This window comes from Camarhynchus parvulus, chromosome 5 (assembly GCF_901933205.1).
Source record: "Camarhynchus parvulus chromosome 5, STF_HiC, whole genome shotgun sequence".
Lineage (NCBI taxonomy): Eukaryota > Metazoa > Chordata > Aves > Passeriformes > Thraupidae > Camarhynchus > Camarhynchus parvulus.
In genome coordinates, this window is record NC_044575.1 from 10432953 (window position 1) to 10574589 (window position 141637).

Genomic DNA, 141637 nt, shown 5'->3' on the forward strand with positions numbered 1-141637 from the left:
AAGAGGCAATGGGAAGAAACAGAGGCTTCACCTGAATGTGAGCAAGAACCTCTTTACTGCGCAGCGACCGAGCACTGAACGGGCTGCCCAGAGAGCGTGTGGGTCTCCCTCACTGGAGATACTCAAGAACGGTCAGGACAGACTCCTGTGCCATGTGACCCTGCTTGAGCAGGCAGTTCAAGGCTGTGGTCCCTTCCAGCCTGCCCCATTCCCTGATCCTGCGCCTGCGGAGGGATCAGAGCCCTTCCCGCGGCTCCCCGGGAGCACAGCCCGGACCGCCCGCCACGGGCGCCCCCTCAGGCGGCCCCGGCAGCAGCGAGGGCAGCGCCAGCAGCAGCAGCATGACGTCACCCCCGCGCGCAGGGCGCAGGCGCGGCGTTGCGGCGCGCGGCCGGGCCGCCCCCGCGAGAGGCGGGGGCCGTTCCCAGAATGCCGCGCGGCGCCGCCCGCCCCGCGCCGCCATGGAGGCGGCGGGCGCAGCCGGAGATCCCGGCCCCGCCGCCCGGCCCCGCTCCCGCTGAGCCCCGCGCGCCCCTCGCCCTGCAGCATGAGCGGCGGCGGCGGCGGCTCCTCGGCACCCGGCCGCTTCGCCGACTACTTCGTCATCTGCGGGCTGGACACCGAGACCGGGCTGGAGCCGGACGAGCTCTCCGGTGAGTGGCCGGCGGCGCTGGGCGCGGGGGCGGCGGGGTCCGGCCGCGCTGCCTGCCCGCACCGCTACCTGCCCTGCCCGCACCGCTACCCGCCCTGCCCGCACCGCTACCCGCCCGCACCGCTACCTGCCCGCACCGGTAGCTGCCCACACCGGTAGCTCCCCGCTCCGCAGTCCCGGGCACTGCCGTGGGAGCCCGTGCCCCGCCGGGAGCCCCGGGCGCTGCGGCTCCCCGGGCATGGGGAGCGCCCGGCCGGGCACGGAGCGGGGTCGGTGCCAGTGGCCGAGCTGCCCGGAACCCGGCGGAGCAGCGGCGTGGGACGGGCTGCGCAGAGCGCGCCCTGTGCGCTGCCCTGGCTTTAGGCGGTGCGAGCCCCAGCAGCGGTGTCCGGCGCTCCCTGCGTGTACCAACTTCAGCCGGCCGTTTGAGACACACGGGCACTCTGCAGGAGTCGGGCTTGGGAGAGAAAGTGAAAACCTTTTGCGTGTTCAGCGTTGCCTTTTTTTCGTAGCCTGGGATAAGAATTCTCTTGCAGAAGTATCCGAAATCAGATTAGGAAGTGATTACTCTGCTGTTAGGTGAGAATGTTCACACCGCAACTAAACCGTATCCATCTAGACCACACCACTGTGTCAAAGCAGTGTTTTTAAGGTTAAAAATCATTAAATTGTGTTTTAGCAGCAGCTCGCTTCAGCTTCAGTCTCATTGTACCGGCCTCAGTTAAATCGGAGTGTGGTTTAGCATCTCTTAACGGTTCAGAAAGGTGAAGGAACATGGTAGTGAAAACCTGACCTAACATCAGCACTGATTTTGTGTATTTGGGCTCTGAACTTGACAGGTAGTACATTCTCTCACCCCCAGCCTCGTTTTTTTTTTATTAGTTTTCTTTTATAAGGTGTCATGGGTTTTTTACATTGATGCATTTAAGCTGTACCTCACTAAAGAAATGCTTGTTCCTTGCAGAGTGGAATTTGTGTTATTAGAACTGACTTCTTGCATTGGGTGAGCTCTTCTAAACTTTGGCTATTATGGAAACTCTTTTTTTTTGTTTAATGTATTCAAACAAAATTTCTCACCTGTCCCTCATGCTGAGCAGTACCTTACCCTAAGGGAATTCTTGTTTGTCTAATGTTAAAGTGACTGTGGGCTACAGTTTGAGGCTTGAGGAGTGAGTACAGCATAACAGTGTGCTCTGCAATGGCACTGCGAATTACAGTATCAATTTGATGTAAGAAATCTAAGTGAGCAAAATGCAGTGCAATTTCATTGAGAGATATGTGAGGGTTTCTTTTAATTAAATGGAGAATGAACGAAGTTTATAGATCAAAAACAGTTAGAAAGATGTTAATTTTGTGATTAATTTACTACAAATCTATTTGTCTAATGTGGTGCGAGGCGCACTCAGTAATGCTCCCTGTTCTCGATAGGCACATGAATAATTCTCTGCACATAATTCAATTTAAAACCAACAGTGCATTACTTTGGGCTAGCTGTCTAATAGTAAACTGGAAGATATATGTGCCTTTTTTAAAATAGCCTGTCAGAGTGTGCAGATCTGAAAGCTGGAGCATGCTGTTCTTTCTGTATTTGCTTTCCTGGTCAAGGACTGCATCTATCGTATGTAGAAGTGTAGTATGTGATGTATCCTGGTCTGTGCTGTTCCACCATGGTGTTACCTGTGACAAGGTGTGAAGCTGGGGGGGAGAAGAGATTTTTGTGTTTATGGGGGAGACAGATTTTTACTTGATTTGAGAGAAGATTTTAAAAGAAGGTGGGGAAAAATTCTGATAATGTCACAGCATTAGGGCTAGGTGGAATTCGGGTGTGTTTTCTTGAGTTTGTTGTGTTATTAATAATGCATGATAGTGTGACTGATAATGCTTTCAAACTGTGTCTTGGGCTATAGCCTCCTCCAGTGTCCACTGATTAAAATGGAGAGGCCTCTGTTATATTTCAGCGGCTTTCGGATAAGGCTTGGAAACACTCTGTACTTCCTGCGAGCCTTTCTTGTTTGAATGAAAGGGTCATTGTGCGCTGGTTCTTTTCCCCCCCTCCCTCTGATTTCTGCGCTGCAAAACAGCTTCTGAATCCTCGTCCTGTTGAGACAATTGGCTCCGTGAGTGCCCATTGTTGGGCCGGGGCCGGGCATGGCGGGTCCCTGCGGGGCTCTCCTGCGGGGCAGGGCACGGCGGCTCCCGGCGGGGCTGTGGGGCCGGGCACAGCGGGTCCCCGCGGGTCTGGGCACGACGGGTCACTGCGGGGCTGTGGGTCCGGGCACAGCAGGTCCCTGCGGATCCCCTCAGGGCCGGGCACGGCGGGTCCCCGCGGGTCTGGGCACAGCGGGTCCCTGCGGGGCTCTCCTGTGGGGCCGGGCACTGCGGGTCCCTGTGGGTCTGGGCACAGCGGGTCCCCGCGGGTCTGGGCACAGCGGGTCCCTGCGGGGCTCTCTTGTGGGGCCAGGCACAGCGGGTCCCTCTGGGTCCCCGCGGGTCCCTCCTGCGGCAGGGCTCCGGAGCGGCCCCGCATGATGTCATCCCTCCCTCCCTCGCTGCCCTCCCCGCACGGAGCCCGCCGCGCTGCGCGGCCCCGGGGATGCTGCCCGCACACTTTGTTCTCGGCAGGCTCACCCAGCCGCGCAGTTCAGGCGTTCAGCCTTAATATGGGTGCTACAGCGTTAGCTTCAGGCTTGGAGATGAGGGATAAGCCCAGGAATTGGTGCTTGGTCGAGTTACTTTGTTTGAAGAGACACCTCTGATGGCGTTTTCTCTTTGTATGTTGGAAGCTTACTGAATAGCCCAGCTGTAATGCTTTTTCCTGGAAAAGTTGGCTGGCTGGTTGGAAGAGGCATAGGATATGTATATATGTTTGGTTTTTTTAATGTAATGAGAAATCCTGTATTTAGGGCTTGTAGTTAGCACGGGTTAAAGAGTCTCTATTGCTAGGGCTTTTTTGTCCCTAAATTCAATTCTGGGCGTCCTTTCTTATTTTGATAATTGTGTTCCCACTGGGTGACCTCTTAAAGGACACAGAAAATATTTGCTAGGTGATAGTAAAACAAAACAAAACCCCCAGCACTGGATGAAGCTTAAGCTCCAGTGTCAGCTGCTAAGCTGGATAAGAGAGGAACTGCGGTGCGTTTCCATGTTTCCAGATGGTGTTGATAGACCAGAAGTGATGACAGAATTTTTCATTACACTGCTGAGGTCTGTCACAGGTGAATTTCCTTCGCAGAGCAAACCACAGAAGGGTTGAGGTTGGAAAAGGACCCTTGGCAGTTGTCAGGTCTAGGGCCAGTTGCCCAGGACAATGTCCAGGTGATTTTGGGTGTCCCCAGAAATGGAGACTCCACAACCTCCCTGTGCAGCCTGTGACAGGGCTCAGTTACCCTCACAGTGAAAAGCTGTGTCCTGATGTTTGGATGGAACCTCTTGATTTTGCTTTGTGCCCATTACCTCTGGCCCTGGCACGAGATACAGCCTGTCTCCATCACCTTTACACTTTCTGTTAGTTATTTATATACATGCTGAGATTGTACCCTGAGCTTTTTTGTTCCACAGGCTAAACAGTCCCAGCTCTGTCAGCCTTTGCTCCTGTCCCTTATTCATGTTAGTGGCCCCTTGCTGCACCCTCTGCACTGTGTCCATGTCTGCCCTGGCTAAGGGGCACAGAGCTGGGCACAGCACTCCAGCTGTGGCCCCTCCAGGGCAGGATCACCTCCCTCAGCCTGCTGGCAGCGTTTTTGACTAATGCACCCCAGGTACCACTGGCTTTCTTTGGAGAAAGGGCACATTGCTGGCCCTTGGTCATCTGGAAATGATGAAATGCATCACCAAAAATCTACTGTATGTAATGTAATGTATTGTAATGTTGCAACATTATGGTAGGATTTCTTCATTCAGATTGTATGACTGTGCCCTGGAAAGGTAATGAGAATGGAGTTGAGGCTCATCTTTCAGCTGAAGTCTTTTGTCTGTTGAGTTAATCAGATGTGGTCTGAATGATGGTAGAAAACCTTGCACTATATGGAACTGTTGGGATTTTAGTGGAAAAGAACATGGAGCAAAAGGATTTTGTTTTCTTTTCCTCTTCTGTGATGTGTTGTTTTTAGCAATCACTTGTCAACAGAGTTTGTTTATTATGGAGTGGCAAAGCAAAACATTAACTTGCCATTGCCTTACGTTTATGTGAAATTGTGGTCTTGGGGTTGCTTTTACAAAATACAGAGCTCAGATCTAAATATCTGGAACCCATGTTCTAAATAAAATCATCTGTTGAACATACCTTGGTAGTCTTGAATGTCATATCATAAAGATGATAATATGTAGGGGGCACAGTAGAATGTAATCTTACCCCTACATGAGTTGCAGCTGGGATCAATTACTAGAGATTAAGAACACCTGTAACTAATAAGAACAAGTGCCATAAAAGGGTGTAGCAAGAGGAGGAGTCAGATGGCTGCTGCAAGGATCAAGAAGAGTCATGCTCAGAGGAGCAGCCCACAAGGAACATTAAGAAGGTATGAAACTCAGAAGCTGTGGGATCCTTACAGCATAATGATAATAGAACTGTTGCCATGTACTGTTCTAATATATAGGGCAACAAAAACAAATATTTCAGAAATGGCAATGTTACAAAAGAGAAATGGTGTAAAGAAAAAAAAGTCTATGATCTGTGAAGAAAAGGTTAATGATTTAATAATAAGATTATTTTTTTTAAAAGAATAGTAAACCCAATGACTACTCTGCCACCTGTACTTGTTTTCCTGCTTTTCTTCTCAGTTTGAACTGGTTTTTAAGGTTTGGTCCAAAAATTACTTTATTCAGTAGTTGGACTTGTGTTCCTTTGCTTAAGTCCTTGCCATGGTGCTTTGAGTTTTTCCACCTGATCATGAGCTTCATCCTTACAGGAGAACTAAAATGGTGTTAGATGAAGCTCATATGTTCAGGAAGTATCTTTCCTGTAGAGACCCTTCCTGAGCCTTTTCAGAGTTCATATTAGGTCTGCTTTCACTCTCTTGTATGATGATCTGATACAATTTTTATTACTCTTCTTCTGTCATACCCGTTTTTTTTTCATTTTCTTTTTAATGGTGTTGAGGCAAGATCTCTGCATGTAGATTAAGTAGCATAACATGACTGGTTATGAGTGAGGCATCTGTGTGTTGTCACAGATTGCCACTTGATTGCTGCTGGTTTGTGAAAAGAAGATGATACCTGGTGTATGGTATTCACCTAGCACCGCTCAAAATTATTCTGACAGAGAAAGTGTTTCTCCTCACCAGGAAAACAGAAACATTGTCTCACCTCATTTCTCCGTCTGAAATTGAAGTGTCATTATTTTTCTATTTTGTTGGCCTCAAATTTAAAATGACAGCTTATCTTTGTGCATTGTTAGGGGTTGTTTTAATGGAATTCTGTATTGATATAAATAAAGAATATAAATTCTTTAAAAAAAGAATGTGTGATGACATGATTGGAGGCATTGGCCACATATGTAAGCCAATAAATTGCTTAGTGGAATTAGTGTAGTAGTTCCATTCTGGAAGTCCATGAAGTAAGGCTGTTATCAGCACCTGTGTTCATTTCCAAGTTAAACACACTTAAATACTTCCAGGCTTTTATTTTGCTGCAAAGGTATTTGTAAGGTCTGGCTAAAGGGAAAGAGGAGGAAGAAGAAATGCAAACTTAGTTTAAATCAGCAGATAATTTTCTGATTGACGTCTGACTGTTTTGTAGTTTGTTCTGTTAGGAATTTTAATCTCAGAATTAAGACATTTGGGGTTGGAGCCAGCTGTGGTTTTTGCAGTGGAGCCCTTCTGCAATACTGTTAAACAGCATGTGAGTAAATTCCTCTATCTTTGCTGTGGTGGTAGCACCAACACTTGCTGCAGAAGTGAATTCCATTGCTGGGAACTATTGCTTGATTTTACCAAAGGCTGAATTGTTCTGTGATTGTGGGGTTTTGTTTTTGGTAGGGTTTTTTCCCCCTCTTCCTCTCTTTGTGCATGTGGATGGTATCCATGCAAGCTTCCCACAGTTCCCACTGGTGCCTCTTCCCTTGGGGATTCATTCTGAGGCTGAAGGGGAGGTTTGCAGCTCCTTTGCTTCTCTGGGATTGCTGACAAGGTGTTCACCCTGTGGGAAGCCCCTGCATGGCCCCAAGGCTCACAGCTCACCTGGTTTCACTCAGGTCACTGTGCACAGGCAGCAGATAGGAACAGCTTTTGCCTGGGCTTACACGGGCACGTGTGAAATGTTTTAATCCAGATAATAGCTTATTCCGCTCTTCCCTACCCCCTCTATCTTTTCCCAAGAAGCTGGAGCTGTTTGCCATGTTTGAGTGCCAAAAAGGTCTTTTGTCTCTTTGGGAACTGAGGCAGACGTGCTAGGGTAGCTGATATGTGGATAAAGAATGGCAGAGCTGATGTAAGGGGCAAGCAGCTGTACTCTGCTGAACTGCATTTGAAGCCACAGTCTGGTGATGTTTCTGTAATGCCAATCTTGTTCTATCATATTTGTGTTTTGGGTCAATTAAGCTGGGTCCTGTATGGAATAATCCCCTCAATGCCCACAAAACTCTTCAGTCTTCCACCCTTCTGTATTCAGTTATAAATTTGGTTTATTTGGAAGGCTCTTTGGCAATGTGTGGGGGAGGACAAAGGTTACAAGTTCTTGATTTGAGAATAAATTTAAGGTGCTAAAACAGTATCTAAAGAGCTAAAGTTTACAACTCTTTTTTTAAGCCTTTTACAAGGCTTAATTCCTATGGCTCTCAAAAAAGCTGTAGGAATTTTAAAAAAGCCGTAGGAATTTCAACTTACTAAAGCAGGGCTTACAAAGATGGGCTCACTTGGCTTTCTGTCCATTAGGGGTTTTTTGTTGCTAGTTAGTTTTCTCCTATTGTATTTGGGGATTTTTGCAGTTTATTTTGCAAGAGAGAGGCTACACAAAGAACTCTTGAGTGAATTGGATGGGAAACACTGCTATTTTGCAAATAATAACTTTTTTCCCAATTCTACAAATTATTGATTCTGAGGTTACAAAACACCACATCTGTTTTTAATTCACCTTTTGACTTAGGGAAGTCCTACTTGAGTGTTCTTGGTAATGACTTCTCATAGTTATCTTTTGAATTCCCACTAACCCTCAGGGCTCATGTAGCAGAAATGATGCCCATGAAGTGACAGTGTCAGAAGCAATTACTTACTGATGCACACTGTGCAGTAATTACTCTCTCAATTTCTTGACAGCCATTTCAGATTTGTGGTTTGCAGTCAAGTTTGCAGCGAACTGGAATGCTATCCCTGTGAGGCTTAAAACATTAATGCACAGAGAAATTATCAAGCATTCCAGCACAAGTTGGTGAATGATGTAGAATTTACTTGGAGTGTTTCTGCTCCAGGCATGTTTCTTAGTCTTTCCAGGAAAATGCTGCTCCACTTATGGTTTGATGGGCAGGAGCCCATTGGTTTCAAACTCTACTGTAGAAGTGTAGAATATTGACTTTTTTATTTAGTTTTTTGGGGTTTTTTTACTGGCTGTTTTATCAGTCACGGTCAGGTACAATGTGTACACCTGTATTGAGTCATTTACATATTGATACTGAAGCATTTTGAGAAAGAAACTTTATCTCATTTCATGGGTAAGTGATCTAGAGACAAATAACATGGCAGGCAAAAGGAACCTGTTCAGAGAAAGCAACATTTCAGTATCTGAGTGAGGAAAAAAGTTGGTTTTACAGAAACAGATATTCTTTCACATAGCTTCAGGTGAGTTTGGAAAAGTTTTTTTTTTTGTGCAGTACAAGTATAATCTTTTAGGAGCTTTTCTTGCCTGTTATTTATTCCTCCTAAACTTGCTACTTTCAGCAAGCTGCCTTGCCAATTGTTGTTTCCTAATTTTGGCCCCCAAGCCCAGCAATGTCCTACTGAGCTGCCATTGGAGTTGCACTGGGGAAAAGATAAGTCCCTTAAGTCAACAAGGTTGGTGCCAGCATTAGGCTGTCATGTCCTTTCTGTCTCTTTTATGTGTGGGTTCTGGGAAATGTCAAGTAAGCTCCTTTGACAATTGAAATGTGAAGTAACTCCTTCAAAAGTTTTGCTGAAGACTGGTAAAATTTCTGTTTACCAGTATCTTGGTCGTTTCTCAGAATCCTTTTGGCAGAGATTTTATGGCAGTGCAGACCAATCCAGGTGTAAGGTGTTGTGGTCTCTCCTTCCTGTCCTTACTGAGGTCTTTGTTTATGACCTGGACCCCAGTGGTGATACACAGTTGTAAGTGATTAATTTGGACCTGAGACTTCTGTTCTCAGGTCTTTGTTCTTCTTGTTCTAAACAGATTTTCATGTTGAAAATATGAGGGGTTTTTTTTCATGAATTTTGCCTTCTGGACAAGAAAGGTGAGCTTGATAGGTTTATGCGTAACAGGGAGAGAGCTTAGGAGGGATGGGTGGAGAGATGATGAGGAAGGATCCAGCCAGAGCAGAGATAAGCTTTGGGGTTTGTCATATCCCTTGACCAAACTCTCAGCACATCTGATTAATTTTCTGTGATTAGAAATCACTCCTTTCAAGCAACTTGACTTTCTTACAGAACACATTTTGTTTTATTCAGAAGGGGAGCAGTCCTTATTAAGGCAGGTTACTTTCAAAGGTTAGATAGTAAAGTGAAGCACACTGGCCAGGACTGGTATACTGAAATGACTGCATTGCTGATCTTTCTGACCTCTGTATGGTTTTGAAACCTACTGAAAGACTTCATGTGTTTTTAAAATATGTTTTTTCCTTTTCAATGCAAAACCTCAATGATACCCTGGAAATACTTGGTTGAGGGACTGGAAGAGTGCTTCAGTAAGATTTGATCCTTATTTTTTTACACAGATGTGTTTCCATCAGTCCTCAGAGCCAGAGGGCTGTGGGAGCACAAAAAGTAGGGACATTTAACTGGATGGGATGTGTCACTGTGAAAGAACACCATGGTTGTTGGGAAGAGTTGTTTGGAATGATCTGTGCTCAGGCTTTCCTGAAGAGTCCCACTGGATCTGCCAGTCTTAGGGGGGCATGAGGAGAACAGCTGGTTTCTATATTAAATATGCTTAAAATATGCTTGTCTCCACTTCTGTTACGTATTTTTAGTACATGTAAAAGAATTTGGTTCTATTCTGAAGGTAAGCCACCCTTTTCCTGTCTTAGTGTCTTCTGTTGCACATATTGCAGATCTGTTGTGTAATGGAAATAGTGTGTCCTCCTGACCCCTGTGGCTGTGAACACGCCTTTCATTGAAATTCTGAGGGCTGCCTCTGTTGTTTAGTTGGAAACAGACCTAAATGTCTTTCTGTAAGTCTTTTTGCTTGGGCTAGAACAGAGAAGTGGTTTAGTAAAACAATTCTGTTTTTAAGAACATTCCATTGAAAATTTCTGCTAGACAGTCTTGATTAAAATACATTTTATTTTATATTGTCCATCTGCCTTCCTGTATTACATACAAAAGAGTACAAAAAGAAAAGCTATAGGAAGAAAATCTTTAGGATGTTTTTAAAGATGCAAGCTGAGGACTATTTTAAAAGCTGCTTTAGGTTCTTGGTGGTTTCTTCTGCCACTGCCCTGTCCTGCCACTTCCTTGTCCCACCTCTTCCCGCCTTCCTTGCAACAGGAGCAGAACAATACAAACAAAAGCGTTTGGTTTCCTGACCTTACAATCGCAGAATGCAGGTGGCCTCAGCTGTTTTTCTGTGGTGCTTTAAATTCATTGTTGCAGCATTTGAAACGATTCCCGGCTGTGTGTGGCAACATGTTTTGTTATCAACTAGATGAATGCTGGGACCTAAATGATGAATGGGTATCTATTAACTCCTAGATTTTTTTTTCATTTGCCGTGAAGGGCTTGGAAGAATTTACCTATCAAAGGAATAAACGATTATTTATATCAGGCAGAGTTTACACTGAATTTCCAGTTAGCAAAATGAGCTTTTTTAAAATTTATTTCATTTCACAGTGAGTTTGTGTTATGATTTTTGAAACATTACTTTTCCTGAGTTTTGGAAAGCAAAAGAAAATGGGAAAACAACAGGACCTTTAACAGATTAGGGTTAACTCTCTTTTTTTGTCTCTCACCTTTTTAAAGTTTGCAGGAGGAGGAATTTTATTGTCAGTTGAATGTTCAAAGGAGTATGTTCTCCTTGGATTGGGATAAGGGGTTGTTTCAAGCAACTATGGGTTCCCTAGCTGACAAACAGGAAAAAAATCAGAGGTTTTTATGGCTGGTTATTGCTTTGTCTTTTCCCTCCTCCCTCTAAAGCAAGTCCTTCAGCTTTCCCAGAGGAAGGATGGCGCTCCATCCGCACTCACTTCCCTTACCCTGGGATCCATACCTGTGTGTTTGTAGCTCATATTCTCACCTTTGTTTTAGAAAGGCAGGCGTGAAGTTGCTTTGCTTTCAAGGTTTTCTGTCAGGGAAAGTGGAACAGTAACTTTGATAATGAAGGTTTTAGAGGAAGTCCCAGCTGTGAAAATCAGATGTGTCACAAATCCAGTGGGATGGAGGCTGCTGCAGACAGTGGCTGAAACACCTGATTCCAGTTGCTCCAACAGCAGTGCTGCAGGGAAGTGAAAGTGACCCTGAAGGTCTTTCTCATGGATAATTTAATCTGCTTTAAAAAGTGTTCAAGTCCCAATTCCAGTACCAAATTAAGTGGTCTAATTCAGCTTGTGCTTTGCCAGGTGGTCTTGCCAACGGGGGCAGGGGGATAGGGAGTGTGGGACAGAGGGTTTGTGTGTTTCAGGATAAAAGGGAAGAATTCTTCTTTGTGTGTATCTGAGCAAGAGGTTTGCTGGAGAAGGGAGTCCTCTCTAATGAGAAATACGTGCAGCTCTGTTTAAGGAGGAGGAACTGGAAGGAAGGAAGCAAGTCATAATCTGAAAGCATTTGTCTATTGATGGAGTGGCTCTTTGCTTACAGACTTGGCAGCTGCAGCTTTTCTTGAATCATGGTTTTTATTCCAAGAATTCTGTATAATGAATTTCTTACCTTAGTGTGCCAGACTTTGAATGTTTATTTCCTGCATTTTAGAGAGGTGCTTTTTTTTCCCCTCTAGTTACATATGGTTTAATATTTGTTGAAGAAGGAATCAGAGAATTTTTCTGTTTTAAAAGTAAACCTTGGCTAATTCTTACTGTGTTAATAGCTCTCTGTGTATTATTGAAAGGATTTTTCTTTAGTAATATAATAGGGTGTCCTGAAAAATCAAAATGGTGGTGTTCTCCAGAAGGCTTGGCCTAGGGTTTTTTCTTTTCTTTTTGTTTGTTTCCTGTATGTTTTTGAAAGGCTAGATTGAATCAACAGATTTCCATCTCATTTCACATCTATTATGGTTCAGGCCATATAATTTAATTACTTGTTTGATTATGCCAGTTTTCTCTTAAGACTTGAAAATAGAATATTTCACCATTTTTGTTGGCAAGTTAAAATAGGGCAAGTCTTATTTTTAACCAAACTCTTTTGCCTTCAGTTTTAAGAGACTGATTCTTGGCTTGGCTGTCTTTGCACCCCTTCATGCATCTTAAGTGCCTGTATTTGCCTTCACAGTGTACCCAGGCCAGGTGCTGGTCATGTGTCAGTTTGAGTAATCAAGAAGTCCTCAGATCTCTCAGTGTATGTATCATCTCTTTCCCCCAGTGCCTCCCTCTCCCCAGATTGCCTTTATTTACTCCATACTTTCATCTTTTCTGGACTGTGGCTTCCAGAAGTGTGTGCACTCTCATCTGTTTTGCCAGTCAACTATTTTTATTTAGACTTGGACCATGAATTTTGGACCTGAAGTAATTTTATGTTTGATAAACATAATTATTTACTGTAGTATCTGTAGCTTTATTTGTGTACTGAGGATGTTTGCTCACTGAACTGGGAATCCTATTACTGTTTTGGATTCTATGCTGATTTTGGATTCACCTCATTCTAAGTGGTACTTTTATCCTTGGAACTAAGGCAAATTGTATCTTTGGAAACATTTTTTTTCTGTTCATTAGGTGCTTTGACAGGTGTGGTTTTGCTCTTAAAAAGTTCTCACCCAAAACCCAAGAATGAGAAAGGACATTTTGAATATAATCTATGATGGCCTTTTCACTGACATATGTATAGCATTTTAAAATTTGAAACGGGGTAGAATTAGGCTGTTCTGGGAATAGTGTTTGTAGTTTAGGTGCTGTTCGAATCCCCTTGTTGTCTGATTTTTGCCTTGCAGCCCTCAGGTGTGAAAACCTCTGCTCTTTGTCTGTCATGGTCAGCTGGGTCTCCAGTCTGGTCTCCAGTCCTCCACCCTGCAGGAGCTGGGAGGGTTCTCACCATTACCAGATCCTTTGAGCTGCGGTGCAGAAAGTGCAGAGCTAGAGGGTGTGGTTGTAGGGTCTGTAGGGTCTTCTCAAAGCTAAATCCATTTTCTCTGGATTCTCTGTGCTGAGTAGTACAGGAAAGCTACCCTAAGTGTCTGGCTCATAGTTTCTGTTGCTGGTACAAATTCTCATTGTTCTTATTCATTTGTTAATTACAGCAATATGACTGTTTCATGTTGAAGCTGTTTTATATTTAGTTCAAGACATTCATTTTAGTGACAGCAGAAATTGATAGAGTCTCTGTATGCTAAAAGATTCCAGTAAGTGTCTTTATGTGGAAAATATAAAGTTAATGTTTTAATTGCATGCTATCTAAGAATTTTTTATTTGAAGATGTCATGTATACAATAAATGTACACTGAGACAGAATGAATTGAATTAATAGCAGGCTGTATCACAGGAATTTAAAGAAAGAAGCTGCCTGGCTGGGTGGAAGCAGCAAACCAATTAATCAGAACCAGTCAAGCTTTCTGGATCTTTGTTCTGTAATTATTTGGAGCAGATGAGTGGACTCAGTGAACAAACAAAGGTGGCAATATTAATGACGCCTTAAAATCAGTCTTGCCACCACCATTTAGTTTGTTTTTGGGGCACTTTTTCTGGTAACTAGGGTAACCTATTCTGACTTGTTCTCTATTGTCATAGAGGGAAAATTGAGCTGGTCTACATCTGAGATAGCTGCTCAAAGATGTTTTTCCTAGATGAGATGCAGGGAGAAGTTCCTATACAGTTCTTAGCCTTGCATAAGTTTTAGAGTTGCAGCACTGCAGTCACTTTCTAAATATTAAAGCCAAAGAGTAAATTGACAGCATGTTCAAAAGGCCATGACTCAGTTTAAAAAAGGCTTTATTTGCAAAGTATCCTTGACTTTTTTTTGAACAAGCTTTCCCTTTCTCATTAAGGACAACTTAAGCCACTGTTCTATTATGTAAATGAAAACTTTTCATGGCAGTGCAGGATTTACAGAGAAGAATGATTTGAGATATTGAAGACAAAAAATGCAGGGTTAAAAACATTCTTAGAAAGAAGCAAGCTAGTCAGCAGGGAAATTTGAATTGTTAGAATCATGTACAAGTGTTCTTGGAAATTTGCATTAGAGATTTGTAAGTGATGCATGTGGAAACATGTTACATCTGTGCAAGGTCATAAGTAGGTGAATCTGCAAGTTGTATAACCTAACCATTTTGCTTATTGCTGTATTGGGAAGACCCTTTCCCCCCCCTTTCTTTTCCTGAAGAGGAATACAGAAGGCAGTGAATCATATTTTTCTCTGGGTAAATCAGGAAAGAGCTAAAGTTAGACCTTCAGGGTTCATTCTTTTTATTCCTGCTCAAAGCTGAGGAAAGCTTGGTAGATGGCATTTGCAGGTTTTGAATTGAATGTTTTAATTTTACTTTATGGAATGTTTTTTCCCCTTGTTATAATCTTACAAAAAAGTCATATCCATTGATATGGATAGCTTCATGCAGATGGATGCATGAGACTTCCAAAGCAATGCTGTCCTGCCTAGGTTGGAGACTCCATGAGTTTGTAAGTCCTAATTCTCATCAGACCAAGACACAGACACTGCTGTCCACTGCTCACAGGTGGAGCAGCAAGAGAAGTAACACAGGTAGGAAGGGGGAGCAGCATGAAAATGAGATTCACGGAGATTTCCAGCATACCCTACAAATCTGTGTGGTGATGTGGCTCATGTTCAGTGTTAGGTGACTCAGGAAAGGACTGATAAAATTAGGTGTACTTGTTAATTCAGTGTAGGATACTTGCAGCGCATGCATTAGCTGCTCTAATGTGCTGGTAATTGCAAAGTCCAAATTACAGATATGTAGGCCAGCATAATTTCAGGTGGTGTAAATGAAGTTGGAACTGAAAGCCCATCCTGGTTCCATACATTGCAAACAGTATTAGGTGGCTGTCAGAGCAGCGGTGTGAGCTGCCATGCAGCAGTGAAAAGGGGAGCTGGGTTGTTTGAGCTGGATCTTCCAAATAAATGTAATGTGTTTCAACTCTCTGGTCATCCTGAGCATGTTTGTAGTTTGCTTTATGCACACAATTCAGTCCGTCAGGTTCAGTTTACTGAAAAGATGTGAGATGGAGGTGTTGGAGAGTTACCTGCCTCTGATGTGGGATTTAATCCTTTTGGTTCTGAGTGTCCCCCACTGTGGTCTGAGCCTGCTCTCAGCTGGGCTCTGCCTGCCCAGGAAGAGCCAGGCCAAGCCTGCAATCCTGGACATCCCTCAGCAAAGGAGACTTCCTCAGAGACTGTGCCTAGCTGGTGACTTCCCTTTTGATAAGCAAGCTGACTCTAATAACTTAAGTCTTTCATGCATGTCTTCTCAAATTACACGATGGTGTGGTTTAAGCCAGCCCCACACAGCCTCTCACTCCCCTCCTGTGGAATGGGTGAGAGAATCACAAGTCTAAAAGTGGGAAAACTCTCAGGTCAGGATAAAAACAGCTTAATAGATAAAGCAAAAGAGGAATTATTCACTGCCACCCCCCCAGGGCAGGCAGGTGCTCAGCCATCTCCAGGACAGCAGGGATCTATCACGTTTAATAGGGAGGGTTGGTAAAGCGTGAAAAATGGGAGAGGAAGCAAAGGGCATTACCAGAGCTGGGTGATGGTTGCTGGTATTGAAAAATCTATTTATTACCTGGCATGGCAGGAGCCAGCAGGTATTGAGCTGGGCCTCAGGAGGAGGGCTGGCTTCAGGAGCTAGCAGGTATTAGAACTCTAGCACGTTTTCTCCAGCTCACCAGTTTCACAGCCTCTGTGTCTGCACTTCAGTTTCTGCTTCCCTCCTGTTTTGGGGAATCACCATGAGCTAATTAAGCTGTTTGTGTGACTGTACTGGATTAGTGAAATGTTAATCTTTGTTAACCCTTTTTTTATTCTCTATTTGTTTATTTTTAATCCATGTTGTTTCACTGATCCCGTTTTGAGTGGGATGACACAGGGAGTGTTTTTTTTTCAATGGCAAATTCTGAGATGCTCTGTGTCACTGTCATTCCCCTGCTGGGTGCAGTGCCAGGGCTGCACTAAACTGGTGCTTATGGATTTGTACTGTGCCTGGTTAAATTATATTTCCCTATGCTTTCATGATATTGTTTACATTGCAAAATGCAGTGGGATTCTTACTGTTTTGAAGGTTTGATGTTGGCCTGAAACTTCCTGAAGCATTGCTGGGTGTTTATGGATTTCATGTGTTGTTTGACGTTTCTTGAGAAATAATCTTACAGTTGTAGCTGTTTGATCATTGGTTCTGATTTAAATCCAAGGCAGTTGCAACTTTGCAGTGTGTGGGACATTTTGTATCTTGATTTTTGTAGAGCTTTTCCTCTGATATAACAAACACCTGAGTGGTAAATGTGTATGTGAAGAACATCAATGGTGTTTGAAAGACCTCTTTAGTCTTCAGCAGGCAATATCATGTTCCATTAAAAACCCCCAAAGTTTTCCTTTTAGTACGCAATGTGCATAAAAGAAAAAGAAATTATTTATAGATAAATAATTTCTAAGGACCTCTTACTATAACTCGGATAAGGAAAGTACTTTCAAGCCATTACTTCTGCTAAGAGAGAGAAACCATGTGAAAAACATGATACAAGGATAGCAGTCCTTTGATAGTTGTGAAGTGTGGGGACTTGCTCTCTATGTCAACTTATGTGATGCATCGTATTTTTATCAGCTTATTTCCTCTTGTGCCTTAATTTTCTTAGTTGTAGAATACAACTGTCCATTTCTGCTGGTGGGTTGGTCTCCTGCATTTGCTAAAATAGCTCTTCACTGTTTTTATCAAAGCCATTTCAATTATTCCTGAATTAATCAACTAACTGAAGGAAACCAAGATTAGCTCTTACCAAGTTAGAGCGTGGTGCTAATAACATGAAGGTTGTGGCTTGATCCCTGTTACTTAAGAGTTGGACTCAATGATCTTTATGGGTCCCTTCCAACTCAGAATATCCTTTTAATTCTGTCACTCTGTAATTCACACAGAGACAAGTCTCAAAATCTTGAGTTATTTTTGCTGCTGGAGGTATGCTGCAGTTGGTGCTTTGCTGTAGCAGGGTGTCTTTGTTTGGGGCTGATCATAAATGTAGAAATTTAGGGTTAATTGCTTTTTGCCTTTGGATGTAAGTAAATATTGTTCGTGGATTTTCCCCCTCCCCACTGCTGATGGCTGTCTAGTGACAATCACTAGAGAGGAGAGGAGGGGGAGCCCAGGCAAGGGAAATAATGGTGCTCAGGTTCCCTTTACCTGTAATGGCAGGAAAACAGAGTGTCCAGTGTCCTGGGGTTGCACAGATCACCTGGGTTGAACTTTGCAACTTGTCTGAGCTGTCCCCTGACACTCCCTGCCTTGTTTGAAGCAGGATCTTTGGGAGCCAGCATGGTCCAGTAGTTTGTGGTATTTCAAGCATGAAGGCTGTCCCAAAAGAGCTGGCTGGGGATGGGAGACTGTGCTGCTTGTGGAAGGGCAGAGGAGCATCCTGCAGAGCTGGCAGCAGCATGGAGAGGAGAGGGAGAGGAGAGCAGAGTGCTGCTGGGGCACTCTGGCAGCAGCAGTGTCTGTGCAACAGCTGAGTGCCTTGATGGATGGCAGCAAGGCCTGTCAGGGTTCCTTATGTTTCTGTCTGAATCAGGACTCAGTGGTTTCCAGAAATCAATTTTAGTCCTTTCATTAAATTACAGACAGACTCCAGCTCTAAAAAATTTAAGCGTGTGTTGGTGAGAATGTCTCTTGGGAGGAGATGGTGCAAGGCTTCTTTAAATAGGTAAACATCCATTCAGTGTTTGTTAGGGTTTGGGATTTTTTTAATCATAAGGAACCAGCAGCATCATGTATTTTGCAGTGTTACTACTCTTAATGAAAAGGTCTTCAAATCACAGATCTTCCTTTTTTATTTCAAATGTATAGCCTTGCACATAGGTGAACTCAGTGGTTGTGCTGTGTGGTTTCCAAGTTCGGGAGAAAATTTGGCCTTCATGTGTTTTCTCTCCTCTACGTATGTGGAAGATAAAAAAAAAATAGCCAAGGAACAAAACAGCTTAGTACATGTCTGAGGTTTTTCCTCAATTATCTAAAAGTTGACATTACATCATCTGCACAGATGTAAATATAGAAAACAGTAGGTGTGTTAAATGTCCTGACATACTTTTAAAAGCTTTTTACAGAGGACTGACTTCATTTGAGTGGATGTTTGTGTCAGTAGAGATGTGGCATTATGTCCGTTTTTCTTTCTGGGAGACTGAAAGTTTCTTTAAATGCTTATTTTCATCTTCTATGGTTATGTTAGCTGCGGAAATGCTGTTATCTTTTCTGTCTTTAGCTCTACTCTTTCATAAGATGGTTATATTTCAGTGAAGTTGTGTCCTGGTTATTCCTAACTATTCCTCTTTCTACATGTTTCAGATTTTCCCAAATGTGCGTTTTTTTCTTTCTTAACAATGATGTTATTGAATGATATGGTTGAACAGATTAATAAATAGTGTAACTGTGTGGTTTTGTATGAAAATTAGCTGAGCTGTTGATTTTTCAGCCAAATAATGAAAGCAATGCCTCCTTCACTTTCAGTGCTAAAACCCAGAGAATTAGCAAAATAGGTGTGAATATTTTGGGTATTGTGAGACCTGTCCTAGGTCCTGATTCAGGGTAAGTTCCCTGGCTGAGATAGTATTTAAGACTTAGTTAAAGAAAATCCACAGTTACCAGGCTTCTCAGCTGTCAAAGGACTCGTTAAGCATTCACTGGAAATTCTGTTTGCTTTGATGTAATGTGTTTGTTAGGTTCTGTATTGTGCAGAGACAGTGCTGCAAGATCTCTGTCTGTGGCTACTTTAGTGCAAGTAAGTGTTGTGCCAAATAAAGATTCTAACTTGGCTTTGAAATTGAACTTTAAATATTACTCTAGACGTACAAAACAAACCCAGCCAATTCTGAAATCAATTTCTATTGCCTTGTAATTGCTGCATGTAAGAAAACAAGAGAGGAGTTGGAGTGTGTTTTCTCTTTTGCAGGTGTTGCTGAAATAGTTCCATTTATTTAAAGCATATGATTTCATGCAATTGTGCCTGATTGTTAGTGCAGCTGTCAACAGCTGCATGCTCATTTAGCTAATTGCATTCTAGTAATACAGCTAAGCTTATTTTAAGATACACAGTTGTACATTTTTGTTTTTTTAAAGCAACTGCTCACACTCAGACTATTTACTGCAGAAAGTTCTGTGCTGTCACAATGAGCTGTCATTGCTCTAGAGGAAATTGAAGAGTTTCTACACAAGGCTTTCAGCCAATCGAGTGTATGGATAGCACCTGTGGAAAGCTGGACCATGCCACCTACATTCATACACTTCTAAAGGCCTTGAAATGGTCTTGTCCTTGGGGTCAGTTTCATCATCTGCTCTTTGGGAATATTTTGTAGTTAAAATGTGAAACTTTAGTTTCACAAGCAGCTTGTTCCTACTGCATCAGTGTTCTGGCTGTGTGTACAGGAACAGTGAGCTTCTCTTACATACTGATCATCTCCTTCTAGAAATATGTAGGTAAAATGAGAAATTTATATAAGTTGTATATGTAGAAAAAGCATATTAGGGGAGTAGACTGTCCTGCATGCTTATTCTGGATATTTGTATGTTTTCTACTGGTGTGTGTTAGCAACGTGATCATGATCAACAGTATGAAATGTATAATGCAGTGTTGTTTTTATTTGTTATATAGCTTTATGCCAGTATATACAGGCCTCTAAAACCCGAGATGGTGGCAGCCGTTTCATTTCAAGTGCAACAGAAGGTAAAGGAAAAAGTGTGGGGCAAAAAAAAAAGCACTTTGTTCATCTGATGCTCTATCTTCATGGACGTTTATGTGGTTCTTGATCTTCTAACCTTCTAGACTCTTCCTTCACAGCTAACTTCTTGCAATAGATGGTGGTTATCTTTTTTCCTGAGTCTTGAAAATGAAATTAATAGATCTCATGATGTCACTTGTATGTCTATCTAAAAGTTGCATCATCTTTGCATTTTGTCTATTTGTGCTTTTCTTCAGTAACAACATTGCACTGAAACTGACGCTTTCACTGTGTTTTAACAAGAATCTGAAATATCTGTAGAGTGGCTTAGAGAATTGCTGTCATGACCACAATCTCAAGATTGCCACACTTAAGGAAAAGCACAGATACTCAGCGACTCAGAAATGTTACAAAGCTAATCCTTGCTAATATCTGCAGTCTGACTATATGCTAACGAGCTGTCTGCATTTTCTGTTTCTCTTAAAAGGAATGTGTCCTTAATTCACTTACCCTCGAGTCTACCTGCTGATGTCCTGCTTTTTGGCCTTGTTTGTGCTTAAAAAGGGAATGAAACATTTACTTGTATGTTTTTCTTTCCATCTGCAGGGGAAAACTTTGAACAGACTCCATTAAGACGCACATTTAAATCCAAAGTTCTTGCTCGCTATCCTGAGAATGTTGAATGGAACCCTTTTGACCAGGATGCAGTGGGAATGGTCAGTATCACTTCATGGCTTTTGGGTTATTTTTTTGTTACATTCTAGAGAATTAGTAGAGAAATAAATTAGTCTGCAATTAATGATTTTTTTTGTGCATGATTTTTCCATTTAATAGAATGTGGTGTATCTTAATTTAGATAAAATATAATAGTTTTCTCTCTTAGGTTTCTGGTCTTGGTGACCAGAAAAATACTTTATGTGGGTTTGAATTTTATTATTTTATTAATAAAAAGTATGAGGTTGGTAACAAAATAGTGATAAGTTTCAATAGAAATTGCATGCAGCCCTTTTGATACATTCCTTTTGTTTTTCTGATTTAGACCCATATCACTATATTGTGCAGAAATGTAACACTTGATAGAATTTAAAGTGAAATGCAATGGCAGCCTGTGGATTTTATATCTCATTTTCACCAATGCTTCTGCAGGCAGAGGGAGAGAAAAATGTTTTTTAATGGATTTTGTCTCCCTTTCCCCTTTTTTGTAGCTGTGTATGCCTAAAGGGCTTGCTTTCAAGACACAAGCAGATTCCAGAGAACCTCAGTTCCACTCTTTCATTATTACTCGTGAAGATGGCTCGCGGACATTTGGATTTTCTCTCACGTTTTTTGAGGAGGTCACTAGCAAACAGATCTGCAGTGCAATGCAGACCCTGTATCACATGCACAATGCTGAATATGACATTCTTCATACCCCTCCCACCAATGACAAGGAGAGCTGCAGCAGCACTGGGGACTGCAATGGCACCTCTGTCTCAAAGCTACAGCGGTTTAACTCCTATGACATCAGCAGAGACACTCTCTATGTCTCCAAGTGCATTTGTCTGATTACTCCAATGTCTTTCATGAAAGCTTGTAAGAAAGTTCTAGAACAGCTTCACCAAGCAGTGACTTCACCTCAGCCACCGCCGCTACCTTTAGAAAGCTACATCTACAATATTCTCTATGAGGTTCCTCTTCCTCCAGCAGGAAGGTCATTGAAGTTTTCAGGTGTTTATGGACCAATTATCTGCCAGAGGCCAAGCACCAATGAACTACCATTGTTTGATTTTCCTGTTAAAGAAGTTTTTGAATTGCTTGGAGTAGAAAATGTGGTTCAACTCTTTACCTGTGCCCTTTTGGAGTTTCAGATACTGCTTTATTCACAGCGTGAGTACTTGGGTTTTGTTTTCTTATCTTGTAGGTGTACTGGCACAGGGTCTTACTGTGTCCTGAATGCTAAAAGCACCACAAACAGCAGAATAGCTGCATTAAAGTGGCATGAGCATGCTACTGCAGTCTGGCTGATCTGTGTGCAGGTCTTCAGGTAAAGAAAAGCACTATAAGGAGAGTGTTGCATTGGCTCCTGCTGTTACACATCTAAAAACTGGCTTTTCACATCATCTCTTCTATTTGTGGTTTGGCTGACCCCTTTATTGTTGGCTCTGGAGCTGTGCTCCTGGATAGAGCAGTTTGCCTTTTCCATGTTCCTGCCTAGCTACTCAGCTGAATTCCTTGCTATCTCTGCAGAACTAGCCATGCATTTTTAAACAATACACAGTTAATTATATCTACATCTGCTTCTGAAGAAGAGTTAATCATGCAAATACAGTTTTCTCATGGAGTACCCAAAGTCACATTTTAGTTGTTACTTTGAAAGAGAGGTACCTGAATAAAGTTTTGATTGAACTGAAATCCCATATCTCCATGAAGGCCTTGAAACAGTTAAGGCACAGAGCTAAAGCTTGCTTTGAAGAGGATGGGCAGCAACTGAGCTGAAATAGCATGTTTATCAATTAGTGAGTAGTGTGGGAGTGGTATCTATTTTCTGTGTTGAAATTTGTGGATACTGGCCTTCTTACTCCACATCCTGTTGCTCTAGCACAGACTGTGTGGAATTATGCCAAAGGATAATTTCTGTACTTTCTTTTTTGTCTCAAGCTAACTAACGTTACAGAATGGTGTGGTTTAAGCAGACAGCCTGCATTTTGAACACTATTTTATAGTAATGGTTAGGAAACCTAAAAGACCCCAAGACAAATTCAGTGCTAGTCCATGGTGTTACTGAAATTTGTTTTCAGTGTTTACTTCCCTTGAGCTGTAACTGAAATACATAGAACACAGATAGTAGCTATTTACAAAATATTACAGCAGTCTTCTCTAAGCACGAAACACAGATTTTGTGTTAAGTGTGTTACGATCTATTCATAGACTAAAGCCAAGGATGGATCTGTGTGTACAATCAGGGTGATTAAAAGTCTGTAATGGCAGCAGGGTGTTACGTTACAGGGTGCTGTCATTGCATAGACACTGTGAACTGCACGAGAAAAACTGCACAGTAATTCAGATGCAGTCAAAAAAACTTACTGAACTCTGTAGAGGTTACTCTCTTGGATTTAAAAAACAAATTCATAGCAAATCTAGAAATACTTGTCTAGCAGACAAGTTTCTTTTGTGGTTTCCCCTGAAATGGATTAGGCATTGATATGTTTGAGATTTAGGGAGAGTTTCTGTGGATACCTGTGTCCCACCAGTGGAGGATTCAAACATCGGCCTCCTTGATGAGGAAGGGTGTGGTGGTGTTGGCCTCTGGAGGTGTCTGAGGTTCCTGTGGTGGTTTGGAAGCTCCACATGTCCATCACCATGTGGGAGCAGTGCTCCTGGAGCTCCCTCCAGGCCATCCCCTTGTGAGTGCTCTGTTGTTCCAGGCTGGGGCTCAGCTCACTTCTGGGCTGGCCTACTGGATTCTGGCCTCTCTTTCCAAGCCCTTTTAATAGGCTCAGCTTTCTGTCTTGGGCCCTTTCCAGGTGTCTGATCAGTGGCTAATTAAAGAAGCTTAAAATAGCCCTGGAACACTTGAGTTTCTTGTTTGCAGGCTCAGACATTTGGAGTTCAGGGGAATGAGGGATCAGTTAGGACAGTTTCTGCCCACTGTTTCCCTGCCTCACCCCAAGCTTGGGCTGAGCTGGGCTGTGTTGTACATTTTATGGAGGTGTCTTGTCTCTCTGTCAAGTTCACACCTTAATCTTTGGTTGAAAAGTCTTCTTTCAGTAGAAAAATAATTTTAGTTAATTGTTTGCTGTCTTCTGAGCCTCAGGTTTAGTGAACTGGCTGTAGCAGTGCCTTCTCAGTAATAGCAGGCAGTTTTTTTTTTGAAACATAGCTTCTCTTAAGGACTTTCTGAGGGATTAAATCCCTCTGCTTTTTTGTTGAGTTTTTGTTTGGTTCTGTTGTTCTTTTCAACTGGAATATGCTGCTAATATATTCAGCTCTTTCTTCAGTATGGTTGAGTAACATCTGTTTTTTGCTGTTTGTAAAGCAGGAAATATTGAGTGGAGGTAGAGGTGATTGTGCACTCAGTTCTAAGTGGAATCAGGAATTGCTTTACTTTTGTAAAGGCTTATTCACTTTCTTGCATGCACATCAGTGTGAGGTCTAGGTTGTCCTTCAGAATATAAATACTGTGTTCTTAAATGTCCTTTGAGTTTATTCAGTCTCCTGGTGCTCAGACTCACGACAGCTGAGGTGACTGAGATAATTTCTTGTTCTCCTAGGTCAGGTGAGATTATGATGCTCTTTGGGTAGATTTAGTACATGTCAGGATCAGCAGATTTGTAAGATTTACTTGGAAAAATACCTCAAAAACAAACACACACAAAATAATGGAAGACCACCAAAAAAAACCCCAGACCCCAAAACTTTGGGAGGTCTGGTGGAACTAGATGATCTTGAGGTCCCTTCCAACCCAAACCTTTTCATAATTATATGTCTCTATGAATTTGTTGCCAAGTGGAGTTCTTTTGGAAACAAATTATTTTAGTGTTTTAAGTTTCAGTCAGTCCTTGGAGTGGGAGTAACTTCACTTGGCAGTGAAAGTGTTTTGGTTTAAGATTCCTTTGACATGTTTCTGACTTGATGCTTCTGGAAATTCTTCTTTTGTCCCACTATGTTGGCACAGCCTTGTGTATTTTGGATTGCTGTAAGCCAAGTGCAGGGAATGAATGCCTCAATTGGATTGTCCTGTTGAGAGACCTGTCTACCATTTGGAAAAGTGCCAGAGAGGGAGGAATTTGAGGATGCTGCAAGTGCTGAGCCAGTGCTGAGGAACTCTGGAAAGAGTCAGTGGTGCTGGAGGCCTGTGGGAAGTGCCCTTGCCAGATATTCTGTGGGAACTGGTTTGCATTCCTGCAATTTATGTTGCTCTTGTAACTGTGAAATAGACTTATTCCTTATCTCAGAGAGCACCTAGAGCTCTTCTGAAAAGTGTGTACTGAGTTAAGACAGCTGTGAAATCTGCTTGGAGGTAATTTTTTCTAAACAGCTAGAAACAAAAAAAGGAGAACTGTAATGCACTGCTGCCACAGACTGTGCTCTAGGACAGTTTTATTTTCTGGGTGGCAGCTGTCTGCTGCCATATTACAGTACAAATAAGGGGTTTTTTCTGCTCTGCCTTTGAATCACTTCTCCCCATCTTTGTTTTGCTAGTTTAAAATAATCTGGAGATCTGAAGTATTAGTTTAATGTCTTTGCTGTATTACTTTGTGCTGCCTAGCTCTGGTCTCTTACATAGGACACTGGTTATGCTTCCAGTGATGTAGGAACCTTGCTGCTTGAATCCCTCTGCCAGACACACAACAGGAGATACTGCACCCCTCTGCTTCTGCTAACCACAGCTGGCTCTTACTGCAGCTACAGGGCTTTTTGAAGTGGCTTGTGAGTTACTTGACAAATACAACAGTATTCCATTGTGATCCATGAAGTAGGAAGATTAAAAGGAAAAAATGTTCCAAAATGTGATGGTATAATTGTTTTAAATTTGGCTGAGTCGGAGGATTTCTGTGGGCACTTGACAGACTTCTCTCTGGTAGAATGTGAAAATGGGGAGGTGGAATTATGGTTCTTAGATCTGCCAACTTCTTCCCATCCTGTTCCTCTTTTTCAAAGCACAGGACCTCTCAATTTTGTTTTTATCTTCCACAGATAAATATTATTGTTTAACTTGTCATACACACTTTAAGAGATAATGGATTTTATTTACAGCAGTTGGTAGAATAACAAATCATGCTTTTTCTGTGCTCTAAGTGACCATATTAAAAAAGTAGTGGATTTTCTTTTCCTTGCCCAGTGATCAGTTAAGCACTTTCCCATCTAACAGTGCCCTAGTCAGATGTCATTATTTCCCTGCCAGTGCTTGTGTACAATACTAGGCCAAAAGATCATGTCATTGACACCAGAAAAAGCACATTCTGATTTCAAGGACAGGAGCAACAGCACTGCTGAAACACTTCTTCACTCTTTTAATCTTTTTTTTTTTTTGTTGTTATTTTTAAATCTTCTGTAATTCTTTGGTACAAAAACTGTGCTGCTTGCTTCTTTAAACCTAAAACTCCCTCCATACCCTCTCTGAGTAGATGTAACTTATGAAAACATAGGAGTTATTTTGGTTTATATTTTCATGCTTCTTGCCTTTGTCCTTGCCTTTTGCCAGTAGCAGAATGCAGTCACTGTTACTGGCAGGCTGCAGCTAGGCAGGGCAAATCTTTGGGAATGGCTCAAGCCATGTGGATATCCAGGGTCAGAGAGCTGCTTTTGCAGAGAGCTCCATGCCAGGAGGTGGCTGCCCAGTGGATAGAATTCTGACCTATTGATGTTAATTTGTAATTAATGTGGAAGGCTGATACTAAAGTTAGCCTAATGACAGAGGGAGAAGTTGCATTTAAATTATCCAGCAGGATCAGACAGGGGGTTTTGTGTAGTAGGAAAACACTGTTTCTATTTTAAGACTGGTACTTCCAGATAAACAAGCTGAATACAAACCAGCTGCAATGTTTGTGTATCTATGGCTACCTTTAAAGGTCCTTTAAAAACTGAAGAAAATAAGAGTATGGAATAGAATCTTCTCTTCCCAAAGCTTATCATTAATTCATCACTTCTTTGCAGTCAGGCTGTGATTAAAGCTGCAAACCCATACGTAGGTGTGCAGGCAGAAGCTGGTGTCCAGGCAGAGTAGGGGAGTGTTGCTGTGGTATTCATTGGTATTTCAGTCCAAATAAGCTTTTGGCAAAACCTTTAACCTGTTTTAAGCTGTTCACCTGTTCTGGTTGAAGGGTCCTTCATGGCAGGCCTGCTGTGAGGCAGTGACAGGTAATGCCATCAATAACCTTTTCCACCAGCACTGCTTGATGTGAAGATTAAAAATCCAAAGCCTAAGTTGCAGAATTATGGGTGATGTTAGCAAAACATGTGATGAGTTCCTCTTAGGTTGTGGGGCTCTTTGCAGACCCCAAACTCTGCAACTTTTTCCCCAGACAAAATTAATCATGAATGCTAGGAACTGAATTTCTTGGCCTTTTTTTTTCCTGCTGTCTGAAGTCTTGAGTGGAGGCTGGCTAAAAGATAGAATCAAAGCTATCAACTTGAGAAGTGCACAGTTAAGCTTAATTTTTCTCCAGAGTGTTTAGAGCAAATGTTATTCTTGCAGTTTCCATCTGCCCTCTGTGACAGTGTGCAACAGCTTCAGAAACCTCAGCACCTGAGCCTGCCCATTCAAGTGTCTTTTTCAGTTTCACAGTGTCTGTAGTTCTGTGAAAGGAGAAGACAGGCATCCCCCACACCTTAACACTCACATATGAAGGTTACTGACTTTTTATCTTGCTTGTATTCCCTCCCCTTTCCTGGCTGGAATTGGATGTTGGTGCAGTATCATGAACAGGCATCCTGTGTCTCCAGTTTGTGCTGTATTTATAGCCTGACAGAAGGTAGGAATTGCCCTAGTTGTGTGTGTGTTTCATACCCTTTCCAGCCTGGCAGCTGGAAGGCAGTTGGAATGTTTCAGCAGCTGTATTGGAACACACATCTGGTGCTGCCTCCCCCTTTATTGAATTTCAAAAACCCTTGGAGATGACTCTGTAGTTACAGATGAGGAGGGTGCAGTGTTTGCCCAGCAGTGTGAACTGCTGTAGCCACCAGTGCTACATAAAAAGATCTCTTAGTGTGTTTCACAGGTATTTTAACACTGCTCCTAAATTCTAGGAGGACATGAGTTGTTTTTACATTGAACTGAGCCTTTGGTTGTGCATTGCAAAGGCTAAACAAAGCTGATCCTTTTCATTTTCTGCATAGTTATTTCAGTCACACTGTTGGGTTGGCTGCTATACAGCATGCTTTATGGACATTTAAACACTCTTTGAAAAAATGTTTATCTGAGAGATACCAGATGCCTTGGGTTTCATCCAAGGCTTCCATGGAAAGCCCTGAGCACAGAGAAAAGAAATTATTTCTGATGTGTTTCTTAGCTGATTACAATATTGCTTCTGTACTCAAACTGGTGCTCCTGGTGACCCTGGTATAGGTAGCGGAAAGTGACTTAGCATGCATTAAGGGTTAGTTTGCTCATTTCCATATGACTTGTAGAATGACCTACTTTGGGTTGAGCTCTCTTTGTTGTTTCAGCAAAATGTGCTGGGTGTGCAGGTCTGGGTTTTCATTATGTTGCCACTCAGCTAGCACTGGGTTTTGTGGTTTCCGTTTTCAAGCAACTTCTCATTTTTTTAATTTAAATTCATTTGCTTAAAAGTATTTGTGAAAAAAATTTAATTTTCTTTATGTTTTTCAGATTATCAGAGGCTGATGACAGTGGCAGAGACCATCACAGCACTAATGTTTCCATTTCAGTGGCAGCATGTGTATGTTCCTATCCTTCCAGCATCCCTCCTCCATTTTCTAGATGCTCCTGTCCCTTACCTCATGGGCTTGCACTCTAATGGACTGGATGATAGGTCTAAGCTGGAACTTCCTCAAGAGGTGAGAGGAGCTTGTCTTGATTGATTAAATACTGTCCATGACTATGAGGGGAGTGAGAAATGATCCAAAACACAAGTGTTAACTGTACCAGCCATTGCCAAGTTCTTGCTGGCTCTGATTTGGGATAGGTCTTTTTTTCTTAGAGATGCTGACAAAAATTTGATGAAATAGATAAAACCCTGCTTTTGAAATTGTATGCTCTGATAGAATTCAACTGTAATTTTACAGGAACTGATGTACTGGGGTTACAGAAAGAACATTTTTGTACTGGAAAAATTAGCCTTGTAATGCTGGGAAGTGCAGTGTGAATTTCCCAGCTGTGGCCAAAAGGTTGTGGTGGTGTGAGAAGAGCTCAACTGGCATCAGCACTGGGCTGGTTCCTGCTGTGTGGGTTTAGGCTGGCTTTCCCTGCCCTGGACTTCTCTCCTGGGGTTGGCTTGCATGGACCCAGCCTGCCAGGTGTGTGCACAAAACCATTTCAGATTTTCTCCTGGAGTGCCAGCTTCAGCATGCAGCAGAATGTCAGCGTGTCCCTGAGCCACTGCTGCTGATTGGGGGGCTGCTCAGGAGCCCTGGGAGCAGCAGCCCTGGTCAGGGAGAAGGAAAGGCTCTGTTCAGGTTCTGCACCTCATCCTTGGGGCTGGCACTGCCTTCAGCCTGCCCAGAGGTTATCCTCATTTATTTGATCCCCCTGTTCAGTTCACAGCACTCCTTGTAGGGATGTGCCCAGAGAGTTTAGGGGCTGCTTGGGAGGATCAAGGCACTACCCAGGGCAGCAGAGGAAATGTCTGACCCCTGCTTACTTGTAGGTGTAACTTTGCAGGGGAGGAACTGTGTAAATCATGGGGAACACCCTACTTACTGGCCCTGGTTGGATGCTCTGGCTTTTTCTCTGACTCTGGGTTTTCTTCTATTACCACTTGCATTTCTGGGAAAGCAGAAGCGTGGCAGGCCCAGGGTTTTTGTGGTGGTTTTTATTTTCATTATCAGGCAGTGCTGCAGCATAGCTTGACACAAAAAACCCCTTCCTTTTTTAAAAAAGCTGCGTGAAATTAAAGACAAGATATTTTTGTGAACCTCCAGTCTGGTCTCCATGCCAACATTGCTCTTTTTCTCAAATCCATATGCTGGTAGTTTTCATTTGTTTTTCCTGGCAAGTTCAAAGTAAAACTTTTTTTTTCAAACTGTTTTTTTTTCTATGAAAACTGAAGTGTTTAATCTCTTGATTTCTTCATTGTCTCTCTCTCTTTTTTTTTTTTTTTTTTATTTTCCACTGGAATAATTAATAACAGAGTATTATATGTTCTTGCCATGAAAAGAACAGTCTATTGCTTTGGTTTACTATTTTTTCAGAATTTTGGCTGTACTGACAGGCCTAATTAATATGGTTAGTACACTTTTTAGAGAGAATAGCTGATGAAATAAAATGCATGTGTGGATATGCATGTTAATATGCACCATGGATGTTTTCACTGTTACCACAAGCTTCTAAAAGACAGTCCTCCTTTTGTAAAGAGCTTCCTCATTTTAAAATCACTGTAATACTTTCAAATAAATAAACATATTTTAATTTCAAATAGACATTTCAGTTATTTAAAAGACAAATAGTTTTTGGAAGGGATTTATCGGGTTATTTTTGAGGTTTAAAGTAAGGCAGGTAATCTATTTTTAGATGTTTGAAATTAAATCCAAGTACTATTAAAATCTGACAGCTCAATTTACATTTTGTTTTACAGGTAGCCTTTTATGTGAAGGTGGAGGAGTAGATTTTTGCTAGTATCTTACAGAGATGAGAATTGTCTGGGAGGGGAGGACAGACAAGGCAGAAAGCAGCAGCAACATCCCCATGTGGTGGAATTTGCTGCGAGACTTCCTTGTCCTTGTGAAGTTTCAGCTTTTCTCTTTCTTAGTTGAAGAGTGAGCTCTTAAAACTTTGTGCACAATGAGTTTGAGCTAGTGTGAGAAATCCCCTTGGTAGTCTCTGCTGGGTAAGGTTTCTTGTGAGCTCTTGAATCCTTTGCATGCAGGCTGGAGATGTAGCTGTGGCATAGAAATGGACTGGAGACTCCATTCTCTTAGGAAATACTAAAAAGTTACCCTGTACCAGTAGATTTGTTTATTCAAGGGGTTAAGTAGACTGGGAAGAACAGAACTCACTATTATTGAGGTTTTCATCATAGGGAGTTTGCTTTAAAAAGCCCAGCTAACCAAAAAAGAAACCCAAACAAACCCCCATAGAACAGCAAACAAAAACTGCCAAGGAGCACGAATAATGTGTTGTTGTAGAACAGTAGAAGAGGGCATATGGATTTCATTATTTGTACTTCAATAAAGACAAATTTATCATCAGCATCAGAGGGGCTATTAATATATTTAGCATTGTTTATCTCTGAAGTTTGGAATGTATATCAACCTTTATGAACTCATCAGGGAGCTCCTCTAGGCTCCTGATATCAGAATTTCCCTCACTTGTCACAAAGGGTATACAAAGAGCTGTTCTGTGTTGTAATTTATTCTGAGTTCTGCAAAAATTTTTTCTTTGTCTTGAAACTGCCTAAGCTGCATCTCTGTTCCTAATCTATTTATGTGGATGTGTGGGACAGCTGCTGGAAAAGAAAGCAATATCAGATTTAAGCAGGGGCCAGAGAGGTGAGCTTTGAGAGAAAATCTAGTTACTGCTTCTCAGTTGAAGGGCATTGTGGAAGAAAATAATATTGCTGTCTAGCACAGCATGGATACCTCAGTGTCACTGTAGACTTCTTCATTGTGGTTTTAAAATGAAGTTTTAAAAGGACTAATTTGTCTTGCTCAGAGTGTTTTAGGCTAATATTTTTAGGCTAATAATGTGAGAATACTGTCTATCCCAACTCAGGTTTGGTTTGGTGTAAGTCTTGCACACATATGCCCTAAGGCTTGTTTTGGTGGCAGCCTCCCATATTTGGGTCACATCTGGCGTTTCCGGGGGATGCTTTCCCATGTGGGCATGGAAATCCAGCTGTATCCTAGAAGTTAATGCTTGTAGCAGATGATGATTAAAATCTCCAACAAAAAAGTTGTGTTAGTACGAAATTCAACTTTAGGTTATCCCTTGGGTACATCAGAGCAGTCCCTGATGGAGAATTCATTGAAGACCAGCAATGACCTGCAGAGCTGACTCTGTAGCCCAGTAAGACCAGGAGATGCTGAAGTTTGGTGTGGAGTTGTTTCTTGTGCATGCCAGCAGCAGAGTGCTCGTTCTCACAGGTTGCTGCTGCTTTGCTGAGGGCTCTGTGTGTGCAGGAGCTTCCTTGTGGTTTCCCTGGCAGCTGCAGCAGGGCTTGTGAGGAGCCCAGGAGGGAAGGGAGGGCCTGGGAGAAGCTGTGCTAGAATGGGGTGCTGCAGATGGCAAAGGGGAAGGGAAGAACCTGTGGCTGTTTTAGGTGTTGCTGGCAAAAGTGTGCTTTGTTTATCAGTGAAACTGATCAATAAGAGTGGTTTTAGCAGCTTCCTCTCAGATCACAAACCTCGCAAGTACTGAACTAAGATTGGGTTTTTTGATGTGTGTTTGCATTTCCTTCTAAAGAAACTTCTGCAGTGCTACAGAAATACATTTTTAACAAGCAAGTTAAACCATTTCATGCAGCAGGATTTGTGTGTATATCTCACCACTCTACTTTAGGAGAATGGTAGAAATTGAAATTATTTTCAGTGGAAATAAGCAATGCTGAGTTTCCAGCACTGGTGGAATCAAAGCAGTACCCCATTAAAAAGCCTGTTTTTAATGAAGTGATCCCAAGGGTCTTGGGCAATAGCTTTTCCAGTTAAGACTTTAAAACCTAAAATGCATTTTCTCTGCCAGTCTAAGACAGATTATATATATTCTCAGTGTTTTTATTTCAGCCATTAAAAGGATGATTCAGCGCTAAACCTGAAGAAATTCTGTGGGTTTTTATTTTTGTCTGTGTCAGAAGATAAGAAAGGTCTCCTGAAAAGCCTTTTTTCTTCTGATGCTAACACATTAGACCAAGATAATTGTTGAAAGATAATCACTGCTTTGTATGCATTCTCAGGCTATCTGCTGCTGGCTTGATCCTTGATAATACTGCAAATTTCTTGGCAAAACTCAGTTTTATATTTTCTTGTACTGCAGTGTGAGCAGCCACCTGAGGAGTTTCTGAAGGCTGCAGTGGCTTTGACCTGTTCTCACTCCCAAATTCTGGGCTGGCATGGAGGACAGCAGTGCTGACAATAAGTGCAGAAGGTCCCCACTGGCTTACAGGAGTGGCACATTGTGGTGGTGTTCACAGGGGTCCCAGGATGAGGGAAGAGATGAGAATGTTGACTCAGTGTTTCAGAAGGCTTGATTTATTATTTTATGATATATATATTATATTAAAACTACACTAAAAGAATAGAAGAAAGAATTTCATCAGAAGGCTAGCTAAGAATAGAAGAGGAATGATAACAAAAGCTCCTGACTCTCAGGGAGTCCAAGCCAGCTGACTGTGATTGGTCATTAATTAGAAACAACCACATGGACCAGTCACAGACGCACCTGTTGCATTCCACAGCAGCAGATAATCATTGTTTACATTTTGTTCCTGAGGCCTCTCAGCTGCTCAGGAGGAAAAATCCTAAGGAAAGGATTTCTCATAAAACATGTCTGTGACAGCACAGGAGCATCCTGCAGAACTGAGACCCTCTGGAGACCCTTGCCCCAAGTCAGCCATGTGTGCACACAGCTGCACATCCATGTTCTCTGCGTGCTGGGGACACTGGGGGGCGTTTGCAAGGTGGGGGCCAAATGCTCAAAGGTGATGCAGGCTGGAGATGAGTGGGCTTTGGTCTTTCAGTGCTGTGTTCAAGCAGAAGCTGAATAATTTCCTTCTGTGCTTTTGAGCAGAGCTGAAAGGAAGGATGTGAGCTCGATGCAGGCCCTGCTAGATCTGTGTGGGCTTTGGCCCTTATTGTACCTGAGGTCAGACTAAAGAATTGCAATTGTCTTTTGCTTTTGGAATGAATGGGTGTGCTCCAGACCCCACTAAGGCCATGGAAAGTGGTGCTGTTGGCTTCAGGGAACCAGGCACTGGCACCAGGTACACAAACACTGATTTGCTTAGATTCACATTTCATTTCTAAGGTTTGTAAGACTTTCACCTGGACACCCTGTTACTTGGGATGATAAAAGTTTATGGGAAGGACAGGTTTTTAAGTTAGGATGTGACATGCTTGTTCCTTAGTGTAATGTCTCAGGAGAACCTTTTATTGTAGATGGTGTAATGTGTCCTCTCCTGTGACAGGCTGCTATTGAAGTGAAGTGGTGTGTAATTGTTTTGGGGTTTCTTTTGATCAGAAAACTGATATGTAAGCAAGAAATAAAAGAATATGGCTGTTCTAGAGACCTGAAATACCAAGTACCTAACTTAAGGATGCTCTTTCAATTATATCTCTATTTACACATGTTGGCAAGTATCTTGTTTTTATATTACTTTAGTTTTGTCTGAGTAGAATAATAAACTGTATCCATGTAGAGAACTGTCAGCTATTCACAGCCCACTCAGCTGTGCTGCCCCCAGAGACAGAATAACTAAAGCCTTGTGGCCAAAGAACTCCTTTATTTTTCTGCTTTGTGTACTTGGCCAGTTCCTAGCATGCAAAATGCTTTGGATGACCATGATTTCATAAATAATGAGTGCCTTGTAATTTTTTCTTACTTTTTAAGGAGGGGAGCCCTCTATCCTTACTGTGTTCCATTCTGTTGGATCTACAGTGTAGCAGCATCGTGAGATTGCTCTGGTGTGTGTCACTGATTTACTTCAGATTTCATTTTCACAGAAAAAATACTGGTTTGGTACCTTTTGAAGGGCTTGTGCACGGAGATGTTTTTGCCATTTCTGTTCCCTGAGGAGCATGGCCTTTTCAGAATTGTGTATGCAATTCTTGAGGATGACCTCAGCTTCCCTGAGTTCAGAGAGGCTGAAGTCACCTATGGAATCTTTGCTTATGGGTAGTCCTCTATCTTATGTGCTATTAACCAGGCACTGGATAACTACAGTGTCCCTGAAAATATTCTTTACACTCTATTTAGAGTATTGCTGCACACTGACTTTTTTAAAAATGCTTCCATATAGGCCAGTTTCTGGAAAGTGTAATTACAAGTTGCATGATAAGCAATCATTGTTAGCTCAGAGTATTTAAATTGTGTATTGCTCTTAGAGAGGAGCTCTGCAGAAGGGAAAATCACATATTGGAAGAATTAACCAGGTGTTAGCCCAGATATTTATAAGCAATTTTAGCAAACAATGATTTTGGCTTTTTCTTCCATTAGCAAGGAGTTTAATTTTGGTGTGAGGATTAGGATTTCTGCATGGGTAAGGTTAATGTTTGATTTCTTTTTGGCCAAGTGCTTTGTGGGTACAACCAAGCTTATTAAGCAAGGGTGATGTTTTCTGCAGAATCTGATCCAAAAAGGAAGGAAAGTTGAATGGCATCAATTAAAGAAAGTTGTAAAAGGAAGTAATACAATTAAACTGTTTGAAGAGTTTCTTATTGAGTCTGTCTTGCCATTTTGCAGACTGCTTGAGGCAAATTCAATGCTTTTTGTTTCTCCCTCAGCACTGATTGGTAGGCATTGTGCCTGGTTTCAAAGCTTTATTTCTCTCCTGTCTTGAAGTGCTTGCAGTGTTTCTGACAAATAGCAGCTGATTTGACTTCTGATTGTCACAGAACCATGGGTACAGTGGGAGCCTTGAAGCTCCTCAGTTCAGGTGCTTGCTTCAGATGCTGCCTTGGAGCAGTGCTGATATAAGGGGAATTTCAGCAATCACACCTGCCCTGCATAAAAACTTCCTAAGATGCACTAGAAACTGTTTGAGAATCAATGTGTTAATTCTCTTTATTGACCTTGGATTCCTTTGCAACACGTAATTCAATTTGTGATTTAATTTCCAGTAAAGGATCTATATAAGAGATATCAAATTGTTTTATATGCTTTCCTTTGAGCATAAGAAATCAATCTCCATATTGAAATGTTAGAACATTTAGGAAATAGAGAACTGGATTTATGCTTTCCTTTGTAACTATGGGTAATATTGTAGCAGGGCATGAACTGGACTAGTGCTGTACAAGCTAGTGTAGTATGTCCAGTGGAGTTCTGCTTTAAGAATTCTTTTTTCAGTTTAAATGTTGAAGCTCAATAAGATATTTGTGTTTTAAGGAGAGTTGACACCCACTGTTCTATAGAAACCTGTCACAAGTACTAAATCTATATTTTCATAAGTTTACTTAAAGCAGCAGGTCTCATCAGGCACAGCTTATTCTAGTCTACCTATGGTCAGTCCCACAGAAATTCTTACCAGAACTCCTTGTAGCTCTGATTTCTGGGATCACTCACCATTCATTCCATGTGAGGTTGATATTTTCTAATTATTTCTTTCCAATTAAATTGTGGTGGTGTTTCCATCCTCCTGCACTTACCGAATCACAGGAAGCAACTCGAGATATGTCAGTTCTCACAGACCTGAAAAGTGCTTTTGCTGCCAAGCTGTAGTGAGGCCTGAATTCAGGGGTGGCTCCTAGAATGATGCAATGCAGTTAGGTTGGAAGTACCCCACAATCTGAGTGAAATATTTTGTATAGTGAAGGTTAAACAGAACAGTGGCGGTCCATGTTGATTCTGCAGGGAAGAGAAACTGAAATGCTTCCAGAGAAGAGCAAAGTTACTTCTCTGTTCTTAACTTTCCAGGCAGGTTTCACACATGACTGGGGTTCTTGCTGTGATGTGTGTAGTTATGTAATGTCTTGAACCCATTTGATGTTGCAATGCAGAAGCCAAAAGGGGAACCTCCCTCCTTGCCAAATAAAGAGTGAGGTAAACCTTGAAAGATGCAGAGCTTCTTTTGATCTTGCTGTGGAAGCCACAAAGGTGGTTTTTCTTTTTTTTTTCCCCTCTCACCTTTGTCTTTTTTGATGGTAAATGAGTTGGAGATAGGAACAGAAAAACAGAATGGAAACTAGTTCATTTCATTTTTCCCCTTGGAAACAAACTTGCTCATTCAAAGAATTGCCTTAGTTGTCAGGCAATTGCCTTTTGTTGCTTACAGAAAAAGAGAAGATAACTTCATTGCACTTCTGCAGTATCAGCACATCTTTTAGATTGAAATTTGCTAAATCTTTTAGAGAAATGCACTGATAATCTAAACAACAGGCAGTCACCTGCTTTTATACAAACATGTATAAAATAGAATTGCATCTATCCTGTAGTTAAAATTTACCTGTACATGTATGAAAAAATCACACATCTGTACCTAATTTATGTTATAATCTATTTTGTACATAGTAAATGTCTGTAAAATTATTCTTCTTTCTCAGTTACCTCCTTAAAAGACCTGGAAATGTAAGTCTTGTGTTACATTCTTCAAAGCCAACTAACCAGTTCAGTTATGGTTGGGGCAACTCTGTTTTACAAAATAACCAAACAAATGCAAATGTATTTGAATCTTTAAATAAGCACAAATCCCAAAGATTAATAATGTGCTTAGTGATGCTGTAATGGTGTCCTGTTCTAAATTAAATCCCAGGCTAACCTGTGCTTTGTGGATGTAGACAACCATTTCATTGAGCTGCCAGAAGATCTACCCCAGTTTCCAAATAAACTTGAGTTCATTCAGGAAATTTCAGAGATTCTGATGGCTTTTGGAATTCCACCTGAGGGAAACCTGCACTGCAGTGAAAGTGCCTCCAAGATGAAGAGCCTCAGAGCATGTGATCTGGTTTCTGATAAAAGAAATGGGAACATAGCTGGATCACCTCTGAATTCCTATGAGCTGCTAAAGGAAAATGAGACTATTGCAAGACTTCAAGCACTTGTTAAAAGAACAGGTGTGAGTCTGGAAAAGGTAAGATATGAAATGAGCTGCACCCTCTCTGGTCCTGCAGTGGCAGATGGGCTGAAGTCATGGTCCAGAGATGGTGTATGTTTGTCTTCACTAGAAGGAACTTTCTGTTCCTTCATGTTCTCAAACCTTGTGAGCACCTATAGGGACAAGGACAAGCTTAGGGGGAGAGAGGGAATGGGATTTAACCCTGCAGCATCTGGGAAAACCTTAGCTATCCACCAAGTGTTTCTTTATCAAGATAATGTGTTTAAAAATAGCGCTTTGCCTTTTTTATTCTTGGTTTTAAGGTTTATTCTAAATTGGCACCACTGTTTAATGAATTAAGTGGCTGAAACTGACATCTAGATAATGCTGAAGTTTGCATCCAGTCTTGGTTTCTATAGATATCTTTTTCATTCTGTGTAGAATATGTATTATTTTGCTTATATGTAATATATTGGCCATGGGGTTACTATGATGCTTTTTTCTGGTTAATGTTGTAGAGTTCATGAGTGTCTGATTCCCAGTGAGTGGACATGCATTTGGTGATCCTGACTGGATTTTTTGAGTGATTAGAATTGTGAAACAAAAAACAAATGGCACCCTTTTGTGCATAAAATATACTACCTGAAAGACCTGGGAGTTTTTTGAACTTTTGTGGAATGGAGTGAAGACTGTCACTGTTGGTGATTTTTTCTCCCTGTGAATTGAATATCTTAATTATATTGCCTTTTTTCATAAATTTTAGCCCACATCTTAACTGAAAATGCCTTTTCTTAAAGATTACTCTGAAGTGTGTAGTGGGAAATTGTGATTTACACTGCTCAGGGCTTAGGCTACAGGCAATTGGCTACTAGCCATGTACAGCTTCTTGTTACTGTGCATTTCTGACTTCATTTGAAAGCTGGTATGTGTTTAGCAGTTCTAAACCTAGAGTTTTTTCACACCAGATATAGATTTGCCTAATATGCAAATTTTTAGGGGTAGTAAGAACCTCTGAAAAGCCTGTGCAGGTGATTGAAGGATAAGAGGAAGTTAAGTCTGTGGCATGCATGGACATGTATATGGTTGTTATTTATCCTTTTAAAATTTAAAACATATCCAGTGCAAACAGTACTAAAGTAAGTTTTGGTTTGTTATGAGAAATTTTCTAGGCAAAGGTTTCTGTCTGGATTTTTTTGATTTTACTCTTTACAGTAATTATTTTTCTCTATTGAAATGTTGGCTTGAAGAGTACCAACTGAATGGCAGATGAAAATCTTGTATGCCTGGAATGCCTGACAAAGCATCAATACAAATTATTTGTGTTTTCCCTTACTTTTTCAGCTGGAGGTACGAGAAGAGACCAGTAGCAAAAAGGATCTTAAAATTCAGTGTGATGAAGAAGAATTCAAGATTTACCAGTTGAACATTCAGATTCGGGAAGTTTTTGCCAACCGCTTCACACAAATGTTTGCAGATTATGAAGTGTTTGTCATTCAGCCCAGTCAGGACAAGGAATCCTGGTTTACAAACAGAGAACAGATGCAAAACTTTGATAAAGTAAGTTGTAATAAAAAGGTACATCGATGTAAGAGGTAAAACAGTATTCAAACTTAAGGCTTTGTGTATTGGGCCATCAAATGGAAAACTATACTGTCAAAATGGTTATTTCTTCTTTAAATTTCAGTGTTCCCAAAAAAGTCATGTCTAAAGTGTGTGGAAAAGTATATACAAATACAGACTTAGAGAGCTAAAGATACTCTTTTAAGAATACTGTAGAAAAATGCAGCTTGCTCTTGCAGAAATAGCTTAGAAAGCCTGAGTTCAGGGCTAACCTACTCATTAAGATTAAATATTACAAGTGGAAACTGTTTGATTTTTAACCAGAGGAATTGCCAAATATGTTAATGAATAAAGTCACGATCCCAAATAATGCTTATGTACATGTGTACCAAATGTGTTCCTAACTCTTTTGTAGAGAAATATAAGACCCTGTTCTTCAAATTTTTGCTCTGTCTTCTTTGCTAGAGATATTTGGCAGCAAGAGAGCTCACATGGGTGAAGATTGTTGCAGCACTGTCTGCTAAAACTTTCGTGTGATTCCCCCCAAGTTGTTTGAAAAGATTCCCATTGATTTCACAAGCTGTGAGCCCAGCCAGAAGTAGCAAACATGCACACCTGCAGTACTGATGGTGTGGTTTGCTGGGATCCTGTTGAAATTTTTAGAAGATGAAGGAAATGCTAAAATCACAGTGTATCAATTATTGTGCTCTACAGTAGGTGATTGTCCTGATGCTGAAAATTTCATACAGACTGCCTGTTCTGGGGATAGAATTGATGTGTGTAATAAACCCAGGCTTTATGTGACACCAAAGCACTCTCATACATCCTTGACCAGAAAAATTGGTGCTTCTGGTGGATGTGTCTCTCTCTTTGCAGACTCCCAAACACTCTTATCTCTTCTTGTCCCTTAGGCTTCTTTCTTGTCTGACCAGCCTGAACCTTACTTGCCTTTCCTCTCGAGATTCCTGGAGACCCAAATGTTTGCTTCCTTCATTGACAATAAGATTATGTGCCATGATGAAGATGACAAAGACCCTGTTTTGAGAGTTTTTGATTCCAGGGTGGATAAAATCAGGCTGCTGAATGTCAGGACGCCGACTCTGCGCACATCTATGTATCAGAAATGCACAACCATTGATGAGGCTGGTAAGGACCATGAGGCACTTGCTTGACAATTAGTGCAACTGGTCAGTGCTGGTTGTTGTAGACATTAGATTAAGTAATGATTCATTCTTTGAAACCTCAAAAAAATAAGACCAAAATAGCAGAGGTGTAAAGCTTAAATGGGGGACTAAATGCTTTCTGTGATGTTGAGATGTGAGATGAAATTAATGTAAAGTAGAACTCAGATGTTTTCCTCCATGCTTGGTGTGTGAAAGATGTCTGAGCTTAAGAAGATAAACATTTTTCTGCTTTTGGTGGCATTCTTTGATGTCAGAAACACTCTTGTACTAATGTCCCTGTTGAAATCAGTAAGCAACTTCTACCTCTTTCTTTAATTTGACATCTGCTTTTAATTGAAGATATGTGATTATAGATACATGTCTGATTAAAACACCTTAAAAAATTTAACCTTCTTACTATTTCAGAGAAATCTATTGAATTAAGGCTGGCAAAAATAGATCACACTGCAGTTCACCCACACTTGCTGGACATGAAAATCGGACAAGGAAAATATGAGCTTGGATTTTTTCCTAAGCTTCAGTTTGACGTTTTATCCACTGGCCCAGCAAGCAACAAGTGAGTAAGCTCAGGCAACAGGTGCTGAATCTTGGCAAGACCTATAGAACAGCACTAAAGCAGAGATCTTAGAAAGCAAAGTCAGTTTTAGGGTTGTTTTTTTTAAGTAGGGGCAGATCAGATGATGTGGGGTGGGGTTTTTGCTATGTCTGGTTTGTGTTGGTTTTTTTTTTTTCCTTTTTAAATATAGACTTCTTGAAGTGAATTTACTGAAGAAAGCTCTCTTATGTTTGAGATGCTAGTTTTTGTACTTTGAGTCACTGCAATTATTGTCAATATAAAAGCAGATCCCCTTATTTGATCTTATGTAGGAACTAGCAAATATTTTAGGATATTTTCTTATAAAAACCTTGAAGGGGGAGGGGCAGTACTTAAATTGTCCTTGGAATTGTGACAAAAAAACGGAAAAATACAGAGCAAATGTATGTGATCTAATATTCTAAACCATTTTGGTTGCCCAGTATTCCAGAGATTCTTTGTGTGTGTTTGCAGCTGCGCTTTGGCTGATGTAACTGATGTCAGCATGTTCACAAAGTGTAGAATGCATAGAATAAAGTGGAAACCTCTGATTGCCTCTGCCCTTGCCCTGCCTCCTGACACTTGGCTGATGTTATTCCCCACGTGTAGGTGGACAAAGAGGAATGCTCCTGCTCAGTGGAGGCGCAAGGACAGACAGAAGCAGCACACGGAGCACCTGCGTCTGGACAATGACCAGAGAGAGGTGAAAATTGCTCAGCTCTAGAGATCTGATTTTTTTGCTTTCCTAATGACCTGAGAAATGCTCTGCAACCTTTATGAAATGTCTAGACAGTTACTTGCAGCTCGTGTCTGCTCTCCCTTAAGTGTATTTAATACAAATGAAGTAGCAGACCAAAAATACTTAATTTTCTTATTATGAAAGTTATGTCATTTTTGCCCCTTCTCAGGACAAAATTATTTCATCCCACATATAGAAGAGTTCTCTGAAAATATAATCACATGATTTCAGATTGTTCTGTTGGGTTTTTTTTTCCTTTCTTTTAAAGGGGATCACTGGGAAGAGGGGAATTAATACTGTTCAACCATCTATTTCCCATCTCTGAATAACTTAGTGACCCTGTGTTTCTTTTGTGTATTTGATGGAGGAAGGATAACCACCTCTAGAGAGGGATTAATTTCATCTTTAAATCAGGAGCATTGCCTTTTGGCTTAAGTGTCTTCTGTAGACCATAATAAAAGTCTTAAGGTGACAGAGTGAGGGGCAGCCTCATTGCTAAGGTGAGAGTGTGAAGCCCACCCAGACTGTCACGTTTGTGGCTGCCTGGTTTTGCACAGTGCAGTCTGATGCTGATTTACCCACCTTCTGAACTGATGAACGTCTCTTACCACTGCTCCTACAGCTGACACAGTTTTTCTTTGTGCTGAAGTGGTTTTGAAAGATCTGGGTGAAGTGAACTAATTACAGTACAGTTTCTGATTCATATGGTACAGACTGCAAACTGTTACACCAGGTGTTGACTTATGGGTAATTTGAAGAATAGACTGTCTCAAAATATTAGAGGTTTTTTGTTTGTTTACTAACCCCAGAGTTTTGCTTTTGTTTGTGTGTTGTTCACTGAAAACAATATTCTCTTGCCTTGTTAAATACCCTTAGAAATAAATAGCCTTAGAAAAGCTTAGTTTTGAATTTTAGTAGTCTTGTGTCTGTTAGGATAGTGTTTTGAAACTCAAGTGTGTTTGTTCAGTTCATCCTTTTATGGTAGTGATGGATTTAATTGTCTTCCTAGTGTACTCAGTGCCGGAATTTACTTACTGGTTTGTTAAAATTTTGTTGATTATAGTGTCATCTCTGTCATCCATAACCATGTAACAGAAAAATGTCTGCATAATAAAAAACCTCTACGAGTAGTTTCTGGCTTTGACATGTTCCATATGCTCAGCTAACTCTAAAGTGCTTTTTATTAGATGTAACAGAAATGAATAGTAGTTGATTTCTAACCTCATTACTGTGCTAAACAACACAATTGTTAAAGCATGTAAACTTCTGAGCTAATTACAAAGGCAAAAATCTACCTCTGGTCTCTGGGGTGTTTTGTTTGTTTTGTTTTTTACCTGATTCCTCACAAGTTCATTTCCTATAGGGAGTTATTCTGTTGCTAAAGGCAAAAAATATCTGAGGAATAAATACTTTGAACTTCATGCTCAGCTGGGGGTACTGAGAGCCAGTGGTAATGGTGCTGCTGTTTTAGGGGTTTATGCTGTACCTCTGATAACATAATGGGGACTGAGCATTGCCCCCTTCTCTGGGTGAACCTCAGACTGCACAGTAAATTGGAGAGTGGGGAGGGAGCTCTTTGAGATGAACACTGGGAGTCAGGCTGAGCAGGAGGTGTCAAACTGCAACAGTGGGAGTTTTAAACTAATTGAAGCTTTGTGGCAGCCAACAAAAATCTGTGCAATGGAGACTTTTTACTTGCAAACATTTGTGCCCAGTGGAGGGCAGAGTTTACACCAATCCACTGATTTAACACCATCTTTTCTTTTTTCCTTTCAGATTCATTACTTACGAATTTATGTTTATGTTGAATGCTTGGGAGTTCTGCATTGTATTATGTCTTCACTCTTTTCCTTTTCTGTTTTGCATGCTTGCTTTTATTACTTCATATGTCTTACCACTTTCACTTTACATCTGCTTGGCTTTTTGCTACCAACTTATCCTGCCAGCACCTGGACTTTTCCATGTCAGAGCTTCAGTTGCAGTTGTGTTTAGACTGGGACCAGCATGATTGGCCCTTCATGCCCTCTATAAAATCTGTGTCAGAGCATTATCTGGTATGTCCAATGCACAATATGACTGTAATCATAGTTCTGGATAAAGATGCATAATTAAATGTGTGTATCATAGCTCTTTAGTGCAAGGCCAGTGGAGAAATGGGGTTTTCCCTCTTTGTTGTGTCTGACAGATCTATTCACTGACATTTCAGTTGGTCATTATTTCAATGTAAGCTAGGGAGGTTTCCTTTTAATTTGATATATGTGCTAATCCTGAGTATTCCATCAGTGCCTGTACAGGACTTTGTCACTAATTCTCATTTAGCTGTTCCCCAACCAACCTGTGATCACCTGGCTTCCAAAATATTTGTCACATCACTCTTGTCTCTGGGGTGAAAACAAAGGCATCTCCCTGATGGCAGTAATAGGAGCAGAAGAGCTCTTTTGAGTAGAGTGGGTTCAGGAAATGATTTTCCTCAAAAATGCAGCTGGTTCACAGCTGAGATGTTGCTATCATTTGCATTTTGCAGCTGCTTCCTGAAAGAGCAAAGTTTTCTTGCAGTCCTCATGTAGACCAGTCTGCCACTTGAATACTCTTGGTCTGGGTAGTTTTTGCAAATTTTCATTTAAATGAAAAAAACAAAAAGACAATTGGCAGTGGTGCAGGGAGTAGTTGAGTCTCTATGCATCTGAATATCCTTGGCAGTTTGTATTGTGTTTTTGTAATTCAGCAATGTGTGTTCTAATACTGTGTAGCCAATATAGATGGGGATTTTGACCTCTGGTGAAATAGCAGTTTAAGTGTCTCAGCTCTAAATAATGCTGAATATAAAAAGGAGCCTTTTCTGAATGAGGAGATACTTTCCTCCTCGCTCCAGAGGTGTGGGTTATAAAGATAAATTTACCTTTTTCTCTCAGCCAAGTAGTCTCACTTGCACTTTTGTCTGTGTCCATTTTCTCCCCCAATGCAGAAATACATCCAGGAAGCCAGGAACCTGGGTAGCACCATCCGGCAGCCCAAGCTCTCTAACCTCTCCCCATCAGTAATTGCACAAACAAACTGGAAGTTTGTAGAAGGCTTGTTGAAGGAATGCAGAAATAAGGTAATACAGAGAATAATTCTGCCCTCCTGCACCTCATATCCTGCACCTCATGTCCATCCTTTCTGGACCATTTTGTATCCAGGATGTTTGAAACCCCCCCACTTTTCTGCCATTTGTTTCTGCTTTATCCCTATAAGGATTTTTGCATGGTGGTGAGAAATTAATGAAGAGATAATGTATTCAGAAATTCTGCAAGGAGCAGAGACTTTATCGAGCAGATTTATGATAGAGATTGAATATTCTGAAGGGTCTTTACCATCCTGCTGCCCAAGTCTATTATAGCACATTTCAGTTATAACTAATGAGACAGTACAATTTCAACAGGAGGGAATAGTCCAAAAGAGAGGCTTGTAGGGAAAATAGAGCAGCTTTTCTCACAACTGCATTTGAGGTGCATGTTTTTAAGCACTTAACAAAGAAATGTGGCATTAATTTGTAGACATGCTTCACCAGTACATATTTGACAACATACTAATCTGAAGCAAATGTTAATGTTTATAAAAATACAGCAAAGAGAATAAATATGAAATAGACACATTCTTGCCTAAAGTCAGTGGGGGTATTACAGTAATTATATAGAACTTTTCCTAAAACTCTATTTAATATGTTCATCTACTTCTGATTTCACTTTATGGAACTGTCCAAATAATCCCCATCTCTTAATAGAGCCACAATAGATGGTGAAAGTTTTTGAAGGTGGACTTGGCTCTGTGACAGTGAGAAATTGCCAGAGGGAGTGAGGGGGAGAAGCAGCCAGGGACTAACTTGCACTTCTTAATCTCCAGCAAGACTATGCAGAGGTGCTTAAGGGAATATTCCTCATTTGAAAGTGAGTCAAGAATAAGAACAAAGATGAAAAAATTTGTAAGAGATGAGTGGAACTGCTTCCCTTACCATTTTTCCCCTCCAGTTGGCTGTATGATTAATATATTGTGGCTGGAAGACTGTACTTCAGGAGCTGGTGAAGGCTTTGGTGGGCAGTATGAAATTGTGCACAGTTTAGGAGAATGGGGAAACTCAAGAGGTGCACTCCAGAATGGGTTTGTTTTAATCCAAATGCCCTTCTGGCACAGCAGCATCTCCCAGGAATGACATACCTGTGCTGCTTAGAAACACTTGGGTGCATTCACCTGCCCTGAGAGGAGGGGGGACAAAGTGTCCTGCTCTTGGGGAGTGCATCCAGTAGTCACCAAAGTACCCAAGATCTGTGTGTTGTGGCCTTGCTGCTGAGCATCCAGCCTGTTAATGTGTGACCTGCTGTTCCCTTTGTTGGGGTCACTCTGTGGAGGATAACGTGCCCATTTGCAAACCCTTTTTTACAAAAACAGAAGATGAGCACTGCTGCTGTCCTGGCTTGAAAGCCAGGGATTAATGAAGGGCAGATCTGCACTAATGCCAGAAATATATATATATATACAGCCAGTTATTCTGCCAAAACTTTGTTAGCATGTGCTTCCTTATTGCTCATTTAAAAAGTGTAAGTGATCTCGGAAATTTCTGGAAGAGATTTACCTTTCTTTTGCCTTGTCTTTTGGAGACTAAGAGGATGTTGGTTGAGAAAATGGGTCGAGAAGCTGTGGAGCTTGGTCATGGTGAAGTAAATATCACAGGAGTGGAAGAGAACACCCTGATTGCCAGTCTGTGTGACCTCTTGGAAAGAATATGGAGCCATGGTCTGCAAGTCAAACAGGTGAGGAATAAATATTGCTGTGCATTGCAGAGCACACTTTCCTGAAGCTGTGTTATGCTGTTCCTCTCTCTGCTTCCAGAGGACACCTTTAGTGTGTATGTAGAAGTGTTAAAATACTTGTGTGTCCTGCAGTCTTTTTTATGTCAGTTCCTACCCCCTGTGTGTCTCCATGTTGTGGGATATGTGCAAGGGCACCTGTAGATGTGTTCCACAGATGACTTCTTGGAAGATTCTCCATTTTACCTGGGGTCTTCATTTGGTGTGGTGGGTTTTGGTAGTTTTCTTTAATAGGATGCTAATAAAACCCCAACTATTGCTGTGTTCTTAATAATTTTATTAATGAAGTTGGCATAGACTACAAGGCAGCCTATCCTAAAAGTGCTGTCAGTGGGATGGGGGAATTGCTTTCCTGAAGGATAATTTAGTACTTCAAAGTAACAGTCTTGCTATTTTGGTTCTTCCTGGGTACTTAAATTATGGTTACAAGATCACTAGCTAGAAGTGTTGGGGTTTTGTGTGAAATTAATAATTGTTTTGCTCTTCTGTTTGGAGTCACTTGTGGGACAAGATGGAGTTTGGAGGGCCCTTACCAACTTTACTCCTCCCTTGTACAAAGGAGTAGCAAGGGTGGAGAAGATTACAACTTCTTTTTTTTTTTTAAAGAATATGTTCATAATCCAGCCAGCTGTAATCCAGTATCTCTGTTCCCAGCAGCCAAACACCAGTGTTTAACTCTGCTCTCCTTCAAACTATACAACAGTTTTCTATGTGAAGATTTATCTTGTGATTCTCTCCCTTCCCTCTTGTATATCACTTAGGATAGAAGCTGTACTGCTTTCGTCTTAGAAGACAGAGCATCAGTTTACTCTGCTTCAACCCAGGTTTGGGCCTTTCAGAGCAGCAGACGGCCAACCCTTCATAAGGTTAATGCTTTGGATTGATTGCAGATGTTGGCAAGCAGTGCTGAATGCTGGAATAGATAGAGTGGTGGAATAGAATAGAGGCCTGATGGAGGAAGTGCAGTGTATCTCACAGTATGATCCACAGTTTAAAACAATCAAAAGTAAAAGAGCACCACCAGTTCTCTGTGTGCTCTGGCCTTTATGAAATATGCAAAAGCCTGCTGTTTCGTACATCGATTTGATTTCATTTTTCGATAATGAGCCAAGGAAGACTCTTCTTTCTGAACTGACCATAGTAATGAGGATGGCTTTCCTTCCACCCATCCCTGCTTCTACCTCTTCCCTGCTGATGAACCCAGTAGTCCTACATTAGCTACCTACTGATTTTTCCACATGCAAAGGGAATCCATGCCTTCCGTTGTCCCGAGTGATGCAGGGCAGTTGTGATGCAGGATCTAATGGCTGAAGCAGTCTGGACTTTCAGAAGGCCTTGGTTATTCCCTTGCCCATTCTCTATCCCACTACTTTCCTTAGGCTGTCTTCCTTCCCCTTATAGATCCAGCTTGCCTCATCATTGCTATTTGGTGAAGTTAAAGGAGAGGTCCACGGTGCTGGAGGAGCGGGCAGACACTGCATGAGTCCTCACATCCATCATGGTTGTTGGCATCAGTTTGCTGCAGGACCTTTGTTGCTGCTTTCTGTGATCTGTTGCAGTTCTCCTTGCCATGGCAGCTGGTTGCTGAACACTAGACTGTGTATGCATGTGTGTGTTTATTGGGAGAAAACACAGTTCTGGATGTAACTCTTTGCTGGGTGATATTTTCATGCTCTTCTTTGTCTGTTTACAATAAGACTTGCATTTTTGGCTTTCCATGTTGGATCTGTCAGGTACACACAAGACACAGTGGCTTTTTTTAATCCTCACCACTGAATGCATATTTTTAATAGATTTCTGTCATCACAGATGTTACAGACAGTCTAGGATTTATTCTTCTGGAGGCGTGCCACTTTGGAATAATCCCTCGTGGTCAATAGTTCATTATGTCAGCTGCAGGGAGCTGATGTAAGATGGAAATGGTTAGAGATTTTTAAATATAGTTAAAAAAAGAAAAAATTAAAAATGAACTATCATTACTGCACTTCTGGGAAGGCACTTAGATAATTTTAGATGAAATTGATAGTGTGGAATTGACAACTATTGCTTTGCAGTCATGGCTTCTTTCTGTACAAAGCTGTAAATAAAAATGCGGCCTCATAATATGACAGCTTTTCTGGAATGCAGAATTGCTAGATCTTTACTGGGATTTCAGGTTAATACAGTACTTTAGGAAGATAAGTAATACTAATTATCTGCCAGTAATTCCAATTGATGTGCTGGAGAGCCTCTGATTGCTGACTGCTGCCTTTCTGCAGGTTTGCAAGCTTTTGGTTTATTATGTGAAATATTTTATGATGAATCCAAGAATCTTTATAGTTTCCCAGTGAAAGATTTTCTCACTCCCTGCTTTAAGCCACCAGGGGTTTAAGAAAGCAACATAATGAGCAAGGTGCACCTTTTAACATCATATGATGGATTTATCTTGGCCTAAATATTACATCCCAAATTCTGACTTTTAAGTTGGTTTTACAGTGTGTAGAACTGGGGTATTTTTACTGATAAGCTTTCACTGTCCTGCTTATATTTTGGGGTATCTTACTGTGTTTGTGATTATCCTTTGCCTGATGAAATTGAGGAGAATCTTTTGAGGTTGTAAAAATGAGCAGCATTTATCCTTAGCCCTGAATGACCCTGAGGGAAGCAGGACTTGGCTTGGGTGTCTCAGGCTGGCTCTGTGTCCCTTGTCATTTACTCTGGAGAGGCAGGGAGAGACCCACAGGACAGGTCACAGCCTCAGATTTAAAACTCCACAGCGTTTTACAGGCCTTTGAATGTTCTATTGTCATGTTAATGAACTAAGAGGGAAGAAGTTCTGTTGACTTTTTCCTGCTACCAGAATCGTTAGATCCCAGTAGTCTGACTCTTGCTTTTCCTTCTCAACCTCTTTACAGCTCCCAAGCTCCTCCCACTTTTGTCTTTTTTTTTTGTTTTTATCATTGAGTTTATAGGGAGAAACATCTTTAATGCAAGTTTTTTTGTCATGGCTGCTACTTTCGATCATGTTTTAAATTTCTTTTTTTAAAAATTCAGCTGGTAGTGATTTCTTGAATATTTTTTCATTTTAGGGAAAGTCTGCTTTGTGGTCTCATCTGTTACATTACCTAGAGAACAGGCAAAGAAGAACCACATCAGGCAGCTTCAGTACCTCAGGTAAGATTGGCATCTGCTGGAAGAAGATGATTAAAAGCTGTGAGTAAGAGCTGCCTGCATTTACACCAAGCAGTTTTTTTCCCTTGGAAATACCCTTCACTCAATATAACTGAATCAAGTGTTATGGTTACTACAGGTTTAATATGGGCCTGGTATGTTGTCTCAGTGTGTTTTATGAAAAATAAACTGGTTTGTATTGTGCCCACTTGTTTGGGTCTGGGTCTGACTGCCATGGTAGTCAGAAACCCAGAAATAGCTGATGCTTCAGAGATAGCCTGTGAAATGGGTTGCTCTGGTAAATCATCCTCCATGAGACACACAGGCCCTGCATGACTGCAGAGCAAATTATCTTATGGGTCAGGGTGGAAAACAAGTGCAAGCACAGAAAATTGTGCTGTACACCCTGAAGTTTTACATTATGGCTTGAAAAACAATTGAACAGGAGGCTTACTGTTTAAAAACTTCAACTGAAGAAGCATATTTTAATTTTTATTGCATCAAGTGTTGCAATAGAAGCAATTTTGTGCATAAGATCCACTGATAATGTTTTTAGGATTATTAATGTAATTTTTAAACATTACTTCTTGTGTCAGGTGAGGGCATAGGATATAAATTTGGAGAGAGCAGTAGATTTGGGGGAGGCAGTGGGTGCCTTTTATTTTTTATTTAAAGCTGCTGTAAGCAAAGATTTGAGTATTAGTAACATGCACAAGATGCTGTAATCAAGCAAAACCATAGATTTGGAAATTTTAAGGTCTCCTGAATGTCCCTTAGTTCATAGTGGTTTTGTGTATCAGAATAAGACACAATCAGTTCCTTGCTTTCTTACTTGGGATTGAGGGCAGAGACTGTGTTCAACATAAAACTTCCTTCTGGAGTTTAATTTGAAAGACAATAGTAATAATATTGCTTGAAAACCCCAAAATGTGATATTTTAAAAGTGGTGGTGCTACAGGAGTGTGCAGAGTAATAGCTCAGGAAGCACAGGATGTGTGGTGTACTGAGTACAACATAGTTAACACTGTTCTGTGGTGTCAGTAGTCCCACTCAGGGTTACTGCACAGCCAGAAAACAGGGCAGTCTTTAGAAAATAGTACTTGATTACTATATGTCTTAAGCCATTTGATGTCATAGCAATTTCAGCTGAACCTACACTCAGTAATGTGTTGGTGCTCAGTGTGTGCTGATCTGTAGAACCATCTGTGTAGCATTATTAAATTTTCATGTCATTTGGAGTGAAAATACGCCACAGTACCTTCACAGAGTCACCAATAGTACAAGAGTGCAAATTGGTGTTCATTCACCTTCTTTTTTATATTGATTTTAGAATCTTTAGATGGATTTCTGCTAACAAGAAATTGTTTTCTTCTGAATCTAGGAATACTTCTTGATTCAGAAAGACGAAAGTCTGATACAAGTCCAGCCATGTCACCTCTCAGAATCTCTCTCATCCAGGATATGAGGTGAGTTTGAGCTGTTAAACAACCCAGAAACCCCCTGAGATGTGCACACTTGTTTCTGTGTCTGCTGTGCACCATCCCGTGTTTCATGCAGCTGGAGGGGCTGTGGGGAAGGGACCTGTTGAGCTGTTTTAAAGTAGATAGTTCAGTGTTTTCATTGACCTTTACAGAAACAGTTTTCCTACTGAGGAGCTTTTATATTGTCTGAGCTATTAACTTATGGAAATACCATGTCAGAGTTTTCATATTTTTAACATTTTGTGTATTGGTTTATTTCCACAGAGGTGTGGGTGTAGTGTTTATGTTTTCCCAGTCATTGCTGAGTTGTTTGTGTAGTTCTGAGACCACTTTTGCTTCTCAGAGAAGAATGCAATTTAAAGAATGGGTTTATCTAACATTTGGGACTGTAGTGTGAATAAAACTGCAACTTCTGCCCAATGCCTTCTTTTCAGTACACTGATAAAGCAATATGCAGAACTTCTGAAACAACCTTGATAGGAATTGTCTTTTCCTTCTTTTTCCTTACAGCATCCATTTTTTTCAGTAGGGAAGAGTGAATTGAGGATTTGCCTGCCTTATTAAAATATACCATTTGTGCCTTGTGTGCAAGAAAAGCTTCTACAGAGCATGCAAAGACAATGTTTAATTTTCCAAAGCATTCAGCCATAAATATTGCAGTGATAAGGTCCAGAATGAGTCCTAAATCATGTGAGACAATGGGCCTGGTTTAGAATTTTGTAAATAGGGCACTGCATTGCAGGTATTTCCTTTTCAGGCTCTTATTCTCTTTGAGCTAGATTGCAGGGATTTTTTTAGTGTGCTGAATATTAAGGTGATTAAGTTTCTTTTTCCTATAATTTACCTCATATTCTGTGTTCTTTGGGAAACTTCAGCTGAGCTTGGTTCAAAAGAACTGTCATGCTTTGACAATACCAAGCACGTCTTTCTGTTTAATTCCAGGCATATTCAGAACATAAGTGAGATCAAAACAGATGTTGGCAAGGCCAGAGCCTGGGTTCGCCTCTCTATGGAGAAGAAGTTGCTCTCCAGGCATCTGAAACAGTTGCTTTCAGATCATGAACTCACAAAGTAAGATGGGTTATCTTGGGCAGAGCTTTAAAAGAAGTTAAAATCTATGTAATTGTTTGGTTTCAAAAATACAGGTGTGCCTATTTTTGCATCTGCTTAGCAACGTGCAGAGGGCATGGAACAAACTGGCCTTCCATGTGTGTGAGTTATTTGGGAATTAGGATTCAATGCTGGGGTTCTTGACAGGTGCTTTTACATTTATAGCCTGCTCAGCAACATAAGGTGCGTTGCTTTCATAATAATCACATAGTGTTTATTGTGTGGAAATTAAAGCCATAGTTATTGTCATTAACTTTAATTGAAGACGTCTTTCTGGAGACAGCTTAACCTGTGCTGTCTGCTCTTCCTTTCCTCTCCTTCCACTTACCATCTTCCAAGGAATTTCTTCCCCAATCCCCCTGAACCCCAACAGCTAATTATTTGAGATTTGCCTTGTCTTGGACTTATTAAATAAGTCAAACTTATTATGTTGGACTTTCTGATGAAGCTGTGGCCTTCAGGGAATAAGGAAAAACTGAAGGATGGAGAGAGGACAGTTAATAAATCTGCCTGTATGGCCAAATTAAGATTAAGCCTCTCCAGTGAAGTCAACAGTTTGGATCAGGTTAAATTTAGCAGTGCTTGTCCTGTGCAGAGGACGTGCTGTGAGAGGACTTTCCACACACCACCACACTCCATGTACCCCCACAAAGAGGAGGAAAAAACCTCTTTTAACACTGGCCAGTGTTCTCTTCATCTATCAGGCAGAATCTGATTCTCTGGAACAGAGGGAGACTGCAGCAAAAGTATGTTTAAAATGAAAATGACAAACAAAGGAGCAACTTGTACAGGATGACATCAATTTTCTGTAATCTTGTGTGCTTTGTGCTGCATGTTTAGATATCCTACTTAGAGAGCTGTTGAAGGCAACGTGGTTTGAAAATGTGCCCCACTTGTTCTTAGAGGAAACAGTGCTGAGTTCAGTGAGGTACTAAAAGCAATGGTGCAACTTCTGCCATTTTACAGTTAACAAGATTGTGTGTTGTTCCTTTTGAAGCAGCTGTTAGGTATTTTAATTATCCCATTCTCTTTACCTGACATTTGCTAACAAATATAAGGAAAATATTACATGTTTGGTTTTTTCTAGTCTGCAAAGGGAACAGGGAGAAATCACATGTCCTGAGATCTTTGTGTGGCCAGGGAAACAGAGAAACCTTATCCTTTGAAGAGACAGGACAGCACATACCCTGACAGGCTGTCAAACATGTGATTCAGATTGTGCAAATGAAACACAGACATGGCCACCTTTTGTGAGACTTCTGTGGCTTTGCCAGTCTTGTGGCTACAGGCAGGTCAGGTTAATTTAAGGCTCTGTCTCTTTATTTTCGTTGAACATTTCCTGTCAGTCTCTAGTGTCAGGTTTGTTATGTGAGTGAGAACATGCCTGTTTGTTAACTATCATTGATTTGTTTTGCAAGTTTCTATCTTGTGACTTGCTGACTTTTTTGTAAATTGATACCTGAAGTTGAGGGGAGTTGTCAGGATGCCCTCCTGGCAGGAACAACCTGTCCACAGCTGGGTCAGCATTTCTAGTACCTAATTCTTGCATTCTTGAGGGTTTAGAAATTCCTGCAGCATCAGTTGGATTTTGATATATTTTGGCATGCTCTTCTTTTATGATTATGCCCAACACTTGTATTATTTCTTGGTTGCCACCTTTGCACGCCTATCATTTTGGTTATGTTAGGAGCTGGGTATATCAACACTGAACTATTCCCTGGATCAATGTGCAGGTTGTTGTAGGCCCTGGGTGATCACCTATAGCCCAGCACAAGCAGATAGCCCCAGTTTTTGGCTGATGTCCTTTGAGAACAGTCCTCTGTCATGCATCATGTGCTGGAGAGCTCTCCCATGGCACCCTCTGCTCAGAAGTAATTTAAGAAAACTCTCTTCACTTCAATTCTATCATTTTACATGGTTTAAAGAAGTCAGAATATTTTTCAAGAAAGTGCAAAATTCCTTTTTCCATCTTGGGGTGTTTCTGGATGGGAGAAGACCCTTAAACCAAATGTTACATTTGAGGGGTGGAAGATAATGAGAACTGGACTGATTCACTTTGGGGATGTCAGCCTTGCAGAGACTCAGTGTATCTTGGCACACTGAAAACTTTTGGCTCTCCCAGTATCACTCCTCATTTGTAATTGCTTGCCCATTATTCATAGTGTACCTAATAAGTGTGCACAGTAGAAAACATTTCACTGGAAGCATCTTGTTGCTGTGACAGATTATGTGTTTTGCTTTGTCAGGAAGCTCTACAAGCGTTATGCGTTCCTCCGCTGCGATGATGAGAAGGAGCAATTCCTGTATCATCTCCTGTCATTCAATGCTGTGGATTACTTCTGCTTCACCAACGTTTTCACAACAATCTGTAAGTATTTGCTTTCCCTGCAACTCTGATTTCTAGATTTGGTTGAGTCTTTGTCCAAAATTCTAAATAGCTCTGAGCAACATGCCCTAATGTAATTATTCTGTTTTTTTCCCCTGGAATCCATCTGTGTGTGCTGTATTGCTGTTTCCATGATCTTCTCTGGTGGGCAGGAGTTTCTGTCTCTGTCACTTCTGTTTCTAACTTAGTAAAAGACATAGCTCTAATAATTTTAGTTGGGGGTGAGTTCTCAGCTGAAATTTTTGTGGTGGGCTTGTTTGCATGATACTAAATAAGTACAGTATGGATGTTCACTATCAAGAATATTAATGCATGCTGGGAATTAAAAGAAAACAAGCCCTCCCTGTCTTGTGCTCAGGCTACTTTGCTGCATGCCTGTCTCTGGGTTTGGGGTAACAATGAAATGACTGTTGAGGGTTGCATCAGAACTCCTCAGCATTTTTTTTTTCTTCTAGTTGTAAAAAGATACCCTGGAGAAACTTTTAGGCTATTGTTGATACCTATAACACTTAACTGAATTACAGAGTTCTCAAAGATCTGTGTGCCTGCTGCCACAGGACATCACTGGGAAGGCAAAATAAGGAAAGACTTTAGCAAGGCTTATGAAATTGGGGGTGGGATATGTGAAAGGGCTACCCTTGGTGGTGTGTTGTGATTCACACTTGTGTGTATGAAAGACAAAGCAAACAGACATCCAAGCAAAACAGCTTTTGGTCTGCAGGCAAGTTCTGGATAATGTGAAAATCTGGTCTGTTGGATGCAGTTAAATTGTCACTTACTTTAGGACTATCAGCACAGAAAATAAAAAGGGAAACATTTTAATTCATTCTTAAATGCTGTGAGCATTGGCTTTTAAGAAAATCCAACCACCAAATGCTTTCTCGAGGGCACTGACAGCTGAGGAGATGCTGAGGGAGAAATGCATTAAATGCCTCATCTGAAAAACCCTGACTGTAATCTACTTATGCACTATGAAAGAAGGGTAGAAAGCCAAGAAGCACAGTGACCATTCAGAGAATAGGATTTTATTATAAAAGGTTGGTTAACAGAGGGCTGGGCAGGAGATGCTGGGTGGTGGAAGAAGATATGCCTCGAGAGTCAGAGGGGGGACTGCAGCTCAGGTGATACTGCATGGAATTACTCACAGGTAAACCAGGGGACCAGAAAGCATTTGAGCATATGTGTGGTGCTATTTAGAAGGGGAAAAAATTGCTTGTTCTTTTGAGAAATAGGTAAGTCCTAAAGTTAGCATAACTAAGAGTGACATGGCAGAGAGAAATGTGCAGCATTATGCTGTATTTTCACTGGATTTGTTCAGCCATGGCAGCGAATGCTGCTGCCATCCATGCCTGTGAAGAAAGGCTGCAGTTAGTACCTGAGTGGGACCTGGAGGAGTTGTACAGTGCACTCCTGGGTACAGGAATATCATGTCTTTTCTTCCTTGTCACTGAGCTGAGGGTAAGTAAGTCTTTGTGCCATGTTGTGAGGTTGGTAAATAATAAGGGATTACACTCATAAGAAGGCATTATTCCATCCAAATTTCTTTCTTCACTTGACACTGTTCTGCTGTCAGCTCTGTTTCTTAGTGGCTGCTGTGTATGTGTACACTTCCCCATTGTCAGCCAGTGCTTGGTGTGCAAGTGTCAGCATGATTAACTGGGATCTCTGATGTTCTTTTAATTTCATGGTGCTGCAGTGCTGTTTTATGACTTAGCTTTTGCTCCTCTCTTGACTAAAGAGGTTATGTAATTATTCTTCATTTTTGAAGTGTTCTTTCTTTTGTGTTTGCAGTGATACCATACCATATCTTGATTGTTCCCAGCAAGAAACTCGGTGGCTCAATGTTCACAGCCAATCCTTGGATCTGTATTTCGGGAGAGCTGGGTGAAACAGGAGTCCTGCAGATTCCCAGGAACATACTGGAAATGACTTTTGAGGTTTGTGTTACTTGATACAAAACCAGATTTGAGTGTTCTGTTTGTTCAGTTTTAAATTCTCCCCTTGCTGTACCACCTTGAAATCGGAAAGGGTGGCAGATGTGTCTGCGCTCCTGGTCCAGTGTTTTTTTCTGTATTGTCCTTCACCTGTGGAATGAATGTGGAATATCTTTGTGGTTTGTCACAGATAGTTTGTGCCTGTGCATAGCACATTAACCTGTATTTAATAACATGCAGAGCAAAATGACTGACAATCCTTAGTGCAAGGGATAGACAAGACTGTCTTTATGTTACAACTGTGGGAGGTGTCATATCCTCTTCTGTTGGAAAACAAAGAAGTGATTCTGCTCTGATTTCTGCATGTGTGTTGTGTTTATTGGGTGAAATTGAATTGAAAAATCTAGTTCAGCTGATGTGCTCTGTGCAGATCAAAACAGTATTTAGCACAACAAGCAAACAAAACCAAGTGAAGCAGCCTACCACTAAAAAGCCCAGAACCAACCATGCAGTCAGAAACAGGAACCACATTGCTGAGTTTCTGTCTGAGCACGTTCCCTCATAGTTTATTCCCCCAACATGCTGCTTTCTTTTTCAGTTTCCTCTGACAAACTCTTTGTTTTATTTACAGTGCCAGAACCTGGGAAAACTGACCACAGTGCAAATAGGACATGATAATTCAGGGCTGTATGCCAAGTGGCTTGTGGAATATGTTATGGTCAGAAATGAAATAACAGGGCATACTTACAAGTAAGTATCATCCTGACATTTCATGTGGGGTAAGTAGAATTCCTGCAGGGAGCTGGCACAGCAGGGCTTGTTTGATTAGAAAGGTCTGATCTCCTGGGACTCTGTGTCTACAGCTGCCTCGACCTGAAGGCACAGAAAGATTGTTTGGCTTCTGGCATTAAACAAATCCTGGTTCTTCTGAATTCAAACAGGGATTGCAGTTTGCAGATGTTCATGTCTCATATCAGACTGTTGGTGGAGAGGATGAGTTGACTGTTGTGCAGCTTAGAAATAATCTGCCTTGAGCCCAAGGAAGAAGCAGCAAGTCAGAGCTTGCTGCTTACCAAATATAGGTGATATTTTATATTAGGTCTGGGTACTCCAGGTGTTACAGAGACACCTTTGGACACAAGCTGGAACACAAGGCCTTATGAGTGTTAGAAACCTGTGTTTACATGGGAAAAGTAAAGGAATGAAACTTAGAGTGAGAATTAAATTTATTTGTGTTAGATACAGAATAGTTTGATGCCCTGTCATTTGTTTAGGGAAACTGTCAGGCTCATGTTGATGTCAAATTGGTGGGTAAGTCCATTCAGCTCTCCATGCCAGTTCATTTGTAATTAAATGAAGAGGAGAGATTCTATTTTTGGATGCTGTTCAGTTTTCCAATTAAGCTGATTAAACTGCCATCAACATTGGTTCAGAAAAAGTGATAATGAGCAAATGAGCGTGTGTGCTTTCTAGTGTCTGATTTAATACCCCAATTCAGTAGAAGTACTGGTGTTCTGGCATTTAAGCATATGTTTGGGCTGTGGGGTTCTTCTACAGCTGGCTTGCTATGTAGCATATTCAGTGCATTTCTTCACCCTTTATTTATGGGATGTAGTAGGATTTCCCCTTTTACCTGTTTTTCCTCAAATCATGCTACATGTGGGACTCGGGCAAAATCTGCTTTGTGGATGGATCATCTACTGCAACACTCAGCACAAACTTGGAACTGAAAAGCTGTTTCACTTTTGTGCCTGTGCTGGCAAAAGCCAAAGCCAAGACTTTTATTACTTGGTGCTGGATGAATGAAGTCTTTCTAATAACTATGCTAGCAGGATTTGGGCTTTAGGCAACTGCAGCTGAAAGTCTTTGGCATGGAATTGAATCTGGATTGATGCATTTATCTCCCTGGTGTTGTTAGGTTTCCCTGTGGAAGGTGGCTTGGGAAGGGAATGGATGATGGCAGCTTGGAGAGGATCCTGGTGGGAGAGCTGCTGACGTCCCACACGGAGGCTGATGAGCGGCAGTGCCGGACCCCTCCCCTGCAGCAGTCTCCAAGCATGATCAGGAGATTTGTCACTATCTCACCAAACAATAAGCCAAGTGAGTCCTGGGGCTTGTCCTGTCTTGTCCTGTTCTGCATCATCACCTGAGGGCTTGCAAACACAACTGAAGTTTGGAGAGAACCTGTGAAACTCAGCCCAGTGTCCTGCTTGAACTCCAGCTAACTTCCAAATTACAATCCTGGGCATCCTGTTCTGTCTATTTAACTTTTGAAATCTGAAAGGGTGGCAGATGTGTCTGTGCTCCTGGTCCAGGGGTGCTTTTTGTATTGTCTTTCACCTGTGGAATGGATGCTATGGAGGAAGGTAGAAATTTGCTGCCTTTTTCTCTGTCTGTCCTTCATGGATGAAGAATCTTGCTAATGGTTTCTATTCACGGACTTCTCTTTGTTTGCTCTTGAGGTCAGTGTGCTGTGGTTGTCTTATTCCTGGTAAATCAGGTGGTTACTTTGTTCCCAACCATACTTGGGTTTGCAGGGAAGCTACCACAGGAAGTATTTCCAGGATGCCCAGATTTGTCAGTCCTGAACAAAGCACTGCTCCTTTTCTTAGCTTTGGGTCCTGGTCTGATCGTTCACATAATGTGTAAAAACCCTTTCCACTGTTGGTGTTTTGAAACACCAGTGTTGACTTCAATATAAAACCAAACCATCTCCATTCCTACCTCCTCAACAATAAATAAAAGTAGAGCTGGGTTTCCATTACCCACAGCACAGTTTCCTTAACAGAATGAATTATATTGGTGCTCCTCTGCTGTGCTTTGTGCTGTGCCATAACCCTCACACACAAGGTACAATTTCTGAAGCTGTAACTGGATATATTTTTGTGTTTTGCAGAGTTAAATACTGGTCAGATACAAGAAGCTATTGGTGAAGCTGTTAATGGCATTGTCAAGCATTTCCACAAACCAGAGAAGGAGGTGAGAGGTTGTTGTCTGTGTAATGGCACTCCTGTCCTAAAACTCTGATTAGTAAACATGAGACAAGATATAGCAGAAGTAACCAAACTGAATGGACAGCCATGTGCTTGAGAATTCCTGAAGTGCAGCAAAAGTGAGATACTGAGATGGTACAGCCTCAAATACCTGTGTGGTGCTGCTAACTGGAGCATTCTGTTAAATTGAATGTTAACATTCTGGTATTGGAAATTGTGGTGCTAGTCAAATCCTACCAAAGATTCTATCCATACACTCTCAAGAACACTGTTGCTGTTTAGTTTGTTCTGAATTAACTGATATTTTACATCTGCATTGAGTTCTAAGTAGGTTTTTAATGTCTGTTTTGCATTATCCTTGCTACTTAAAACACAAAAACCCATGGGCCACTTTAAAAAAAGGGAGAGAAACAAAGGGCACCCGTAAAACACCCAAAGCCCCCAAGAAAGTGAGGCAGAAGTGCTTTTCTAGACTCTTTTGCATTACACAGGTTATCAGCTGATGCATTTTCTGAAACAAACCTAAGTAGCTGTCCAGCCCTTGTGAGCCAGAGAGGTGTAGAGCAGTGCTGGGTCTGGATGGATGGCTCTTGACAGTCAGGATTTTTTTACATTCCTGTAACACCTGACTTCTAAATTCATTCTGGCATGACAAATTCATATCCAGTGTAATTCTAGTCAGTGATCACATTGATAATAATCTCAAATGGTCATGCACTGGTTTTGCAGAATAGAATTTACCATCATGTGCTGAAGCAAGACTTTGTTTTTTACTGAGCATCAAATGTTTTTGTTGGTAAGAGGCATGCTACACTGGGTCTGTGATCTGTTACTTAAAACAAGAGGAAAATATTCTCCTAATTTTCTTTAGTGATGATTATTGTAGGTAAAACCTGCTCATTATCTTGGCCTGTTTGAGCCTTTGTTTGATGATGCTGATGATGAGGCCCTGACAATGCTATCCTTAGCCTCATTCTTAGAGAAGTCAATCCATTTTTGAATGCTCAGGACTTGGAGAACTGACCCATCCTGTTCAGGGTCACTGTTTGACAGCAGACTTAAACTTCAGGCATTTGTTTATTTAAAAATGTAATGGGACACTTGTGTCCCAGAGTCCCAAGGTGAGATGATGAGTGTGTTTGCTTTCTGTGTGTGCTGGCAGAGAGGCAGCCTGACCCTGCTGCTGTGTGGAGAAAGTGGACTTGTTTCAGCTCTGGAGCAAGTGTTCCAGCACGGATTTAAATCACCAAGACTCTTCAAGAACGTCTTCATTTGGGACTTTTTAGGTGAGTGGGAGGATGGCATCCCAGAGCCTGTTTGTGTCTTTGGAAAACATCCAGCTGTGCTCCTTATCACTGCTGTTGTGTCTCAGCTGGTGTGAAGAGCAGACTTCTTGGAGGCATCTCAGCAGCTGAGTGGCCATGAGAGCTCCAACCTGCTCGTACTGCTGTGAGAGAGAGCCTCTGTCTCCTGCCAGAGCTGACTCTGTACTTAATGCAGCAACTGGGCTTTGTCCTTCTGGCAGTTACAGTGTAAAACAAACCTTCTTACTGGGGAAGAGGCACATAAATAGGGTGGTGAATTGACGTGGGGTAACCTTGTTAATTTGGCACAGTAAAAGCAAGAAATCACACTTGTAAAAGGTTAGGTTGTCTTTCAGAGCACAGCAGGTGGACCTAGTGCTGTTGTATGTACTGGACATTGCAATAAAGGGGCTATAAGCCCATTTTTCACACAATGGTCTAGATCCCTTGACAAAGCTAAATAAATCCACTGAGTTCACATGCACATTTAAAAAAAGGAATTATTTTTAATAATATTTCTGTATTTTCAGTAACTACTTTAACATTGCTGTTCCCCTTACATGATCATTTTACTGCACTCAAATTCAATAGACAGAACTTCTTTAGCATTGTTCAGAGGGGAGGAAGTGGAATCCCAGTTTTATACAGGGGGAACACAGGACTGAGTCAAACAGAAACAAATAGTGCCTGAAAGTAATGATTCAGAAAATTCATGGATGAGCTTTGATCCTAGGCCTTTCAATTTTAATTCTCTCCTAAATGCACTAATGAAACTTCATTATCTCCCACCATTCTTTTAAGAAAAAGCACAAACATACTATGAGACCCTTGAGCAGAATGAGATGGTCCCAGAGGAGAACTGGCAGACAAGGGCCAGGAATTTCTGTCGCTTTATCACTGCTATCAACAACACCCCCAGGAACATTGGGAAGGATGGCAAATTTCAGATGCTGGTGTGTCTTGGAGCCAGGTACAAAAAAACTTCTTTATATTTGTTGTTGTTACTGATATTTTAATGAAATGAAAAAGATGTTGCACATGGGGCAGTTACTCCCCACTCCCTGTCTCGTAAAGAGAAGGGGAGAGCACGGTAGGTCTGCTTAAAAGCAAAGAATAAAAATTATGTCTGTGCAGATGTGAAATTAACTTGGCTTTATTTTTATTCCCAAACTGCCCACTGGCCCCTTGTCAGAGACCACCTTCTGCACCACTGGATTGCCCTGCTTGCAGACTGCCCCATTACAGCCCAGATGTATGAGGACATAGCCCTGATTAAGGATCACACGCTGGTGAATTCTTTGATTCGGGTGCTGCAGACCCTGCAGGAGTTCAACATCACCCTGGAGGCATCTCTTGTCAAAGGCATCGACATCTGACCTCCTGTCCCACAGGAAAAACTGTCTTTACAAACACAACAAAAAGCAACAAGGAGTGAATCTCGTTAGTATGCAAAAGTTCTGTCTTGCCAGTACATTGTATCGTGAACTTGTTCATGGCCCAGAAATGCAACTTTGACTTTTCTTGAAGGAAACTCCAGAAATAGTACAGGCAAATGGATAGAAGCTGTAAACTCAATGTAAAAAAGAGGATTTTGGTATAAATCTATTTTAGAGTTTATTTGCTGATTTGCTTTTTACACACTTTCATGTGAAAGAGATAGAGATGAGTATTGTGCAGCTTATTTTAAAGCTGCAGTATTTCCTTGCCATAGAAAATGTGCAGTGAGCCTTTCAGCATTCTGTGAACTTGCCTTCAGATATGCTGTATGTCATAGAACCCAGTGTATACACTCCATTTCGGCTGAGAAGGTCATTCTATAGTTTTTAAACTAATATTTTATATATTAACATTATTACCAATGTTTGATTTTTAAGGTGTTGGGTCATGTTCTGCTGCAAGGGAACTACAGATCTGATCTGTGCTTTTAATAGCTCCAAAGCACTGATTTGTCAACAATTATTTTTTTCCTTTATTTTTGTTGTCAGTATTATTTCTAGTGAAATCCAGGAGACTGAACCTTGAAATGTCCAGAGATCAAAGTAATATTTTTCATATTGGTACGTAATTGCACAGAAGAAGAAATTAAGTCTGTTTTTAACTGATGTTTTTTATTTATTTAACCTATCATTGTGTTTTGTAAGTTTGTCTTTAAAAAAAAAATCTTCTATGATACAACTGGCTATATTATGTTGCAATTCAGAATTTACAGTGTAGCCCACTTAAATGAAAAACCTGGAATAATTGTTCATAACACAAGAACATTTCCACTTAAAACCAGCCTTTTGAAGCTTGGTATATGGTTGCTGCTGGTAATTCTCTTAACTGCTAATAAAGAGGGACATGAGTTCCCCAGATGCCAGATGACTAAATAAAAATCTTTATGCCCCATCTGAAGTAATAACAGTATACCTTACTAACAAGTATAAGGATTTCTCAATGTTTCTGAAAGGACAGTGGTATTAAGGTTTTTTCTTTTCCTTTTGAGTGCATATGTCTTGGATCCTGTTGTCACAGTCTGCTTCATTTGGGATGCTTTTGTTTTTAGCAAAGAAAGTTTAGGCCATTTCTGCTATGAAACACAAACTTTTTGAAAGCTTAATTTATTGGAGATCTGGAACTTGGCAAATGCCTAAAGGCATCTCTGTTCATTTGAATCCTCTGATAAAAATCTCTTTGAAATGAATATGTGACTTAAGAACAGGCTGATTTATCAGCATCACAAATTACTGTACGGAAGTTCAGGGCTGTGTATTTAAGAGGTCTCCACTGTATAAACTTATCTCAGTATTGTCTCTCTTTGGAGAAGCAGAGTCCAAGTTTTTTGGTTCATACAATGTTGTAGCACTTTTATTTTACCTACAGCTTAGTCACATCTTGTGATAGTTTTATTTCCATAATTTATGAGTATAGCACATGTATTAAAATTTTGACTATTTTTAATTTTGTCCTATTTATTTCATTCATTATTAAACTGAGAAGTTCCTTTGTCACTACTTATCAGAGCAAGATTCTTCTTTGATTTCACAGTAGCATTAGGAAAATGTGAGCGCAGTGTCTGAGCCACTCCTCACGTGGGGTGGGTGCAAATTCTTTCACAGCTTACAGGAGCATTTCACAGGGGTATTCTCTGTGTGTGCAGGGTTGGTTTTGTTGGTGTTTTTTAAAATTTTTCTTCTTGCTTTGGAAGGGCAAGAATAAAAAACAGTTTTACTGCATTCTAAGAATTTCATGTATTCAACTTAATATGTTAGGATAGTCTTTTTACACCTACCCTGAATTGTTTATGCATTAATAATAGCAATTTTTTTGTTTTATTTTGGGGGTTTTTTTTGTTAATTTGTTTTCTTTTGTTGTTTTTGTTTCAGCTGTCTTGACAATGACTTTACTAGGCCTGTGTAGTTCACAGGGAATATTAAGTAAGAAAGGAAGGTTCCATAGTTTGACCTTAACACTTGAGCTGATCCTGTTAAAACCATATATCTCATAGTATTAAGGGTGGAATAATTTTACCTGCATGGGGTAATTACTCTGAACTAAGGTTCTTTTTTTATCTCTTTTTTTTCCTTCCTCACACAGGTTTACCTAGTGTGAGACACGATACCATTGGCCCGATGGCTGTTTTGGTGTGGATTGTTTTGCCCTCATTAGGACAGTTTGAGGTGGCTGGGATTTGGTGGTTTGCCAGGGGTGAGCTCCTTGGCTGGCCCATGGGGATGGTGCAGCCCATCAGTGAGTTCTGGCTGTCCAGTGCAAAGGGAAGACACAGAGATCCTCTTCCACCTCTTTGGTTACTTTATTCTTACAGCAAAAATTAGTTTGAGACAGACCTTCCTCTTCCTCTCACAGGGGGCCCGTGCTTGATCCTGTTGGGGTCCAAAGCACTTTCTGCTGTGCACTTCCAAGGCTGCAGGGATTTGCTCCACTGATGGAGCAGTGGAAGGTTCTGAGATGCAGCAGAACTAAAGCTGGTTTTGTTAGCTCCAAAGGCAACCAAGGAAGAGCAAGATATTAAATACAGCCTGTGCCAGGATTTTGGGAAGAGATTCCATGTGTAAGAACAGCCCAGGCTGTAGGAGCAGCCACAATCCCACCTCAAACCCACCCCCTTCTCTCATGGCTGTTCTAGCAGCAGTCCCAGCGGATAAGGTTAGGATCCAGCTCCTGCCATGCCGTTCTGCTGAACTTTATGGGAGCAAACAGTGTAGTCAGCACCTTTTCATCCAGAGCTTTGTAAAATCCTTCTCCTTTTGTTCAGAGTAATGCAGTTTTAACTTTTTTTCTTGTTACTTTTCCAAAATAAAGGGGGCAGGTTTGGTAGGTACCGTTAGTGTGGCTGTGCTGTTCTGTTGTTCAGTGGGGATTTTTTGGTAACAGTTAATGAGAAAAGATAATCTTTTGAACAACACACATTCATTCTAAAGAGAGAAATGCAGTGATAAAAAAGTAAGTAGTTCATCATGCAGTAAATACATAGTGCTAAATGTTCTGTTTACAGGCTCATACCTGATTTGAGAGGAAAAATTAGGCTATCACCTATCAATTATTTAGCCTTAACCAAAGTTAAGGCTACAATGATACTTTATACAAAAAGAAAATGCGGATTAACAGAGTTTGGTTTAAATGTAATTAAATAGTGTGATGGTCAGTTTATACAAAAGGAAAAAAAAAGCCTTTACCTGCCATAAACTTTAACCACCTGATATTCTGTGGTTGAAAACATATTCATGACCTGGAGACTATTCCACAGCTTTTTCCATTACAAAGAGTATTTTTCAAACTGTTCAAATGGGACTTACTAGCTGGATGACCCATACTTTTTATGTGTTTTAAATTCATGACTATGTTAAGATTTCTGCAGTGAAACGATTCAGATTTAACGTTTTCTGTATATTGTCAAATGATTTTTGTCCGTAGTGAAGAGACTATAGGATACTTGAAAATACTTGAAGAAATTGTACACGTACTTCACATCTTTGTAGCTCTTTATTTTATACCTAGAGATTGGCTGTTAAACTAAGATAAAGCATCAGTACCTTATAAACTATATATTTTACTACATGGGGAAATCACTGGCTTGTTGTTTTTAAGGGCCGTGTTGAAGTTTACATTATAATGACAAAACCAGGTACTGTTTTCCTTTTTTTTAATTTTTCCTGTGACATTTCAATCCATTGGACATTAAATGTGAATTGGATATACAAAGAGGTTTTACAGGTGTAGCTCATTTGCTGAATTGCAATAAAATTTGTCTTCTAACATGAAAAAAATAGCATTAATGTGCTATTTTCAAAAAGCCTGGTATAATTTGGCTGATCATCTGGCTCATTGCCTGGCTGCAGGTCTGTGGGACGTTTTAGTGGCTCATTTCGGGAGATCTTTGTTGTACAGTTTTGTGTCTGATCTGTTCAGCTACAGCTGCTCCCTCCCAGCTCCAAAGGCCATCCCTGTCAGACTGGCAGCAGTGGGGAAGATGCTGCTCAGGAGTCAGGGAGTGGGGACAAGGGGAAGGCAAAGGGACCAGCACAGACCTTGGGAGGGTCTGTGAGCACACACACCCTCAGATGTGCTGCCATTCCCTCTGTTTAAGTGTGTGAGACCATCTCTGGATGCTCTATTCCACCAGGGAAGACAGAAGGAAGGAGCTGGATCATTCATCTGGAGGTATCTCTGGTGCTTCACCTCTCACACCCCTGGGGTACTTTTGCATGGGAAGTTTTGCACCTGGTCTGTGGTGGAGGCTTTTTATAAGCAAAGAGAAATAACAAATATCAAATATCAATATCCCTCTTGGGGGAACTGCATCGATCTGCCTGAGCTGGGGTGATCCTGGGGGATGCCAGACGGTGAGCTTGGCCTGAGCCATGCTCTGGCCTCATCCTTGGGCAGGGTTTGGGGTGCAGTTGTGGACTTGGTACCTGGTGTGGGCGTGCTGAGCCTGTGAGAGACACCAGAGCTCTGCTCCCGGGGCTGGGATGGACCTGCTGCTCCTGACCCCCCTGCATGGAGCTGAGGTAAGTGCAGCTTCATTCACCCCACCTCAGGTGCTGGCCTCAGGTTTTTCACATTTCCTCCAAGGAAAAGGAGCACCAAGAGCAGGGCCTTGGTGGGCAGAGTGTGTTGTGCAACTGCTGGGTGCACAGGCAGGGGCTGTTCACTGACTGCTCCCGTCTAAAATGTTACCATTTGTTGTAGCAATGACTTGGAAAGTTCTCACAAGGAAATACAAATGTCTAAAAGTTATTTCACATGACAAAGTGTCTCCTTTTTTCCCCTATTAACTCAGAAATGTGTGTGTATTAATAGGCCATGCTGTGTCCAGTTCTGCAATAAACAGGAGCTGTTCTTCATTTCAGTGACAGTGGCACATTAAGATGCAGATCCTGCAACATTTAAAGTGTCACTGGTGGATCTGATGTTTGTTTGGGGAATTTTTTTCTACAAATGGCATAAAAAGACTTAGACAAGGCATATAAATTACATGGGAGGATTTTTAATGCCTCTTGTGACCATTGAATGCACAAATTTCCTCCGTCTCAGATGAGTCCTGTGCAGGTGCTGCTGGTTACTGAAGATGTGTTGTTTTTACACAGAATTCAGCAACCCTGGGACACTAGGATGGGAAGTGCCAAAATTTAGGTGATATATTTCAAAGAAAAACAATTACTCAAAACTCAGTGCACACCTGGAGATGAGCAATGCTTGAAACTACAGCTCTGTGACATTTTGTGTGTGCTTTGGAACAATTAAATATTTGAGAATATTTCCTCACTTGTCAGCATCCCACTTTCCTTTTACCATTCTGGCATCTCCCAGTTGTTTTCAGCTGCTGTCACAAGCCCTCATCATGCTCAGTTTTGGGTCAATATGGTGCAGGCCAGCAGAGTTGCTACTTCTCACTGTAGTGCAGATGAAATGGCAATCTGCATGTCTTCAGATATTTGGTCATCATTAAATAATGAAATTTAACGAGGATTATGAAGCATAAAGCAGTTTTTAACCGCAATTTGCAGACAAAAGTATTCATCTCTACTCAGGACATCAGGTGTGCAGTTTCTGAAGCAGATTTTACATCCAGCTGCTCTGTGGCAGCTTAGTCTCCATCTGTCAGTGTGGGGCAGCTGCATGTGATAGTGAAAATGAGAGCAGAGGGGAATTGGGGGTCTTACCTCTATGGAAGTAACTATTTTCCAGGACCTATTTTACTCCCTGAAACTTTGCTAGTTGGTTGTATTTAAAATTGCTGAAAAAATTCCCCAAACAGTCCTATTTGGGTTGTCTTCCTGTCCAACTGCCCTGGTATGGTTGTTTTCCTTTCCTCATACTTAGTGCTGAAGTTGAATCTTGAGAATTTTTGTAGCTTCTCTCCGCCAGTAAAGGTCTTCATGCCCAGAGCAGTCATCTGTCACTGTGACTCTGTGGGTGAATAGAAATAGTTAAAAAGGCTGCAGAAAGGCATCTGAGTTGAGGTCTGAGCTTGTCTGGTTTGTGTCTTTAAAGAGATCTTTTAATGGCAATTCTTCATCATAAACAAATGTGTGTTATATGTGAAATAATAGCCTGGATCCTTCACAAAACACTTTGAGATTTATGTGTAAGAAATGGCTTCACTAGCTAAGATAAATTTGATATTGTTCTGTTTGTTTTCCAAGCTGCAGTGAGATCTTTTGATCTAACTCAGGCATTCCCAAATATTTATGTCTCACTTTATGTTTTAGTTTACAGAAGTAAGAAAGATGCTTTGCTTTTATGGTGCCTCAGGAAGCTTTGGATATTTTGGTCACACAACTCTTCAGTGTCTCTTGCTGGTTTTTCTGCTACACTCTTCATATGTGTTCTTACTTTGTCTTGTGCAAATCTTGTGATGGAAGTTAATTAAATTAATACTGGTCGAGTTCATTGAGGGGGCTTGACTGGGCAGTGCCTGAAATGAGTGCCAGCTTTTCTGTGAGGGGGTTTGAAGCCATGTGCCTGGATGGGAGATGGCTTCTCTGCCCCTTTGGGAGAGCTGTTTATGGAGACAGCCTGAGTGATATCCCTGGATGAGAGATGTGCAGGTGTGCCAATTCCCACCCCAAGTATGAAGGTTTATTCAGGAGATCATGGAAACTGTTGAGAAACCCTTCATTCATTTATTGCTTAGGGCTGGAGAAGCCTTGGAGTGTTTAATGAGCAGCTTTATGTATTTATAGATGAGACTGCCTAAGACTGAAACCGACCAGGAGACACAAAAGGTTGCTTCTCATTGGATTCAAAAAGAGAATAACTTTGATCATTTCAAAAGCAATGAAGCCTGATGCTCCAGTGAGAAAGGAGAGTGGTAATTTATAGCTGCCATTAAGGAAACAAAGACAAAGACTGAGGGAAAGTTTCATTCTGAAGATTTACTAATGTGTATAAACCACCCTTGCAACTAGAAACAGCTCGGTATTTCTCACAGAACAAAACAAAAGGGAAAGGGCAGTGAAATGGGGATGGGAGGGAGGGGTGGAAGAGAATACTGCCTGCTTTTCCTCGCAGCCTGAAAGGTCAGACATTATTTAGGAAATGATAATTTCAATGAATAATGTATGAGCCAATTTTACCTGCCAAAGGAGCGACAGCTGTGAGAAATCCCTGGCTGAGAATGGAGGTGGGATGGGGCTGGCTTGGGGGTTGGGTGATGCGTGGCTTTTGGCATGGCCTTCGGCCGGGGATTCACGCTCTGCAGTGGGGTGTGATTACACGGTAAAAATGTCAATATTGTATTCTTGAACCAAGGCAATGGAGGCTGGAGCGCATCGCGTGTGTTCGGGCCGCCGCAGGGCTCGCTGCTCGGGCTCGTCCGCGCCGGGCGATGGGTCCCGGGCCCAGGGATCACCCGCTCCTGCGTGCGAGGTGTTCCCGCTCCTGCGGCTGCCAGCGGCTCCATGGGACACCTGTGTTTGTGGCGCCGCAGGTGTGCGGGCGCCGGGGCTCCCGCGGGCGGGATGGGGCGGTTCGTGCTCCGGCAGCGCCCACCGCGCCCGGGGCAGGGCCGGGCAGGGAGGGGAGGCCCGCCCAGCCCTCGCCGCCCCGCGCCCGCTGTCAGTGCGAGGCGGGCCGGGCGCCCCAGACACTCCCTCGGCCGCCGCCTCCTCCCGCCCGGCAGCGGCAGCAGCGCCATCCATGGGGTCCGGCGGCCGCCGCGGCGCCACGGGGGCCAGGGCGCTGCCGCTGCTGCTCCTGCTGCTGCCCGCGCCGGCCGGGCCCGCCGCGCTGTCCCTGCCCGGTGAGTGCCCCCCGCCTCTTCCCTTGCCCGGTGAGTGCCCCCGATCCCGGTCCCTGCCCGGTGAGTGCCCCCGGTCCCTGCCCCTTGCCCGGTGAGTGCCCCCGGTCCCTGCCCCTTGCCCGGTGAGTGCCCCCGGTCCCTGCCCCTTGCCCGGTGAGTGCCCCTGGTCCCTGCCCCTTGCCCGGTGAGTGCCCCCCGGTCCCGGTCCCTGCCTGGTGAGTGCCCCCCGCCCCTTCCCTTGCCCGGTGAGTGCCCCTCGGTCCCTGCCCGGTCCCGGCCCCCCGCTCGCCCCAGCCCCGCACCGCGGCTCCCCCCGCGGGCACCGCGCGGTCCCGGCTCCTCTCCGGGCCGGCGGCCAAGGGAAGGGGCCGGGGTCGGTGCTGATGTGAGGGGCGGCCGTGCCCGGGCTGCTCGCAGGGCGCTCGGGCTCCGCGGGTGCTGCCAACGCCGCTTTCCCCGCGGTTCCCGCTGCCCCGGGAGCGGGGAGAGCCCCGGGACGGGGCACCTGGGGAGCGGGGTGCGGACGGCGTGTGCCGCGGGTGAAGGTGCCTTCGGACCCCGCGGAACCAGCCCCGGGATTCTCCCGCCGCCGCCTCCTGCCAAGCTGAAGGCTGCGATGTTTGATCGCAGTCTCGTTCCTCCAGGGTCTCTCTTGTGCTCGGTATGCTGTCACTGCAAGGGGAAATCTCGCTCTCTGTGCCTACGGATTTTTCCTAGCCCTCTTTTCCATGCATTAGCGATGCGGCTTCTTGCTGCGATTCTTTACCGCACGCTGCAGATCACAGAGGAGCGGTGTAAAAATAACCCAGCTGAGCTGCCACGAGATCTGCTCCATGTCTGTGTCCGGCCTTAGAGGGAAGCCCCTCCTTGCCGGGTGTTTTCTGGGACCCCTCTTGCCGGGGCAGGTCTGTGCCCCTGGCTCGGGTAGGGGAGAGCTGGCGGTGCCGAGGGCACACAGTCAGCACGTGTGGCTGGTGCTCCTTTATGCCCGCTGTCTGTCTGTCCTTCCCTGCCCATTCTTCTCTGCTCCACCTACCGGAGTCCCACTAGCTGGAGACCCCTCAGCTGTTGCCCGCAGCCTTCCTTGCGCGACTTGCTCCTTCAATTCACTGCCTCCCATATTTTTTACTGGCGTGACTTCTCTGCTTTGAGAAGAAGCCGATCTGCTGCTTTTCCCAGCTGCTTCCCACTGTTTGCCACCTTCTCCTTTCTTGCTGGTGGCAGTGTCTGGGACCCCATCGCTGCTGCTGCCGGAGCTGTGTGCACCTGAGAGCCAGGCAGGCGCTGCTGCTCTAACACTGGCTCTCTGCCTTGTTCCCCACTGCCAAACCCCATTAGGAGTTAAAACCGAGTGAACGCTTTCTGCAGTTGGCAGCTGCTGCAGTACCTACAGGCATATTTTGTGATTGGGGGAAAGGAAAAAAAAAAGAGCAGGATGAATGCTATAATTGTAAATGGGAGAAGTGCTGGCTGAAGTTTCCATTTGGAAAGTGATCCCCACCATAAAAAGTGGCTGACTATTGAAGTAGCTGCTTTCTGCTGATACTCATGTACTACTTCTTGTTTTAGGAGGCACTTTTTGTACCTGCATGGGGTGTTGCTCCTACAATTCTCCCTTTTAGCCAGTTGCTGGAAATCTTCCTGTTTCCATGCTTGAGTTTTCTTCTGCTGTGTGAAAAGCTTGTGCTGATGTCTTCTGCTGCCTGTAACTGTTCTTCCTCTTCTGTCTACACTTCTTCATCTCCAGGACTACTTCTTGTTGGTGTTTCCCTTTCTCTTCATTTCCTCTTCTCTGAAGTTTCCACCTGGATATTTTGCTTCAGTTTGCTGTGCTTTGAGATGGCTGGCCAGGTGATTTGGCAGTGCTGCTCCCCAGACACTATTCTTGTATTAAAAAAAATTATTTTACGATTATACATCTATTTAATGGTAAGTTAGTCTTTTAACTTGTTGGTGGTGACTTTGAAAGTACATTTCAATTCTGTCCCCTTGTTATTTTAAAAATCCTTGGGCTTCCTGCAAGTGATACATGGATGTGATCAAGAACTCTTTCAATGACTGTTTTTTGTTTTTAATGTTTTAACTCTTTGTTTTAACTTTTTCAATGACTGTTTTTAATCAGAAAGGTTGACAATCTCTGATGAATCTCTGTGAACCTATCAGCTGAATTTCATGGAGCATCTAAGCCTTACGAGATTGTTTTGGGTGCATTTATAAATGTGCAGAAAAGCTTTCCATGGGCATATCTGAATTGCATACCAATATATCTATATGCAGGTAGGATATGACAGAAATTGAAGTGCAGATGCTGTCTCTGCCTGTTTCTGTCCTGACACACAAAACCACACAATACTCTTGTGGGCACCACGGAGGGGTGCTCAGCCTTGTCATCCCCTCAGGGATGTGCTCAGGAGACCTGCCGTGCTCTCCTGCTGCTGACATCCCTCCTGAGCCTGCTGTCTTTTCACAGATGTGGATGAGTGTGCCCTGGGGCTGGATGACTGCCACCCAGATGCTATTTGTCAAAACACCCCGAAGCTGTACAAGTGCATGTGCAAAATGGGTTACACCGGCGAAGGGAGGAAATGTGAAGGTAAAGGGAGCAGAGCACAGCGCTCTCTCTGTGCCAGCATGGAGCATTTCTAAGAAAATACAGCCACTGAAAATAACAAAGGATGATTTTTAAAACAAAATAGTCGTTGTTTTGTCACCTGATTTACTTCTTGTTTACAAAATCAAAGGCAAACCTTGCACAGACTTTCACCTGTTCATTTCACTCAGCCTGACAATGAGTTTGTTGTTTATGGCCTTAAAAAGCATAAGGTAAAGCTGCAAGGGGGTTTCAGGGTGTTTTCTCAGTCATTCAGCAAGAAATGCATCAAATATAGTGCGTTTGCAAGACAATGACCATTTTGGATAGCAGTTGCTGCTCACATTTAGTCAGTCACATCCCTGTCTATAACACTCAGGCAAGCATCCATCATATGGACTTTTGCTTTATTCCTTAGACATTGATGAATGTGACAACGACTTCAATGGGGGCTGTGTCCACGAGTGTTTCAACATTCCAGGGAATTACCGCTGCACTTGCTACGACGGCTTCATGCTGGCTCACGATGGCCACAACTGCCTGGGTAAGGGGTGTGCTCAGGGGCAGGGGGGGGGCTGCTGGAACACACCCCCGTGGCTGCGCCCCTGGGGAACACCTGCCCATCTCTTGGGCTCACTCAGTTCAGAGAGAGAGGAAATGTTGCTTGTGAGGCTAAGAGTTTTCAGGTATCATCCCAGTGTGGATCTTTCCCCCTTGTGTAAATGAGGATAACTGTGCTATGTTTCTGTGGAGTGCTTTGGGTTCAAGTGTGCCAAATGCCATCTGTTATTATGCTAAATGAGTTTATATAAGGAAACATGTGCTATCATTGTCCTCTCTGTCCCACAGTTAGCTTAGGATCAGTTGTCAGGTGTGTTTCCAGGCTTAGGGGTCTTCTCTCTCAAATCTGTAATGTGGGGGCTTCTCACTCTGAATGTTCCCAAAAGGAGAGGATGACTGGGGGTGTGCAGTAGCTGTGTGTGATGGAGGCCACTGAAGAGCAGGGGGACTGAGCCTCGAGCTGGTGAAGCTGTCCTACTTCCTGGGCACCCTGTGTGCTCACCCTGTGCCATTTGCTTGTTCAGGGATGGCTCAGTTTCCCTCTACTGCTCACACACCTCCACGCCCAGGGCAGTCAGAGGGAACCTTGCCCACCCTGCACAATTGCAGTTAATTTGGCTGGCTACTCCCACTGGTGTGTGGCACATCAGGAGGGGTCAGACTATCCCCAGGCTGTGTCTGCTGCTGGGACAAATCAGGGAACTCTGGAGTATTCAGTGGGATTGTGTTGGGTTTTACCTGCTGGGGACCTGTTGCCTGCCCAGCTTTCTGCAGTGTAGGTGGAGGAGAGGGTGAACTCCCCAGGTTCCAAATATCTCAATAAAGTAGAGAGGGAAACAAAGTATCTGCAGATACTTTAAAATAACAGAACATCCATCTTATTGTTGCGTTTGTGTAAACGCAGAGTGGAGTTCAGCTGAGGTTACCACGAAGGGCTGGATGTGAAGGAGCACACTGCCTCTGACAATGGCACCAAAGGCATGTGTGTATTCTCCTTGTACCCAGGGCGTGCTTCAGCTGAGCTCTTGTGACCACTGGCATAACCTAGGCCAAAATGTACCACCTGCTGTGTCACTGGGAAGCCGCTCAGCATTGCATGGCAGACCTATAAAATAACATAAAACAAAATGTCATTGACATACAGTGAAGTTTGTACCTCTGATGTGCCAATTTTGAGTTGAGATGTAAACGTTAAATAAATATTTTGGCATGCAGCAAATTGGATCACATCTTCTCTTAATCTGTTTATTTACTTTGTTCACGCCAGGGTTGCCCTCCTCTCACCCTTATTTTTGAAGATCTCTGCTGTGTGCCTGGGTTTAAGCCAAATAGACAATTACTTGTTGGAAAGAGATGATTTTTTTGAAAGCTTTCCAAGGTCTGTAAGACAGAAACATCTGCTGGAGTTCAAATCTGTAGCACTAAAGACTCGTGGTGGCTGTTTATTCATGATTGTTTGCACATTCACATCACTGCAGAACTCTAAAATACTCGGCTTCTTTGTGATGGAGATATGTCAGCCGCTCTTTTTCTCCAGCAGGTCACATTCCTTTGCCTCCAATTGGCTTACTCACTGCCTTCAGTGGACATTAAATCTGTTGTAATACTATGTTATGCTTCTTACTAAAAGCCTCTCTTTCTCCTCTTTTTTTTAAAAGACAGCTGTTTTCTGCCAGAAATGCTACAATGTTAAATTAAAAACATTGTACTATTAGCCAGGAACAATGAACAGAACAGGGAGCAAACATGGTGTTACAGATGAATTTGCAAATGAGACCAGTGCTTTGCCTCAGCAAGGTTTTGTTCTGTTTTTAAGGGTCTGAGTGTTTTTTAGTTCCTGCTAAAATTTCTGAAAATTAGACTAGGAGAAGTATTTGGCACTTGTGGTTACAAAAACCTGTGCTTATTAAGGGGTAAAAAAGAATTGGACGTTGGGATGGGCATCCTGTTGTTCAGAGGCTTAGCTGAAGTTTTCCTACTCTTTGGTTCTCTTGCAAGCAGAGCCCTTCTGTGCTCTCTGCTGTTGTTGAGAGTCCAAAAGTTGCAAAATCAAGATTAAAACTGCTTCCAGAACTTCTGCTCTTGTCCTTGACTGCAGTCAGTCAGCACAGCAGCAGCCCTGATGATGAGCAATGATGTCCTAGGCTTGAGGGAGGAGGATGATGAACCAAGGGGTGTCTCAGCTGCCTTGGGAGGGTCCAGCCCGAGCTGGTGTCTGTCTGTCTGTCTGTCTGTCTGTGTGTACCGTGGTGAGGGCACAAAGCTCATCTCTGTCTTTCCCCCTCTCTCAGACACAGACGAGTGCATGTTCAACAACGGTGGCTGCCAGCACGTTTGTGTCAACACGGTGGGGAGCTACGAGTGCCGCTGCAAGGAGGGGTTCTTCCTCAGCGACAACCAGCACACCTGCATCCACCGCTCCGAAGGTACCGCCCCGCCCCTGCCCGCGGCAAGCCAGCCTCAAAGGTCTTCTCAGGTTGATGTTTTCAAAGCTGTGAAGGGGCTTGAAGTCCTCGCTGCTTTTGAAAGGAGCAGCGTGTCAGGATCTTCCAAGTGGCTTTGAAGAGTTGCATCCCTTCCTCCCCATCCTCTTTGGTGCCGGCTGTGTCTGCGGTGCTGAGCCTGCTAAAGGCTGTGCTGCTGCACCCCCAGGTTCCTGCTGCTCTGCTGGGCACCAAAACTCTGCCCTAACCCAGGGGATGGCAACAAATGGAGTTCTGGCCATTTTCAGTGGCTTTAGTTACAGGGCAATAGCTGCACTACCTTCAGATACCTTTTAGATTCCCTGTAGAATGTTTAGGTTTCAGCTAAGAGATTTATTGTTTGTCAGCCCCAAAGGTATTCAAATCTCCTGCTTTGTTTTGAGTGAAACCTTTGTGAAGCGACCTTTGAGAGATCAGAGTCTTGGATATCTAATTAGGCATCAGATGGAACAAAATTATTTTGGATGCCCTTAGGGAATGCTTTAAAGTGGTTGCTCAGATCAGGGGGTTGTCCATTGAACTGCACAGTGAAAATCTCAGTAAGTGCTTAGAGCTGCAAGGCTTTCTTTAATCTATGGCTTATTGTTGGCATAACTATAAGAGGAATCTGAGCATGAATAAACAAATCTCACTCTAAAAATCCCCAAAGTGAAGAGATCAACATTTGTAGACATATATGGCCATCCACAGATGAGGGTGCTGAGGTGGCTGTCATCTGACAGAGCTGAATTGATCTTCTGTTTGGATTAAGAACTTGTGTCCTCAGCTCCTCTGGCCCTGGTCTCAAAGGGGCAGGGTGGCTCCTGAGGCTCAGGCTGCCGCTGCAGGGGCTGGGACAAGGCACACAGGGCTGTGAGTCTGTGTGCACCCATGGAGGAGCTCTCTAGGGACTGAAGCTGGTTGCTGGAACTCCTTGTCTTGTCTGATGCCAAGAGAGGAAAAACTTCCAAGTCTTCTTTCATACTTGCTGCTTCTTGAGTACCTTCTACTCTCTTGAACTGACAGCTGCAGCATTCCTTATCACCAATATTTGCTCCTTTATTGGTACCTTAGGAATTCTGTCTCTTTTCTTAAAGGTGCATTTAATTTCTCTTGTTTTTTTCCCTAAAAGGCCCTTTTTCCATAATACAAAACATCCACTAAACATAAGTATTTTTCTTTGAAAAGGAAAACAAAGAGGACAAAAAAGATGGATTTTTTCCCCCATAAAATCTGTCTAATAAAATACATGTTTATCAAAACCAGTCTTAAGAAAAAGCCTCAACTCACTGTTTTGCCTGATACATTTTTTTCCTTCTTAGTAAAACATTGAGGTGCTTGTTTTGCTTTCTTTAAAAGCCATTTTTTCAGGTTTCATGCTGTGACTCTTTCCCTTCTACCTTGCCCCCTCCCCCCTTCATTACTGTAAAGTGCTGCTGAGGATTCCCCACCTTTTTTTTAACCTTTTTTTTTTTCCCTTGGGTGGGCATGTCTGTTGTAAGCCAAATCTTGCTTCTTTATCTTTCCCCTCACTTTGTTCTCTGCTTTTCTGCTCATTTCTGGGACTTCTGCTCTCTGCCTTGTGTATGCATTGCTCAGTGTTTGTACTTTGTTGGTTCTGAGACCTCACAGCATTGATCAAAGCAGATTTTGGCTCCTGCTGCCTAGACCATCTATTCACTTTTGCTTCTTATCTGTAAAGTGAGGGGATATTTCCTTCCCTGTTTCCCAGCCCCATTAAGATTTTCATATATCAGTGCCTTGGAGACCTTCCCTGTGGGCTGCAATATTGCCCTTTAAACACACAGAAGCAGAGTGACCTGGAGGTCAAACCACAGGAACTGAGGTGTCCTGGGAAGTTGAGCACAGGTCCTATTTTTTATCCTTGTTTTCCTGCTGGAATGAGCTGCTCTTCATCTGTGTGGGAGTAGGAATTACCTTGGGAGGTTGTTAAAGCAGCTGGCAGGGCAGCCATGCACGTGCACCTTGTGTCTGGGTTCCACTTGCTCCATACTAGGGAATACAAAAACTTGAGGGAAAACAGAGTTTTTTGTGAGTAAATACCTGGTGCATCTTTGTGGCTGCCATTGCTCTGGATGGCAAATCTTGCTGCTCTCCCTTGTGGTATCTCACAGTCATAGCTCTGCTGGGTGGGCTGGATTGGTGGGAATGAAGGGGATCTGTGGCATGAAAGGCACCTTGGAATGCTGTGTGAACTCGGGGCACCATCCCAGCTGTCCCTGCTGGAGCCTTGGCTGCAGAGAGCAGGGATAGCTGAGGAGCTTTTGGGGGAAAGTTGCCTTAACACAAGGATGAAAGACTAAAGCATTCCTGGCCTGTCCTGCTCTGCTGATGCTCCTCACCATTTTTCTGTTCTCTCAGAACGTCTGGTAGCGCTTTGTGCCATTGCACCCTCTCTCCCTGTCCTACAGAATGCCTGCTTGAACCTGCCCTAAATGGAGCCTTAGTGCTCTCAACAGATTGGGAATGTTGTCCTGACAGCCTCTGTGCAAAAAAATACAAATATTTAAACCCAGATCATACATGTAAGAGATTAATTTAGTGTGACCTGATAGGGAAATACTGCTGGCTTTTTTTGCCTGCATTTTGCCAGTGACAGGAGTCTCAGCTCTCAGGTTTGCTGGGTGACTTCAAGAAGGTCCTGTCATCAGAAGGGTGTCACCTGGCTCAGGGTCTGCTCAAGCATGAAGGCACTGGAGTCACCTCTCTTGGCTGAGTGGGACAATCCAGAGCCATCCATCCCAAGACATTTGTGGGTCAGTAGGGCAGGCTCTCCTACAGGAGAAATTGTGTGTCTGGGAAGTGTGTGGGGAGATTTGACCAAAATTTGCTTTGGGTTTGTTTGTGGACCACAGTCTGCCATTGCAACAGTGCTGGAACAATGTGACCTGGGAGACTTTGTGTGCACCAAGGGGTTTGCAGCCACACAGCATTTATGGCTTTACAGACATCTCTTTAATACAACCTTGTAAAACGGTGCTGAGAGAGATCTACCAGCTTTGGAAACAAGAGCAGCCCCAAAGTAAATGCTGGAATGTGTGGATGTGGGTATCCTCTATGAAGCTGCCTTTTGGGTCAGCCAGATTTTGGTGGGTTTGGTGGAGTACCTTGTTCCACAATGGATACCTTGTTATTAAAATGCATCCTGGTCTGGAAAGCACAGTTTGAGCTTTCTGTGGAAACCTGATTGAAGTCTGCTCACTCAGAATGGAGCAATCCCAAATGGAGCATATAAACCATTTGTTTGGTGCCAGTGAACTTTACCAAAGTACCTGCTTGAGCAGTTTCCCCTTTGGTAGCTCAATAGAGAAAAAAGAATAACTTTGTTGACAGAAACTAAGCTGCTAATTCTCTTAATGCTCTCTAACCCCTCGGAGCTAACAGACCAAACCATACTGCATGCTTAAGAGCAGAACTTTCACAAAAACACCAGAGCTAATGAGGCTAATTTGTGGCCTCATGGGTTGTCTCCTTCCTTGACTGACACAATAATGGGTGACAGCTTTCCTGTGGGCTCCTTGGGCTGTGCCTGTGTGCTGCAGGATTTGAAGCCTCATTGTCTTGCTGGACTTGTGGAGAGCCCTCACTGTGGGAAAGGGACCAAAAAGCCAGTAGAGCAGAATAATCTGGGCTCTGCAATGTCCATTCTTTTGTTGCTTAAAGCTGTCTTAATAGAGAATGGGTCCTGTAGCTGGTGCTCCAGGGGGTGAGAATAGCAGTGTGGAAAAAGGACCTAATTGAAGTGGAGTGGAATAATGGTGACCTCTGCCTCACAATGCAGTGGGTTTGCTTCTCTTAGTAGTAAGGCTGAAAAAAGGGCTGTGTGAGTTTAAAAAACATACAGGGTGTGGAACTGACAGTCCCTTTTCTGCAGCACGGTTACCCTTGCTGTTCTGCTCCTGACTGTGCATCTGCTCGGCTCCAGAGAAGTTCACTGGGGTGGTGTGGGATGAGCCCTTGCAACCAAAGAATGTTCCACTTGGTCTTCATAAATGGAATGTTCTCACTGGGAAGAAAGGGCATTTTGGTGTAACTTGTCCTTTTAAAGGACCCAAATGTGCCCAGGCAGAGAATTTGATGGTAAAGGTGTGCTCTCTGTACACCCAAGGAGAGCATTCAGATGTGTTCTCTCTCCTGGTTTTGTAGCATTGTAGAGGACTCCATCAAAAGCCTATGGTATTCTGTTAAAAGAACACCTATTTGTTTAATTTGTTGATCCCATTGGGTAACTCAGCCAGCTGCTGGGTGTTTTTGTGTTTTGTGTGTACAGGCTGTACCACCTTCTTGCAAATGGCAAAGACACTGATTGCACTGAGCCATGGAGCAAGGGGAAAGAAGCTTTTGCAATAATTTTAGAAACGATTCCTCCCTGTTTAATTTGCTTTATATTTTTTGCAAAGGCCAGGAAAAACACTCTGGCAGTTGAGTGCTGTGCACGAGCTGGCAGAAATAAAAATGACAGGAGGTGTAGCAAAAGAAATCCAGTCATCAGTGTGACACTGGTTCTTCATTTGGTTAAAGCAGACACTGGCACTAAATTCTGTCTAACTGGGAAGATGTGTAGAAATACAGAACACTGTGCTAATACCCAGTGAGGTTATCTTGGGTGGTGTGTACTGAAATCAGAAAAAAATTTGAAAACAAAATGGTTAATAATAGAGATAATTAATGTACAGCATGTGTGCAATCTGCATATTGGCCTGCTCTGAGATAGGACTCAGCACTTGGTCACTGCTGAGATAGGTTATAACTCTGGGAATCTGCTTTGTAAGCCAGGAATTGAAATTGGGATGACCCTTGTGATTGCTGTTCTAAACATTTCTGTGTCTGCTGGCTGCTCTTTGCAGCAGAGAAATAAGAACTTCATTTTAGACTTGGACATTGCCACTTCTGTAAAAGAAATAAGGTTTTATGAACACCTAAAAGTATAAAGTGAGAGGGTTGGATGAGAATGCAGGTGCTGTACAAATCTGTGGATGTTGCTCTTTGACCTTGCAGTCAAAGAACAGGCACAGAAAAGATCACAGAAGGAGAAACCTTGGGGCCAGTGACTTTGCAGGACTGGACTCACTGTCTTTCCTCTCTGAAACTTCTTGTCCCAGCCCTGCAGAGTCTTCCCAGAGTCAGAGGCTTAGTCTGTGTGTGTGTTGAAGTGACCTTGTTGCCTGCACACAGAGCTGCTGAGGGTGCTGATGCTCTGGTACCTTCCCTGTTTTACAGAAGGCATGAGCTGCATGAACAAAGACCATGGCTGTGCCCACATCTGCAGAGAAACACCCAAAGGAGGAGTTGCCTGTGAATGCCGACCGGGATTTGAGCTGTCCAAGAACCAGAGGAGCTGCATTTGTAGGCAACATTCTGCATGTGCTTGTGGTTCCCAAAGTGAACAAATAGTGTTCTGTTTGCAGTGAGATGGGCCTTGGTGGGTTTTAGCTAACATGACACACCTGAGCTGTGTGTGTTTGAACTGAACCAGAATTGATGTCTTTTCTGGGCACTGTCTCACAGGTCTGTTGATTGCTGTAGTGTCTGTAGTTTGGGAGTTGTGCCATCGCTCATAACACCTGGAAGCTCAGCTCCACAAGAGACCTGTGCATGTCTCACTGTCACAGAGCCCTTCAGGACAGGGCTGCTTTGGATGCTCAGATGGCAGTGGCACTGCACAGTGTCCCTCAGAGGTGCTGGAAGTGAGAGTGCCATGTGTTTTCTCCCCAGTGACATGCAACCACGGCAACGGGGGCTGCCAGCACACGTGTGACGATGCTGAGCACGGGCCCGTCTGCGGCTGCCACCCCAAGTACGTCATGCACGTGGATGGCAAAACCTGCCTGGGTCAGTATGCACTGCAGGGAAGGGCTTTGCTGTGGATCCCCAGCTCCAGGGGGGTGTGCTGGTGCTCTGTGGGTGAGATTAATGCTCCTCATAATGGTATGGCTAGAAAATGTCAAGGAGTTCAAAATTAAGGAACCTGATAGTGAATGGGTGAGTTGGTTGGGTCCTGGCTAGTTATGCTTCCCGGTTTAAGTAGCTGCCTAATACTGTTGCAACCTGTAATTATCACTGGTCCCCCTGACACAGGAGGCCTGTCACTAACCAAAGCAGGCTTCCTTCCCTCTGGGATATCTTGGGTTCAGTCTCTTCAGTAGTGTGAGCAAGGAGTACGTCTGTAAAAACTGGGACTCTGAAATCAATTAATGTGCAGTTTTGGCAAGGCAGTTATCCAGTAAAGAAAGCACTTAAGATTTATGAACTCTTCCAATCTCTGGAAGAGTTTGTTGTCTGTTGATTGAAATCAAATGCTGAGGCACGACTGGCTGGTTGTTGTAATTAGCCCACGATGGATGATGACAGCGCACTCCTAACAGGGCAGCTCAGTCAGCTCTTTCATCTTGCTGCTGTTCACTACATCTGTAGCACATCTTTTGTTTTGTTAAGGATACTGAAGCAAACATGACTTGTAAAGAAGCCACAAAAGCAAAACATTCTCATGGTTTTGACTGAAGGGTCTTCATGATTTTTATTACTACTTGCTCTTGAAAAATAACTTATTTCTGCCTGGTGGGTTCTGACTGTGTGTGATGCAGCTCTTTGTGTGTGTTGCATGTCAGATGAGGGTTCTGGTCAGGGCACCTTTACTCACTTGCTTTTTTCGTGTTCCTTACAGAGAGGGAAGAAGCTGCTGTTGAAGTTTCTGAGGGAAACACCACAGCAGCAGCTGATGTGGACAAGAGAGTGAAGCGACGCTTGCTTATGGGTAAAAGTGCTGATGCAAAATAATTCTGCTGCTTGTTGAAACCTTTTAGATTGAAGAATCAGTGTGGGGCTCTTTTGGTTTTTCATGGTAACCTTCAGCTCTGGGCTGAATTCTGCCTGAGATGATCTACTCTCTCTTCAGGAAATAATGTTATTCCCTAGTGTTCAGACATGTAATGAATAGCCTTGTTTTCAAAAAAAGAATGACAGAGGAAGAAAAGATGCACTCTGTCTTCCCTTGGGGGTTGGACACAGCCTGCCAATACTGCATGTGAGATGAGAGACTGGGAGGGAATAAACCAGTAAAGCTCTCAAAACTTGACAATAAGTAGCATATGCTTGATGCTGCAGAAAATGAGGATACAGAAGTAGAAAGGAGATTTCAAAAAGCAGACATAAAAAAGCGTTCTTTGCAGCTCTCTCAATCAATACATGCCATGTAAAATTGTATTTGTCCAGCCAGTTAGACTGACTGGAGTGGTTAGACTGATGACAGGAGGATGAATGCCAAAGAGAGAGTTATTTATGTTTGGTTGGATGTGAAGGACTGTGTTTTGGGAGTGCTCACTAGCAAGGTTGATGAGATTCAGGCATAGTTTGCATAGCAGGGAGTTAGAGGGACAAACTTTGGTTGGAATGGCACCTGGGTTCCCAGGCTGGGCGAATGCTTGTGAGGGTGTTACCCACCATGACAGGGAGCACGGGTAGTAGGGAAGATGAGTTGGGAGGGATTCAAGAAAACTCATTTAGTAGTGCTGAGTGTGACCAGGTGTCTCATTGGTGGGAAGTGTCAGGGGATCAGCCACAATCCACTGTGGGCAGAGGGAAACTGACTGGCAGTAACAGATTCATCACCAAGGAGCAGGGATTTGTGTTTCAGACACAAGTGGAATACCCAGAAGGGCAGCCTTTTGGTTTGTAGAGTTCCCACAAAAAGCCTGGAAATAGCTGGGGCAGGGATTTTGCCAACACATGTATTTAGCAGTTGTTTGTGTGTTCTGGGCTGAACGTTTGAAAAGCAGTGTGTTGGGCTGTGCTTTGTGTCCCATGATGTTCCTTGTGATTTCCCTGGGGACCTGAGCTCTGTCTCGTTGCAGAAACGTGCGCGGTGAACAACGGCGGCTGCGACCGCACCTGCAAGGACACCTCCACGGGAGTGCACTGCAGCTGCCCCGTGGGGTTCACACTCCAGTTCGATGGCAAGACGTGCAAAGGTGGGCTTTATTCTCCTGCTAGGTGTGCCCAGGTCCTGTGAGATACACATCCCAAACAGAGGCAGCCCAGTGCCCAGAGGAAAGTGGCTGTGTGCAGTCTGACCGCAGGAAGGATTGCTCCAGGGGTAGAGGCTGTGGTTTCCTTTATGTCAGGTGTACCACGTGCAGAGAATTTCTTCTTCTCTGCCCTCCCACTCTCCACTTCCACCTCCCGTGCCTCGTTTTCCAGAGGTCAGGTTTGGGAGAGCTGAACCAGCTCTGTTGGCAGCAGAGGTCAGCCCTGGCTGAGGCTGGGGGTGCTCACAGGTACCCAGCCCAACAGCCTGGCTGGGCATCAGGAGACTTGGTAGGTAAATAGCAGTGTGTAAACAGGGATGTGTTTGATAAATATACACTGCTCCAAGCAGCTCTAATGAGAGCTCTGGCAAGCAGCAGAGGCACGCTTAGGTTGTATATTATATTGCTTTTCCAGTAATTAGATGTTAAGGCTGCTCTGCTAAGTAAAAATGATGAAATCCCCAGGCCTGAGTCAATTAATATTAGATAAAGGCCTCATTCTAATGTTGCCATGAAAAGGACAGGGTAGTTCAGGAAGTCTCTGCCTGAGATTTCTGCAGGGCTTACAGAAAGGAAACGGAGAGAATGTTTAAAATACTAAAACCTCTTAGAGAGCCTTGGAGCCAAAGTTTTTCCAAACAGAACTTAGGGAATGGTCTTTTATGAATGCATTACCCAAATGCAACTGGCAGGAGTACATTAAATGAGAGCAAATAACACTGTCCTGGGGCTGAATGGGCTGGATCATTCTTAAGAGTTGGATCTGATCTTCCTTCCTTAATTTGTGGGAGTCTCACTAGATTTTGTTTCTGGGCTCCTCCAGCTGACTGGACGTGACTATTTTCTCAATCTGGCAGTGGGAATAGGTTGAGTGCTGAAGCTCTGTGTTAATTTGCTGAAGCCTTTTTTTTTTTGTTTGTTACAGATATTGATGAATGCCAGTCCAATAATGGAGGCTGTGATCATTTCTGTAAAAACACTGTTGGCAGTTTTGATTGCAGCTGCAGAAAAGGATTTAAATTATTAACAGATGAGAAGTCCTGTCAAGGTATGTGCACTGGAGAGACAATGGTACAACAAAAGTAGGACAAATCAGCGTGGCTTGGACATCTACTACAATGATGAAGTGATAATGGACTCCAGAATCATTTCTATTCCTCAGTTTGGATTTTTTTTCTTCTGAAACAGCTGTTGAGTTAATACAGTTGGCTTGATGCTATTGTAGGAGATAAGTTTAATGGCACAGTGAGCTATTATCTGGAAGGGACAGAGACAGCATCATATTAAAAAGCTCTCTATGAGGTTAATGCCTCCCCCCGCCTTGATGATCTTAAAATAATTCACAGGAAAAATTAGGCAATGTCTCTCTCTCCATCTTTCTGACTGATTCACCATTGCAGTGAAACTATTATTTCTTAATAGGATATTTTGTTGCCATGAGCTCATTATTAAAGGAAAAAGATATAATGTGATCTATGAAATTATAGGTCTGTAGACAGTCTGGAATCTCTGTTCCCTAAAACATCACGGAGCATTTGCTTCTGAGGACGACATGGATTTTTCCTGTGAGACTTACAAAGCATATTTGCTTTGCTCTATAGTGGTTTGTACATGTAGATTTAGCAATTCTATTTAAGCTGCTTAAATGCACAAAAAATGTGAAGATCAAAATGGTCTGTGGTCATGGAAAAGCAACAGGATGAAACAACGCCAATTCAGTCAGCCAAAGGGTGATTTATGTGATTTCCTCGGTAACCAGATGACATTAAAGGTGAATTTCACAAAACTGAACTGGCAAAGAGAAAGTAATTTTCACCTGAGTTTTTTTGTGCATTCTTATCCCTTACAAATAGGCAAAGGAGGACAACTATTTATATGGAAAAAAACTCACTGTATAAACATCTGATTTTTGAGATAGTGTGGGGTTTTATTTAAATGAAATCTGTTTATGAATGTATCTTAAAGTCTTCCATCTCCCTTTTGCCCCTGTCACTTCTGTTGCTTTCCCTAGACTGTTTCAGAAGTGATATCATGCTGCATGCCCAAGCCCAAGAAAAAAGACTGATGAAAAGTGCTAGTGAAGTTGATGTGAACTTTTTTTGTGTCTTGCAACGTTCTTACCAGGCATGAAAAATGTACTAGCACAGACATTTTAGGTACTTTTGATGGTATAATGAATGTTCATTCTCAGAGAGCGCTGTGATTTTCAGCAGACCTAAATCAGGTGCTGTATATTCAAATAGAGGGAGGAAAAAACAAAGGCAATAATTTTTGATTTCTATGTAGAGTAATTCTTATGAAATAAGAGTTTTGTCAGCAGTTTTCTTCTCCCAGAGAAGAGAAATAATTTGATTTAAACATAATTGTAAAAACGCAACAATGGTTTTTGCGCTTGCCAAGGAAAAGCCTGTTTGGCAAACCGAGCGTTCTTTTAAAAACGGTCATTTCATTATGTTACACGCTGTGCTGTGAAAGACTCTGCCTAGCTCACACGAATGTGCACGTGCCTGCAGTTGCCAGCTCCTCGGGGCTCCCTGGGCAGCCTGAGAGGTGCTGATGCCCCTTTGCCCCCTGCAGACATTGACGAGTGCTCCTTCGAGCGGGCCTGCGACCACACGTGCATCAACCAGCCCGGCACCTTCCAGTGCTCCTGCAACAAGGGATATGCCCTCTATGGCTTCACCCACTGTGGAGGTGAGTCACAGACACAGCACAGCCCTGGGACAGGGACAGCCTCCCACTGGCCCTGCAGGACACAAACTGAGGCAGATGCAGGCAGCCTGAGGGGTAAATGTTGTCCCTTGCTGTGATAATGAGACACAGGAAAAGGAGAAACTGATCCTGCTTATTCCTTTGCTCAAGTGATTTTGCCTTTATACCCTGCATGCAAAAGGGACCTGTAACTATTAGGACAAACTGGTGGGTTTTGTGCTGAAGCCCATAATTCAATACAATTTGCACGTGCAGAAGAGTCATTGACTTCAGTGAAAAGTCAGTGGAGTAGGGCTTGAACAGGAAGCTCTGAATGACTCTGAAAATGACAGTTCTGCAGGTGCATGTGTCACATCCTCATGTGATGTAGGCTGGAATTTAGCTGATGTAGTGCCACTTCACACTGACCAAGGTTAATACTCTTAAATTTTTATGTCTTTCCTACAAGGAAAGAGAAACTTGTTCACAGAAGCTCAGCGTTTGACAAATTCCCAGAATTAACATGAGGGAACATGAATAACTGGGACACTAAATGGAATCAAGCTTGTTTTTATATAAGCTTTAGGCAAGACCTTACTGAGTCCAAAGTTTACTAAATTCTGAGTAAGATCTGTTTATTTCTGAGGCAGAATGAGCACAGTTGGAGATAACAATTCAGAAATCCCTGTGTGCCTGTCTGTTCTACCCTCTGCCTCTAGAACTTCTGAGAATAAGATTACAGAGCTACAACATCCCTGTGTTTTATCCTGATGAACATGGGAACTTATCTGGATAAGGAACAGCACTGTCATGTGCTCTACTTAGTAAGAGACAACTTCTGATTAATTCCTCTTCATTAATTCAATTTCTTTTGGCTACCAGTGAGGAAAAGGAGCTGTAATTTTGCTTGTGGCTGCCAATTGGCCTTTTCTTGTCATAGCCCCGTGCAGAAGCTGTTAATTAATCCTCATACCACAGTAAGTCCCTCATTGACTGGCAATCACAGGCTGATCAGAGCTGATAGGACACTGAGAATACACCTTCTGACCTCTGTGGGAGAAGTTGGAGATAAGAGGCTGGAATCCTAAGAAAAGGTCAATGAAAACCAAAGATTTGTGGGATTTAAGGCAGCAGTCCCAGTTTAAGGTGTTGCCTTCTTTCTCCATTATTCCTGTGCTGCTCATTCCTACCCCTGCTGTCTCAGTTCTGTTAAAAGCACATTTTCCTCTCAAATCAGACTGGTTTTGTAACATGTTTCACAGTGTTTTCTAACAAATTGTCACTTAGAGGGTGTCTAGTCTGGGGGCAGCAGTGACAAGAACTTAGTAGCATTGAGATAAGTGTGTGTGGGAGCAGGTACCCTCAGATACACAAACTTGATGGGATTTTCAACGGATTTCCTGATGGCAGCTTTCTGGATTTATGTACAATTGCCATAAAACTCTGGGAGAGAAGGGAAGCCCTCCTCAGGGTGGATCTGAGCAGCAAAGACAGAGACCTTTGCATTTCCCTTTGTTGAAATTCATGAGATTCCTATTGACCCATTTCTGCAGGCAGTCAAGGTCCCTCTGAATAGTGGCACAACCATCTGGTGCATCAGCCACTCCTCCCAGTTTTGTCTCATCTGTGCCCTTGCTGTGGGTGAGCTCTTGTCCCACCATGCAGGTTTAATGGAGAGGATAAATGGTACTGGCCCCAGAGCTGACCCCTGCATGCAGCACTGCTGACTGGTGCAGTCCGCTGCAGCATGCAAGGGTGCACCACAGGCAGCGTGTGCTGTGTTGGCAGTAATTTCTCCTCCTGTTGGCATGTCCTGGGCAGGACAAGGCTCCAAAAATTGGATATTTGGCCAAAAGAGACAAGGGGGACACAATGGTGGTGTTTGCCCACAGAGCCAAAGTGTTCCACAGTAGTTGCATCTATCAGAGCACTTTGGAGGATTGCTCAGTGTGAATCCTGCCCTCTTCCCTGTTTTTCTTTAAAATTAGAAATATTAATTAACCAGACACAGTGCAACACAGATTTGACTTGATCTGCTTTTCTTAGAGTTGATTTGTTATCATATTGCTGAGGCTGGATATTGTTTCATTATGAGCCACCAGTATCTGGTCTGCTTTGACATTTATCCAGGGATTTCCATGAAGACAAACTCTTTCAAGGTGGGTGTCCCCGTAGCATCCCTGGAGTATTTTCAAGACCCTACTGAGCAGTATTTGTGTCCACATTTACCCAGTGGAGCTGGAGTGCATAACTTTGGGAAGAGCAACTTTTTAAAAGCATCTTTACCTTTCCTCTGCAGATATAAATGAATGTAGCATCAACAATGGTGGTTGCCAGCAGCTGTGTGTGAACACACCGGGAGATTATGAATGCCTGTGTCAGTCTAACTACAAGCTACACTGGAATAAAAAGGACTGTGTTGGTAAGGTGTCTAATAAATACATTTCTGCTCCTGATGTGTCTGGTGGGCCATGTGGTTACAGTCAAATTTGATGGTCTGTCCAGTTAAGTGGTATGAGTCATTGTTCCTGGTATTCTGCTTTAATTTTAGCAAGGCATGATGGTAGTGATGTTGAAACTCATAAAAACAAACAGCAAACCAACCCCAAAAACAGGAGATACTTTGAGGGATTTTGATGCTTTCTTTCCTGTGCTTTTATCTAGCTCATTCTTCTGTTTCCTTTTGTTCCTCTGCATGAGACGGCTTGCTCATGATAAAGGAAGTTACTTTTGTGATGTGATCTTCCAGTGATTTTATTTGGCTTGAATTTTCTGTCTGAACAGCATATAAATTGCATGGGTGCTCTCAGGTCCTGGCTACAAAAGCAGCTGCATGCTGATTTATTGGTAGGGTGAAGGTAGATGTTTTAATCCTGTGAGTGTTTGTTTTATCCTATTTAGAGACAAAAGATCCCCTGTCTGATAATGTGTCACCCAAGGTGTTGCTGCACTGCATCAAGAGCGGTGGGAGTGACAGATGCTTTTTGAGCTGCTCTCCAGATGTGCAGGTGCTCTCTGGTAAGTCAGAGCTGACAGAACTGGGCACGTGGTTCTGTACAGAGCGTAGGGGTGGCCAACCTCCTCACTGTCAGGGAAGCCCCAAGAAGCAGTCAATAAACAGAGATCTTTCCTCTCTCACTGCAGATAATAAAGGGCTATATCCCTGGCAGTGTCCAGGAAAGCCCCTCTCTCCTTGTCTTTTATAACCACTCTAGCCTCAGATTCCCTTCTCACAACAAGTTCCTTTTTGAAGCTGGGGAGGACAGGGGAGAATTCTCTGTGCTCCCTGGGCCATTCCTTAATTGGCCCTGAGAGGCACTGGTGAATGGGGCAAAGGCATTCCAGCCCTGCGTGGGGTCTGGGATTTTGCCCACACAGCCCCTCCATCCCACAGGACTCACTGCTGCTCATGGCACTGATGCTCTCCTCCTGAATCCTTTGAATGGCTTAGGAAGAGACAAGCCCTAATGTGGAGTATTTTATGAACAACATTATGTGTTGATGCCAGTCAACGAATTTAAAATGTGTTTTGTGCTGCAGGAGTCCTCAGTGTGTGCACTGTGCCTGTGTCTTTACTGTCTGTCTGTCTGTTAGGAACACAAGATGCCTACACCCTCACCTGTGGCAGGTCCTCTCAGCTTAAGAAAAAGCAGCAAAGTGCAAATGCTTCCAGCTGGCTGGGTAATCACCACATTTACTGTTACATAGTTTGATTTATTTTCATTGATAACTGTGAAACAAAGGTATTTCTCTTGACTTCCCCCCTGCCTTATAATTGATTGTTCTTTTTCTTCTTCATGATTGTAGTTCATGATTGCTGCAGAAAATTCCCCTTATGCGGCTTCATCAGCATCATTCAAACTGAGACTTAAAAATAAAGATCAGCAGTGAAATAAACACTTAGGCCAGGAGTTATGTCTCCTTTTAGTCATCCAAACCTGGACAGTGTTGGCAACACACAACGTGTTTAGGTTGAGCTGGTGGGCTGTAAAGTTTAGAATGCATTTACAGCCACAGACATAAACTATTTTCTGAAATGATTTGAAGTATCTCCTTTGATTTCAGCTCACCCTTGTTTAATTCACCCAATAGTAGATCTGGTCTTTCTCTGTCTCTCACTTCCCCCAATAAAATGTAGTACCATTTCATTCTAATTCCAGTTGTGAACCAGCTTCACAGCAGGAGGGTTCTGACATCTCATTAGGTTTTCTGTGATGATCACTTCATATCAGCATATTTTTTGTTGTCATCATTGTGGTGTGACATTAGGGCTGTCTCAATTTTCTACTCCTTTTTTAAAAATAATGTGTTTCATTGTTTGTTCCTGAAGATGCTTCAGCCATCAAGATAAGCGTAACCTTTAAATTAAATGAAGGAAAATGTAGTTTGAAAAAGACTGAGATGTTTCAAGAAGGTCTGGAGCAGATGATACCAGGTATGGATATAAAAATGCAGGTAAGCAGGTTAGAGCCATAGCTCAGGAGTTAAGTGCTTTCCAGATATGAAGTACGCCACAAGCAAAGCAGAGAGGACTGAAGGCTTTCTGCTCTTCACTTCTTCCTGCTTGGCCATGACTCTTGCGACAGTTATTTCAGATCCCAGGATTTCCTTGTGGCATTCTCAGTCTTGCTAGGAAAGCCCTTATCATTTTTTTGTTTGTAATACTGCTGATAAATTCTCAGTAAAATCAACCATCCTCTTTTTAAATTTGATTCCTTCCTTTTCTTCCTCTTTTTATCTTTCTCTTCTTTCCTTTCTCACCTGCTCCTTATTGTCTGGTGCCTCACTGAAAAATCTCCTGACCTTTATGCTGACTCTATTGTCATAGGGTTATTCCTCTTGTCTCTTGTCTTCCTTTCATACTTCAGCAGCCCTAGATGGATGCAGTGGGGTCAGCTCTTCCATCTGCTCCAAAGCAGAAAGAATAGCCTGGGAATTTGCAAAGTCGGCAGAAAATGAGGAGGAGTACTTTAAAAAATAAAAGAAATAAATGGGGAAAGGAGTCATTAAACAATATGATGAATCAGTGTGTCTGACTGTTTGTCCTTAGCAGAGTAGCAGTGAGGAACTGTGCTGAATGCTTGGTGACAAGTTATGTACTCCAGAACCAGAGCTTATTCTGGGTGTTTCCTTTGCCTAAACCTTATTTCCTCATTGAAGCCATGACAATGGTCATGACTCAGTGTGAGGGTGCACCAGGTGAGAGCCTGGCCAAACTCTTCTTTCACTGGCCCTGATGGTTTGCTCCTCTTTAACTCTTCATGATGACCCCCGTGCTGAGCACTGGTGAATGTTCGATAACAGACCTGGCCAAGCTTTTGCTTCCTTGATTTTGTTCATGCAGAGAGACAAAATTCAGTAATGGAGAGCTTCCACTATGTAAACCTAACATGCAGCTCTGGCAAGAAAGTTCCTGGAGCCCTCAGTAGACTGGCAGCGACCAGAGAGATTTTTATCACTGCGGACTTTGAGCTTGAAACGAGCAGGAAGGAGGTGACAGGTTGGTTGGAAAATAATTCCAGGTGCGCTTTGAAGCTTCTTGCCATTTGCTCCTTAATTTCTGTGTTTTTCACTTCTGCCTGTATGCAAAATGATGATAAAAAGTATCTCCTGTTTTGAACATTAATTCACTGCTTCAGAAAGAGTGAGGCATGGGGATAGCTCCAAAGAGCCAAGAGCTGCCCAGTGTACTTGTCCTTGAGGATTTCACTTGTTCCCAGAAGTGGCTATCTCAGTGATTTGAGTTGGTTGATGACTGGAATTGGGTGGGATTTGTGCACAGTCACTCAGGGCACCCCTTTCACCCCCGGTGCTTTTCAGACACGTGCGACGTGCGCTGTGCCCGCAAGAAGACGGAGAAGCGGTTCCGGAAAACCATCCGCACCCTGCGCAAGACGGTCAGCAGGGACCAGTTCCGCATCCGCCTCTCGGGCACCGACCACGAGGTGGCCAGGAAGGCTCCCAGGCCCTCAGAGCCACAGCAGGCCTGTGGTGTGGGACAGCTGCAGCCGGGGGTCAGATGTGGTGAGTTGGGAGGGGGGTGGGGATGATGGAGCACTTCGTGTGTTCCACTGTTCTGGAGCTCGGAGGGGTTGGGGTTCACCCATCCAGGAGAGAGCAGGGCTGGGTGTGCAGAAGTGGAGGTGCTGCTGAAATTCTCCCTGTGAATGTATTTTTAGCAATTGAAGTGTTACAGAGTAGAGCAAGGGCTCGCTGCACTGCGCTGCAGATGATGCACAGCCTGCAACAAGCTCAAAGGTGGAAATCCTGGGAATAACAGGCACCAATGGCCTTGACATCACCAGTGTTACTTTTAAGACTACATTTAGTATACTTTAGTAATTTAGTAATAATTTAGTAATGCTGCGTTCCTAAGCTTGTGCACAGCTCACCTCTCCCTCGTCCCAAGGAAAAGGCTGCTCAGAATTTGATGCAATCACGCTCACTTTGCTGATTAAGCTCAGAGTCCCAGAGAATCATCATGACAGAGTTATAAATTCATGGAGACTTTATAAGCCATCACTGAGAAAAGTCTTAATTATCATGGCACTGGAGGGCACCACCATAATGCAGCCCATGGTAAGTGCTTCCAAAGCACAAAAGTTAAGGAGAGGGGTCAGATGTTACATCCTAACAGAGGCCTAACAACCATGACAGCCAATTCAGGCTGCACGGGGCAGGCAGCATGTAGGTGGATTGTGAATCAGCAAGCCTTTAAAATGCTTGTCACAGTGAATTAGTATGTCTTCCAGCAGCAGCATTTGGCCTAAGAATAGATTTTCCAATCCAGTTTTGCTAATTCTAGAAAAACTTGGGTTCGTAGAACAGACAAATTGTTTAAAACATCTGTGCAAGCAAGCAGGGAATTACTCAGGAAATCTCGGAAAAAGCTCTAAGAGCTCTTTTTTTTTTTTCTTGGAACATTGCAATAAATCTGAAAAATTTTGGAAAGTTCACTGAGATGAGTTTACAAGGATATGTCCAAGCTATTTTGTTGGATGCTAGAGGAAGGCTTTGAAAAAAAACTGTCATTCCAATTGTACAGAGCACAGTATGACTCTGAAGATATTTGTGATTTCATCTGGAAAAAACAGCAATGAGTAAGCTAAAAATGTTGCAGGTGGAGAAGGCAATGTGAATTACAATTAGAAATTGGAACAGAAAAGAAACACATTTTTCTAGATAGCTGCAGAATCAGTTTAATGTCGCAGCACAAATGTGAAGCATACGTGGCATTTCTGTGCTAGTTCAGAGAGAAAAGGGAATTTTGGGCAATGCCTGTCCAGAAAGCTCTTTGGTGGGGTGAGCACAAACAGCCTGCCCATGGTTAAAGCAGAGCCACTGAGCATAGGAACACAAAGGTTTTGAAGAACAATTTGTACAAGTCAGGCCTCTTCTGCTGCTGAATTGGTGCCTCAGTTTGTTCTGGACACCCTAACAGGTGCTGCTGTGAGCACTGGAATGACCCTGTGTGTCTCATGCCTTAAGGTTTGATTTGCTCGTGCCTGACAAGGTGCAATGACTCGGTGAACCTTCCTTTGTTCAGCTGAGTTACTCAGACCAAATCCTGGTGGAGATTGCCTGGGATCAAACAGGAGGTGGAACTCACCCCACAGCCTTTCCCTTACACCAGTGTGAAGGGCGCTCTCCTTGCACTTGTTCCCCTGCTTATTTTCATTAAATGTACAGAAAATGAGCATCTTTGACACCTCCCTGTGCCACTTGTCAGGCTGCTGGAGCTGGGCAGCCAGCTCCCAGTTGCTGAGAAGACATAAAAGTACAGAGTTGTTAGGAATGCCTCATTTCCCTGGAAAAGCTGATTGTCCCAGGGTGAATGGCTAAAGTGGGACTGGGGGCTGCTGCTGCTTGGGCTGCCAGGCAGAGGAGCTAAGAAACAGGCTGGGCAGAGGAGAATAGAGTGGGAATGGTGTGAAGAAAGGCAAGAAGCTAGTCCAGGGATCTGTGTGGGAGAGGGACTTTTGGTTTTTGTTCCTTTGTTTTGATCTGATTGTTTTGCAGAGCTGCTTCTGGATGGGACTGGGGGTCTGCTTACCTAGACATGCTGGTGGCTCTGGGGAGAAAGTGGCTGCACAGCAGGAGATGCTGGTCAGCAGATGGATTCAGGGCAGGTGGTAGATGTGGCCTCTGGACAGCAAAGGACTTTGGCTCAGACTGGCCAGGGGAGTAGGAAGCAGTGAGGGAACAAAGCAAGTCAAAGGGACTTACAGGTCTTCTTTGATGCAGTTACTGAGTAAAATGCAGGTTTTAGTTCATTGTTTTCAAATACTTGGAGTATGGCTAGATATGGTTAGCTACAGTTTGGGTCCTCTTTGGAATCCTCTTAGAATTCCCTTGGCACGGCACTGTCTGAAACATTATTTATATTTTAGCAGTGTCAGAGGAAGAGTCCAGCTCCTGATCTGACAATTTTTGTGCTGGGTAACTGGCCTGCAATTGCAGCAGCAAGATAAATTTCATTTGGTTTCACATTTCTGGTAGGGTAGTTCTATCCCTGATTTTCCTGTCTTAACTCCTACGGTCTTGAGTGGGGCACAGTGCAGAAGAAAAGCTTTAGGAAGACACCAGGAACAAATTGCATGCGGTTTCCAGGGTATTTTATCATTGTTAATATGCTGGATGCTTGCACTTGTGTGCCTGCTGTTCTTTAAACAGCTACTGGTGGTAAAAGGGAATTCACTGCTGATTGCAAGGGATAGTGTGGTTTATTTCAACTTTGCTGTTCATTGTACGGTTCTGTTTGGGATTTTCTGATGCTTTAGAGGCTCAAGTGTTGCATTTTTCTACCTTGTTATGTGTGAGTTCTGTATCTATGATGAGCCCATTTGGCACTGGCTCATGTTGGTTAATCCCATGAAGTCCTGAGTGTGAACAACAAGGAGCAACCAGTGATAGGTCCATAACCATGGATATCCCATGAAACGCCCATAGCAAAATGGAACTTTCATCAGCCTTCCCAGAGAACTGGATTCTCCTAGCAGAAGTATGATTTTTCTGCCTTGAAGTAGATCTCTAAGGTAACAAAGATCCATTTTGGAATGTCAGCGCATCAAGCCTGTGTGTGAGCCCTCTGAGCATGCTGGAAATGCTGCATGCTGCCTTGAGAGGAGACTTGGCTTGAGGAGAATGCAGTCTCACTCACTAGCCTGGCTACAAGTGCTCCTTCTCCAGTATGAGCTTGACTTCAGAGAGATTTAACAGCCAAAGACCAACTGTTTAAATACTGCCAGTTCCTTTTCAGAAAGTGATTTACCAGTAACCTCCGTATTGAAAGAAAATAAGTTCAAACAACAACAATTTTGCTGTTCTTCCACTGCTTAAAACTCTGTCATACTTTGATCACATCCCATGGTGTCAAAAGCACACTGCCTTGTCTATTTTTTTGTTTTTGTGTTTTTTGGGGGTTTTTGGGGTTTTTTTAGTGTGTCTGTTTTTTTTTTTTTTTTTTTGGTTTTTTTTTTTGTGTTGGTCACACCAATACTTTCAGAGGTGGAAGGAGGCACTGAGAATTACCATTTCCTGAAATGGATGCAAAAAAGGATAGGACAGCATATCCTTGCTCCACAGTAGTTGCAAGTGGGTTTCCCCAAAGAGCTGTCACCTCAGAGAGCAGCAGGCATGAGCAGCACTGGCACAGGATGGAAATGATGAGCAGCTTCATCTTCTGTGGGAGGTGTCAGTGCATTTCGTTGCTCAGCATTCAGCAGTTTTGTGCCCTCAGCTGAGAGGATGCAAATAAGACAATAACATTTCATCCAAAATGATGAACCACATCTCAAAGCTTTGTATGTGGTATGATATTGGCATTATAAAAGTATGAGAGAGGTATCTAAAAGGAAAAGCAAAGTGCTGCCTGCCTTTGCAGTTGTTATAAGTAATGGTTGTGTTGCACAACTGTTGGGTTTTTTTGGGTCTTTTTTTACAATTTTGTGAAAATCCAAAGGGGGAAAATGGGGCTATTTTTCCTGCTTAGCTGCTGGCCCTGAAAATCATAGACTCAAGACATAAATCCTTCGAATGCGAAACCATCTCATGTGACCTAAATGTGTGACCTGCTCAAACACAATAACTTAAAGGATGCCGCTTCAGAATCAATTTGCATCACTTGTTGGTGATTTTCCTTATAAAGTCAAGGCATCATTCTTAAGAAAATGGTGAATTGGTGGATCATGACCTCCTTTATGAGGTTCACCTTCTCAGCCCCTGAGATACTACGGCGTTTGTCTATAGGAGCAAATGCTCAAAGGCTAATGTGCTGAAAAGAGGGGAAGAGCCTTTAAATGTCTTTGTAACTGTTAATCCTGGTTCCCTGTGGGCCCCTCTCTTCCCCCCCCCCCCCCTTTTCTTCTTGTTTTTGCATCAGAAAAGCTTTCACTTTTTTTCCCCCTTTAAAACAGCTGCATGAGACTCAAGACCAGGTTTTAATGGGCATTGAAGATAAACAAAGACAGTGGCTGCAGAAATGAAGTCTGCTAGAGGCAATTGGTTCTTTTGTTCATCTGGAGAAAAAACAATCAAGTTTCTGGAAAAAAAGAGCAAAGCCAGCCAGTGGAATTGTGATTTAATGTCATTATTTGCAAATCTTCAGATCTGGTTTTGACTGGGTATTTCCCACACGGCAGGTGGGAACATGCAGTTTCTGATTTTGAGAAGTGAAGCTCCCAAACTTCTGTACTTGTTTTCTTTAAGCAAATATCTGGAGAAGTTTAACTTCGTGGAGGTGCTTCTTGTGGATTTTTGCTTTTTGTTAATTTTGTTGGGCTTCTTTTTAAGAGAAGGCTCATCTTAATTTTATGCATAGTCCTATGGAGTTCAGTAGGATGATTTCTGGGTTGAAATAACGCCCCTATTATTAATGTTACTATAATTGAATCTAACACTAAGTCTTATTTGTTATGCTAAATTGGGCCCCTGTGACTGCTGTGAGCGCTAAACAGGCTTCCCCCACTCCCCCAGCTCTGTGCTCCAGTGGGGCTGGATGAGTGAAACATTTCTAGGTGGAAGATGAGGAGGAACTGGGAGCAGTTTACAGGGAATGTGTTTATGGATTGAACTGTCTGGACACTTGTACCACTGTGAAAAGCTTGAGTTGATGTAGTCATGTGAAGAACCAGAAATATTTGTGAGTTTGAGGCATTAAAACTTGGACATGGCATAGAGTAATTCTAATATTTTCACTGAGTAGTTGTAAATAGCAGAATCTGTATGTGGGTGTACTGACCTCTTTTCTCAAATGCACAGAGGACCAATCAAAGCCTGAAGTGTTTGGTGTGTCTCAGAAGTCAGAGCTTTTTTCAGCTGGCTCTGAACACACCGGTGCAGTGGTGGTAGGTAGCTACGCAGCCTTTCTTCTTTCTGTTGTTGCCACCTCTTAGGAAAATCAGAAGGAAATACTTGACTCAAATGGTTCAGATTTAATGGAAAAGTTCTCCCTTGGCCCAGATGGAGGATCTCAGTGATGTCTGAGGAGGTTTTTTTAAGCTTACTTCCACAATGCAAATTTTCAATAATTAGGCACTTTGCTAGATAACCCAGGAAGATTTAGATTAGTTCAGTTGTATTCCACAGAGAGCTTCACAATTTTCACAACATGTGGTTTCAAGACAAGTAAGATGCAGATGGCAAAGTTGTCAAGAGAGATCTGATGGGATAAGTTCTCAAATGCAACATTTGCACATAAGTTGTGGGTTTGATTCCTGCCTGGGGCAGGTTTCCTTTGAGCTCTGATAGATGTCCTACTGTTCTGCTGGACTCTGAGCAGGTTTAGGAAACCTGAAGTACAGTTTTAAGACTGAATTTGTAGGGTCAGTGTTTCTGTTCAAAACACAGAACAGAGACACCTCTTCTCCCAAATGCAAAAAAAACCCCAAAAACAAAACACCTAAAAACCCCCAAACCACCCCAAACTTGGCATGTGATTAAAATGAATGGAAAAAGAGGAGAGAGCAGAGAGCAGGTTTTTCTAGTCAGGTCACTCAAAGCATTAATTTCCCATAGAGCCATGGAGTTGTGTGAGGGAAGGAGATTTGCTCAGGTCTTTCCATTTCTTCCAGGTTTCTGAAGTCAGTAGGCACTTCTCAGGATCACCTTTCCTAACCCTGAATTGTCTTTCCTTGTCGTGGAACTGTAAATAGTGCTCTTTCCTTACCTTATTAGGAGTGCTGCAATGAAAGCCTGAATTCATTCATGTTTGTGGAAGTGCACAAATTGTACAGAGATGAGTGTTCTGCAGGAATGTTTATAAAATGGAGAAAGGCTTGAAAAGTGTGGGAGCAAATGAATGTGTGTCCTTATGAGGGCAGAAGTGATATGTGGTGGAAAAAGTTAGAACCAGGAGCTCAGACTTCCTCACAAGCTCTCATTGATAAGCCACACAGCCAAGCTTAACCTGCTGCATTTTATTTTTAAGCCAAGGAGGAGCAGTCAGCGATTCCTCCTGGTGTATCAGCCACAAACAAAACTCTTCATCATTGATCATGACCGGCAGTTAATGCCCTGCTTGTTGTTACTCACACATCCTGAAATGAAGCCAAGGCCAATTTAACTTCCTAACAAAACAGCTATTCACCGAGTGATTTATTGGAGCTATAAACTAAAACTAACAGTTTATTATCGTAACAGGTCTTAAAAGGACAGGATTTTTCAGCACAGCTGAACAACTGCAACAGTGTTTTGTGCCTTTCCAGAGCAGGGTAATTATTAAATACTGGCACTGAAGCCAGTTCTTTTGTGAAGAGTTTGAAAACCAGTACTTCTCAAAGATACTGATGAATATTGCTGGGCTTGCTGGATAATACTGAGGTGTGTGATGAAGGAAAATCAGATTGGGTTAGTGCTGTCTGTGCACCATACAGAACACAGCAGCCCAGTGCATACATAATCATTACCCAAGATTATCAGAGGAATGGCAAGAGTATTTCTGCTTTAAAAGCCTTTGAGGCATAATGTTTGGTTACTGAATTTGCATAATGACTTGTTGCACTTGAGCTTTTCACACAATTAGTAATACTAATGGTCACGAGATATAAATGTTCAATAATAAGATTGAACAGAAATCTGGAAGTATGTTTTTGGCATCTTAGGTTCAATACTAAATTATTTTATTTGGAAGGAGTTCAAGAGCTCTCTAGGTAGAATGAGGAGATAATCACTACATCATTGCACTGCACAGAGGAGCAGAGAGCCCTGGACAGGCTGAGTGTCCAGTGTGGCCTTGCAACACGATGTGAAATCCATCCCAGCCCCCAGAAGAGCTCCCTGGCCCCGCAGGCTGTCACAGTGCACATTGGAGGTGTGAAGCTCCAGCTGTTGCCAGCATTCCTTTCTGGAGCCGTGCTCCAGCTGCCCCAGTAAAGTGGGTCCTGTGCAGGCTCTCTAGCGCTCCTACATCTCTAATGTGTGCTCTCCCTCCCCTAGATCAGTGCCCCCCTGGTGAATATTCTCCTGATGGCTTCAAGCCCTGCCTGCCGTGTCCCCTGGGGACGTACCAGCCCGAGGCTGGCAGGGTGTCCTGCTTTCCCTGCGGAGGAGCTCTCACCACGAGGCACAGCGGGGCAGCCTTGTTCCAGGACTGTGAGACCAAAGGTGAGCCCAGGGTTTGTCTGAACTGCTTTGATCTGAGGCAGAAGGAAATGCTGCTGCTCAGGTGGGGCATTCAGAGAAGGTTCTTTCTCCTTCTGAGGGTCAGTCCTTGCAGGTGTCTTACAGCAGGTTGGCCTGGCCTGTGAGACACCTGAAATTCAGTAAAGCCTCAATTCTTTCTAAAACTGGTTACCAAAAGCGCGGGTAAAAGAAAATTGCTTATATAAATGACTAGAGGATCAAGTCTTTAACAGAAAATCTACTGCTGCAGAGCAGAAATAAGGGGTACAAATAAGGTCCTGATGCCAACATTTGGTAGTGGTTTGGATTAAGAGATCTCTCATTTCAGTTATGTTTACTGAGAATTACAACATATTGTAAGAATGTAGCAGTATCATTGAAGAAGTAATATTACTGGTAATAGTGTGATATCTAATAGTTTCCTTCAGCGTAGAATCGCTGAACCCACAAAGGCTGCTTTTCCATTCTTAATTTTGTGAAATTGAAGTACTAAAAAATGATGTTAAAACTCTGGATCAAGATAAGAGGAGCTGATTTCAGTTTTATTTAACATAAACAAAAACAAGTCTATAAATGAGGTTCAGTTTTCAAATTGGAGTGGAGATTAAAGGAATTCTTTCTATTAAGTGGAATGAAGAGCTCAGGAATTTGCATGTGGAAGAGGCCACATGAGACGTGGAATCACAGATGCAAGAACTATTTGGAGCTTATCTGAAGCATTTGGATTGGGGCAGCATGTAGGGAGGACTCCTGGCTGAGCTAGCTTCCAAAACTCAGCAAGAATTATTTGGGAGAAAGCAGAGCTTAAAAGGAATAGGAAAAAAAGGGTCTGTGCAGCATAGAAAACTACATTTGCTAGTAGATCTTTGAAACTTGCACAAAATAACCTGATAAACTGAAGTTGTTTTGTTTCCCTCATTGTTTATTACTGTGGTTTTATTGCTGCTTTCATATAGAACCACTCTACAGTGTTCATTTGGGAAATTTGAACCTGAATGACTTGATGAACTAAAATTTGCTTAATTACCTCTTTTTTGTTACCCCTACAGTTTACTAATAGGGCATTTCAGCTTCTGAGATTACACTAGGTCTTGCACAAATGTATAAAAGTATATTCTAGTATGCTGCTGCCACTTTTAAACCATGATTGTTTAATTTCTGTCCAGTTCAGTGTTCTCCTGGCCATTTTTACAACACCACAACTCACCGATGTATTCGCTGTGCAATTGGGACATACCAGCCTGAGTTTGGACAAAATTACTGCATTTCCTGCCCTGGAAACACCACTACTGATTTTGATGGGTCAACAAACATAACACAGTGCAAAAGTAAGTACAGCAAGATGGTTTTGATGCTCTCTTACAAATAAAAAGACCGGGCCATTAATGTTTGGGGTGACCCTAAGGGCAAAACTCAGCTTTGCTCCAGGGAGCTGGTGAGAAGGCAGAGCTTGCTCCTCTTTTGCTGCCTGCATCTCACCCCACGTGGCTCACTGAGGTCTGAGAGAGACCATTTCTGCAGACTGGTTCCATCAGCCTTGTCAAGGTAAGGGATGACTGCGTTTGGCACTTGGTGCTGGGTTGCTCGGGGTCTTGCTATCAAATCTTTTCTCTCTTGATACAGCAGAGTTTGTGTCCTCAGCACCCTGATTTGTTCCCTCCTATGAACAGGAATGGAAGCTGGCTCACAGAACTTAATAGCTCTAGTAACCATTTCTTCTTAATAACAACCTTTGAAAGAGTCCATTACAAAGGGAGCCACTGCTCTGGATTTATGGTAGCTGAGGGTAAATTAAGGAGGGAGAATGGAGGGCAGAGAGGTGACTGCTCAGAACCAGCTCTGGAGTGCCTGCACACACACAGACACATGCAAACACACCCACACAGGGATGTGAGAGGCTGGCAAGGAGAGCTGTACCTGCAGCAGATGCAAAAAGGGAAATGTGTGTCTGCCACCCGTGCTGCTGATGTGACTGCAGGAGGGCTGCAGGGTGGCCTCTCTTTGCCTTGTCCTGCATTGTGTGCTCCTTTTCCAGACAGGCAGTGTGGAGGGGAGCTGGGAGATTACACTGGATATATTGAATCACCCAACTATCCTGGGGACTACCCTGCAAACACCGAGTGCACCTGGAGCATCAACCCTCCGCCCAAGCGCCGCATCCTCATCGTGGTCCCAGAAATATTCCTGCCCATCGAAGATGAGTGTGGAGACTACCTGGTGATGAGAAAAAGCTGTGAGTCTGAAACACCCCCTGGGGCACAGCTCAGGGGGAAACACAGGGTGAACTCAGGCATTGCTGTTTGCAGAAAATCAATGTAGTCTGCCTGGCATCTATTTAAGAGCAGAAATTTCTTTAATGGCAAATGAAGAAGGCCTATTTGGCAATGCTGCCCCATAGTTTTCAGTGAAATTCAGAGGGTACAAGGCCATGATGTGCCAGTGAACTGAGGGAAATATTGTTAAGTGGGGGTAGGTGGTTCAAGCTAACCAGTCATGCATTATGCTAAGCAGTTCTAGCCTGGGTTAGCAAAGAAGAAATGCTTGCTAATCCTTACAGGTGCCTGATGTGTGGATAAACAACCTCAGTTTCTAGTGTAGGCACGTCCTTCAAACAGTAGACTGTTATTTTAGGAGAAAGGAAAATGTTCCCTCACCAAGAAGTCCCTCATTGATGGCCTGCCATCCACTGATGGCCTGCCACATTTTGAGGAGTTTTCTTAACACCAGCAAGCATTTTTCTGGTGGTAACAGAGAAAACAGCTCTAACAGGCCTTTAGCAGGAAGCATTGTCCCACGGCTGCCTGTTGTGTGTTTGCTTTGAAAGCTTCTTCCAACTCGGTGACCACGTACGAGACCTGCCAGACCTACGAGCGCCCCATAGCCTTCACCTCCAGGTCCAAGAAACTCTGGATCCAGTTCAAGTCCAACGAAGGGAACAGTGCCAAAGGATTCCAAGTCCCTTATGTAACCTATGATGGTGAGTGGGAGTGAGCAGCTGGGCTGATGTGGGCTGGTGCAGCTCCAGCAGTGCAGAGTTCCCCTCCCTAAGCAGCAGGGCAGCCCAGCAGTGTCACCAGGAGCTGCTGCCAGGAGCTGTTTCATTTAAACCCAATCTAAGGAATTCTGCAGTGCACTGCAGTCTTTTAAGTGCCACTGTGTCTTCCAAATAAAAATCTGGAGTTCTGGGCCCTGGCCTGCAAATTACAGAGCTCAGACATAGAATCTAAGTTTTATGCACTTCTGTGCCTTTCCATCTTCTTTGGGTGGCCCCAGCTAGGAATTAGGTAGAGCCCAAGTACCTGTGTTTTATGGTGTTCCTGCTACCATTTGTGGCCTAGAATCAGGTAGCAAAATACCCATATTGAAAACAGGCTTGAGGGGAAAGATTTTCACCTCACCCTTGTCAGAATCACGAGGTGTGAAACTGGAGCTGAGGATTTGCACTTCAGCATAAGTGATATTGTATGTTCTGCTCACACTGGATTAATTGTGAGGGAGCCATCCCTGCTGTGGTCTGCAGAATTTCACTAGTGGTGGAAAAGTAATTTTTCAGGGGAGACCTCTCCTTTTGAAGAATTTCAGGTTATGACTGACCAGAGGGGTTACTTTTAAGACAGTATCCTCTTACATAATCTTTTTATTTCTTCTTCCTGTAGAAAGAAGTCAGTAACAGGCTGTGGGTGTGTACAGATGGGTCCCTGCAGTTCAGCTGGTTTGAAGCAGGTTACTTGGTTACCACATGCACTCCAATCTTGGGTGCTTTATGATTTCCTTGGCTTTTGACAGATTGATGCTGAGCAGCTCAGCAGAGTACACTGTTCTCATACTAAAAAGAAAAGTGTTAGGAATATTTTCTTACTGCTAATATGTCAAGTACTACTGGCTCTTCTGAGGCAGGGCTTCTCTGTGTAACCACAGGAGGTATTGAGTATGTAAGTGAAGTGAAGCTGCAAATTACTCTCTTGTGCATTCCCCACAGAGGATTACCAAGAGCTCATAGAGGACATTGTTCGGGATGGCAGACTTTATGCATCTGAAAATCACCAAGAAATACTTAAGGTACATTCCTCTCACTGAACATGTTGGTTTTGATTGGAAATCATATTATTTGGTGCAAGTGAGTTTGGTGCAAGTGAGTTTCCTGCTCTGCATCAGGTCTGTTCCTTGGTGCACCAGGCATGAGCTGCTCCAGGGAAATGGGGTGAACCAGCAGAGCCTGGTTGTGCAGAGCAGGGAATAGGGGACCCTTTGCTCAGGGGGACTGAAGGTGGATCAGAGCTACCAGGGAAACTGGAAATTTATTGGGAAGGCACTTGGTGCTGCTCCTTGTAGCCTGCAGGCTGGCAAAGGCTTTTCCTCCCTGGGCAAAAGGAACCTCTTTGTGGATTTCTCCGACCTTGGTTAGGGGACTTCCATAGGCAAGTTGAGTGCATGCCTTTCTTTTGCTGGATATCAGCTCAAGCGTGCATTCATTTTGTGGTTTGTTTGCTGTTCTTGGATGTATGAGGAAGGAAGAAATTCTGGAGCTGCTAATTTGGAACACCAGTGACTTTCCAGGAGCCTGAAAGTCAGCCTTGCTCTGCTATGCTTCCAAGCCCTTGAAACACTTGAAAAGTAAAATCCCCCATAATCTTTTTAGAGTTAGAGAGGCATTAAACTTTGGTTTAATACTGACCATAACTCCTCTGTGGAACCGATATAAAATGTGCTTCCCTTTTCCCAGGACAAGAAGCTGATAAAAGCACTGTTTGATGTGTTGGCACACCCGCAGAACTACTTCAAGTACACAGCCCAGGAGTCCAGGGAGATGTTCCCGAGATCCTTCATTCGGCTGCTGCGCTCCAAAGTCTCCAGATTTTTGAGGCCTTACAAATAGTTGGCACTGAACTTAAAAGCTGAACCAGCCCTGGGCATGCACAGAGGGGCTGTGGTAGGTGGGGCTGCTCTCTGTGTTTTACACACTGGCAGAGACGCTCCAGGGAAGCTCGCCAGCTCCCTTCTTGGCAGAGTTTGGCTTTCTCGGCTAATATAAATATTTTGGTGAACAGAATTTTGATTCCTTTCCAGATAATACCTTTTGGGTACCAAAGGATACCTCATGGGTCCCTGAATTGGAGACTGCCCATGGTTTCTGTAACTGAAGGGCACCAAGCAGAAGTTTGTAGAGCTCTGCCCCGTTGCTTCATCAGCACCTCTAAAAGCCCATGAGGACAGGCAGGCTAAGCAGTGTGGTTTGGGATGAACCTGGGCTGCCATTAATGCATGTTACCTCAACAAAGCTGGGTTCCTGCTCGGTCTCGCTGAAAGTGAGAACAGGATTGATGACTCTCTTAACATTTGCTACACAGGAAATTCAGAGCTGAGGTTGACACAGTTTTAATTCAAACCAGTGAGGCCAAGAACTGCAGAAGGTGCAGTTTTTCTCTGAACTACACAGGGCATGAAGCAAAGGGTTGAATATCAGCTTGAATGTTCAGGGTCTGGCTCACACAGTGTCCATGTTAGTGACCTACTGGCTTACTTGGAGTGATACCAGAATAAACTGTGGGCACCACAGCAGTGGAAAACAGGCCCTGACCCACTGGACATTTCCCTTTTGGGCTGTTAGAGCAGATCAGATTATTTCCTAAATCCCAGTGTTTTCCCCATGCATAGGCCTGGGACAGCAAAAGGCATTTTCCAAGTTGTGTAAAATTCTGCCCTCTGAGCACCTGCAGGTGAACACAGAAGCCCCATTTTAAATGCAGGCTGTGTATAGATGATGCTCTTGGTACAACACTGTCTAAAGCTGAATAAGGTTCTTGTATGAGCCTCAGCTGTCATATTCTCCACCTTTTCTGAGCACCTTGTGGAGCAGAGAAGAGCTGCTTTCCCTGTCTGGCTGGAGAGAAGGAGAGGTACAATGATTCAGCCAGATAAAAGGTTGTCCATGGCAAATTGTTCCTCAGGATTCCCAGGCTCTGTGTCCTTCTCCTCAGGCTGTGTTTCCCATTGGAGACAAAGCTATTCAGAGAGGGCCTGCAGGGAAATCTGTGCTGATCACAATGTTGTCTCAGTGCTATCCTGCCCACACCCACATCTCCCCTGGCCATGCAATCCATTCTCTGAGTAATGCACCTCGAGGACCTTCTGCCCTGAAGGGAGACAGCCACAGTCCCATCCATTTGGAAATGGACTTAGGGCTTTTGTCCTTTGGCCACTGGCCATGCCAAGGGGTGCAGTGGGCACCAAACTCCCTCTCTGTGCCCTCTTAGGAGCAGGACTTGCATTTCCCAGGGCAGCCAGGGCCAGTGCTCCCTTTCCCAGGGTGTGGAGTCAGAGCTTCTGGGTTTCCCTGCATTGGCACGTGGTGTTTGGCTGCTGCGTGTCAATAACACCACAGTGTGACAGCAGAAACCCTCACCAGGAGCTGGGCTCTGAATCTCTGAGCAAATGGGGGCTCCTGCCTCAGCCTTGCTGAGCTGCCTGTGGGGCAAGGACACGTCTTGGCCGTGGTGTGACAGGGAGGGACAATGGCTTTGGCCACAGCTGGGGAGCAGAGCCCCTCAGGATGGGGCTGTGGGGTGCTGTGCCCCTCCTGCTGCTGGGGAGGAGTTGCCTCAGCCTGGCCAGGGGTGGGAAATGGTTTGTGCTGCTGCCAGGAGGGAGCTGTGTCCCTGCTGCCCTGGGGATGGCGGTGGCAGGGCACAGGGCTGCTGCTGCAGGAGCCACAGGGAGAGCTGGCAGAGCAGAGGGAACACAGCTCCTCCTCTGAGTGCCCCTGGCAGCTGTGCTTCATCCCAAACAGGGTCCCTGCTGCTGCCTCTGTGGGAGAGGGGACAGGAGCACTTGGCAGAGGGCACGAAGCAGCATGCCTGGGGAGGGGAATGGCTGAGGAACAGCAGGAGGGGTGGGGAGAGGATTTGCTGCATCCTGCTGCAGTGTGCTGTTGTGCCCAGGAAGGCATTCCCAGCTGGTTTCCCTTGGGCTGCACAGCCCCTAGCCCACGCTGTTGCAGGCTCCCCATGCCAGGGAGGCACAGGGAGCCAGCAGGCACCCCTGTGGGGCACTCTGGAGTGGCCAGGGTGTGCAGCCCTGCTCTGTGCTGGGCACTGTGGGCACAGGCCCTGCTGTGCCAGCCTCTGGGCAAGCCCAGCTGAGGGGCTTTGCTGTGGGCTGCGTGCTGGTGCCAGGGGAAGCGGAGCAGCTCTTGGAGGGCTCCATGCCAGGGAGGCTGCAGCTCTGAACAGCTCTGCTCTGGGCTGCTGAGGGACACACAGCAGTGATGGTTTCCACCAGGGCTTGAGGAGCCCAAAGCTGTGATGTTTCTAATGGGTGAAACTGGGCTGTGCTGCTCTGATGTGAGTTATTGATCCGTGCTCTGGGTTTATCGCACTGCATCTCCTCTCCTAGTCCTGCTCTGCCCAGCCCTGCACAGAGACCCTCAGGGATCTCAGCTTTGCTTCTCCTGCCCCAGAATGAGCACAGGCTATTTTCACTGCTGGGAGGGGAGCAGTGTGCACAGTCTGAGGCTGAGGAGAAAACCTGCCCTTTCTCAGAGAAGAATCCTCGTTGTTCCACAGCCCTGTTTGTTTCCTACTTAAATAGCAAATGACTCAGAAGCACTTCTGTTACCCTTGATGTGACATTATGGATCAAAATTTCCCCTTTTACTGTGTTTCCTGTGTGTGCAGTAAGAAGTGAAGAGGGAATTTTTGCTGCCTTGAGTGCTGGGAGGAGTGATAACTTGCAGAATGTTGTAAACTTGGCATTGTGTCTTCATAGTGATGGTAGTGGCTCTGTAGAAATGGCAATTTCTACTTTCTGTGTGGTTGTAGACTGACAATGTGTTTTGGCAACAAATGACTCAAAAGTGTTTAACCTTATAAAACAAGATGGAATTTTTGGAATAATGATTAATGCTAACTGGGTGACCCAATGTCACCTATGTCAGATAAACACCAGGATCCTTTTGATGACTGTAAATTAATGTAAAATGTTTCAGACTGTTACTCTTGATAAGAGAAATAAACCAGTGAACTTTTAGCTGCATTAAGCTCTTGGGTAATATTTTTAGTTATCTTTCTGTGCTAAATAATCATTTTGACAAATTTAATGGTTGTTTAACGAGTTATTGCACATCAGATACACTTTATCCTGGGAACATCTGCTTACCACAGCATTCTGTTTCATGTAATACATTACTAGCCTGCATCTATACACATGAAGATACAATTCTTCACATATTTAATGGTGTACATAATTATGGCAAGTAAAATACCAGAATTAGCCTGGTAATAATTCTAAAAATTATTCTAAAAATGTCTCCTATATGATGAGCTGGAGTCAGTCAGTCTGTTGTAACAAGCTGCATGAAGACAGGATAAACAACTTAAAGTAACTCCAAAGTGTTTGATTACTTTGTAGATTCATCTGATTATTTTTCCTAAAAAACAGAACCAAAAACAACCCACACAAACAAACAAAAAAAAAACCCAACCCCAAACCACATAGTTTAAAATGAAAAATAATTTAAAAAACACCCAAACCAAGGAAAACAAGGTGAAAGCCTGTGTTAAGACACAGGTTCCCAGGATGCTTTTAAGATTATACCACAGTGTCGTTAAATTCACTGGCTTAATTTCTTAGAATTGAAAAGTAGAATTAGGTCATAGGAAATTGAAAATAAGTCAATCTATAATAATTTTTAATACTGGTTTTCTGTTTGTTTTCTTCTTTTAATATTATATTGAGATTATTAGGTTTAGTCAGTCTATCAAACTTTTATGAAGGTAATCCCAATATCTTCTCCGAATTTATTCAACTGCCTGTTTGACCCTTAGCTTCCTTTGATCACAGTGACAAGAACTGATTTATATTTCACTGGATGTGTCCACCCAGGCTCATTTGGTGTGGTTTTCGAAGACACAACTGTGTCATTCAGCTGTTTGCTGTGGAAAGGTGATGCTGGTTTATGTGGCAAGGAGTAAATGGCATACAGGAGTACAGAGGTCCTGGAAGAGTGTGGTGGCTACAGGCTGATCACACAGAAAACTCTGTTAGCTAAATATTCTCCCTGGTTCTGTGAGTGCTGCCAGGGCTGGATTGCAGTGATGGACACAAGTGCTCAGATACCCCCTGGGACAGGGAATGTCAGTATGAGCTACCCTGGGAAATCCTGAGATTCTGACTGGGGCCTTTGGGTGTTCACTTAACAGAAATAATGAATAGGCGAATATGGAGAGCAAGACTTGAAGCTTATTTAAGTCCAAGTAGCCAGAGGAGGTCTGGTGTGGGTGAGCAGGAAAGAACAGCATCATGATAATCCTTTGTAACAGAATGCTGCAAGGATAGTGGCCCACAAATATTTCTGAAAACAAGCTGAAATGCAAATGCTTTTCCTCTCATGCACATAGAGGCATCCTATAAATGCAATAGATGTGGAGTGCAAAACCTGTCACAAAAATGTCAACTCTCTTCCACTCCTGTGGATGCTGCTGCAGCCAAACTGTGCTGGAGGAGACAAACAAGGGCTTCTTAAGGAACTTGAGCCAAACTTGGGGTTGTTTCTGGGCAGCTCTGGAGCAAACCTATCCCACAACACCTCTTGCTGCTGCCCATTTATTTTGAACAAATCTTTTGCTCCCAGGCAGATTTCCACTCTCCCTTGTGGAATTCTGCTCTTCACAGCACACGTTCTGCTGGGGTGTAGGGAACAGCCAGGAGCAGTGATGCCAATGGAGCACCTGTGGGGACAGCAGGAGTCACAGAGCTCGAGGGACACATTCCACTCAGGAGGTAAGCTCATCTCATCTTTCTCCAGGTCAGAGAAAATAATGTATGACATTCTTATGCTGCTCTTATTAAATCACTTTAGGTGTTAAAAAAAGCAAAAAAAAGAAGTATCCTCCTCTGTTTAAATATATGTGTGTTAGTAGAGCTTTTTCTCTGATTGGGCACATTTTGAAGAGTAAGTTTTTTGAATTCCATTAAGCAAATCACAGTGAGAAAAAAATAGGTCAAAAAAGAACACCTTGAAGTCTTATTCTTATTGGAGATGTGTATAAATACAGAATTCATAAAGGAAACTCCCTCACGCTATCTAGCTGCTAAACTTGATCTGATGCAGCCCAAGCCCTCTTTTTTTTTCCATTGGGAAATTTCTTCAGTAGGCAATGTAGGCTTACAAATCATATGCCATGAAATCTCCCTTTTCTGATGATTCTGGGGATCAGAAAATCAAGGGATCACAGTTTTAAGGAGAGAAAAATTTACTTTGGAAGCTGAAATATCTCGAAGTAGTCACTTGAGGTGCAATTTGTTGTTTAGTAGCTCTTAGTTCAGGTTTTGCCTGCTATGCACACTGCAAAGAGCCATGAAGCACTTCTGTGCTGGACAAATTTATGCCTGAATGTGACAGTGTTCACAGGGGTCCCAGGATGAGGGAAGACACGAGGACCTGACTCCATGGTTCAGAAGGCTTGATTTATTATTTTATGATATATATTATATTAAAACTATACTAAAAGAATAGAAGAAAGTATTTCATCAGAAGGCTAGCTAAGAACAGAAATACAAGAATGAATAACAAAGGCTTGTGGCTTGGACAGAGAGTCCGAGCCAGCTGACTGTGATTGGTCATTAATTAGAAACATCCACATGAGACCAATCACAGACCCACCTGTTGCATTCCACAGCAGCAGATAATCATTGTTTACATTTTGTTCCTGAGGCCTCTCAGCTTCTCAGGAGGAAAAATCCTAAGGAAAGGATTTTTTAGAAAATACCATGGCTACACCTGACAGGAGGAAGGCTCCTCCTCCTCCTCTGTACCTCAGTCAAATACAAGAGTGGCACCTGCTGCAAAATGCCAGCTCACCTGGCTCCTGGAGGTGCTGCCCAGAGTAAAACCCAGCCACAGAAAGCAGCTTAGGGCAAGGGAGGGCATGGTGATTTTTGTGAGGTTTAAAGTGGAAATTGAGGAAGCATTCCAGAAAAGTGGCAGTTCAGGATCTCTGTGTCCAGTGCACGAGCCTGTATGTGACACAGCACTGCTCATGGACTTTGGGTGGCCCCAGTTTGCTGTTCCTGCTCTAGTGCTGCTGTGAGGGGCTGTGTGGAAAAGCTGAGACCAGTTATTAAAACCAGGAGGACAGAAAAGTGCTCAGGGGGCCTGTCTGGCTTACATAGCGCAGCTATTGTGCCCTGGCTCCCGTAGGTGCTAATTCTCTCAGCAAACTTACAAAAATAAAACGCTGAAAAGGCTCATCCACGCTGAGAACAGCACCTTCATTCAGTGGGAGAAGGAAGCTTAGCTCTAGGAATGGAGTGCTCAACACTGCAGGCATTGCTGTCTCCCCTGGGCTGTGCAGGGAGCCCTGCAGGCAGTGCCCGAGGTGTGAGAGGGACGCAACAGTGCTGGAACAAACACAGCAAAATGCCTGTCCCAGCCCTGTGCAGGACACAATCCAATGTCACCATTTGCTCGTAGAGTGGATAAAAAAGGCCCATCTACCCCAGCAGGGTGTGTTTGCTCATGCAGGGCTGGAGAAGTCAAAGACAGTCTGGCTTAGGGATGCTCTGGCATAAGTTCTTGTGAGATGCTGGAGGCTCATCCCTCCCTCAGACACCTCTCAGGGTCTCTTCTTGCCTGGGGCATTGTGAAGGGGCTCAGATAAGGAGGTTTTAGGGGTTTGAGGAGCTGGGCAGGGAGGCTGAGCTGGTTTGGGGGGATTTGGGGAGCTGGGCAGGGAGGCTGAGCTGGTCTGTGCAGGTCCCTGCGCGCTGTGCCCGGCCTGGCAGCGGGGCTGTGCCCGGCCTGGCAGCGGGGCTGTGCCCGGCCTGGCAGCGGGGCTGTGCCCGGCCTGGCAGCGGGGCTGTGCCCGGGCTCCATCCGCAGGGATTCCCACGAGAGGGCAGCAGAAGGGCAGCGTGCGGCCCCAGCAAAGGCAAATCCTGCTGCAATCCCTGCCGGCAAACACGGGGGGATTTGGGGGTTTCTGCAGCAGGAGCCCTAAGGCAGAGGGTCGGCTGGAACTGGGGCTTGGGCACCTCCCCAGCTCATGGGCCTCACCACTGCCTCTGAGCAGAGCGATTCATAGATGACCTTGTGTTTTGAGTAAATCTGTTTTTACAAATGAAGGACCCGTGCTGCTGGGCCAGGCATCGCTGCCACTTCAGGCTGCAGTGAGAGGAGCCCTTCTGAACCGAGCTCTGATCGTCGGTCAATGCCGCTCCCCGGTCTCTCCCAAATGGCTGGTGAGGAAATGTGTGGGTTGGAAGTTGTTGATTTCCAGGTAGAGCAAACCTCAAAGGAAGCTGGAGGAAATGGGCCATGAATGTGTAACTTCAGTTGCTGCTCTTTGCTTTGAGAACAGGGAGTGATTCTGGCACTCTGCCTGGCCCCATCGCTCAGGTCACTCAGTCCTTACAGGTGTCAATAATGGACTTGGAACATTTGTCTTTGCAAATGAAATTGTGTGTGCAGTAGTCAGCTGCTGATTCCCTCCATTGTTTGGTTGCTCAGCTTGATCACAGTTTGACTGCTGGACAGATGATCCTGCAGTAAGTGATACCCAGGCAGGGCACAAACACCCCCAAGTGCTGTGTGCCTCATCTCCCTGCCCCCAGAGCCACGCTCCTGCTCCCCTGGGCCAGCTGCCTTCCCTTTGGGACACAGTGTGAGCTCCAGTGTCCCTCAGCTGCCTAGGCTTGGAGGCATTTACCCAGATCACAACATGGCAAACACAACCCCTGTGTTAGGAGAGGCACATTGAAGGCCTGTTGATGATTTTGTAGGTGAGCAAATATTAGCCCTGAGTATCCAGTAACATTTCTGGCTGACTCTTGGCTGGCAGGAGCTGCTGCAGCCCTGCATGGGCTGCGGCAGGAGGGAGCTCACTCATGCTTGAGAGCCCTGGAGTCCTGACTTCATAAAATAAACACAAGGGCTCCACAGAGGTGAGAGATCCTGTGTTTGACTAACACTCTGGTGACCCTCCCTCTAATGCTGATGTAAATAATATTTTTATCTTAAATGGGTGCTGTAAATATCTTGGGTTCAGATTTGGATTGATCTCAAAGCTCCAAAAGAAAGGTATTTTGGTGCTTTCCGTGAATTTAGGATTTGAATGTTTTGAATTCCAAAATTTATCTATCTTTCACTTATACCATTCAAACCCTGAGTTCATTGAGTATTAGTCTGTTGTGAAACCAGATCAATTTCAGACTGGATATACAAAACAAGCTACCCCCTTCTCTTCTCCTCTGCAGGAAAGGTGCAAAGCTGTCCTAGATCCAAGCTCCATAAGAAGGTGGAAATATTTGTCAAACGAAACCTTTCTATGAATACTCCTTTAACTGGCAGTGGCAGGAAAGGTTCACAGTCAGTCTTTTAAAGAGCATAGTAAGAATGTTGTTCCTTGGTGAATCCCACATTGGCACGAGTTGAAATAAGCACCTGTTCTTGGGGCTTTTGCAAAAGAGCTGGGAAATTCCAGTTTTGTTCAGCTCACTTGCTTGCTGCATCACTAGAGTTTGTTATTTTTGTCACAATCACCTGGTACACTGGGTAAGCCATAGAGGAACCCTTCAAAAGGCAGCTCTGTTTCAGAGCTGACCTGAATTCATCCTGTTCCAGAGGCAGAGTGATCTTATTTTTACAAGGTTTTAAATTATGTTCTGAGATTTGTCTTCTCCATGAGGTAAATTCCACAGAGTTTGCTTGAGGAGTTCCCCCTCCCTCTGCCCAAATGCTGCTGTTTAGGAATCATACCACTCCAAAGCATCTGCAACGAGAAATGCCTCTGCAGCAGATTTAGACTTGGCCAGAGGAAGTTCTCTGGCTGGAAAGCCAGGAAAAACAGAAGGCTTTTAAAGAGTTTGCACAGCTCCTTGCAGGACTGAGAGTTCCCCCCTGTGGCAGGAGCTTCCAGACACCTGTGCCAGCCCCAAACTTGTCACCCAGAGCAGGACATGTAGAAGAACCTTTGTGCTGTGTAAGCTGCTGGACTTCGCTGATCTTTCTCCTGCTCGGACTGCCTTGGCTTGCTCTCCTTCCCAAGTCAGGTTCAGCAGTTGCTTCAGTCCTGTTGGTGTGTGGAGAGGGCAGAGCACTGAGTCTGTGGCCTCACACACTCCACAGCTCCCATCTTTTATCCCAGAGCCTGTGTGCATTTCACACTGATGGAGACACGGGGTTATGGAAGAGAAAACCTTGGATATGAGCACCTGGGCTATCAGGATCCCAGTGGAAAATGATTGTGGTGTGTTCTTCTCCTGGTCCATCTGCTCATGGCACCAGCTGATTCTGAGGATAATTTATTGGTTTGAGGAGAAAGTAAAAGGGAGAAAATGACAGCCAGTGTCCCATGCTTGCAACAATCAATGGGTAATTATTTAAAACTTCTTGCTGCCATGTTAGGACTGGGTTAGGGAACCACTTCTGTGTCTGCAGCTGGGCACAGGTGTCATTGAGGGCACCATACATCCTCACTGTATCTCCACTAATGCTCAGGGTGTTGACTCAAGGAAAAATTTGGCCAGCTGCCTTATGATTGATTAGCCACAGAGATGTAAAAGCAAACACAGATGTCCCAAGTATCCAAGGACAATGTATACCTACTGCACAATTTGGTGTGCATACTGATATTTTATGTACTAAGGAGTGACTTTTCACCATGCTGGGAAGGAGAAATTTTGTAAGGAAGGAGAAATGTTCATATTCACAAAAGCATTTAAGCAGGTGCTTAAGTGAGTTGGTGAATAGAAATGGATTGTTATGTTGGAGCATTTAGACCAAGACTGGACCCCTTTGTATCCAGAAATGACAGGCTGCTAGCATGGCTGGGCTTTGACCTGAGTGCTGTCCCTTAGGCAGAAGAAAGGACAAAAATTACTAATGGGACATGTAGGGGGATAGAATATAAGAAAATAAAGATAGTGTAGAAAGTAATCTTAGCCCTAAGGAGTTGCAGCTGGGCCAATTAGCAAAGATTAGGAACAGGCCTGACTTTACCAGGCCACAGGTGTAACCAATGAGAGGAAGAGTGCTATAAAAGCGTGGGGTGGCTGGGTGAGAAGGGAACTGGAATCAGCTGGCTGCTTTGTGAAGAAGAAAGAGTCAGTGCTCTGAGGAGATGCCCATGAGAAACACCAAGAAGGTATGAAACTTTTGTGATAAAGAGACAACAGTATGGAACCCCTGTAATAAGATGACAACAGGAACAAGGAAAACATGGGTGAAAACAGTGGCACATCTCTGTTGGAGAAAACTGGGTGCTGTTCTTGCTCCTGCAGCGGCTGTTTCTGCCTGTGGGGTGGTTGCGGTTCAGATGGTTGGGTCCCACCTCTGGCTTTTACAGCTCGGTGTCAAACTCTTTGTCCAGGTGCTCTGAGCCGGATCTGGGGAAAGACACTGACCTCAGCAATCCCACAGCACCATTCTTGGCTCTAGGATGAGCCAGGAAACCCCAGCCCCACTGCTAGATCCCACCTGTGATCTCTTTCACAGCAGAACCAGCGCTGAGCCTGTGTCTGCTGTGTCTCCGTGCCCTCTCCTGCCCCTCGGAGCCAGGACCTCCGCCCGGCAGCCCCTGCTCTTCCAGAGCAGCAGGCTCGGGTTATTTCTCAGCAGCTCCTGCTGGGCTGACACAGAAGCTGATGGGAAGAAGAGCAGCGCCCTCTTCCTCCTGGCGCTCAGAAATCCCGAGCAGCAGAGGCGTTCCTGCGTGTCCTGCCTTGCTCCTCCTCGGTCTCCAGATGTCCGGCTCCTGGAGAGCTAGAGAGGAGTGAGAAAACGCTGTTTGTGCAGTGTGAAGTGACGCGCCCTGGTTTAGCCTTAACAAGATCCCTCCTATATACTTAATGACCTGAATGTAAAATTTATGGCTTGGAATGCCCCAGCAGCAGAGGAAGCCTTCAGCACACAAGCTGCCTTTTGCAGGGCAGGAGAAGTGAAATCCCCTGAGGTTTGGGAAGTCTGAGTGATGTAGTTATGGTTGGCACTTTGAATATATGTGTAGACTACTTCAAAATAAATATTTGCAGTTCAACTCTAACATACATCTGGGAGGGTGAGAACTAGCATGTATTAATGTTTCTTCAAATTAATAATTTTGAAAATTTTACACTGAAATAATTTTGCTGTTGCACATAATAAACAGAGGTTGGTGGGGAGAAAATCACCTGCCCTCTATGCACACCGTTTCCTCCTGTTTTGCAGGGAACCAGCCCTTCTCATGTTTCAGCCTCTTTAAAGAAGAAAAAATAAAGGTAAGGGAGTTCTTGCAAGACTTGCCATTTTAATCTCTTGTTTTGACATTTGCAGCTTTTGTGTTGCTGAAACTCTCATTCACCTGCTGCCTCTGGGTATGAAGAGAACCAGACAGGTAAATTCACTTCAGTCTCCCGGGGGAAGCTGTGCAAGGTCTGATTCCTCCCCCAGTGTCATCTGTGCCTCTGCTTTGTGCTTGATGCCACCAGCTCAGGCCCTGCACAGAACACACTCAGGGGAAGGAGGCTGGAGTTGCACCCAGGAGAGATGCCCTGGGAATAGCTGTGTCCATGGAATTCCTGTGATGGGGCCCAGACCCCAGCCCAGGAGGTTCTTTCCCTTGGTCAGCACTGGAAACACAGAGGGTGAGTGTGGAGCTACTGGACAAAATGGGTTACATTGCTCAGGAACCTCACCCTGACTCTACCTTTGTATGTTAGAGGATTTCTCCAGCTCTATCCATAGTCTTTGTCTAGCTACAAGTGATAATCGAGTAGCTCAGTAAATCTTTCTGGAATTTTGTATCCAATGTTTTTAGAAAAGACTGGTATGTAGTCTCCAAATTATTCCAGTTATTATTAACTGACCCTTACTAATGCACTGATGGACAGAAAGCTTATTTTAATGCATCAATTATTGTGATTTCATTTTCTTAAGCTCTTCACAGTCTTTTCTCTGGAAATGAATTCTCTCAATTTTTTTCTTTGTGCTGAGTAACTTATTCCTTTCAGACCTACTGCCTGCTTCTGTTTCTATTAAATTATACCGCTCTCTCCTTTCTTCAGAGTTTTCTGGGGCATCTCTGCATTTCTTCAGGATGTGGCAACTACTAACAAATCACTTCTTTTTAGGGAAAGATGAGAAATCAAAGAAAAGGAGGAAAAAAAAAAAAAAAGGACCGACCCAGTTCCTGCGTTGCCTGCTGCTTTCCCCTTCACTGGGAGGCAGGAAAGAGCAAGGAAAGTGGGTTTGTCCCTTGGAGCTTTTCTTGAGTAAGGGACAGTGGTCACACACAGCCTTGTCTCCGGTGAGAGGATGGGAATTTTTCTGAAACGTGCCCCTATTTAGATACATTGTATGGCAAGGGGGAGAAATACCTCCAGCTAATCTGTGCAAACAAATGATTTAACCACTTAACGAGCTTAACCCCTGAGCTGTCCAAACTGAGCCCTTCCTCCAGTGTAGATCCTGCACCATTTGAGCAGATGATTTACTGCTTCTTCCCCTTTCCTTTTTCTCAGGATTAAAAACCAAGAGAGGAATTAGGCTTTTATCTCGTTTGTTACTCTCGAGCATTGAGCAGATTTTCCTCAGAGCTGTTGGCACAAAGTGCTTTTGTAACATAGAGCAGAAGTGAAACTGCAGGGCTCAGACAAAATGCTGAATGGAAACACAGGCTGCAACCCTGGAGCTGCACTGTGAGGAAGCTTTTCATGCCCCACCTGTGCTTGCAGCTTTACTCTTTGTGAAATAAGCCAGAGCTGACTGGGCATTTGTTAATACATTGGGCAGAGTGCTGCTACTTCATGAAGGTTTTATACTAAAAATTGCCTCCTGGTTTCAGTGTCAACTCTTTTGCTTCCTCCTTGGCTTCGGGAGAGCGTGGATGCAGTCGTATATCTTTGTTTAATCAGCTGGAAAAGTACCAAATAGCTCCCAAGGTGAAAAATAAGGTGCTTTTATCCTCCTGGCCCTGTGTGCCAGAGTGGAGCAATGGTCCTGTCACGTAATGAGCTGAGTCAGCATAGGGAATACAAATTACATCCCCCTTCAGACTGTCAGCCCTGTTATCCTTCTGCAGGCTGACACTTTCACTGAGCTGGGCTGGTTCGTGTGTCGTGGCCTTTCTGTGAGGCTGTGCAACAATGTGCTTGGGCTTTATGGCATTCTGACTCATCAGCTGATTTTTTCTCTCCTCTCTCCCAGGTCACATGAGAAGGGGCTGAACATACATGGTCTGTCCTGGCTGCAGAACTCAGACGCGCAAGTTTACCCACTTAAAGGGGGTTGCTGCTCTGGCATCATCATTCCCCACTCTGTGCCAGCCCCCCTGCCCAGGCCAGGAGCAGGAGCTCCAGGGTGCCAGTGGTGCCTTGGTGAGCAGAAAGTGTGAGCCCAAGCTCTGTTGGTGGGGGAGAGCCAAGGAGAATCAGTGCCCCAGCTCTGGAAGTGTCCTACAAGTCTGACTTGGCATAAATCCTGGGCTAAGCTCTGCTTTTCTTGTGCTTTGCCTAGCACATCAAAGGTCTCTCTCAGTTTAACAAGAACCAAGCCCATGGGGAGTGTTTACAGACCTGTACTGTCTCTCTGAGGCAGAGCTGCATTTTTTCTGCACCTAGTCCATGCAACGAATGACTTGGAAAGCAGAAAGTTCAGGGAAGCACCTGCTGCCCTCACCTGCTGTTGCAGCGAATGAAACCCAAGTGTGCTATGAATCCTGATAAGAAAATTACCTTCTGTAACTATTACGTTAATCAGTCTCTATAGTATGAAACTCTAATGTGTATTAGTTCATATTGTACACTGCAATGGAAAGAGGTATAAGCATTTTACTGGAGACTTTGTTCATGCTTAAATGAACAAGTTAAAGGACAGGCCAGCCCCAGAAAAAGGGACTTTGCTTCTTGGAAGCCTAGAGCTGCCCATGAAGAATAAAGGACACCTCTAGACAGCCAAGGTAATGCCAGCATCCTCTAACACATCTCCCAGTTTTGTCTGGGATCAGAAGTAAATACAGCAAGACTGGCTCCAGCAACAGCTGGGTCATTAGGCAAACAGCACAAAAGCTGTAAAACCATAGCTGCTTTGTTCTGATTAACAATCACTGGTGTGGGTGCTGGTGATTAGTCACATTGCGCTCTACCCGGACACTCGATGGCTACAGAAACCCTGTGTAAAACCACATGTAAGGTGCCCCGGTTTGGCTGGGACAACTTTTGAGGCAGTTTTCCTGGGTGCTTGAGAGGACAGTGATGATCCAGACTGCTGCTGGCCGTGCTGTGTGTGATGAGCCCGGGGGCACCCCGGGCACAAGGCACCAACCCTCCCCATGGCCAGCGGGGCTGCATCCCCCGGCCCGGGGTGCAGCTCTCGCAGCTCGGGGCTCCGCTGCTCTGCGCTGCTCTCCGCTGTCCCTGCGGGCTCCGGGAGCCGCGCACTGCCCGCGGCCAGCCCTGCCAGCGGGGAGGGAGGGCGGGGATGTGTTGTTACCGCGTGTGTTATCCCCGGGAGCGGCCCAGCTCCCCCCGCCGGTGCCGCGCTCTGCGCAGCCCTCGGGCCGCGCTACCTGCGCTCGCTCCCCGCGTCACCGTGCCCGGCATATAAAGCGCGGGCGGCCGCGCATCCCCACATCCCCAGCGCTGCTCCCGGGACGCGCAGCTCCGCATCCCCCCAGCTCCGCCGAGGCAGCAGAGATGTTTTATTCGGGCATCCTGACAGAGCCGAGCAGGAAAGAAGTGGAGATAAGGGAAGCGGCGTCTCTCCGCCAGCAGAGGAGGATGAAGCAGGCGGTTCAGTTCATCCACAAGGATTCTGCGGATCTGCTCCCTCTGGACGGGCTGAAGAAGCTGGGCACGTCGAAGGATACTGTAAGGCTCTATTGTGTTTATTGGAAGGGGACTTAAGGAGCTGGTCGGGCAGTGTCTGTGTCTTTCTTCACGCTGTTTTTCTTTAGGAGAAGTTGGTTGCGTGTGGGAGCTGATTGTAAAAAATTGGACTTTAGGTATGTAAAAAGAAGGAGGTAGAAATATGATGGTAGTTATAGCATGTCAATGGAAGGGAGTAGAAATGTGATGGTAGTTATAACCACAGCTGTTTTCTTCTACTAAGTACTTTTAGATGCCTGACATTCAGAGTTAATGGCATTTAATTTTTTTTTAATTATTTTTTTAACTTTTGCAAGAAAATGGCATTCTGTTTGCAGTACAGAATTCCTCTCTGGGTCAGAGTAAGTCAAAGTGGCTTCATACAATGCATAGGTACACACACATGTTGGCCTGTGATCTATAGATACACACAACACACAGTCATAGAGATTCAGTGAAGTATAGTCACAAGTATTTCAAAATATAAAACTCTCAAGATCACATTTCAATAAAGGCCAATGCATATATGGGTTTTTTTAAACCAAGGAGACATAGTTTTAGGTTTAAAATATTTACATATGCTGTGATCTATGTGATCCTGTACTTGGTGTTATTCACCATGTCTGGGGGCTGGAGAGCATTTCTAAATACTGTGCAAATGTTTCAGCTTTCTCTACTGGGAAAGGATACCCCAATGGAACATCAAAAGTTCTGACATAAGGAGTAAAATTTAGAAAACATATCTACCAGGGAAAGCCCCTTTAGGTATTTTTGCCCAAGTGTTGAAAATATCTTGCACCTTGTAAAACAGTATTTTCTTTTTTTTTCCTATGCTTGATATGGGTTTTATTGAAAACCAAAGTAAAAATATTTATTTTTAGTGTTTTGTTTTGTCAGAGCCTTCCTGCTCAGCTGGGTTAGGCTTGGCTCTGCCTGCCTGAGACAAGTGGAGTGAGTAGGCTGTTCTCTGCAGTGCACATGGAGGTAATTTTTTTTGATATCCCAAGGGTTTTGCAATTGCAGGAAGTGAAGCTCCTGTCCAGGGAAAGGCCCAGAAAGAGCTTTCCTGGTCACCAGTGAATTGCAGCTCTCCAGCCGGGAGTTGAAATGCTTTTCAGGGCGGGATGGCTTTATTGCTGTTTTCAGCAGACTCTAAATGACATTTTGTGGCTCTGTGACCCCCAGTGAGCGGGACTGAGTCCCTGACGTGGGTTCTGCTCTGCCCAGGTAAGAATCAACAGGTAGCAGGAGCCAGGGGCACTGAGCACTGAAGTCCCTGCCCTGCAGAGTGAGGACCAGGTTTGTACCAGCACCAGGGGCAGGGCAGGGGCTCCTTGACACCACCTTGGGCACAGAAATGTCCCTCGAGGTGTCCTCCCTGCTCCTGTGCATGGCTGCAGCACCATCCCTGCTGCACCCACAGCCCCTGCAAGGAGGATCTGCCCAGGGGGCTCTCTCCAGGGATGTGTCAAAGCCCTGGGGAGGGCCACAGCTCCCAGAGCCCTCCAAGAACAAAAAGAAAGAGCAATGTGGCAGAGGTGAGATGCCCACAGGGCTGGGGTGAGACCCCAGCTGGTCTGGGCCACCCCACTGCAAAATGCCAGAATGCCTCTTGTCCCCATGCCACCGTGGGGGCGCTGGCACATGTGGCCAGGGCTCCCTTGGCCACAGCCTGCTGCCCCATGCGGTGTGCAGGGACCCCCAAAGTGAGAGCACTGGCACTGGACTGTTCCCACAGCCTGTGAATTTCAGACGTGTGCCCCTGGGGTGTGTTGCAGTGAAGTGATGCTGCCACACTCACCCCTCACACAGCCAGGGTGGGAAAGGGCACTGCTGAGAGGACAGACACACTGTGTGTCCCCACTGCTGTGGCTGCCTGGATGTCACAAGGGCTGTCCCCAGGAGGAGTGGGAGATTGTGCATCTCTGAGACCAGAGACCCTACAAAATATGGGACTTCACTTTGGCGTGGCCCCAGATTGAGAGGCCCATGCCCAGAGGGACTGAGCTGCATGATCAGGAGGCCCAGGGCACCAGAGCTCTTGGCCCAAGGTGTTTGCATGGCCTCCTTGAGGATGGCTGTGCCTGTCCCCACAGAGCAGAGGTTCCTGTGCTGGAGCTGCGCGGCAGCCGCGGTGCCGCCGGGGCTCGGGGGCTCCTGGCGTTATTAATGCAGGGCTTCCCCTGGGGCTTTTCCAGCAGCCTTGGCAGGAGCAGAGCTGAGGGAACAGCTCCTCAGAGATGGCGACAGGTGGTGAGAACAGATCCTGTCTGTCACTGTGGCAGCTGGCACTGCAGTTTTGGGGACAAATCCCCTTCCTTGTGGCCCTGGTGCGGGGGTTCTGCGCGCAGTGAAGCTGCAGCAGGTCAGCAGGGTGGGTGTGCTGGCATTCCCTGTCTGTGTGCCATCACTCGGCTCTCCTGGTGATGCTGTGCACAGGCAGGTTTGGTACATGCTTCTTGTGATCATCCATTTCAATGCTCTCATCATTCCCAGTGAATTACTCTGGCTCAGACAGAACTCCAGCTCCTCACTCCCTTTATGTACTGCCCTCTGTCCAGTATGAGACCAAGCCATAGCAAAGCATACACTGAGTTTGGCAAATGCTATGCTGGATGTAGAGAACAGAAATGGCTTTGTTTTGATGACTCTTCCCTCTGTTGGACTCTTTCCCGAAGCCCCAAAGCTGGGAGGAGATTGTCTTTAGCTGGGATGGGGCTTCCTGACAGGGTAACCATGGCCCCCTTCCCATGCTGGCTCTTGCAGCTCCTCTGACACTTGTCCCCTGCCCCCAGAGCCACCAGACCAGTTTGGAGCAGCTTTGTCTGGAGCAGTCCCTCATCATTTGACAACCTGGGAAGCAGAGTTATAAATAGCAACAAAAGCAGCAACAGCAACAAAAGCATTTCCCGTTTCCATCCTGCCCTCAGACCTCCCCTGGGCACCTCAGCACAACCCTGGGTGCCCCATGGCCCCAGCCCCAGCTCCCCACAGCTGGGGCAGCACTGGATGGACTGCAGCATGTTCAGGTGTCCCCACTCCCTGCTGTGCATGCCCAGAGTTTGGTGTGTCTTGCCTGAAATGCAGAAATCTGTGATGCTGTGTGCTCTGCCTGGCCCAGAGAGCTGGCTGCTGCCTGGGCACACAGGGGGACAGCTCTGTCCCCCCTCATCACCCTACGAGAGGGGCTGACAGCACAGGATGCTGTCAGGGACATGTGAGTTTGGGTGAAGAGAGAGAGGAATTGATTATTTCTTGGGATTAGCTCTGTTGATGCATTAAAACTCTTTTTTCCCTTCCCCTCTACTGTCTAGGTACAGAAGAAAGGGCAAACCTCCTGAGATGGGTTTGTGGAGGAGGGGAGCTGGTGTCTTCCCTGACTTTCTCCTCTACCTCAGTGGAATTGTTGATGGATCCTGTTATCCCCAGATCTAGAAGCCAAATAGAGGGAAACCTGCCAGAGAAATGAATACTGCAAGCTGCAGCAATGCACTTGCTTACAAATCACAGAGGAACAAAGCTGGGCAGAATTACTTGTGCTTTTGTCAGACAATGAGGTAAATAAGGTCAGCATTAGATGGTGTCTCCCCTCGCTTCTTTTGGTTTTCATGGTGACATTTTTAGGGGATCACAGCTTTTTGCAAATATTGGGGTTGGAAATGGACCCATCTCATGAAAAAAATCCTGATTTGTATTTATGTAGTGCTGAATGATAAAAGGAAAACTTATTTTCTTGCTCACACAATGAAATGTAACATTCTATACTTTTATAAAACTTTCAACAGTTTTTTGCAATACAAAGGAATATTGTGCCAGGTGATCTGGGTTCCTTCAAACACTGCCAGGCCCACACTGGAGGGAGAACACAGCTGCCTTCCCCACTGCTGTCAGGAGGAGGTTTTCTTCCTCTCCCTCCCTCCCAGACATGGTCTGCTTGCAGTTTGCCAGCAAAATGTGCATTTGCAAATGTCCCCTGGCACGTTATCCATTTACCAAGTACGTATCCATCACTTGAGTCATGTCCGTGACTAACATCCCTCACTCTGGTGCACACAAGAGTCAAGGGAAATCCAAGTTAAAGCAAACTAATTAATAGCCTGAGACAGGCTGGTGCTGCAGGGAACCTTTTCAGCCCCCTTCTGCCAGATTATTGCTGTATTGGAGCACAACATAAGGAAGATTTGTCTCCCTAGAGGCAGAATTTGCTGTGGTTTTCAGAAGGGCAAGTGTCAACAAAAGACAATCCCATTTGTGCTGGTAACTTGTGACTGCTGAGTGATGGATTTGTTCCTTTTGGTGATGGATCCCATGTAAGATTCAGAAAAACCAGGGCTTGAGAAAATCCATATATGTTACTGATTAACAATCCGTAGGAGAACTTGTAGTTAAAAAAATGGGTTGAATTCAATGGTAGATGACAGTTAAAATAGCAGTGAGGAGTGTGGTGGAGTGTGACAGTGTTCACAGGGGTCCCAGGATGAGGGAAGAGACAAGCATCTGACTCCATGTTTCAGAAGGCTTGATTTATTATTTTATTATATATATTACATTAAAACTATACTAAAAGAATAGAAGAAAGGATTTCATCAGAAGGCTAGCTAAGAATAGAATAGGAAAGAATGATAAAAGGCTTGTGGCTTGGACTCTCTGTCCAAGCCAGCTGGGCTGTGATTGGCCATTAATTAGAAACATCCACATGAGACCAATCACAGATCCACCTGTTGCATTCCACAGCAGCAGATAATCATTGTTTAAATTTTGTTCCTGAGGCCTCTCAGCTGCTCAGGAGGAAAAATCCTAAGGAAAGGATTTTTCATAAAACATGTCTGTGACAGTGGAGATGGAGGCCAGGCAGATCAGAAGAGCACCCAGGCTGTCCTGGCTGATGGCATTCAGGAATTTCTCTTGGTGCTGCCTGCATGGGGCTGGGCACAAGGAGGTGCCCCTTGTGTGACAGGCTGTCTTCTGGCCAGCTGGGTGAACCTCATCCATTTTTTTCTAAGCTCTCCTATATTTTCTTTTGTTGTTTTTGAATGATGTGAAGAATTAGTGTTCTGAGCTGCAGTCAAACCTAAAGGGTGAAAAGGACATCCCATCTGCTGTCAGAAAGCCCTGGCCTGCATTTTTGCTCTGGTGAGGAGCGCTGGAGGTGATCACAGCGATCACAGTGCTGACTGTGCACCTACAGCTTCTGCCTCACACAAGGGAGCCCTCGCTTCCAAACTGATCTGCTTGTCCCCCCACACAGAGCCCAGTACCAGTGCAGCCAGTGCCTGCCTTTAGTGCAGTTAAGTGATGCTGGTTTCTGCTCTTTGGTCTCCCTGGGAAGGCAGCACCATGTCAGAGCTGATTCCTGCCCATCAGGAGTTGCTGCTCAGACTCAGGACGTGCTCTGTGGTGGGTTGGTCAGACACAGCACCTGCAGCCCCAAATGGCCATGGGATTTTATTTCAAGCAGCAGAAAGCAGGAGGGTGGAAAGTGGGGACACAAGGAGCTGCCATGTCCCAGTGCCCACTGGTGCTGTGCAGCTGCCCCAGCCCCTCAGTCTGGTCCAGCTCCGCTGCCCGCGCTGCGCCCAAGCGCGATCTGCAGCGCCAGCGTGGCTGCAGTTATTTTAGGAGGATGCCAGGTTGCATCAGACTTCTGGAAGTGCTGTTATTTAACATGCTGTGCGCAAGGGCGGGCACTGGCAACTTGGGGAGTCATGGCCCAAGGTTTTCAAAGTTATCCTGACTCTGATATTCCCTTCCTGAATGAGGTTTTCTGGTTCTGATGTCTCTGCAGGCACACAGGCATGTTTAACATCAATGCAAACATTCAGGGATAAGCCAGTAAAAATGTCTCACCATGGAGAAATTAAAATCAGAAGGAAAGGCATTAATGGGGAGGGCAGATTAGCCGGGCAGAGAAATGAGCAGATCATCAGGCAGAGTCATTTCACCTCCAGCAGAGTGTGTGCATCCATCTGAGATGAACATTAAACATAAAGAGGCTTTTGGGAAAGAGGTTGGAGGAGATCTTGAGAGGCAACATGCTTCTCCCAGAGCAAATGGAAATAACAGAGAAAGAGAGAAATGCTGGGAGTTCTGGGAGAATACCTACCTGCCTCAGATGAGTTACCTCTTTCCTTCCTTTCCCTTTCCTCTTGTGGTATGGCACTCAGGATTGGTCCCATTTAGCCACCCTTAGCAGCTGAATAAAAGTACAGGGGAAACAGGCACAGAGGGCTATTCTTCATACTAAGGTGGTGAATATAATTGGAAAGGTAATTTGTTATATCCTAATTTTTCACATCACTATGGAATTCCCTTCATCAAGAGATGAAGGCAGCTATGGTTGAAACACCAGCTTGAAAAGGCTGGATTTGTTTGGATTCCTCTATGCAATGAAACCTTTAATTTGAGTTTGGTAAAAGAAAGGCATCCCTCCAAGGTCTCAAAGGTTAATAGTTTGAAAGTATTATTCCCTTTGCAAAACAAAGTTCTTTTCAGTCAAAGACAGGTAAGCCAGAACTAGCTGGGAAGAACAGCTGTAGTCTGGGAAGTAGGGAGAGTGAGATTTTAGACCTACTTCCCATGACAGCAGTGCTGGCCATGGGCACCACAGGCAGTCTGGTGACAAAGAGCACTGTGTGGCTTTCCTGTGACTTCACCCTGCTCTTCTGTGTGTGCTCTCCCTCATAGCAACCACATAACATCCTGCAGAAGCGCCTGATGGAGACAAACTTATCCAAGTTCCGAGGCAGCCGGGCTCCAAAGGATCTCTCATCAGAGGCCAACAAGCTGAACCAAACCAAGCTGGGCAGCTCAGGGAAAACTGAGGATGAAGAGCTCATAGTGGTGAGCTGCCAGGTAATAGTCCCTCCACAGCCTTTTGTGGGTTATTTTCCTGCAGATTTTATTTCCAACAGTCTCAGGCTGTGCTCTTGTTCTCCATGTTTCCCAGCCAGGTTTGTCACAGCTCTGGGGATACACTCCCTCTGCAGCTCCAGGCTGCTGTGGCAGAGATGCCCGCCTGGGAATCACAGGGAAAACTGGTGTGATGGGTGTCTTCCCTTGCACATCAGGGCAGAGGGGATAGCTAAGCTGGGGCAGCATGCTGAAATGCTGGGGTATAATTATCCATGGCAAATCCTTGTGTTCACAGCCTGCTTGTTTTCCTCAAGTGCCATCCCTCTTTTCTTTGCCCAAGGGCAATTTCACATTTCTCTTCCTTAGCCCCATGCTCATTTGTATTTCCCACTCTCTACAGTATTCCCCCCTGCCTGGGTTGCCCCATCTGCTCTCTGCAGGGGCAAATTGTGGAAACCCAGGGCACCAGGAATATTTCTGTCTGCTCTGGGTTCGCTGACCCCCAGGGGGAGCACTGACTTTGACCCTCATTCATGGAGAAAGTTTCCTAGACTTCAAGATAGACTAGAATCCACAAAAGTGTGAAATAGATTATAGAGAGTAGTGTAGGCGTACCACTTGGTGAGAAATTTAGGTTTTGGGATTTTCAGTGTGTTGTGGATGGAAGCAAGATGGAAGGCACAGGGTGTCATCCTGGGTTTCTTCTTCATGCTTCTTCCTCCTTCTTCATGGGTTTGGGTGGCATTTTGTAATTGGGCAGAAAAGTCTGCATTGTGAGCTCTTTGGGATCAGTTATTGGGTTAAAAGGGAAAATAATCCAGGTGTCAGTTCTTAATTGGATAGTTTAGTCTTAAAAGACCTTGGAACAAGAGATTGTTGGCCATTTTGCACTTTGCTCAGGAAAAGCTGCCCAACTCACTGTAGTGAGACTGTTTGACTGATAAGAAATAATCAACACCTGAGTCCAAACATGAACTACTGTCTCAAGTACCTTCAATGCAGATCCAGAGAAACTGATAGAAATGAGCCAGAGAGGGCTCAGGACCTCATGTGCATCTGAGAGTGCAGGGGAGCAGGGATGATCTGGCATGAGGAGACTTCATGGGCACCAGAGCTCCTGGACCCTCTGGTGCTCATCCTGCATCCCACACATCATTTCCCATCTCCTCTTGCTCTTGCAGTGTGCGGGGAAGGAGCTGAAGGCCGTGGTGGACACCGGCTCACAACACAACCTCATGTCATCTGCCTGCCTGGACAGGCTAGGGTAAATATCCTGGGTTTCTGTTCGGCAGGAGCAGGGCACCTGGCAGCACTGGCAGTGTCTTGGGGCTGGGGCTCTGCCCTTGTCAGTGATGGTCATTCTGGGAGGGCTGGGCAAGCCCCTGACCCTCCTGTCACAACCAAACGCTGTCCCAGTCTTAAATGGCAGGGAGGTGGAACAGAACAGGGAGCCACCCTCTTCACCTCTGAGGGAATCCCTTCAGAGGGCTGGATGTATTCATATTTTTTCATTGCCTGCTTGTCACTCAGTGCCTCACAAAACAGCTGAACCTTCCCCAGCCTTCTGTGTCCCCAGGGCAGCCCAGCCCAGCTCTGCAGGCTCCTGTGGCAGGGCAGGGACCTGGCTGCTGGACATGACCCCAGGCTGCTGGCCCACTAATGTATTTACATTTTCCTATGTAAAGAAGCTGTGTGCATGCATGTTCTCAGAACTGGGCGTCTGATGCTGCTCCCAGTTACTTATTTCTCCTGGTTAAAGGAAAAGGGAATGTATTTATGGATTATTAGAGGTGACTGATAGACATTTGCAGCAAAACTCTGTCATCTCTGAGGAACGGGACCAGGCATCAGCTCACTGGATATCAAGGAGGTTTTGGCACTTTATTCCCATGGAGTCATTGCTTTTTGCAGCTAACTTGCAGTAATTATGAAAAAAAAAGAAAATTACCCCTCCTCACTGAGCACTACTGCACAGCCCTGACTGAATGGTGCCTGTTCCTGTCCTAACATTAATTACTTCTTTGCACAACAGTGCTTAGTGACTAGAAGGTGGCTGTGCTTAATCCAACCTGTGGAGCAGCTCAGGCAAGCTTAGGATGGCCACAGGATGGCATTTGGAGGGATTTCCTGCTCTGGGGCAGTTCCTCTGCTCCCTGTGTTTGTTACATGTTTTTTTACAAGCTAAGAACTCCCAGTGCAGCTCTTGCAGCCCTGCCCTGCTGCAGCAGCCCTGCCCTTCAAAGAGCACTGAAGAGAGGCCAGAGCCTGTTTCTGCTGCCCAGGTCTCAGGGCACCTGGTGTCTCAAAGCAGCACTCGTGTGTCTGATGCTCAGGCTCAATTCCTCCCTTCTTTTTCAGTTTTTTTTGTGTCTTGTCATGATGCCAGTCATTCTCTCCCCCTCACCCTTAGGAAAGCAGGAATAAGCTCACAGCTTCCCAGTAGGAGAAATCCCCTGTGGAGCTGTGGGAGGAGCAGGAGGCAGCCAAGGAACTCATGAACTTCTCATTGATGTGTTCCTGCTGATTTTTAAGGCCACGCTCCCAGAAAGCAGCAGAGGGGATCCAGCTCCTTTTCCCTGCTACCCCTCACCTGTGTTAAATGGTGTGGGCAATGTCCACCTCAGTCCTGGAGCCTGTGAGGGGGCTGGCCCCCAGGACAGACAGACAGACACACACAAGCACTGCTGCAATGCGGCTCAGCAGAAAGGCACCTCAAATAGCTGAAACTTGATCTGGCTTTTATCTGAGGGAGAGATCTGCACCTCAAACAGCCTTTCCATCAGATTCTAGTTCAGTTTAAAAGAGAAACTGAAGCTAAATATTTAATTAGTATTGTCAGACTGCTTCAAAGGGTATAGATAGAAACTGTACCTGAGGTATCTCTGACATCCTTTTTTCTTTTCTTTGGGCTGAATGTGATTGATCTGTCCCCATTTCCTCAGAACAAAGCCTGCAGCAGCACCTAACAAAATGTTAACAAACATGGATTGGGCCACCCTGGATGTGAGACATCTTTGGCATGGAGAAAAGGGGACTCAGGGGGTGCCTTATTACTCTCTACAGCTCCCCAAAAGGAGGCTCAAGTGAGGTAATGAGTGACAGCACCAGAGGAAATGGTTTCAGGTTGTGCCATGTGAGGCTTAGTTTGGGTATCAGGAAAAATTTCTTCCCTGCAAGGGTGGTCAGGCCTTGGAAGAAGCTGCACAGTGAAGTGGCGGCATCACCATGCCTGGAAGTGTTAAGAATTTGTGTGGGTGTGCCATCTGGGGACACAGCTGGACTTGATGACCTTAGAGGTCTGTTCCAGCCTGAGCATTTCTATGATTCCATGGGGACACAGTGTCAGCTCCACTCGTGGAAGCTGGAGTGAACAGACCCCTCCTTACACCCACACTGCAATAGAAGCAATTCTGTATTCCCTGAGTCTCAGAAAATGTAGGAAAAAGATTCCTCTGTAAAAGCCAAAGTGCAGCACAGAGCTGGGCTTGGGCAGCACTGTGGGTCATGCTGAGGTCTGCTGGCTGCCTGCAGAGCACCCACACAGAACCTGCCAGGGAAGCAGCTTTCCAACAGCAGCGTGGTGAATGAGCAAGCTAAGAGCACTTCAGGTGTAAGCACCCTCCAAACACCATTTGCTCCTTGCTGGAACAGCCCAGCCATGGCCATTTGATGTTAGGAGTGTTTTCAATGCCCACAGGTTAAAGGAGCATCTCAAAGCACTCCCTGTGGAAGAGGAGATGGTTTCCTTGCCAAACAAGGTGAAAGCCATTGGGCAGATCGAGGCTCTGTCGCTCACGGTGGGAGCGGTCCCCGTGGAGTGCGCTGCCCTCGTCGTGGGTGAGTGCACAACCCTCTGCTCCTCCTCCCTGGGCTGGGCTCTGCTTCCTCTCACCCCAGCAGGACAAACAGAGCTTTAGGAAGATGTTAAAATTCAAATAGAGTCAGTTCTTGTTTGGGTCCCCAAAGGGAAGGGGGAGGATGTGTTCACAAGCTTGACTTTGCCATGCAGATGGAGCAACCACTTGCAGGCACATCTGCCTGCCCTCCTGTTCTCCTTTGAGTCAGTCCCTTTATAAACAGGGTTTTGCTTAGCACAGCAACCACGAAGGAAGGATGGAGTCACTGACAAAAAGCCCAGGAGGGCATTTTGAATGTATAAATCTGAAATGTCCTGTTTTTTTTCAGAAGACAATGACCAACCCTTTTCCTTTGGGCTGCAGACACTGAAGTCTCTGAAGGTAGGAGTTTTCCAGCAGGATACTGATGGGGGGAGCTGGGACCAGTCTAACTTGCAGTTTTCCCTCTTACCTAAAGACATTTATTCTCTCCAGTGTGTCATAAACATGGAGAAGCACCACCTGGTTCTGGGGCAGATGGACAGGGAAGAAATCCCATTTGTGGGCGTTGACAGTGCTGAGGCAGGAGAGCAGTAAGTAGTCTGGGCAGGTGAGCTGCACGTGCATCCCTGAGCCTGCTGGCAGTGCCCCGTGGCAGGGCCACCCAGAGCTGCCAGACCCTTTGCTGGAGGTGAGTGAGAGGTCAATGGCCCTGACAGAAACTGTTTGCATCAGCTCATCAAATTTTGAAATGGAGTCCTGATTTTTTGGCAGCCTTTGTCAGCTTTTACTGCTTTTTTCTCCTAGTAAACACTGTGCATCAAAGCAAGTGTCTGACAAGACATGCACAGGGGAATGCCTTAGGAAATGTACTTTTTGGAGGTCACCAAAAAGACTCCTTGAGGCTGCTTTGACAGCATTCACAAACAAATCTTTGTCTGGAAAATATTTATGAAGCAAGGCCAACAAACCCACATGAATGTTTGAGAGATCCTGCCTGCAGATAACGGTGCTGCCACTTCTCCCCCATTACCCCAGCAGCCCCCTTGCCAGCTCCTCCCGGTGTCCCAGATTTTTCCAGCCTTATCTCACTAAAGAAAGATAAATATGTGCTGTAATATTTAAATGTGCGTAGCTGTGGTGGCTGGCTCTGCAGGCAAGCAGGCAGGGCAAACCCCCACTCCCAGGCACTGCATGGGGTGCTGTGAATAGGAGATGCTTCACTGATTGCTGCCTGACTCACCAAACCGGCGGGCACCGGGTGCCTGACAGGGCGTTTGCACTTCGGTGCCTCGGTAGGCAGCGCTTGTGGCTGCTCAGCAACCTAAAAAACCTTTGCTCACTGCTTAAGAAAGTGTCTGGTGGGTGATGTAGGTCAGCATCTTCCTTAGCTGCCTGTCGCGACCAGCCCCGGGGTTTGGGATGTCCTGCAGCCCCGTGCAGCTCACACCTGCCGTGCTGGGAGCTGCCGGGCTCCAGGAGCCTCGTAGGGAGCGGGGGAGGAGCGCCCCTCCCTCTGCTGATTGTGTCCACGGGGAGAGCAGCAGGGATGTAGGGGCTGGTCCATGTCAGGAGCAGAGCTCAGGTGTCCCTGCTCCGTGTCCAGGTCACCCCCCTGGCGTGTGGCCGGGACAGCTGCTGGCCCTGGGACAGCGTGTGAGCCCAGGGACGCCAGGCACACACCGGGAGGGAGCCAGGCAGGAGCACAGCCTGGGCTCCCTGCCTCCTGTGCAACACAGATGGACAGACACAGCGTGGCTCTGTCACCACTGCACTGACAAATTATTTCTTAGAACTGCTTTCAAGGCCAAATTATGCTGCTTCCCTCACCCCCCATGAAAAGCACCTGCTTTACTAAATGTCTTTTCCTTCTTGTTTCAGTTTGGAGGCATAAAGAGAAATTGAAACACCATCCCCACGCAGGAGCTTGATATCAAAGAAATCCTGTGCAGCTGTTCCAGATGAAACAGCAACGTGCTGCTTTGAAAACGTTTGTACTAGGCTACAGCTTGAGTAGAGCTAAATGAAATCCTGTTTGTAGCCAGTAATTTAGAGATGTTGTCATGTTTATCTATGGGTTTTGAGAAACAAACATGTGCTTATTTTCTGGACTTTTCTATATAATGTCCTCTTTATTACAAACAGTTGGGAAAACCTTATGAATTTCTTCTGATGAGAAAAATACTTTTTATAGTGGCCTCGTATGAGTAATTGTACTTAGCTGTGATTAGAGGCTATCAGAATGAGATTTTTATTAATGATTTTTCCAGGGGCTAAGCATTTATATTCACTTAATTGATATTGCCACATTCAAATGGCCATTACCAGGAAGTTACTCAGAGTAAAATAACAATGTTAATACCACCTAGGAATTATAGCTCATCCTCTTAGCATAGTATTGTTGCCATGTAATTAGGGATGCAACTGCTGGCTTGATGACAAAGAACAATTGTGGAATTATTAATGGGTTACAGGCTTCTCTGCAGAAGCACAGGAACAGGGCCTGGGAGGGCTCCCAGGGTGATCTCCCAGCATGGGGCTGGCACCAGTGCTGGGGCTCCAAACCCTCTGAGCAGGGATCCTCTGGGCAAGTCTTGGCTGCTTTCCTGTGGGGGTAGTCAAGTAAATCAATCATTACACCAGGCCAAAAATCAACAAATGAGCACAGAAGTGTGTTGTCTGGAAAGATGCAATGCCCTTGGCTGCCCCTGCCACCAGGACCTGTGCCTCTCCCTGCCCAGCCAACCCCCAGCCTGAAGCCCCTGCAGTGCCCAGGCCATGGCTGGTGCAGGTTATTGACCCCAGCTGCACTTCAGTGCTGCTGCCAGAAATGCCATGTTTTTTATACCTGTCTACAAACCACTTGGGTTCCTAAGTGCAACCCTTGATGACCCTCAGGGGAGGTGGGAGTTTTTGCCAGGCCAAGCACTTTATTTGGTGTCAGTGTCCTGGAGCAGCGGGGCTGCTGCTTCCCGTGCCACATGGTATTGCCTGGGGGAGCCTGGCCTCACACAAACGCAGCTTTTTATGTTTTCACAACCTGTTGGGAATGAATCGCTGTCATCTGCTGAAGAGGCATCTCTAAAATTCAGAATAATCTCCTTGTGATGTTGTGCATCTGCTCATGGCCAGTCCTGCTGCAGCTGGATCCTTAAGGGATGCAGTTGTGCTGCTCCAGTTGCTCTGGCTTTCCAAAAGCGCTTTGGCCCCGCATCAGCCGCGAGCACCGCCAGCATTCCCGCTTCAGAATCCTCTTGATGGTTCTGGCTGAGGATCAGAAAGTTTTGTCATCTCATGGCCTTTGGCAGCCAGGCTCCTGCCAGCTGATCCAGTGTGTGCCCACCCTGCCATCCCATGCCTGCCAGAGCATCTCAGCTGGAGCTTTATCTCCTGCAGTGGGTTTGAACCTCTTTTCGATATTGGGTATATCCAGCAAACCTGAACTATCTGTATTTTGAGCTATTTTCTATTTTGGTGATAAGTTTCAGTGCTTTCTCTACATACAGTATTTTATATAACGCAGCTATAAATATAAATATATATATATTTACAGGGTTGGGCTGCCCAGGGTAGTCCCACTGATGTGTTGTAGAAATATTTCACTAAATATGAAATATATTTGATTATTTTATATGCTATGAGTTTGGTATTTTGGTACTTTTTTTCTTTCTGTGCATATTACTGTGCTAAATGTCAAATTAAATCTAAATAAAGTTACACCATTATCACTGTTTATTTGCTTGTGTGCTAGATAGGCTGTTTTTTATTTTGTTTTCAGTGCATGTCTCTGTTAAGAAAAAGGTTTGTTTCATTCTTAGGTCTGTTGGGGCTCTACAGTGCTTTTGGAAAAGCTGTTGGGAATTGCCATTGAACTGAGAGAGAGTGGCAGTTGGGATGAATTAACCAGGGCAGGCTAAATGGCACACAGCACTTGGGCTGAAAGGTGAGCACTTGAAATCCCAACCTTCTGTGGCCGTGGCTCTCCCTCCCGAGGGAGGAATGAGGTCTATGAGATCTTGCTGTTTCCAGGTTTAGCCTTAGGACAGCTGTTTTGGTGTTTATGTTGTGTTCAGTTAACTTACAGGATGGATATGAGAGTCCTTTGCAAACTCTGGAAAGCTGGGAAAAGAAAGTACATGAGAGGTGAGGCGTGAGTGCCACAGCTATGTGACCACAGGCAGAAGTCAGGGTCTTCCCCAAAGCTTTGAGTCTGGATTTGGGCACTCTTGTCTCTGCCTGGATGGGCTTTAGGATGCTTTAGCAGTTGTTGAGCTCTGTCTTACTGATGAGAAATGATCCCTTCCCCTACTCCAAGTCCCACAGCAACAACTTTTGGTGGAGCAGCAATACTCCACACCCAGTGAAATTGGTTCTCCTCAATGCTGGGATGGCATTTTCTCTGAACATGGAAAGAAACCATGCTCCAGCAATAAAATGGAGAAAAAAATGAGAAGAATCAATGTACAGGCAAAAATAATGTCTCATGCTTCCTGGAGCTGCTACAGGATTCTAGATTTATTCGTGGTGCTAAAAAGCAGAGTCCCAGCACACACAAATAGAAAATCAATGGGCAAAATTCCATCCCTTCTGCACAATGGGGCTAGCCCTGGAGCTGGGGCCCTCCAGAGGTGGCTCCTGTGAACAGGATAAGACAGGACAGCTGCTATGGGAGACAGGCATTCACCTCAGTCTAATGAGATTATGGAATAGGGGAGGTAACATCAGATCTCTGTGTCAAGCACTTGCATGGTCACAGGGGTAAATGGCACAGCAGCTGAGCATTGCAGAGTAGCTCCACAAGCCCTGGGTGCTGCTCCTGCTCCTCTCCAGCACAGGTTTGTGCCCCTTTGGCAACCTCTCCCTGGCATGAGTTTGCAGGAAGGCCTTGTAACCGAGGGAGCTTGGCAGGAGGTGGGGGCAGAGAAGAGGGCAATGCCTGCAGCCATGTGGGATGAGGAGGACTCAGGAGATAAAGAAACAGCTGTGAGAAGCCTCTGGGGTGGGAGAGGGTTTTGTTGAATGTTTTATTCAGCTGGTTAATGTCACCATGCAAACACCTCACAGGTGAGGCCAAGCACAATCCCCTTCCCAAGCAGCCTCAGGGAAAGTGAGCCAGCTGCTCCTTGGCCAAGGCACTGTCCCTTGTGCTCATGTGGTCAACAGAATGTGGTAGGACAGAATGCCTTTGCTCTCTCCAAGACCACATCTTGTCTTTGTTTTAGTCATGCTTAAAGCCAAGACAAAGCTCTCAAAGAAGAAGACATTAAACAGAGCCCTGGTGAGCCCATTGCAGAGCTTCAAAAGCTGCTGGAACATGCAGGATCTTGATGCTTGGGCCCTTGCAATTAAGATGGCCCATGTAGGCAAGGCATCAACACTTGCTGAAAATTTTAGAGACCTGGAGATCTGGTAGAGAGTGGCTGTCAGCACCCAACCCATGTCTGTACCTCATTGCAAGTGATGCACCCCAGGGCATGTGGGCAGGCAGCTGCAGAGGAGGAGCACCCTGGGGCTGCAGAGAGGGGTTCACCCCACAACCCCACTTCCTTCCACCACATTTGCTACTTAACTCCTTCTGGGTTGGCTACTCTCTAGGGGAAAGTCAGAGGCCATTGCCAGGAGCAGCCCTACAGCCATCACTCACTTGCACTTTGGGTCCTGCTGAGATCCACCAACATTTGTTCATCACCAGCAGAGTAGCTGATTAGATGAGAGCTGCTGGGTTGTCTCTTCACAGTTATCTCCAGGGTAATCTGTTATCTAATAGCTCTCCAGGGAGGTCCTTTTTACAGGCTTTTCTATTACTGATGATGAAGTGATGCTCAACATGTTGTGAAAACAAATCTAATTCTTATGTCTCAGAAGCAAATAATTTGATGACTTATTTCTACATAAACATGTGCCTGGGGGCTGTATATTGTTGGGTTTATTTTATGGGGCAAACATCAGCTGAGGCCTGTATTGCTTTATCACCTGCTGCTTAATAGATGGAGGTGAAGTATCAGGTTTCCATTTACTGAAAGTCTGCTCCTTTTCCTAAGCTGAGATTCCTCTTTTTTCTCTTTTCCATGGGCCCTGCACTGCTGGCAGTAGCTCACCCATGTGCTGGTCTCCTCCTCCTGTGTTAACAACCACATGGCTGACGAGAGGGTGCAGGCTCTGGAGATGACACTGCAGGTATCAGTGACATTTCACCAGAGATGGCTTTGCTGCAAAGGCAATTGATTTAATGATTTTGTTACTAGAGCACTGCTGCAACCACTTCCCCAGGATGAGATCTCATCACTCCCAAAGTGGGTGAGAAGACAGTCGACAACCTAAAAATATCGGGAGTTTAGGAACAACAGGAAGGCACGGCAGCAGGAGAACTAGCTGGGGAGAAAGCTGCAGGGACTTTCTCTCTTTTTGGCTGCAGTGGGATCGATGGATGCCCGAGGCTTGTGGCTGCCCCCGCAGGGAGACGCGGCTGGATCCTCCAGGAAAGCGCTTGGGCTCGCTCAAGGAGAGCTGGTGTAAAGTTATGTGCTCATTAAACCTAAACCTGCCCAGAACCCAGACACAGGTGGGGGATCTGCAGAAGGTGGAGAGCTCTTAATGCTCTTTCAGCCTGTGGTATTCACATGCCCTCTGAACAGAGTGATTTAGCTTTCTCAGATTTCTCCTGAGAGAAGCAGAGAAAAGAATGATCAAAACAATTCTTATCTCATTTGCTGCTCCTGTGTTTGTGCCCATGTGGAATGTGTTCTGGAGATTGTTTACCCGAGCTGATTGCTTGATTGGATTCTGGTGATGGTTGTTTGGATTCATTGACCAATTGGATCCATGTGTGTGTGTCAGGACTCGGGCAGAGAGGGGTTTGCTAGTTAGTAGATAGTTCTACTATCTACTAACTATCTACTATGTACTAACTATCTATTTTCTAGTTAGTAGATAGTTCTTGTTAGTGTAATATAGTCCTAGTATAATATGGTATAATAAAGTAATTAATTAGCCTTCTGATATCATGGAGTTCTGAGCATCATTCTTCCTGCCTGTTGGGCATCATAACACTGATATCAGCCCCTTGTGTCTCCACCTGTTCCCCCCAGACAGTGCCAGGGCCAGCACGGATTTACTGCTCAGCACCTCTCACCTCTCTCTCAGAGGCCAGGAGAAACAACCTCCTCCCTTCAGTGGAGCTGCTGCAGGTGAGAAAAGCATTGCCTGACACCTCGAGGTGCCTCTGAGGTTTCACTGCCTGTGGGGCTGGCACAGCCTCTGGGCTGTGGTACCCAGCCAGGGCACAGGGACCATGCTGGGGGCCATGGGCAAAGCTGTCCCTGCGCTCTGGCTAGCAAGCATCTCAATGGTAATGCTGGCAAAGGCAGCATTGAAAAATACTGTGTAAGGAAGGAGCAATATTGAGATCTGTGACCTCAGTGAGAAAACCAATATATTTTAAAGTGTTGCTATAAATCTCAGTCCTCTGTTCCTCCACAAACAAAATCACATGGAGACATCAGGAGAGTGATCAGGCACTTGACAGATGCAAAACATACCGAGTCATAGAGAACAGGGGCAAAGAGAAACTGCAACACCAGACGGCCCTGGCTAATAATTTGAAAATAAAAATATAATTGGGAGTTAACCACTGGTCTTTCCTAGATCACAAATCAAAAGACCATTTCAAAGTCCCTGGGTGGAAGACAAAGCCCAGGATGAATGAGCTGCAGCCCAGTAACCTGGTTTTATCCAGGCCAGTAGAGATCAGGACACATGAAAATGTTCAGGACTTTGCCACTTTTTGATTGCTGGTGGGGAAGTAGAAAACCCATAATTGGGCAAAATGTGGCTTGGAGCTGGACTAACAAAGAAACTGGGCCTCAACAGTGCAGTCATATGAGAATCCAGTGAAGTGGGTCTGCTGTGAGAGGTGCCCTGGGAAGGCTGTTCAGCCTTCTGGTTTGGCAGGCTTAGAGAGGAAATCTGTGGATTTTAAGCTCCTACTCACAGAGACCTTCTCTACTGAGACATCGTGATGCTTCTTGGTTTAGACTTCAATGGCATTTTTCAGATTGACTTTTAAGCCTAACAGAAGGGGAAATGGGCTCCTGTTCCTTCAGGAGATGACAGTGTATTTTAAAAAACAAATTATGCATGAGGACTAATTAACTTGGCATTTACAGCTTAGCATTCTCCCGGTTAAATCTGCTCCAACTGAGACCACGTTTTGTTGCAAGAAAACTTCTGCCTGGCATTTCCTTCCTTTCCTTCTTCCCTTCCTTCCCTTCCTTTCTCCCTTCCTTTCCTTCCTTCCTTCCTTCCTTCCTTCCTTCCCTCCCTCCCCCCGCTGCTTCGTATGCTGTGACATTAAGGTCATGAGCCACCTTCCAATGTCCTGTTCAGTTACTTCCAGTGAAGATTTCAGGTTTAGCTGTGAGGGCTGTCTCAGTGGGGACCTCTCCCGTATGGTCCTGGTCAGTGCTCTCACAGCTAGAAAGTGCTTACTGGGTTCACCTGTACCTATCCAGAGAGCATCTGGGCCCAGTGGCAGCAGCTGCAGAAAAGCTACTTGGAGAAAGCTCCAGCACAATGAATCCCTGCAGTCTGTACAAAGAGAGTTAAGAGGATGCTCTCATTCACAAATTGTATTAGAAGACACTGATGACAATGAGCTCACATCAGCTGCTCACCCTGCACTTCCACTCCCTGCCATCCCAAATCAAGTTAAGGTGATCTCCATGTACCTCTTATTGCTTCAGGGGAAAAATGTGTCCTGCTTGCTCCTGGGGGTCACAGGTAACCAATGCAGCAGAGGCCAGGCACAGCAAAGGCACAGCCCCATCCCTGGCACTGTGAACTGCCACGTTTGCAGGGAGGTCAGTGGTGAATCCCAAGGGCCAATCCCCAAGGCCCTGCTTCAGGATAGAAGCTCCCAGGGCTCTGCAGGACAGGATGAAGGGATAACATGCACCAGCCTTAAGACTGGTTTGTGGGAGGGCTGCATGTCTACATCACTATGTGTTCATGTGAAAACAAAAACCTTGAGTTTCTCTTACCCTTTTAGATTCTTTTCTCTTGATTTTTAAGCCTGAACTGACACATCTTTGCCCTGCAAGGTGAGTTATTTATCTTCCCTATAATTCCCACAATATGAAACTATAAACACAAGTGGTGGTGGTGGGTAAACAACCAGATCCAAAGGACACCAACACAAGTCCCAGACACAACACAGTTGTTGTAAAGCTCAGAAGCTCTAACCAGTTAAATTGTATTTAACAACACAGTTTGTATTGTTAAACAAAATACAAATGGAATGGACTTGTGTCCAGATTTTGAGGCTGATGAGTTAAAATTAGGGCAACATGGACAATCAAAAAGTGAGGCAGGATGGCAAAAGGAAGGACACGAGGTTTTAGCAGAATTAACTGTGTGCTAAAATAATCCTTAGGGAACTGGTATTAGTGACCAGCTTTCCTGACAGCTCCTTTGCATGGAATATGCTGCTCACCCATCACAGCTGCATTTAGGTGTAGAAGCAGCCTGCCAGGGAGCACTGCTCAGAATGGAGGTAAGTCTCCAGGTAAGTCCCACTCTATGGGAGGAAAAGCAAGGCTGTGTATTTGGTAGAATCACCTGCATGCACTTATTGACCTCCCCAGAGATCCTGGCTGCTCACCAGCACTAAGCCACAGGCTGGCCCAAATGGCTTGCAAAGAAAGCCACCCAACTCTCTCTGAATAAGGCCCCAAATTTTAATCTTTTAATTGATGCAGCAAATCTCTTTTCTGCCCTTGAGCTGAGAGAAGTGGGTGCTCTTGTCAGGCAGAGAACAACCAGAACCACATCTCAGAAGCACATGATGTACTGAACTCTCTGGAGACTGCTAATGATGTTTGATTAATTTTCATTATCAGTGTGAGCAAGCTTTGAGCTCTCTCTGCATCTGTCTTATTTAGAGTTGTCTTTTCTTTCTCAGTTTAATAGCAGCTTCTACAGACAGTGATCTAATTGTTCCTCAGCACCTGCTTGAAGCCATCCAAGCTAAGGATGGACATTGTGTAATTTGCAGTACACGTGATTTGGTCTTTAAGGCTCAGATCAAATAAAATGGAATAGCAAATGAGGCAGTAATTGAGTTAAGTGGAAGGTTCTGTGCAGGCTGATGCTGGGGTCACAGAAATGCTTGGGCTGGACAACACTGGCAATGGAACAAATCAAAATACATGTGTTGTGGCCACCCAGCAGCAGGATGAACAGCCTTCCAGTGGATATCCTGAACTCAATAACTCACAGAATGCTTTCTGTCTACCAGGGTAACTGGCTTTGCAGTGGATTTTTTTCTGAGTCTTTGCTGTGTTGCAAAGCCTTTCAACCAGGGCCCAGTGAGTTCAGGTGCTGCTGTTAAGTGCCCAGGATGAGCTGTGTGCTGTCACCTGTTACAGGATGCCTGTTACCATCCTCAGGTGCAGTGCAGGGAGCTTGTGTGACTCACACCTCACAAAACCTGTCCTGGGTATGGCCATGGCCATGCCACGACAGAGAACTTCACAGTCACAGAGCTGTTCATGCGGCAGAAAGGGGATAGACAACCTTATCAGCACTCAGCTGCAAGCTCCTCTCGGTTGGGTAGTCCTGGAGGAGTCCTTTTGTGGGTCCTTTGGTGAGTCCTTGTAAGGATCTCAGCCAGTTTTTAGTTATCAAGCCTAATTTTGATTCCCTCCTAGCCAGATAATGACATGCACCTGTTGAAGGAAATACTGAGCAATTGGGAGGGGTACAGCCAAAGCCACAGACTGAGTTCTCAGTCTACATAGGAAAAGCTTAGAATCTGTACAGGAAAAAAAGTTAAAAAAAAAAAAAATCATCCTCTACCTCACTATAGCATTACATTGGACTGGAAGGCAGGAAAACTTCTCCTACTTTCCTTCACCCAGCTTCAATGCCCTGAACTCATCTTTATGCTCCATATTTCTTATCTGCTCCTCCTCATTTTGCCTGAAGAGCTGCTGGCTTGATCAGTCTCAAGGCTTTGCTCATGGAATGCCAGGAGGCACACAGCTTTTGGAGGACTGGCAGGACAAGGCTCACCCCCAAGAAAAGCAGATTGTTTTATCCAGAACATTAGTCCAAACAGCTATTTGCCGTCTACTACATGAAATCAGGAGTTGAAGTGCTGCTAGATATTAATTCACTTCAGCACACAAGGAGAAGCAGCACTAATGAAGAAAAGAATATAGTCCTGGAGCCAACCCGCAAGCATGAATGGCAAAACAAACTCAGCCATTCTCCCTGTGTCTGGGTGCTGGGGATCTTAATACCTCTGCTCTGCCCATCATAACACCATTTGCTATTTCAAACAGATCTTTCCTCCTTGGAAAAAGCTTCTGGCAACTGAGGGAAGGGGCGTTGTCTGGGTTGAAAGCCGGAGCCTGGGCACGCTGTCGGGCACGATGAGGCAGTCAGGGGGAAGCTGGCAGGAGCTGCTTTGCAGGGTGT

At 44.3% G+C, this 141637-nt stretch overlaps 3 protein-coding genes across 6 annotated transcripts; all 3 read left to right on the plus strand.

Moving 5' to 3' along the window:
* The first annotated feature begins 468 nt into the window (after positions 1 to 468).
* Positions 469 to 65621, plus strand: DENND5A (DENN domain containing 5A). Of its 3 annotated transcripts, XM_030948680.1 has the most exons (24): positions 469 to 653; positions 19755 to 19826; positions 20428 to 20537; positions 21027 to 21687; positions 28133 to 28320; positions 36879 to 37196; positions 38502 to 38717; positions 39632 to 39866; positions 40310 to 40460; positions 41088 to 41181; positions 44183 to 44314; positions 45852 to 46004; positions 46823 to 46927; positions 49130 to 49214; positions 50593 to 50677; positions 51635 to 51763; positions 54049 to 54170; positions 55980 to 56125; positions 56754 to 56872; positions 58041 to 58222; positions 59019 to 59101; positions 60278 to 60401; positions 61221 to 61389; positions 61612 to 65621. In XM_030948680.1, exons 1-24 carry the CDS (start codon positions 548 to 550, stop codon positions 61793 to 61795), a joined length of 3969 nt encoding a protein of 1322 aa, XP_030804540.1. In that variant the 5' UTR covers positions 469 to 547; the 3' UTR covers positions 61796 to 65621. The 3 variants fall into 3 exon arrangements, with proteins under 3 accessions (XP_030804540.1, XP_030804538.1, XP_030804539.1); XM_030948678.1 differs by lacking the exon at positions 46823 to 46927; XM_030948679.1 differs by lacking the exons at positions 19755 to 19826; positions 46823 to 46927.
* A 3927-nt stretch (positions 65622 to 69548) lies between these two features.
* Positions 69549 to 106506, plus strand: SCUBE2 (signal peptide, CUB domain and EGF like domain containing 2). Its single transcript, XM_030949311.1, has 22 exons — positions 69549 to 69666; positions 72137 to 72259; positions 72675 to 72800; positions 75109 to 75243; positions 80521 to 80646; positions 81016 to 81132; positions 81965 to 82054; positions 83151 to 83267; positions 84250 to 84372; positions 85902 to 86018; positions 88315 to 88437; positions 88917 to 89033; positions 89610 to 89696; positions 90346 to 90450; positions 91360 to 91515; positions 91836 to 92039; positions 99450 to 99617; positions 100802 to 100963; positions 101671 to 101868; positions 102460 to 102612; positions 103615 to 103694; positions 104359 to 106506. The coding sequence occupies exons 1-22, from the start codon at positions 69564 to 69566 to the stop codon at positions 104509 to 104511; spliced, it is 2883 nt and encodes a 960-aa protein (XP_030805171.1). The 5' UTR covers positions 69549 to 69563; the 3' UTR covers positions 104512 to 106506.
* A 12723-nt stretch (positions 106507 to 119229) lies between these two features.
* NRIP3 (nuclear receptor interacting protein 3) lies at positions 119230 to 132111 on the plus strand. 2 transcript variants are annotated; one of them, XM_030949932.1, is made up of 7 exons: positions 119230 to 119474; positions 126156 to 126323; positions 127505 to 127587; positions 130021 to 130160; positions 130509 to 130561; positions 130655 to 130752; positions 132041 to 132111. In XM_030949932.1, exons 1-7 carry the CDS (start codon positions 119301 to 119303, stop codon positions 132051 to 132053), a joined length of 729 nt encoding a protein of 242 aa, XP_030805792.1. In that variant the 5' UTR covers positions 119230 to 119300; the 3' UTR covers positions 132054 to 132111. The 2 variants fall into 2 exon arrangements, with proteins under 2 accessions (XP_030805792.1, XP_030805793.1); XM_030949933.1 differs by having other exon boundaries at positions 130512 to 130561.
* Positions 132112 to 141637: the final 9526 nt, after the last annotated feature.

What these genes read in the sequence shown, in the direction of transcription:
- SCUBE2 (XM_030949311.1), top strand. Translation starts at nt 69,564, where the DNA reads ATGGGGTCCGGCGGCCGCCGCGGCGCCACGGGGGCCAGGGCGCTGCCG. An exon ending in CCAGGACTGTGAGACCAAAG is followed by an intron (nt 99,618 to 100,801) that starts GTGAGCCCAGGG and finishes ATTTCTGTCCAG; the next exon opens with TTCAGTGTTCTCCTGGCCAT. An exon ending in CCTGGTGATGAGAAAAAGCT is followed by an intron (nt 101,869 to 102,459) that starts GTGAGTCTGAAA and finishes TTGCTTTGAAAG; the next exon opens with CTTCTTCCAACTCGGTGACC.
- NRIP3 (XM_030949932.1), top strand. Translation starts at nt 119,301, where the DNA reads ATGTTTTATTCGGGCATCCTGACAGAGCCGAGCAGGAAAGAAGTGGAG. An exon ending in TGGGCACGTCGAAGGATACT is followed by an intron (nt 119,475 to 126,155) that starts GTAAGGCTCTAT and finishes TCTCCCTCATAG; the next exon opens with CAACCACATAACATCCTGCA. An exon ending in AGACACTGAAGTCTCTGAAG is followed by an intron (nt 130,562 to 130,654) that starts GTAGGAGTTTTC and finishes TATTCTCTCCAG; the next exon opens with TGTGTCATAAACATGGAGAA.
- DENND5A (XM_030948680.1), top strand. Translation starts at nt 548, where the DNA reads ATGAGCGGCGGCGGCGGCGGCTCCTCGGCACCCGGCCGCTTCGCCGAC. An exon ending in GACGGCCAACCCTTCATAAG is followed by an intron (nt 46,928 to 49,129) that starts GTTAATGCTTTG and finishes TTTTCATTTTAG; the next exon opens with GGAAAGTCTGCTTTGTGGTC. An exon ending in ATAACAGGGCATACTTACAA is followed by an intron (nt 56,873 to 58,040) that starts GTAAGTATCATC and finishes TGGTGTTGTTAG; the next exon opens with GTTTCCCTGTGGAAGGTGGC.